This window comes from Carcharhinus amblyrhynchos, chromosome 8 (genome assembly GCF_965287045.1).
Source record: "Carcharhinus amblyrhynchos chromosome 8, sCarAmb.v2.hapA, whole genome shotgun sequence".
In the NCBI taxonomy this organism is placed as follows: Eukaryota; Metazoa; Chordata; class Chondrichthyes; order Carcharhiniformes; family Carcharhinidae; genus Carcharhinus; species Carcharhinus amblyrhynchos.
In genome coordinates, this window is record NC_137331.1 from 49,542,559 (window position 1) to 49,686,737 (window position 144,179).

The following is a 144,179-nucleotide window of genomic DNA, read 5'->3' on the forward strand; positions in this document are numbered from 1 at the left end:
AATCTCCTGATTGAGACGTGCCATACATATTGCCAAATGAGCTCTGAAAAGGACTGGATGCTTGAAGTTGAAGACTATTATGGATCTCCAAAGTCACTAGCATGGGGTGTCTGCCCACGCAGGTGAAGGCGATTTCTGAACCAATTGGGCGGCATGTTGCTGTCACTGTATCCCTGGAGAGGTGGAGCCTCTTTCAGCATTGAACATCAGACATTTGGAGTTAGTTGATTAGATGCCTGTGCATTCTAACCGCTGCGTAGTGATGTCTCTGATGGACTCTCCCGCCTTGGCTTCCCTATTGATCTTACACCAACTCTCCTCTTAAAAGTCTCTCCCTGGGACACTGCACGTGCTCACCTGACCCACTTTCCCTCTTGCCCCTCTATTTCCCTTCTGAGGAGGTTCCACCAGCAGGATATACTATCCTCATTAGATCAAATAGAGAGGAGCTGAAGTCCTGAAATGTTGAAAGGTAGGCAAGCTGCTGAAATTCAAAGAAAATCAGGGACAACTCTACTCACACAGTGGCAAACTCACAATGATAGAAGATGGGCTGTAACTCCGAGGGCGTTTCATCCTGCCCTTGGATGAGGAAATGATAAAAATGTAATTTCTGCCCACGTGTCTTGCCTGTGTGATGAGTTAAAAGTCACATGGACAGTGTTAGATCACTGTCTATTGGCTTGTTAATGGATTTAACTGGTCCTTTAATTTTTGGCAGGTGCACATATGATTCAGGCCCAGGGACCTCGAAATTCCGCGAATGCGTCATGACATCAGGAAGCGTGCCCAAAGTCATTTTGAAGTATATTATGTTCATTAGGGCTGAGTGTATGTCCAATCCCAGAATGTAACATCTTGGCCCATGAATTGTTACGTTTAATTGATTAGTCATATCTGTCAGGTAGGCTTTTAAAAATGCATTTCATCGCTGATATTATAGTAGGAACTGTTATTAATATTTGTTCTTAATTCTCCTGGTATTTGTGGGAATGTGTTAAATATGCTGATGTGAATGATTACGATGCATTGTATAATTGATAAGAGGATGGAATATTTTTTGTACAATAGATTTGCACGTACAAAGATTTGTACACAATGAAATGTGCCTCCTTAGGCCCAGGGAACAAAGGATGTGCATTTCTCTTCAGTCTATAAGACTCTAATTACAGATGTGAGGTGATACCAGATGACCCTCATCCTAAGCCAATAAGAGGGATTTATTTGGATTATTTACAAATAAAGGATGAGAAGTATAGATAAATGTTGGAAAATTGAGGCTCTTATTGGTACAATTTCACCATGGGCCTCTCTTCTGCAACACTGTTCAACATATAATGGTTAGCACTGCTGTCTCACAGCGCCAGTGACCTGGGTTTCATTCCAGCCTTGGGTGACTGTGTGGAGTTTGCATGTTCTCCCTGTGTTTATGTGGGGATTTCCTCAGGGTTTTCCAGTTTCCTCCCACAATCTAAAGATATTTAAGTTAGGTGGATTGGCCATACTAAATTGTCTCTTAGTGTTCCAAGATATGTGGATTGGGGGATTAGCGGGGTAAATGCGTGGGGTTTTACGGGGATAGGGCAGAAGGGTAGCCTGGGTAAGGTGTTCTATCAGAGAGACTTGATGGGCCAAATGGCCTCCTTCTGTACTGAAGGAGTTCTATGATAACATCACTTCAGAGAAAGAAGAATAAAGGTATTGTCTGTACTGCTAATACTCAAGGAACCTTAGGACCTTGAGGGATAAATAACCTTCCATGTTGTCTTCACTGTTTTTTTGCTAAGTAAATGTAAAATCTTGTTTAATAAAGTCTACTTGATTCATCAGTACTAGTTATTTTTAACCTTGTTAGGTCAAGCACAACCAAGGACTCCAGTGTTAGAAATTCACATTTTAGAACTTGCATATTTTGATTAAAAGAATCTATACCTTAAAAACTCCCTCAACTTACAAAGGTGCTATATAAATGCAAATGAATGTTGTTGAAATGATGTACAAAGATTTCATACGGTCCCTTTTTGTTTGGAGGTAGTTTATATTTTCTGCTTCCTATCTTACCACATGCTGCTGCCTCTCAGAAAATCATTGGATGCTCCAGCACAGAGGTTTCAGCCCATCATTTGGCTTATCAACTCTTTTCAAGCCACTATCTAATTATCTTGAAAATAATTGATGGATTCTGCATTTAACCCGAACCTGAAGTTGTGGTCTTTACTGTCTTTCAGGACAGAAGACATGACAGGCTTGGTCTATGTGGTGAATGGATAATTAGTAGTCTTGTTGCACGCTGTACCAGTTACAGTGTGAAGAAATAGAACCTGTTTTGATAGAAAGGAAGCCTTGATACTCAATTCAAACCTGCTTTTTTGTCACAAGCACAAGTTAGCATAATTAAGGGAAAAGAAAAGTGGTGACATTAGAGGATTAAAACTTAACACACTTATTTGATATTTCAATCCACTGTTTTAAGAAGGACCATTACCAATTTGGTGGAGCCTGGTTCAGGAATATGCTAAGACTTCCTCAGTCAGTTGGGGCATATTCTCCTTGCACTCACTCCCTCCATTTGTGCCAGGTAAGACTGGCAAGATATCATCAGAATTCCAGGCAACTTTGCCTCTGTTTCCTCTGAGCTGATTTTTGTTTTTGGTAGTCTTCCAACTTGTAAGGTGATGATTTGTGCTGTGGTGGTTAACTCTGTGTCTCAGCAGCCCCACCCTGGCGTCGCAGTCTCTGCTGCGTTTGTTGCAGAGGAAGCCAGTGGGTTGAGAAGGTACACAACTTGCTGGCCTCTGTTTTCTCTGGGCTCTTTTCTCTGTCAATCGAGTTTTTGTTTCTGCTGGTGTTTTCCAATGCCCAAGCATCTGTCTCCAGGGGTCACAACTGTCAGTGACTGTCTCCCAGTGTCAATGTCAACCATCTTCATATCTCACTTGCAGGTATCCTTACGGTGGAGGCAGGGCCAGCCAGGAGGTTGTGACCAGGGGCTAATTCACCCCTACAGAGGGTCTTTCGGTAAACAACCATTATCCTTGTGATGAATGTGGCCAAGATAGTGCAAAATTATTGGCTTAGCAATGTGTGTATGCTGATGCATACATCAGAATCTCTGAGTTGGTGACCTTGTCATGCTAAGAGAGGTGCCAGTGATGTGCCAGTAAAAGTGAAAACTGTTCAGCTTTTATCTTGTCTAGCATATGTTATCCAGCACTCACTTAGTGTGCTGAGGTCTCACGCTTGGTCGAATCACAGTTTAGCATTCTCAGTCAGGTTGCTGTTTTTCCACACTCCCCTCCTCCTCAGCTTGGATATAACAACTGCCATTTTTGAAATGTGTGTATTGATTTCAGCTTCAAGTGACAGATTGCTGGTGATTGTAGAGCCTAGCTATTGAAGCCATCAACAACCTCCAGTGTCACATTGTCAATGCTGATACTTGGCTTTATGGCCACAGCCTGGAACATGACATTTTTCTTCCTGTTGCTGATGGTCAAACCAAACTCTTTACAGGGCTGAGAGCGTCTGTCCATTTGCTGTTGAAGGTGTTACTCAGTATGGAATGCGAATACAGCATCGTCAGGATAGACAGATTTACTGTTTGATGAGGACTTGGCGTACCTTTGTCTTGCACTCGGGTGAGCCAGAGTGAACAGCTTTCGGTCAGTCCTGCTATGGAAGTACTCAGCCAGTGTAGATGACCTGAGAGCAGCAAAGCCTACACATTACTCAGAATTGTTGTTTCCTCAGAATTCTTCCTCTGTCAGATGAATGAGTGATTCTATTTCAGTGATCAGCTCTTGGTGAGCCTGGGCTCTTGTAAGGAAGCTAAGTCAGTGCTCAGCTTATCAACTTCCATGCCCATCACAACTGTCTTGCGTGCATAATCAACCAGCTTTAAATCAGTTATCAACCCAGTGCATATGGTCCTGACATTCCAGCTTCCAATTGCAGGATGGGATTTTTCAGCTGCACTCGCCCCCAAACCTGGAAAATCCCACCCGAGATCAACGGACCTTTGCATGGTCAGACCTCCCCCTCACTGCCTGCTTCCATTTCTGTGGTGGGTGGGCTGAGAAAATTCCCCCCGAGGAAATTGGCACCTATGTTTGCTTTGGTTGTTTCCTGGATAAAATGGATTATCTTTAATTGAGCACAGCCTCTCAGCTCTGAGCACCCACTGAAGCAGATGGACCCTAAAGGGCCAGTTAACAGCTTACTAGAAAGGCACTGACTTGAGTGAGTGATGGCTGACCAGTGGGACATGATGGTCCCTTCCACCATTGCAGAAACTCTATACTCTCTACACCATCGAGTTCAGTTTACCGTTCATGACTTCTCTCTAATGCTTGCTAATGTATGTCTACTTGAAGTAGTCACTCCACCTTGGAGATTACTTTCTCTGACATGTGGTCTATTTGTGTGGCCACTGCTGTGGGATTCTGATCACTTTATATAAATGTCCCTGACCTCAAGTTTTTGACTGATGTCAGGATTGTTTGGGGTTAATGGATAAAATTTACACTCACCCATCTCTCCATCTGCTTATTGCAGTCTGTTATCTTTTTGATTCCTCCATATGTGTCAAAGGACATCTGGATAGTCTGGAAAGGTTGTAACCAGTCATCATTGACACACCATCTAGCAGTCTGTTGGACTTTATTTCAAGTGGCTCTTAGTACATTCAGAGTCTTCTTGCTCTGATCTCACTTGAATTCAATGAGAGCAAATCACTTGGCTTCAATGACAGGTTTCATCAAAATGATGTTCACCTTGAACCCATGAGAATTTTATTGCTCTTGTTTCCCATACACTAAGAGTGCAATATTGTAGATGGTGTCTCAAAGTATGATCCATTTTACCTCTGCGCGCTGTAATGGATAGAGCTCTGTTAAATTGAGTGAGCAACTATTGCCTTGTACCTGGATAGGCAAAAAGGCTGACATTGACATGAGGACAGCATTTCTGTTTTGAATGAAAAATCTTTGAGGATTGCATCCTCACTATGGTGCACTCTAGGAAGTGATCAATATTACAGTCAGCACTGTGGTGTTAGAATGAAACCAGTAACAACTTGGTACTGGATGCAATGTGACCAATGGTAACAAGATGTAAGGGTCAGCTGACCCAGTAAACCTTGGAACCAATTACAGAATGATGTAATAGTCAGCTGACCAACTGACTCTCTATAAATAAGAACATGGTCCAGGTTGAAGTCCCAAATTTGGAGTGATGATGTTTCTTTATTAAACCTTTTCTTTGACTTAGAAGTTGGAGTTAGTTTGTTCTTTTTTTTTGCTTGCATTTGAAGAGTTACTTCTGATGAAACAGGTGGTAGCTGTGTGTGTTGAGGATGCTGCTCAGAAAGTCACACCTGATGATGATCAGATCCAGTTAATGTCAATGCCCTGATTCTGCACATCTCCAGGACACATTGTGGTATGGTTTGCTTTGAAAAAAGGGGTTACTTACAAAAACTCATGGCAGCAGCAAATCTCAATTAGTTTCTGTCTGTTCTCATTTATCTTTCCCAGGCCATGATGTCTGAGGCAGGAAATCCTTCAGGAGGCAAAGATGTTTTAACTTAAGGATTTTGCTGATAATGGCAAGCTCCTAGCAGAGCTGGTCTTTCAGCTCTGTAGTGGGACATAGGGTTGGAGCATAGATACTCATGAGGTTATCTTGCCTTTTTTGAGATGCAGATGGAGAGAATATGTTTTGAACCATTAGTAGAGTTTCTATTATAGATTGTGAAGGAACAGTGACCAAATTCCACCTGGGATGATGTGTGCTTTTGGTAGTAAAATTGTCAGTGCAGTGTTTGTGTATGATTTCACAATTTTATCCTATTCAATACCTAGAGGAAATCCAATTGCACCATCGCCCAGGACAGTTGAATCAAAAGCCTTGGAGCACAGTCAGTGTGTTAGAGTTACTGGTATCTTTCTATTGCTTAATGTCACGGTGCACTAGTACAGTGGTTAGTACTACTGCCTCACTGCACCAGGAACCTGGGTTCAATTCTGGCCTCGGGTCACTGCCTGTGTCTGCATGTTCTCCCCATCTTTGTGTAGGTTTCCTTTGGGTGCTCTGGTCTCATCTCATAATCCAAAGATGTGTTGGTTACGTTGATTGGCCATGATAAATTGACCCTAGTGTTAGGGGGACTAGCAGGGTAAATATATGGGGTTACAAGGAATAGTGCCTGAGTGGGATTGTGGTCAGTGCAGATTCGATGGGCCAAATGGCCTCCTTCTGCACTGTAGGGAGTCTATAATTCTATGATTATGAAAAAGCTGACATCCTTACATTCAAATAGTTTAGTGTTTTAGTCTTGGAGAAGACAGAATATTTTCTGTTTGTAATCAGCTTTCAGATAAGATGTTAAACCAAGTCCACTCTATCAAACATACATCAAAGATTATACAGCACTCTCTGTGAAGGAGGTGGGAGTTTCTCCCAGTGTCTTGGGGCCTGGACTTTACAGTCAGCCATCAGCCCACCCAACTGAAACCTGGTTGCACTGCAGTAACATTAGGAGCAGCCTTAATTGTTTCAGAGGGACTAGGAGTGGAAGTAGGAATTGCTTCCTGGCCTAGGAGGAATGCCTGCCCTCGGGAGCTTGAGTCAATCTGTTTGGCTGGCAGCTCTGTAGTCCCAGCGGTGGCTATGGCTGAGATTATAGGCAGTCCCCAGGGCAGAAGTTTGATGGAGCCCAGGTATGAAGGTACGTCTGGTTCTATGGGTGGACCTGGCTGGTGGGGAAAATAGTGAGAAAGCCTCTGACTTTATTTTACTAGGTCCCCACCCACCTTTAAATATACCAGTGTGGGCTGAGATGGGTGTGTAAAATCCAACCCCTGGTCAATATTAAACGTAGAAACAAACTAGAAGCAGGAGCAGGCCATTCAACTCTTAGCGCTCATTCTGCCACTTATCTTGATCATGGATGATCATCGAATTCAATATCCTGATTTCCCCCTTTCCTCCCATATCCCTTGATTCCTTTAGCCCCAACAGCTATATCTATTTTCTTGAAATCAGACAATGTTTTGGCCTCAGCTACATTCTATGATAGTGAATTTCACACATTTGCCATCCTTTGGGTGAAGGGACTTCTCTCAGTTCTAAAAGGTTTACCCCTTATCCTCACTCTGACTCCTGACTCCTAGGGTGGTCTTCCCCACCATTGGGAACATTGGGGGTGATTCTCCCATGGTGACCCACAACTTTTCTGGTGGGTTGGGCTGTGAGATATATGTTGTCAGCCTTTTTCTGGGATTTGCGCGTGCCCTGGGAATGCATGTGCGTCTCCCAAAGTCGGAAAACAGTCGGAGTGCAGAGCGTGCTGGAAACTGGCAGCAAGTGATCTTTTAAAATACGTTTTATGTGCGATTATCAGGAACTTGCTGGGCCTGACTGAATCTTCCACCCTGCCAGGAACTTCATTCCGGTGGGGTTTGAAGTAGCTCCCCGTGTTTGGGAAACGAAAAGAAGACCCTGCTGGAATGAAGAAAGGGCAATTGGGGCCCTCCAGGGGATCGGGGGGTGATGTTCCCTGGGCATGGGCACCCTGGCAGTGCCAAGGGGGCAGGACCTATTGTGGGTGAGGCCTAGGGGCGATCAGTGGGGGTAGGGGGTCCTGCTGCCACTCTGCAGACGGGATCGGCCTGTGCTGGAGGTGGGGGATGGCAGGGGGGGATGACAGGTGGTGGTCTGCTGGGGGTGAGCTGCTTACTGGCGGTGGATGGGGGGGGGGGGTGGTTTGACTCGAGGGTTGTCAGCAAGGGAGGGGTTTCTGCCACGGTGAGGGGTAGCTACTGTTCGGGGGCTGGGCTGTACTTTGCTATGCTCCAGGATAGGGGTGGGGTGGGTCAGGGCTGGCCTGGGAATTGCTGTGGGGGGTCATGATCAAACCATTTGGGGGGGGGGGGGGGGGGGGTGGTGCTGGAGGGGCAGCACTGTGGGGTCTCGGGCTGGCCAGCAAGCGGACTCTGACAGATCGGGACCATTGCGCATGTGCAGAGTTCCAGAGATGTCGGCCTCTGACCTGGACAGGTCCTGCCTCACCCGCCCACCAAGGTTTTTAATAAGATTTCCGATTGGGACCTCTGCAGTGCACAGAGTGGGAAGATTCAGGTCTGAATTTGCGCTGAAGAAACAGTTGTGATCTCTAGAACAGTTTTCCCACCAATTCAGCACTTTTGGGACAAGCGCCCCCATTCTTTCTGTACTACCCTGTTAGAATTTTATAAGTTTCTATGGGATCCTGTCTGTCTTTTCTAAACTCCATGAATATAATACACATTGACTTAATCTCTCCTCATATGACAGACTTGCCATCCCAGAAATCAGCCTGGTAAACCATCGCTGTACTTCCTCTACAGATAGGACATCCTTCCTCACCAAAACTGCATGCAATACTCCAGGTATGGCCTCACCAATGCCCTATACAATTGCAACAGAATATCCCTATTTCTAAATCCCTATTACTCCTCAGCTGACATTATTAAAATAGGTTATCTGATTATTACCACATTAACGTTTGTGGGAGCCTTCTGTGCTTAAATTGGCTGCCACGTTTCCTATAGAACAGCAGTATATACTTCAAAAAAGGTACATTGGTGGCTGCAAAGCATTTTGGTGCATCCTGAGGTAGTGAGAGGTGCTATATCAATGCAAGTTTTTCTTTTCTTATGATCATTCTAGCAAAGTTTTTTTACTTTTTGTTCTTAGCACCTAATGCATCTGCCAATAAGCATGAATTGGGTGCTATATATATCAGTCTTTTTATTGTATGGTCATGGGTAATGTGTTCTGTTCAATCACTGGCTCATGTTCTGTGTAATGTTTTGGAAAAAATGAAGTTTTATTTCCCAATAAATTGTCTTCATGTTAATTTTCTCTTTATAGTCTAAAATATTTTGCCAAAATAGCCCATAAAATCTTATCGCAGATGCATGTATGCAGAATAATATAGAAACAATGTGAAGGGAAGGTTTATGGAATGTGGTCTTTTTAATTTTAATGGAAACAGGCAGAGTGTCACTTGTGCAATTTTCCACTGAGTTCATTCTGTAGGATTTTGTTCCTTGCCTGTAAGAAAGCTGGCCACTTAGGCCTGTGCTGAAATGCTCACTGCATATCTTTAAGTAGTTAAACAGTCACTTATCCAGTCAGAGATGCTAATCCTGCTCCAGACTGCAGGAAACTGCTGGAAATTAAGCAGAGCAGAGATGTTGTACAGTCTGATTTAGTGACAGCCACTTCCTGACCTTGAAAGGCTGAGTTATAGGATCTAGAGACATTTTCTGTTGAGTGTGTAATTAACCTCTGTTTGAAAGCAGTCTGGCTTAAGCTACAATTACGATCTTAAACATTGGCTACATCCTCTGCTTATGTAGTTTGTATTAAAAATAATCACTTGGAATTTCCATGAGGGGGTGGGGCGGGGGGGAGTTCTCCAGATCTCCAGCTGTAACCTTTGTGTAAGATTTAAAAGAACCTCAGTGGGGATTCTATCCCTTCAATTGAATTCCTACAGTGCAGAAGGAGGCCATTTGGCTCATCGGACCTGTGCCAATTCTCCAACAGAGCATCTACCCCAAGCCCACTTCCCTTCCCTATCCCTGTAATCCCACCTATTTACCCCGTTAATCCCCCTAACCAACACATCTTGGGACACCAAGGGGCAATTTAGCATGGCCAATTCACCTAACCTACACACCTTTGGGATGTGGGAGAAACACACATACATTGGGAGAACGTGCAGACTCCACAGTCGTCCAAGGCTGGAATTGAACCTGGGTCCCTGGAGCTGTGAGGCAGCATTGCTAACTATTGTGCCATGTCACTCCTTTTTACTTAAATTAATCTAATTTCTTTGCCACTTTTGAAAACTTAATGAAAAACTTAAACAAGCAAATCTTGAACTTTTCCATTCTCCAAAAGAATTAAGCAACACATAGAAAAATGTTGAGTTTGCCACTTGTTTGTCCAATGTCTGTGGGTGAAGCACTATCTAGTAGATTAAATGGTTTGTGATTGTAGTCTTGTAGTCTGCTAGTCATTGGATGGAATCTTGTGCCCTTTGAAAATTTGAGGGGTGGGGGCTAAGGACCATTTTTTTGTCCCAATCCCCTCCAGGTCAGAGGTATTAACAACTGGAATTTCCTGGAAGGTGGCCAGTAAACAGGCCACTCAATATTCACCATCCAATTATCATCAGGGCACCTGAAAACTGAGGCTCTAAAGCATGATGAAAATTACAGATAAAGAATGGCCATGGCTGTCAGGGTCATCAGTCATGATGTGGGTATGCCGGCGTTGGACTGGCGTAAACACAGTAAAAAGTCTGACAACACCAGGTTTTAGTCCAACCTATTTATTTGATAATATTCTCACAAGCTTTCGAGGGGTTACCCTCTTCGTCAGGTGAATGGAGAGTTCTGGCCTCAGACAGAGCATATAATCTCTAAACTGTCTGTGCTTTATATGCTCTGTCTGAGGCCAGAACTCTCCATTCACCTGACGAAGAGGGTAACCCCTCGAAAGCTTGTGAGAATATTATCAAATAAATAGGTTGGACTAAAACCTGGTGTTGTCAGACTTTTTACAGGGTCATCAGTGCACAGAGGGAGCACCCAGCTTAGAAATGCTGGAGGCTGCAGCAGTGGCCTTCTCATCCCAGAAGTTCTGAGATTGGCTGTTTGAGAGGAGGTTTCAATGGCCCCCAGCCTGTCACTGGGAGGCCCTCTCCCAATAGTCACCAGTTCTGGCTTCGGTGGGACATCTGTCCAATGTCGGGGAATGTTGATGAGTCCTGGAAATGACACTTAGGTGAGATGTTAATTCCCCTGACCTGGTGCCATTTTCCACAGAGCATGCTGCCAATTCTCACCTCCAGCGAGTGTGAATGGAGGCAAGGATGTGTTGGGTAGCTGGCTAAATGCGCAATTTAAACATCTTCTTTCTCTCTGACCCATTCAAAGCCACCCCATTTGTCTTGACAATTTTTCATCCTTTAGCTGGAGTTTTTCAGTTCTACCATTACAGGAATCTAGCCAAGGATGAGACAGGCCAGCCAATGAACCTATGTGTTCACATTCACACCTGCTCTGGAGGGGAAGTGAGGAGGGAAAAGAACCTCCTTGAACTGCCTGCTCTTGGGCTTGGCCAAGTTGACCATTAACAGATCCAGGCAACAGGGAGTAGAGGGGGTTGTTCAACCCAACTGTTTGCCCCTCTACAGTGGCTACATCCACAGCCTAGTGGTCTTGGAGAGGGAGCAGGCAATGTCCAGTGCATGCTTGTGGCCTTCTGTGGCCAGTGGATAAGGCAGTGGCTGGGGTGCATCAGCAACTCCTGGGAATGGTACTTTGGTTTGGTTGGTTAAATTTCCTTTGACATTTTGTTTTAGTTGCAGTGCCCCACCAGGGGCTGTCACCCTTGTCACTTTGTTTAATTTATTGATTATTGCTTTTTTGTAAACGGTATACTCATGTTCATTCATTATCTCACTGCTGTTGCTGATGGCAGCTCCAATAGAAGCACAGCACTATAATATATATGATGTCAGCATGGTTCTCTGCTAGTTTGATGTACTCCTGTTACATTCTTGGTTCTTTTCTGCCCTTTTTTACCCTAGACATTTCCAGTCTTAGACCCAACTCCCTAAGCATTTGATTTTCCAATGAGCTATTTAAACCAGGGTGCCATCGGCCCTCTCAGATGGACACAAAAGACTCATTATTTTCAAGTCCTCCTTAGTGTGAGGCAAATCATTCTTTGCATCCCACCCCCCTGTTGTCAACATTGCCAAAGGCAGATTATCTGCTTATTGATCTATTACAGTGTGGAGTTATGGGGATAGGGTGGGTGGTCCTAGTTAAGGAGCTCTATCAAAGCTGGGCACCATGTTTCCTGCTTTACAAAAATGATGACGCTTCTGAAAGTATTTAGTTGGTTCAAGGGGTGCACAGGAATGCAAGAATCACCTACAGCAATAAAGAAAGGACCGTCATTCCTGGAGTCTAGCCAAGGATGAGACAGGCCAATCAATGAACCTATATACTTATGTTCACACATGGTCTGGAGTAGGCACAGTGCCATAGTGGTTAGCACTACTACCTCACAGCGCCAGGGACCTGGGTTCAATTCCCAGCTTGGGTCACTGTGTACAGAGTCTGCACATTCTCCCCATGTCTGTGTGGGTTTCATCTGGGTGCTCCAGGTTCCTCCCACAATCCAAAAGACATGCTGGTCAGATGCATTGGCCATTCTAAAATTCTCCTTCAGTGTACCCGAACAGGTTCCAGAGTGTGGCGACTAAGGGATTTTCACAGTAATTTTGTTACAGTATTAATGTAAGCCTATTTATGACACTATGAATAAACTTAAAATCTAGTTCATTGTATGCTCTTTTGACATGGCACAACACAAATAATGGAGTTGATGGAAACTAATTTCTATTGATTAGATCAATCAGATTTAGACATGAGAGAAACTCCCAGTGACTGAAAACTTTAGGAACCCCCAGGTCTAAAGTCATCGGTTGGGATTCTCTGACCTTGCCCATGGCTGGGATTCTCCAGTCCTGCTGCTGTGAATGGAGGTATGGCAGAGTGCCAAATTTTCCACTCCCACTATAGTGGAGGTGCAGCGGTGTACAAAGTCAGAATTCTGGCCACCATTTCCCCCAAGATATAATGTTTACTCTATATGGTGGTGGGGATGCTGTTTGATCCTACTGGATTGTTCAGTGCATCTCAAAGATTCACTGAATGCAAATTGTATTTCTGTGATCTTGTACAGTAGTTTTAAAAATATTGCATGGGATCGGGCACTGCCTACAAAACTAACCACATCTCCAGATAAATGAATCGTTATTGGGAGATTCTGCTCATTGTGCCCCCTTGCAGATCTTCGAGGTGGTTTTAAAATTCAGCTGGATCTCTTAGACATAAGGACACCAATGAGTTCATTTTTAAAGATTTTGAATGCATTTTTAAGAATGAAATTACAAAATGTTGTATCCCAACATAACTCAAATGGTTTTACATATTTTAAAATGTCATTTTCAGTCATTTAAAACTGGGTTACTGAAAGATTGCGGTGGCAATTAAAGTTTGTATGTTTTTGTGATCAGCTGATGTTCAGCTTTATTGATCAAACTTCCATGTGTTAAAACATTCATAAATCTCATGCCATGAGGGATAAGGTATTGCTGATATAGATAACCACTTGTATTATTGAGATCCACTTGAAAACTCATCTGGTCTTTCTAACTGAAGAATTCCTGGTATGGATACACATTGCCTTGAAGTGGAATCAGGACTGAAAGCAAAAAATGGAGGTGTGATTGTAGCTTTCAAACAATTGTATTTGGAAAACTTTATTTTCTAAATCCCAAATTTTAGTTACATTTTCTCTTTCCTTTATCATATTTCTTCTGCAGCTGCAGCCAAACCCACATTGCTTATTAAAAGGTAGACAAGGGTGGGTTGGTCTTACGTTTTTCTTTGTGGTTGGATGGGTGGTGCAAGGGTTGGAAATGTCAAACTGCCGCAATGAGCAGGGCCTCTTTTCTGTGGTTTGACTGGCATTAATTTTGGAGTAGAGCTTGGCTTAGATGTTATATATCAAACTGATGCTGCATCTTAAATTAACAGCACCAGATGCTGACACTTCCATTCTCGAGCACTGGGAACCCTTAGCTCAATGGATGGAATATTCAAAGGAAATTAGATAAGCCAGCTGCTTTAAGTAATGGGACAGTTTGTACTGGGTGCGGAGGGGGGGAAGCATCCACATGTAGTAGAAATATTTTTCAGAGCTAAAAAGCTCTGAAAATTTTATGTTCAAAAGACAAACATTTAGTGATGAATGTTATGAGGCAATCTGGCTTAGTGACAGTCATAAATGCTTCATCTTGGTCTACAGTGAATTTACTCCAAAAAAAAATCTGTGCCTAGTTAGAATGCTGGCTATAGCATCTTGTTACAGCACAACAAGAACAAAGTCTTGAACACAGTGACCAACACTATTAATAGAATACTATGAAAAAAATTGGGAAATTTATTTTGTCTTGTGTTATTTTTGGATGAGCAACGAAACAGCTGCTATTCTTGTTTTCATTCAGGGCAGAAACAAAGGTTGGGAATGCAGAATTATATTTTCAGAGATACTTATGTTATTTAAAATGAAATCCAGTGTTATGAGAAATTTCTTCATTGAATTGGATGGGCATATCCACACACACATACATGTATTGGAAAAAATGGACATCTGTGGAAATTGCTTGTCAGCAGAATTGTTATCTGGTTTATCTTTATCTTCATGTTAAATATTAATATTAAACCTGGCTACACCTACAATGCAATTAGGTGGTTCACAAGAACATTCATCCAAAGATATACAGATTATGTGGATTGGTCATGCTAAATTGCCCTCAGTGTCCCAAGAAGTGGAAGTTAGAGGATTAGAGTCAGAGGTTTACAGCATGGAAACAGGCCCTTCAGCCCAACTTGTCCATGCCACCTTTATTGTTTTTAAAATCCCCAAGTTAATCCCAGTTGCCCACATTTGGCCCATATCCCTCTATATGCATCGTACCCATGTAACAATCTAAATGCTTCTTAACAGATAAAATTGTACCCACCTCTACTATTACCTCTGGCAGCTTGTTCCAGACACTCACCAACCTTTGTGAAAAAACTACCCCTCTCACCTTAAACCTATACCCTCTAGTTTTAGACTCTCCTAACTTTGGGAAAAGATATTGACTATCTACCTTGTCTATGCCCCTCATTATTTTATAGACCTCTATGATCACCCCTCAGCCTCCTATGCTCCAGAGAAAGTCCCAGTCTATTCAGCCCCTCTTTATAATTCAATCCATCAAGTCCCAGTAGCATCCTAATAAATCTTTTCTGCACTCTTTCTAGTTTAATAATATCCTTTCTGTAATAGGGTGACCAGAATTGCATACAGTATTCCAAGTGTGGCCTTACCAATGTCTTGTACAACTTCAAGACGGCCCAACTCCTGTATTCAATGTTCTGACCAATGAAACCAAGCATGCTGAATGCCGCCTTCACCATTCTGTCCACCTGTGACTCCATTTCAAGGAGCTATGAACATATACCTCTAGATCTTTGTTCTGTAACTCTCCTCAACACCCTACCATTAACTGAGTAACTCCTGCCCTGGTTCAATTTAACAAAATGCATTACCTTGCATTTGTCTACATTAAACTCCATCTGCCATTTGTCAGCCCATTGGCCCAATTGATCAAGATCCCACTGCAATTGGAAATAACCTTCCTCACTGTCCACCATGCCACCAATCTTGGTGTAATTTGCAAACTTACTAACCATGCCCCCTATATTCTCATCCAAATCATTAATATAAATGACAAATAACAGTGGGCCCAGCACTGATCACTGAGGCACACTGGTCACAGGCCTCCAGTTTGAAAGACAATTCTCTACAATTGCCCTCTGGCTTCTGTTAAGAAGCCAATTTTGTATCCATTTAGATACCTTACCTTGGATCCTGTGAGATTTAACTTTATGCAACAACCTACCATGTGGTACCTTGTCAAAGGCCTTGCTAAGGTTTATGTAGACAACATCAACTGCATTGATTAATGGAGTAAATGGGAATAGCGGGTGGGTGATTCTGGTTAAGGAGTTCTGTCGAAGGGCTGGTGCAGACTCGATAGGCCGAATGGCCTCTTATTACACTGTAGGAATTCTATGGATCAGTGATGTTGTTTACAGCAAGTTGGTTGACACACTGGATTTTAATGCCCCACACACTACAGGAATTGGTGTGGGCAAGGGGCAGAAGATGGAAAGGTCAGTTGACTTCAAGCAGAATTTTACGATTTCAGGATGAGTGAGGCTGTAAAATCCCATCCACTTTCACATTTGGAATACAGTGTACAGTTCTGGTCACACTAAACTAGAAAGAGTGCAGAAAAAATTTACTAGGATGTTACCAGGATTTAATAGTTTGGGTTATAGGAGCAGCTGGATGGATTGGGACATTTTTCTCTGAAATGTAGAAGGCTTAGGGGTGATCTTATAGAGGTCTATAAAATAATGAGGCATAGATCAACTGGATAGCCAATACCTTTCCCAAAGGCAGGAGAGTCTAAAACTGGAGGGCATAGGTGTAAGGTGAGAGGGGAGAGTTACAAAAGGTTGAGGGCCAACTTTTTCTGAGAGGGTAGTGAATATCTAGAACAAGCTGCCAGAAGTAGTAGTAGAGACAGGTACAAATTTTTTCTTTAAAAGCGTTTAGATAGTTAATGGGTAAGATGTGTATAGAGGGATATGGGTGAAATGCAGGCAATTGGGACTAGCTTAGGGTTTAAAGAAAGGGGTGGCATAGACAAGTTGGGCCAAAGGGCCTGTTTCCATGCTGTAAACCTCTGACTCTATAACAATTTGGATATTGTGCCATGATATGTGCAATTTTTTTATCGTGGCCATTGATTTCCAGTGAGTGAATAATTGAGTACTAAATTGAATCAACAGAAAATGCTGGAAAATCTCAGGTCTGAAAGCATCTGTGGAGAGAACACAGCTAATGTTTTGAGTCAGACTTGAAACATTGGCTCTATTCTCTCTTCACAGGTGCTTTCAGACCTGAGATTTTCCAGCATTTTCTGTTTTTGTTTCAGATTCCAGCATCCACAGTATTTTGCTTTTAAAACTAAATCAACCCTAATAATATATTTGAGATTGCCACATACTTTAGAACTAGGAGACAAGTTCCATTTTATGTGCAGTTACATAGAAATGACTAACACATAGTATGCCACCTAAGATGTGCTCATGTTGATCCTATTTGCCCTCCCTGCTACTCCAAACCCTTTATTTCCCTTTCTTTTAATTACTACCTCACCTGCTGTTGATGTAGATTTCATTTCAGAGCCTCAAACCCCTCTGTAATACATGGTTTCCCTTGCTTTCTGTCCCAAGTCACATATTTAATCTTATATCCTCTTGATAGTGACACCTTCATCACTGGAAACAGTCTGTTTCTATCTACCCTATTCCATCCTTAATAATTTTAAACACATCAGTCATATCAGCCTGTCATCTCTCCCATTCTAACAAAAACAGCTCCAATTTTTCAAATCAATCTTGTGTATTTCCTCAGACCAGGCAGTATATCTTCCTGTAGTTTGGAGCCCAGAATTGCACATGGTACTCTAATATGGTTTTACTATTTTGTATTGATTTGACATCTCTTGACTTTTATATTCTACACTTCTTGCCAAGAAATCCAACATTCTATTAACTTTTTTATAGCGTTCTCCACTCAAAGTATGGCTTTTAATGTCTTGCGAATCTGAGCACTCAAATCCCTTGGCCTCGCCACTTTTCATTCAAATTAGTACTTTTTGAAACTAATTTGTACCATCTTAAACTTGCTGACTTTGAAGTCAATCTGCCATTTTTAATATCCATTCCTCATCCTCACAAATCAATGTCTTTTGCTCCTCAGAATTATTGATGGGAGGAATTTTAAGAAAATGATTCTAAGGGCTCAATTTTACCCTCACGTTGCACCTGTTTTTGGGCACGAAAACTTGGTAAAGTTGAGTGTGAGGCGAGTAGCGTGATCTGCATCTGCCTCCATGCTGGTTTCCCCTTTATCAATGCCTGAAAATGGCTGCAATTGGGACTATATGCCTAAAATGGGTGCACAGCCATTTAAATGTATTTGCATGCACTTAAATTGTTTAATGAGCTGCATGTCCAACTTTACCAGCACTTGGCCCTTTGCCACCATGATTGCCCATCCAGAATCATTGTGAAACAGGCACAGAATCATAGAACATAGAAACCCTACAGTGCAGAAGGAGGCCATCTGGCTCAGTCTGTTCTGACCACAATCTCACCCTGGCCCTACCTGCATATCCCTACATATTTACCCATTAATCCCTCTAACTTGCACATCTCAGGACACTAAGGGGCAATTTTAACATGGCTAATCAACCGAACTTGCACATCTTTGGACTGTGGAAGAAAACCAGAGCACCTGGAGGAAATCCATGCAGACACGAGGAGAACGTACAAATTCCACACATGCTCCACAAAAGCCTGATTTGGGCACTCCAGTTAGTGAGGAAGTAAGTGCCAAGCATCCAATGACTCTGCCTGAGATTGGGTGGGAGGAGGGGCAGGGTGGTACATTGCCACACTGCCTAAGATCAGTGAGGGGGAGGTGGGGGTCTGCTTCCACTCTGCCTGAGATTTGTGCAGGGGGAGGGAGGAGGGGCCTGCAATTGTTCTGGATGGTGGGGGTGTGGGGGGCAGTGACTGTGGTGTGCCTCAGGGATCAGTGTTGGGACCGCAATTGCTTACAGTTTACGTAGATGATTTGGAGTTGGGGACCAAGTGTAGTGTGTCAGAATTTGCAGATGACATGAAGATGGGTGGAAGAGCAAAGTGTGCAAAGGATGCTGAAAGTCTGCAAAGGGATAGAGATAATCTAGTGAGTGGGCAAGGATCTGGCAGATGGGGTACAATGTTGGTAAATGTGAGATCATCCAGTCTGGCAGGAATAACAGCAAAATGAACTATTATTTAAGTGGTAAAAGATTGCAGCATGCTGCTATGCTGAGTGATGTGGGTGTCCTTGTGCAGGAATCTCAAGGTTTGCAGGTGCAGCAGGTAATTAAGAAGGCAAGTGGAATTCATTGCTGGAGGGATGGAGTTTAATAAGTGAGGTTGTATTGCAGCTGTATAAAGTGCTGGTGAGGCCACACCTGGAGTACTGTGTATAGTTTTGGTCTCCTTGAGAGAGAATATACTGGCACTGGAGAGGGTGCAGAGGAGATTCACTAGGTTGATTCCAGAGTTCAGAGGGTTGGCTTATGAGGAGAGACTGAATGGATTGGGGCTATACTCATTGGAATTCAGAAGAATGAGGGGAAATCTTTTAGAAACATATAAAATTATGAAGGGAATAGACAAGATAGAAGTGGGAAAGTTGTTTCCACTGGTGAGTGAAACTAGAACTAGGGGGCATAGCCTCAAAATAAGGGGAAGCAGATTTAGGATTGAGTTGAGGAGGAACTTCTTCAAAGTGTTGTGAATCTGTGAAATTCCCTGCCCAGTGATGCAGTTGAGGCTACCTCACTGAATGTTCAAAAATTTATCTATTTTTGCCTTAAAAAAAACAATGAAGGAATTAAGGGTTATGGTGAGCAGGTGCATAAGTGGAACTGAGTCCATGTAAAGATCTGCTGCGATCTTACTGAATGGAGGAGCAGGCTCGAGGGGCCAGATGGCCTACTCCTGCTCCTAGTTATAAGGGATCAGTAACATTGGGTGGGGTGTGGAATAATATGTGGGGGAGGCATTATCTGGCTTGGGAGGAATGTACACAGTAAGAAGTCTGACAACACCAGGTTGAAGTCCAACTGATTTTATTTGATAGTAAACTCTCAAGCTTTTGGGGTTTGCCCCTTTATCAGGTGAATGGAGAGTTCTGGCCTCAGAGCATAAAACAGCACACGCAGTTTACAGATTACTGATTAGAATGCAAGTCTTTATGACTAACCTGCTATTCAAGTCTTAAAAATGCAGACATCTTTAAGACATCTTAAATACAGGATGTGGCAGGGGAGTAGTGTTCTATCTTTTTTCTGCACTTGTGCAGTTGGAGTGTCTGATTGGAGCTGCGGGGTTTCAGGTGCATTAAGCCCCACCCACAGGTTTCTGCAGTGTGATTCAGACTTGCTGATATTTTTGCAGTCAGAGTGCATATGGCGTCATCTCAGAACAGGTTTAAAAGGTGGATCTGGAACAATGCCATTTCAAGTCCACCCAGTGGACATGAAAATGGTAAAATAGGGTGCTAAGTGTCCAGCTGCTGTGAAAATGGGAGAGTTCCTGATCTGTTTTTTGGGTGAGTTTTCAGCCCAACCTTATACACGTTGTCACAAAAAATGGTGCAGACTGTTTCTGCTGCAGGCAGTGGGCTGGGCTTAATTTGCTGTCCAGCTTGTAGTGCGTAGTAGTGCTGCACATTGCAATTTCAGCAGCAGGGGTCTGACAAACTGAGAGCCAGTTGTCAGGCCCCTGCTGCTGGAGCCGGTCTCAACAAACTCCCCTCCACACCCTGTAATCGCAGAGGCCTGTGGCCAATCACAAGCCCAACAATGCATGAATATCTAGCACCCACTGCAATACCCACCACCCAGACCGATTGTGCCCCCTGCTCCCATCATTCGATTGCATTGCAGTGGCAGTGAGCCCCCCTCCCTTTGCAGAGGGGCAATGGGCCCCCCCAATCTGATTCAATCCCATAGCAGAATGGCAGCAGGGCCCCCTCCCATATGTCCTACCCTAGCACTGCTGAGTAGGCAAGGTACCTGCTGGGTATTACATAGGTTCCAGGCTAGAACTACCAGGCTGACACTGCCCAAGGGGCACCCTCTTGCTCTTGGTCCCCAGGGGTTTCAATTGCCTCCAGTTCCATCAAGGACAAAACGACTGTTCCCTGTTTGTGGGGTAGATATTTTCCTCACTGGAGAGGTGAGATTGGACAATTGAGTACCAGGCCGCCTAACGCATGCAAATTAACATGTAAATATATTTAAATAAATTATTCAGCCTCTTGGCTCTCGTAAAACCGTGACTGCCAAGAAATTGGGCTCAATCCTGGTTTCTCAGCTTTTGTGATATTTTTTACCAGGTTGTTCCACCCATCGATGGGTGGGACGAACTGGTGAAAATCCACCCCATGTCTTCCATTTTAGAATTCGCACTGGTCCCTATTCAAATACACAATGAACAGAAACAACCCAGAACTGAACCTTGTGGAACATCTGCCTAGGTCAAACCAAACTGAGAAAGTGCCCTTTTCTTATTTTCTGTTTCATCCCTTTCTACCACTTAATCCAATATGTCATCTTTTCTCTAGTTAGATACCCTAATCTTCTCCAACAGCCTACAGGCACTGGAGGCTGTATCTTTAGGTTTCCTGCCTTGGGAGTGGAGGTAAATAGCAGTGTTTCAGTTTCAGGATGGTATTGCTAATGCAGGAAATGTTCACCAGTGTGTGAAGTCACTGCCCAAGGAGTAACCCTGATTTCATAAAAGGGTCAATGGGCCAAAGATGAACTCAACACTTGGAAAAGTGGTGTCATAGAATAATAGAATCCCTACAGTCCAGAAGGAGGTCATTTAGCTCACTGAATTTGCACCAACTCTACACAGCATCTTACTCAAGCCCTATCCTCATAACCCCATGTATTTACCCCACTAATCCCCCTAACCTACACATCTTGGAACATTAAGGGGAAATTTAGCATAGCTAATCAACCTAACCCATACTACTTTGGACTGTGGGAGGTAAGAACAGCCCCATGCTGGGTGCAAGGCCTCTGTCTCCACTGTGATATCTGACTTTTCTCTGGTGCTGTTGAAATCAGCTGATTTTTCCCTTCAAACAGCTAGTTGCCTGAGGAGTAGGGAGTCGAAATCGGTCCCACACTTCATCTGCTTCCACTGGTTTTAAGTGGACAGGAAATCCATCTCCATATCAATTAAGATCTTACCTTCATGAAAACCTGAACATTAGTCAGTTTCTCCCACCCAGGGGCAGCTGCCTGACCAAGAATCTAACCTAGCTCCTGTTGTCATCTAACTTGCACTGACTAATTCAAAATGAGCTTTTAGTGGATGGCAATTTGGAAATTTCACTATTTTCAGGAACAAAGATCTGTTTATTTTTACCAGCATATCTCCTTTTGTATCAACTGTGGCATCACTTTCAACATTGTGTCAGAGGATTGTGGGTTGAAGTTCTACACTAGAAACTGGAATAATAATCTATACTGACACTTTGCTCTTTCTGGTATGACATTGAGCCAAGTTTACCCTCAGGTGGCTAAATGTTTAAAGTCCAGAATGGTAGGAATTCTGGGTGGAATTCTTTTGAAGTCAGTGGGAATTGGGGGTAAACTCTTCACTGGTCTGAGCCACACCAAGCACAGAGGAAGATGGTTCTGGTTGTTTAGGGTCACTTATCGCAGTCCCAGAACATCACTGCACGAGTTCCTCAATGTAGTGCCCTAGGCTCAACCATCTCCAGCCGATTCATCAAAGACCTTCCTAAGATCAGAAGGGGGGAGGGAGGGGAAGGTTTCACTGCGCAATGTCCAGCACCATTCACAACTCAGACTAAAGCAGTCCATGTCCAAATGGAACAAGATCCACAGTGTCCAGGATCAGGCTGACAAATGCGAATAATTTTCATGCCATTCAAGTGCCAGGCAATAATGATCTCCAACAAGAGAGAATTTAGCCATCACCCCTTGACATTCAATGGCATTATCATTTCTGAATCTCCCACCATCAACATCCTGGGTGTTATCATTGATCAGAAACTTAACCCCAGACTAGCTGTATAATTACACCCTGGCTGTGACTGACATTGCATTCTGCACACTCTCCCTTCCTTCAGTGTGCTTTTTCATTGTGGCATAATTTTTCATATTTCATTATGTAGGGGATGGTGCTTTTCACTATGTACTGATACATGTGCCAACAACAAATCAAATCAAACCAGCAGAGTTGATAAAGCTGGACTAAAGAGAGTGGTAAGAGAAAGAGTGGGCCTGCTCAAGGACAATGGAGTGGAGTTATGCGTGGAGCCATAGGAAGTGGGTGAGAACCTTAATGAGTACTTTGTATTGGTATTCACCAAGGAGAAGGACATGACAGATCTTGAAGTCAGGGATAGATGTGTGAATGTTCTAGAGACTGTCAATATCAGTGGAGGAAGTGTTGAGTATCCTAAGTTAGGGTAGACAAGTTCCTGGATTCAGATGGCATCTTTCCCAGGTTATTGCAAGTGGCAAGGAAAGAAATAGTTGGGTCCTTAACAGATTTCTTCACATCCTTTTTGACAACAGATAAGGTTCCAGAGGACTGGAGAATAACCAATGTTGTTCCCTTCCTTTAAGAAAGGAAGCTGGAATAATCCAGAAAATTATAGGTGTGTGAGCCTGATGTCAGTGGTGGGGAAGTTTTTGAGGAAGATACTGAAGGACAGGATATTTGCACATTTGAAAGAAAATGGACTAGTTGGTAATTGGCAGCATGGTTTTGTACAGGAAAGATCATGTCTCTCCAACTTGATTGGGTTTTTTGAAGAGGTGACAAAGATAATTGATGAGGGAATGGCTGTGTTAATATGCACTTTAGTCAGGCATTTGACAAGGTCTCATGGCAGATTGGTACAAAAACTAAAATCACATGAGATTTGGTGTGGACTGGCTAGACACGAGTCAGAAGAGTGTTTTTCAGAATGGAGATCTGTAGCTACTGGTGTTCTGCAGGGATCAGTGCTGGGACCTCTATATTTGTAGTGTATATAAATGATCTGGAGAAAAATGTGGGTGCCTGATTAATAAATTTGCAGATGACACGAAGGTTGGTAGAGTTGCTGATGGTGCCAAGGATTGTCAGAGTATGCAACAGGATAGATTAGAGATTTAGGCACAGAAATGGTATATGGAGTTTAATCTGAATAAATGCAAGGTGAAGCATTTTGAGAATCAAATTTAGGTGTGAATTATACAGTAAATGGCAGAACCCTTAGGAATATTATCAGAGTGATCTGGCTGTGCAGGTCCACAGTTCCTGATAGTGGCAACACAGGTGGCCAAGATGATTAAGAAGGCATATGGCATGTTTGCTTTCATTAGCCAGGGCATTGAGTACAAGAGTTGGAAAATTGCATTACAGCTATATTAAATCTTGGTTAGGCCTTGGAGTGTTGCGTGCTGTTCTGGTCATCACACTATCAGAAGGATGCAGAGAGTGCAAAGAAGGTTCACCAGGATAATGCTTAGTCTTGAAGGTGTTGACTGAGGAGAGGTTGGCTAAACTAGTATTGTTTTCACTGGAATGACAGAGGTTGAGGGGAGGCCTGATAGTGGTCAACAAAATTATGAGAAGCATAGACAAGGATAGTCAGAAGCTTTTTCCAAGGACATAAGTATTTATTATAAGGGGGCACAGGTTCAAGATGAGGGGGGAAAGTTTTGGGGGGGGCAGGGGGAAGAGGTTTTTCACAGACGTGAATCAGGCTGCCAGAGAAAGCAAGCACATTAGCAACATTTAAGAGGCATTGGGATGGGCACAAGTCGGGACGGAGGGAGGGAGGGGGAAACAGACCAAGTAAGAGCAGAAGTTTTTTAGTTTAATTAGGGCATCATGATTGGCATAGGCTTGGATGGCAGAAGGCCTGTTCCTGTGCTGTGCCTTTCTTTGTTCTCATGGGTGTAGTATATATGGATTTTTAGAAGGCATTCTAATCAGTGCTACACACAATGCTATTAATAAGACCAGGATTCATGGAATTGGGATATATTAGCATAAAATGAGGTTTGGGTGACAGCCTAAAAACAGTCTGAACCATATCACCAGAGGATGAATGAGGTTGCTATGTGAGGTTGCTATGTTCTACCAAAGAGTAAATAAAAGTATGGCTTTAGCTTTGTCACTTCCTGAGCAAATTAAAATCAGTGAGGGATTTTCAGAAGTGGATGGCAGTCAGTTGATTAGTTATGAAAGTTTGGACTTGCCAATGGATCAAGCCTACAAAGGTCATCTGTAAAACGTCTATGAAGCCCGGTTAAAATCTGATAGATTTTGGAAAACAACTTGGACTTGCGGTTGATAACATTCAATGTGCAGATTCCTGAACTGGTTTACATACCAGATATGGGCAGCATGGTGGTTGGCACTGCTGTCTGTGACACACATCCAGGTTTTGTTCTGGCCTTGGGTCACTGTCTGTGTGAAGTTTGCATGTTCTCCCTGTATCTGTGCAGGTTTCCTCTGGATTCATCCCAGAGTCCAAAGACATGTGGGTTAGGTGGATTGGCCATGCTAAATTGCCCCTTAGTGTCAGGGGGATTAGCAGAGTAAATGTGAGGTTATGGGGATAGGGCCTGGTTGGTGCAGACTCAATTGGCCAAATGGTCATCTTCTGCACTGTAGGGATTCTATTTTACTGTGCCTACAAAAGCAGACCAGATGCTGGGAATCTTGTAGTAATTTACCCACTAACTCCCCAGAGTCTGTCCACCATCTATAAAAGGCACAAGTCAGGGTCTCCACTTGCCTGGATGAATGTAACTCCAACAACACTCTGGAAGCTCAATACCATCTAGGACAAAGCAGCCACTTCCATCCATCTTCAATATTTACTCCCTACACTTGTGACACTCTGGCAACATCATGTACAATTGATAAGATGCACCATAGCAACTCACCAAGGGTCCTCAAAGTGCACCTCCCAAACCCACAGCCACAACAAATTACAAGTGGGAATAATACTGTCATACCCAGCCTGACTTGAAATTCTGTCACTAAATAAAAGTCCTTGAACTTCCTTCTAACATGCTGTGGGTGTATATACACTACATGGACTGTGGTGATTGAAGGTGGTTCAGCATCACCTTTGAGGGTAATTAGGGATGGCAACAAAATGGTGGTTTTGATCAGTGCTGCTCACATGGAGGAGAAGAATTTTACAAGTTCAGAAACCACAGGTTTTTTGCTATTGGTAGCTCTTTGTCGTCTTCTCTATGCAACCATTCTTCACATTCTTTGAGAAATGGAACAAAAGCAGAGTAATCGAGTTGTGGTACAGATCAGCCACCCTCTGAATGGTGGATTAGCCAGGGACTGAATAGCAAACATCTGCTCCTAATGTCCTGGTACTGCAGTCTGAATCACTGGGGAATGCTTCACTGATGCATTTTGGACAAACCAGATTCCTTTACAACAATCACAAGTTTGTCAGTGTGGTATGAAACAACAGCGTTCAGAAGAGAATAAAGCAATGAACAGACCGTACATTTTACAGTTCACAGAACTCCATTCTTTATTATCACAGCTTGCTCACAATGACATACATGAAAATACCACTAATGAAGATTAGAATAAGCAGGCAGCAACCTTCTTAGGTAATAACTTTAATAGCTGGAACCAATTCCTAGGGTCTTGGGTGCTCTTAGTGACCTTACTTGGCACAATTCCCCCTCCCACCCCCCCGCAAAAAAGACCAGTACAACGCCCTGCTCACAGATCAACGGGATTTGAACAAATAAAAAAACAGACCAAGTTGCTTGAGAGTGAAGGGTCAAGGCCAGCATGTGTTGTGGAATACAGAACATGGCAGTTCTGGGTTGACGTGTACGCAGAAAATCACTAGCACCATTGACTATCTGACCTTGATATTTCCTCAGGTTCTCTCTCTATATACTGATGAGTACAAAGCTTCCAAAGAACAGATCGAGCAAAGTTAAATCAGTGAAAGGAGACAACATAAAGAACTTGTTGCAGGACGTAGTTAAGATATGAAACAGCTTGTATCACGCTAGACTCAGATTGTTAACAAAAGAGTTGTATTTACAAAACAAAGACCCAAGTTGTGTTTCCACATCAAGCACATCATTTTGCAAATTGATTGGTTCACCTTTCTTTGTGTAATTTTTTTAAACTAAAATTTTGATTATATTAATTGACTTATTGACTTTTTTTTCTTAAACCATGTCTTATGACACCCATACTAATGTATCACTATCCAGAATATACGGGCGGAAGGCTTTGTTCAGGATGATGAAATGCATCAAGACATCAACTCTCAGCCGGAGATCTCCTCCCGAAGTTCCTTGTTCCTGCGGACCTCTGTGGCATGCCTCTCCTGTAAGGGTAACGAGATATATTTACCAAGTGTATTGCTCATGTAGTCTCACAGCGCAGCGCACTGTCTCACCAAGTAGTATTAGTGGTAATGGTGCAAGATGATCACCGTTTGTTGAATGGTACACAGCAGTAGACTTTACGTCACCCTCATTACGAGGCAAATTGCATCCCAGGTCTAACTGAAACAATAAGTAGTCTCAACACCAGGTTAAACTCCACATCACAACTGAAACAATGAGAGAAAAAGGAGGCTCAAACAAAAATATAACATCAGATGGAACAAAATAACCCCAAGCAAAGAACGATGAAGGAAGCTATTTCGAAGGAAGATTGAATACAGTCACATTTAAAGGAGCAATTTCACTTCCTTATTGTCAGTAGAATTGCTAATATTGCCTATTTTTACATCTATTAAATATTAAAAATAATAGGTGGATCACAACACTCCATTTCAAAATGCATTGGAGAACTCGGATGTGAACCTGACCCTATCAATATTTGAATGTAAAAGTGGCCCTGATTTAACTGCAATATACACTATGCCTGTAGATGGCAGTGTGACAGGGGTTTTGATGGATTTTTCCTAGTAAATCTAAGGGAGGTAAGAATGCTTATGAACAATAGGGAAAATGGGTGATATCAACAGTACCACCTATTATAGGGACAGGACTTTCTGGCCATTCACGTCCCACCGCTGCTGCAAGTGAGAATGGAGAAGTTGCTGCTCAGCCAAATCTCCATTCACTGCAGCGGGACTGGAAAATCTGGCTGGCCTGAATGGCCAGGAAATTTCTATTTTAATTTCCATTGTCAGGAAAGATTTTATTGGGTGGCGGGCAGATCCAATATTGCCCATTTTACACTGTTGCTCAAAGTCAATATTGCCCCTAAGGAAACTTGTCAGTATAAGTAGGTTCCTCTCATCTTTTTAAAAATGAGAATGGTAATATGAACAAACTTGCAGCATAAGCTACCTGTTTCTTACCTGAAATGAGATTGTGGGGATTTGTTGGTTACCTCCTTGATACTCAAGTCCTGCCTGTTGCATTCTGTCCACCTCAATATTTAAGTATGCAAATCAGGAATCAACATTAGTTGTAGGATTTACAGGTTTCAGTGTGTGAAACCTGTGCAGAACCTACTTTGTCCATCTGTTCCTGTCACTAGGCCATTAAGCAATCTCAGTCTTTAGGTGGATCTTTGGCATTTGCTCAGCAAGCAGCCCAGGAACCATTCACCACATCCCAATAAGCGATCTTCCTCTGGGATAACCACCCCTTCCACCGTATGCCGACCTGGCCCGTCAGCATTCCCAGTGTGGGAGATGGCTGAATTTCTAATTCCCAGAGCCGTACGATGCAGCCAAGAATCTGCCCGATACACCCCTCAGTTTGAGCTTCCAGATGTTGGTGAGACCCGTTGCTGTGGACATAGCCCTAAATTGTCACCCAGTTCAGGTGATCACTGGCTAAAATTTGCCTCTCCCACTGAGATGGTGTTTATTTGGCAGCTGAAGGAGTGTCCAGAATTGGAATGGGATTATCTTTGGAAGAGTTTTGATCCCTTTTCATCTCCACAAGCACCTCGTTTTGTGTGTTCCATTCTAAGTTGTGAAGAGGAAAGTGATGGAACCAGGGACAAATCCAGCTGCCATTTACTGTGCCCTGCCTCTGTGTATTCCTCTTGGACAGCTGGGTCACTGGAACATAGTTTTCAACTCATGCCCGTCAGTCCAGCTAATATTGAGGGAGGTGGACTGGCTTTGTCATAGGCTGGAGCAAAAAAAAACTTTCTAGGAGAATGAGAGCATAATCACAAGCTGTTTTTAGAAAAGCCTTAAAATGACATGACATACCATCCTGCCCCACCACATAGACAGGCAACAGAATCAGTTTTATATTCAGTTCCCCATTCTTTCTCTGGGCAATGGCTTACTATTGTATCATACTCCAACTAGCGGTGCACTGTAAAAGTAACAAATCTCAGACAGGCGGGTTGCATGATAGCAGACATTAAGAATATAAGAACAGAATAGCAGCAGGAGCAGGTTATTCAGTGCATTGGGCCTGCTCTGTCACTCCATATGTGGAGATATTGGCTTTGGACTGGGGTGGGCACAGTAAGAAGTCTCACAACACCAGGTTAAAGTCCAACAGGTTTATTTGGAAGCACAAGCCTTTGGAGTGCTGCTCCTTCAGGTGAGTGGAGTCCATATTATTCATAGCTAATCTGGTCTTGGTCTCAACTCCATTTTCCTGTTTGCTTCTCACAACCCTGATACAGACAGGTAGGCAGATTTTGGTTCTTAGCCTTGAATATATTCAGTAGCTCAGCCTTTACAGCTTACAGAAAATTCCAGATATTCACAACCCTCAAAAAAATTCCTCCTCATCACTTGTTTTAAATGTGGGATCCCCTATTTTGAAACTGTCCTCCAATTCAAAATTCCTCCAGGAGCAGAAACATCCTCCCAGCATCTTCTCAGTGCCATTGGGTCTTATATATTTTAATAACTTTTCATTTTTGTATACAATAGGAATACCAGTCTGACCTCCTTAAACTTTCCACACAAGACAAACCCCTTCATCCCAGATGAAGCTTTCCTAAACTGCTCTCAATACAAGTATACCTCACCTTAAGTAAGGGACAAAGCTGTGTACAGTACTGTAGGTACACAGTCACCAATGTCCTGTGCAGTTGTAGCAAGACTTTCCTATTTTCACATTCCATCCCCTTGCACCAAAGGCTAAGAGGCAATTTGCCTTCCTAATTAATTTTGTACCTGCAAGCTAATCTTTCATGATTCATGCATGAGAACACTCAAATCCCTCCTTATCATAGGATTCTTTAGCTTCCTTTCAGTTAAATAACACCTTGTTTTTCTATTCTTCCCCACAAAGTGAATAACCTCTCATTTTCCAACATTATGCTCCATCTGCCATTTTTTTTTTGCCCACCCACTTATGGATAGGCTTATCTCTTTGCAGATTCTTTGGCCTGGGTTCTCATTCTCAAGAGATTGTGTGAACCGTGAAAGTTTCCAGCTTCACACACCTGCCTGAGGGGGACAATGTCTCTGCAGAGACGCAATCTTTCATTGCTAGAGGGACACCTGCAGGTCAGCTGACCCAGGAAGAGTTCAAAGGCAGTGACAGGAGCTGTCAGCTGCTGATGTGGGCTGTTTAAAAGGCTCACTTCAGTGTTGGGGACTTCACCCAGTTATATAATAAAAAAAGCCCCTCTAGCCTCACCCCTCTCAGCCAAGATTGCATAACAAGGCTTGGCTGCGTGCCTAGACAACCATTAAACTGCTGAAACAGTCTGGGGAAAACATTGCCTGATTGACAGAGGGGGCTCTCTGATATATCCTGTCAATTGCACAATAAGATGAAAAGGTTTCAAGTGCTTTTTGGTTCTGGTATTGATCTCGATGATTGATACTTTATTGGCCTGTAGTGAATGGAGTTTAATTTTTAGGGAAGTAGAAAGTTACAAATGAATTGCTTTTTTTCTAAAACATATTCTTTCAGGCCCACTGGTTCTGTACAGTGTATGTGGGTGATTGGTCATGGAAATACTTGGTATGAGGGGCCACAGTGGGCGTGGGAAGGACCTTCTGAACTTATCTTTCAAAAGCTTCCCTTCATGAGACTATAGTTCATGATTCTGGGGTGAATCAGAACTCTGAAAAGCTGGCCTGACTATGAGAATGGTGTGGAATTAGGACATGTCCATCTCTGCTATGGAGCTGGACAAGTCAGGAGTAGAGTGCAGGCTTGTGGCCTGAAAAACTCTTGAAAAGGACCATGGTGAAACTTAGAAACCCCAAGAATGGGATCAGGAATCCTTCCATGAATTTCCCTGACTGCATAAAAATCTTGGCCTTTGTTTCTTCATCACCAACTCATTTTCCATCATTGTATCATCAGAAAATTTGGCTATAATAAACTTGGTCCAAATCGTTAACATAAATTGCAAATAGTTAAAGGCCCAGCACGGATCTTGGTGGCATCTCACCAGTTTTTGAAAGAGTTGTGTTTCAGAGCAAATTAGAAAGTGTCATGGATTATAGTTAGATAGGGAACATTTTGAAAGGTTAGTTCAAAAAGGTCCTCTTTATGCCCTCCAATGGAAAGCTGTGCCCCACCCACCCATTATAATCCCACATACCCCAATGCCACTTCCATGGCAACCTGAAAATGATTTATCTTGACTCTGTTTCTAGTTAACCAATCCTCTATCCATGCTAATATATTACCTCCAACATCATAAGCTCTTACCCTGTGCAGTAACCTTGTTGTGGTACGTTAGACTCAGATCGCAGGGACCCAGTTTTTCAAAAAAGAAATAATCAAGGATCATTGATGCTATGGGTAGGATTTTAAGGACGACAAATAAACAATCCTCGTCAGCCTGAGAGTCAACAAATGCACAACTGCTGACTCTCAATGTCCCACTGCCATTTAATGCTCACTTGAGCATTGATTGGTAATAGGGAGACTTTTATCCATTCTTGGGTGGAAGTCTATTCTGTGAGTGCTGTCGGTCAATCAGATTGGCCCAACCAACTCAGCCAGGCACAGGGCTGCAGTGGCCAGAAGCAGTACAGCAGCCTGGGACTAAGTCCTGAAGACAAGAGGGTGGGAGATGTCCCTTGAGGGCTCAGGACAGGGGGCAATTCCAAAGTCGGGAGATAGGCCTGGAGGAGCAGCCCTGGAGCTTTACTGTTCCAGGGGTGGTGGGAATGTGTGCGCTCACTCCAACTCTGTGTAGGCCATCCAGAGTGAGGAACTCTCCCCTTCCTGCCAGAGATGGGGAAAGCTTTTTTGCGCCCCCCCCCCCCCCCCCCCAAACCAGCCTAAAAATTGAGGCTGGGCAGGATAAGGCCCTGGCCACTTAAAGGCCTTAACAGATGAATGTATGGGATTCCCACCTGAGCCCCAGCTTTTCCCAAGTGTGAAATTACATCCAGATGGGTTTCCTGGGGAAGTACATACATTCAATTTTTTGCACTCCTGCGCCTCAGTATCCAGTTTGAGGAAGCACAGAATTCTGCTGTATGTTTAAGTACTTGCTATTACAGTAAATACAATGGGCTGGCAAGCCTCTGCAGAAAATTAGAAAAGGTGGGCAAGACCTGAATGTAGAAACCCCTCCTACATTTCCAACAGATACAATTTTTGCTGACAGAGGGGGAGGGGCACAGTACACATTGGAGGGAAACAAACTCAGAATGGCTATTTGAACTGACTGTTAAGTTCCACACATGTAACAGACCCATATAACAGTTTTAACACTTGGTTGGAACTGCGTGTGCTGTGTTTTCTAGCCAAACATTAGCACAGATGAATCTATGGCCACTAGCAGTGAGCTGCAAAGAGTGGTCACAAATGTTTGTCTCTCTCTGGATGCTAACACTACACCTTCCCTTTAATCCCCCATATGAGTGAACTTCAGGCCAGGTTCTTGTTACTCTTGCAAATACAAGGAAGACAACTGCAAGTGTGTCCTTCAGCTAAAGAATCCCAGTGACTCAGTCACTGAGAAGTAACCAAGTGGAAATAAGAGATTAGTAGCATGAATTAGTAAGAAAGCAGATGCAAGGGATAGAAGCACAGGGTTTACTGTGTTGGTGCTGACCATTCTTGATCTGAAATGTTCAAATTTTAACCTCAGTTACCAACAGAGATAAAACAAAAGCCCTTTACATGATTTCACAACTATGACTTAATTCAAATTGGTAAAAAAATCTGTTTTTGAAATCAGTTATCATAACATTTCTGTTCTAAAAACACTCAGAAGTATAAACTCATCCTTGAATAGTTAAACATTCAGACCTGTTGAAACACCTAAAATGAGATTTGTACATGTCCTCGTGGTGGATGTATAATCTTTGTTGTGCCTGTTCTTGGCTGTGGATATGTCACCAGCTGCTGTGAGTTTTCAAATCAAACAATCCATAACTGTGCTCATGTTCCTAGCCCCAGTATAATTATTATACAGAAACAACATGTTGACTCCCTGCAACTCACACAGGATTGTATGGATGGATTCCAATATTAGTTGCATATTAATAGAAAAACACCTCTTTCTATAGATGGCATTTAAGGAACGTTCTAATCTGTGCTGTGCCTGGGGAATTCTGATATTCTCTGTTAGCTCACTGTTCATTTTGTTGCTTTTCATAGAGAAGGATAGATATTGCAATGGTTGCCTGAATAAAATACCTATTATCTTATTAATAAAATGCTATACTGTGAATTGATTTATGCATGCAGGAAATAGCATGACCTGAAGGGGCAAGATTAAACTACCGGCCCAACGGGGGGGGGGGGTGGGGGGGGGGGGGGGGTGGAGTTGGTGACTGAGCATTGCATCCCGTCCAATTTACACCCAGACCTGATTTAACTCTTACTGACTTCAGTGGAATGCAATAATGGCAGGCAATTTGGGTTAAGATTGCCCCCAAGATTCAGTGCTGTGGTCACTTTAACAAGTGATAAAACCTTGCTCCTTGTAGAAATGAGCGTCTTGTCTACGGTCAGACTTCTAATGAATTATTTCATGGAAGCACTTATCAACTGAATGGAAGGAATACAACTGGATTGAAAACAAAAAATATTCATTAAACACAGATCATTGGGAATTCTAAAATGACAATGCATTGTAATTGACAAGCAGCCTTTTCAATGCAGCCCCTGAGAGCCACGGCCAAAAGTCACGATCTGACTAAATCTCCAGAAGTACGTGATAAAGATTTCCAATAATGGCCTCCTCAAAGTGGCAACCACCAGTGGAACTGTCCTTGCTATCACTGATGTGATGGCAGTATTTTCTGATCTGAGCTTTGGCTGCTAAAATGGGAGAAATTGTCAGGACAGCTTGGACACATCTGCCAATTTCCTTATAACCCATGGCAAGTGGTGATTTTTCTGGGTGGCCATAACATATGATGGGACTGAATTGCACTGATATAACACAAAGGCCTGGACATTAGCATTGCAATGATGCAAGACTACTAGCATTTGCCTTCATTATTCCATTGAAAGGGACAGCAAAAACTGGAGAAGGCACAGGATAACAAGAAAATCCAGGAGGTTCTGTCAGTGATTCTACACTTCTCCCAGTGTGCTGTGAAGCCATCCCCAGACTGCAATCAATGGAATTAATGAAAAGTTTCACTGTTAAGACGAAGATTTGCCAAAAACAGTTTAAAAAGTTACACCTTGTTAAATGAACAATAACTCATGTTTTAACAATGTACTAACTTCATAATAGCTGAGAAACACCTTCACTGAAGCATCTTCACTGGCCCTGAAAGGTTAAGATTGCTTGTACAAGGTCAAATTCCTCATTATGATTAAAAACAATGTCAGTTTTAAAAATTTTTTTTAAACTTCTGTCTTAATCCAATCATCATTTATTTTGACGTCTGAAAATTAAGTGAAGGATTTTAAGTGCTTTTAACTGCCAGGTTAGTTGCATGCATTAGTTGTTGATAGAATTGGGTTGGGTTGTGTTAATTCTTGCTATGACTGGGTTGCGTTGCATTGTTAGTTGTTGATAATGATCAGGTTGGGTTGTGTTAATTGTTGATACGATTGGGTTGGGTTGTGTCATTAGTTGTTAATATGATTGTGTTGCATTGCATTTTTAGTTGATATGATTGTGTTGCCTATCTACTTAAAGACATCACTGCTGCTCCATCCCCTTAACTCAGAGCCAAATATAAATTACCATCAGAAAAAGGAAATAAATCACGCCACACAGGCCACCAAATCATTGTGGTTGGCTTTCTTTGTCAGTGGCAGGCGTCCATGTTTCACCACTGACTGCTAAAGCCCTTTGTCTTCTCTCTTTAGCACCTCACAACCACCCATTAAAACAGGCAGTTTCGAGAAAGAAAATCCATACCTGGGTCACTTTCTTCAGCCCTAACAGCTTGCTTACTTCTGTAACACGTCACCAGTCTTTTTTCTGCTCTGCCACTAATGAAAAAGCCTTCAGCTCCTATAGCCCTGTTCCCTGATTAAAAATCAATCTTGTCACTTTCTACCCCCACCTTTAAATTCTTGTCAAAATTTTCCTCTTCTGTCATGACCCAGCTTTGTGAAGTGTCTCTGATTTGAAAGGTGCTATGCAATGTAAATTGCTGGACTAAATGTGCATGTTGAGCAACACTGCATGAGCACGCGATCTTGGAATGAATGACCTGTTGAAATTTATGAATACATGCTACCACTGCTAATAATAAAAAGTTGTTACTGAAAAATTGCAATGCTTTCTAAAAGCCTTGTGAAGTATTTGAATTTAGATATGAGCAAAATTAATATCTGGTAGAGATTGTGATACAGTCAGGTAAGTTTTTAACTTCCCCAGCTGGGTTGTAATGTGGACAAGATGAATTGCCTATTGTTTATACAGCTAATCACAATGGGATGAAAATCCAATGAGATTGACAATACCTGGTTGATGTACTCTGCTACACCCCCACCTAGGAGGTGAAGCTGAATATGACCCCCCCAATGAGTGGAAGTATTGATGCAGATGGCATTAAACAAATCTCTGTTCAATATTTACCCTCTCGCGGAGACGTTCCATGAGAGCGGCTAAATGAGCCTCGCGGTTTTCCTTGTTCAGTTCCATCTTTATGATCAGCTTTTCCTCTGCAGTCCTGCTGAAATTATTATTCTCTTCCATGGCCTTTTGCAAGACCTCTCGTTCATGCTCTCTCTTTTCCGCAAGTTGCTTAAGCACCTGGGCCTCCTGGGACTGCAGATGACAGAAAATATAAAAAAAATAGCAGCTCTGTTTGACCTTGTGTGTACATGATTGAAACAATACCTACAAGGGGTAGGATTCAATTCTACTGTCCTTTTCAAATGGTAGCACCATCTTCTGTGATTCACTGAGCAATTTATTAAATATTCTAATTGTATAGCTTGCTTTTGCAGAAACATCAATGCACAGATTAGAAAACCTTAATTTCATTACAAAACAAAGTGTTATTAGCACAGGACACTATCTCAGAAGTGAAGTCATATTTATTAGTATAGGTGTAGCAAGCAAAACAACTTTTGTTGTGAAACTTGTGAAAACACAACTTCTAAGTTCAAGAGAAAATAGAAATCAATGAGCGAGCAAATCCACCTCCAAGTGAATGGATTCAACTTTACCCGTAATTAAATGCTCATTAAAGAAAAGGTGTGTGGCAAAAGTCTTTTTCGCCAGTTTATGAAGGCAGCATAATGAGAGTTTTTAAAACACAAAATATACCATTTCATCCCTTGGGAAGCAGTGATTACAACATAATTAGGTTCCTTGTGAAAACAGGAAAAGAAAATGTTAAAGACTTGGTTTGCAAAAAGCAAATTATACAGCAAATTTAAAAAATCTTCCTCGGATTAAAGGGTAGGACATTTTTAAACAAGGCAGCAATGTGAGAAATCTATAACAGCAATTGGAAAAAGTGAAAATTCAAGAAACGTTCAAAAAAAATGAAAAGGAAGGCAGTGAAGGAACTGGTGCATAAGAGGGTGATTGGGTAATAAAATGGAAGGAAGGATAAATAGAAAATATATAGGAAGCTGTAAAAAGGAAATCTATAAAGAGAAAAACCTAAAGGACAATAAACTGTCTTTTATAGGAACATTAATAATCAAAGAATAGTCAACATAAAAGGTAGGATTGATAAAGTGGGAAGTTTGTAATAGAGAGTGAGGGAAGTAGCAGAAATACTAAAAAATTACTGGAGGTAAATTTCCTCAGGGATGAGGGGAAAATCCAGGAAAACAGCATAAATGCCATTTTACATAACACCCCATTCAAAGAAGTCAGTGATAAATTGGGAAATTATAGACCAGTTTTTACTTCATTACTCCTGATAGGAAAACCATGGACTGGAGGTACATTATTTTTATTCTGTATTGTACTCATGCTAGCTATGAATTGGGAGTGCTTGGCAGAGCAGAGTTGAAGAAAGGGAACTTAATTTTCCATCGACTCTGTTACATGGAGTTTGGGGCATTTGATGCAAGTAATAATGCTGTTGAATTAATGATGTGTCAGTCAGAATACTCAAACATTTGCTTCTCTAACATACTGGTTGATTTCCTGTGGTATTCCTCATGGTAAGTCATTGTTCTTGTAGGAATTAGAAGTCTGTGAAGTAGAATTACCAGGTCAATTGGGGGGCGGGGGGGGGGGGGGGTGGTGTTGGGGGAGCTATTTTTTTAATTCATTTACAGAATGTGGGCATCACTGGGTGGCGAGTATTTATTGCCCATCCCCAATTGCCTTTGAGATGGCATTTAAGAGTCAACCACATTGCTGTGGGTCTAGTCACATGTACGCCAGACTGGGTAAGGATGGAAAATTTCCTTTCCTAACGGACAGTATTGAAACAATATGACAATATTGTTATTTAATGACAATTGACAATGGTATCACAGTCATTCCAGATTTCTGTCACTGTATTCAAATTCAATTAGGATCCAAAACCAGGTCCCCAGAGCATTAGTCTGGGTCTCTGGACTACTAGTCCAGAGGACTATTCATCCTACTTGACATTCGGTGCATAGCTTCTTTTTTTCACCATTTGTTTTCAAAATCTTTGTGAAACTTGATAAAATTCTGACTGACCGACCATTAAATTGAATTGTACGTGACATGGGATTCAGGCGAGTGGAACAGAGCCAAAATCATATTAGAGTAAGGAACGTTTTGCAAATAAAGTGTTATAACATAGAACAGTACAGGCCCTTCAGCCCCCAATGTTGTGCCAATCTGTGAAACCAATCTAAAGCCCATCTAACCTACACTATTCCAATATCATCCATATGTTTATCCAACGACCATTTAAATGCCCTTAATGTTGGTGAGTCCACTACTGTTGCAGGCAGGGCATTCCACGCCCTTACTACTGAGTAAAGAACCTATCTCTGACATCTGTCCTATATCTATCACCCCTCAATTTTAAAGCTATATCCCCTCATGCTAGCCATCACCATCTGAGGAAAAAGGCTCTCACTGTCCACCCTTTCTAATCCTCTGATCATTTTTGTATGCCTCTATTAAGTCACTTCTTAACCTTCTCTTTAAAGAAAACAGCCTCAAGTCCCTCAGCCTTTCCTCATAAGACCTTCTCATCGTACCAGGCAACATCCTGGTAAATCTCCTCTGCATCCTTTCCAATGCTTCCATATTTTTCCTATAATGCAATGACCAGAACTGTACACAATACTCCAAGTATGGCCGCACCAGAGATTTGTACAGGTACAACATGACCTCATGGCTCCAAAACTCAATCCTTCTATCAATAAAAGCTAACACACCGTGCGCCTTTTTAACAACCCCATCAAACCTGGGTACCAACTTTCAGGGATCTATGCACATGGACTCCAAGATCTCTCTGCTCATCCACACTACCAAGTATCTTGCCATTAGCCCAGTACTCTGTATTCCTGTTTCTCCTTCCAAAGTGAATCACCTCACACTTTTTCGCATTAAACTCCATTTGCCACCTCTCAGCCCAGCTCTGCAGCATATCTATGTCCCTCTGTAACCTATAACATCTTTCCACACTGTCCACAACTCCGCTGACTTTAGTGTCATTTGCAAATTTACTAACCCATTTACAAAAATGACAAACAGCAGTAGCCCTAAAACAGTTCCTTGCAGTACACACTAGTAACTGAACTCCAGGATGAACATTTCCCATCAACCATCACCCTCTGTCTTCTTACAGCTAGCCAATTTCTGATCCAAACTGTTAATTCACCCTCAATCCCATGCCTCCGTATTTTCTGCAATAGCCTACCATGGGGAACCTTATCAACTGCTTTACTGAAATCCATATACACCATGTCAACTGCTTTACCCTCATCCACTTCTTTGGTCACCTTCTCAAAGAACTCTAAGGCTTGTGAGGCACGACCTTCCCTTCACAAAACCATGTTGACTATCCCTAATCAAATGATTTCCATCTCTTTTAATCCTTTCCAAAACTTTGCCCACAACAGAAGTAAGGCTCACTGGTCTATAATTACCAGGGATGTCTCTACTCCGCTTCTTGAAGAAGGGGACAAGATTTGCTATCCTCCAGTCTTCTGGCACTACTCCTGCAGACAATGATGACAAAGATCAAAGCCAAAGCTCTGCAATCTCCTCCCTACCCTCCCAGAGAATCCTGGGATAAATCCCATCCAGCCTAGGGGACTTATCTATTTTCACACTTTCCAGAATTGCTAACGCCTCCTCCTTATGAGTCTCAGTTCCATCTAGTCTAATACCCTGTATCTCAGTATTCTCCTCGACAACATTGTCAATATTCACATAGGAAAAAAAATTCATTTAGTGCCTCTCCAATCTCTTCAGACCACACACACACACACACACACACACACACACACACACACACACACACACACACACACACACACACACCTTCCCACTACTGCCCTTGACTGGCCCTAATCTTACCCTGGTCATTCTTTTATTCTGACATACCTATAGAAAGCTTTAGGGTTTTCCTTGATCCTACCTGCCAAAGACTTCTCATGTCCCCTCCTGGTTCTTCTTAGCTCTCTCTAGGTCCTTCCTGGCTAACATTTAACTCCCGTGCACTAACTGAGCTTTCACGTCTCATCTTTACATAAGTCTCCGATTTTATTTCCAAGTTATATTTTGTATTAAAGAGAGACCTATGACAAACATGTAGGTTGAGGAAGATGTTGGGATATCAATTGGTCCCGTCTTCTGTGTGTTAGGGAGGATGGTCCTCACCACTGGAACAAAATCCTCAAGGATGAGGGTAGAACAAGAATGGAACTGTTGGCAATGCCCCCATTATTGAGTCGACTCTAAAAATTCATTATTTAGGCATATAGATGAATAAAAAGGACCTTCTATATTTTTTCTTACTAGTAAGTCTACAAACTGAAACTAATTTGGATAACACCAGAAACACAACTACACAGTAGAAATCATATCTGATTTGGCATTCATTGGCACAAACTGAGTAGCTTCACTCAGACATCTAAAGGGTAGTTGAAATCTCACCAACCCAGTGGGATCAGGAGCAGTTAAAGTCAGATATCCTGTGTTTTTTCTAACCTTGTCTGATTGCATGTGCCATGGAATTTGGAATAATGAGGTCCATTCTGCAGTATTGCTATAATAAGTAAGTGGAATATTGGCTTCAATAGCATTCTGCTGTCCTTGAGGGATTGCATCAAAGTTGTTGCCATTTTTACTTTATAAAAAAGGTTTATGATTTTAATTAACAATGAACTGGCATTAAATGCTAAAAGTATTGACTATCTGGCCACCTCGGGAATACAATAACAGTGCTTTGTTTTTAAAACAAATAAGGCAACTAGAATCATAATTGTGTGGCACTCCCTGAATTATGCTGGTTACTGCATTGGACCTTCAGCACCAAACTTTAATTGAGGAGTTTTTCTTCATTATGTGTGATGCATGGTCTAATAACATGTAGCCCTCAGTCAAAACATTAATCTGGAACAATGAAATTCAATGTTATTCCCAAAACTGGTGCTACATGTTGATACATAATGGAAATTGGCAATTTAGTTCCTAAATTCACTATGATCACAGACTTTATTCAATGATGAATGGACCTGAATTATTCATAAATGGATTATGGATAAAACTAAAGGCAACAGAACTGGCTAAGAACCCATTTTACTGAGACTCAGGCTTTGTTGGAGTTGAAGTTGCATTTGACTTTGCAGCCTCCAGCTGCAAAAGGAATTGAATATAAACATGTTAATGAAGATTTAAATGACAACATGAAAGTACTATAATCAGGTGGCAGTAATTGCAAGATGTGCAATTGGTACAGACTTGCTTTATACGCAATATGTATCAACTTAATCTTTCAGTACCTGAATCACGAGCTTTAAATACATTCTATAGATTTTATAGAAAACAAGTGAGTCTCATAGATCCTGATATTGTGGCAATTACTATGTTATACAAATAAATATCATAAAATTTAAATATCATAAAATATTACTTCATAAAGTCTTCTCCCCCATTTCTCCTGAAGGCACTATTTCAGTTATGAGACTGTTTCAGATATCAAATGGTTGTCTTGCAACTTGCTCAAGTAACCATATAGGAATAACGAGCACTGGTGAACCATATAGGAATAGTGAGCACTGGCAGACGTTCGGTTGTAGTAATCATGATAGGCCATTCACATCCTAACACTGATGGCATGATGGCATAGTGGTTAGCACCACTACCTCTCAGTGCCAGGAACCTGAGTTTGATTCCCAACTTGGGTCACTGTTTGTGTGGCATTTGCATGCTTTACCTGTCTCTGGATGGGCTTCCTCCGAGTGCTCTGGTTTTCTCCCACAGTCTGAAAGACGTGCTAGTTAGGGGCACTGGCCATGCTAAATTCTCCCTCCATGTTCCCAAACAGGTGATGGTGTGGGGCAACTGGGGGATTTTCAGAGTAACCTCAGTGCAGTGTTAATGTAAGCCCACTTGCGACACTAATAAATAAATTTGAACCCATATATGCATACAGGCAATTGTAACATCCCCATTGCTGAATTGTATTCCTATTTGCATGGCCACGTGCAGTCACAAAAGGAAACTCCTTAAATTTGTTTTTGCAAGTCGACTCATAATTTCTCTGATCCAAAGCATATTTCTTCTTACCTTCCTCCTGTCTTCAGCAGCCTCAAGCTTCTTCTGAATCTCATCCAGAGAGAGATCCTTCTTCTTTGGAGGTGACAGGGGGCGATCCAGTGCTGGTGCTGCTTCTGGAGAAGGTGGCTTTAAGATCACCTCAAAGGACTGACCCGAGGCACGCTTGTTGATTTGTTTAACTTGCATATCTGAAGAATATTTATTGTCACATAAACATGGTATTCATTGCAAATATCCAAAAATAGACCTTGAAGACTCTGAGCATTGTCAGAATAGTGGCCATCAAAATTCACCATCCGAATGGTGTGAACTTCAGTTTATTTCTTATTTTATCCTAATGAGCCCATTTTGTTTTTACACATTTTGGTTGAATTCAATGTTAATCTTTACTTCACACAGTGACATTTTCCAGGCTTTATCACATTACTATACTGAAAAGAGAAAGTGCTTTTTTTTTTGGAGCAGTTATCTTTACTGAATGATTACTTCTTGAGAGCAAGTCAATTAGCAAAGAAACAATAACTAAGGAAGACAAAATGGCTCCATCAAAACTACCATTAGGAACATAAAATGCATTAGTTACTGTAATTGGCTCTGTCATCTCTTTATAGTTCTTAGGATTAACTGCTTCCTGTTACATTGATTGAACAGAGATTTCAAATCATGAAGAAAGACTCACCATCATAGTTATAGAATGTTGCAGCATGTGGTTCAGAATAGAAGCAGGAACATATCAGAGAGAGCATAGAGAGCTCCTTCATTTTCTCCTTGTATGCTGCAAGGAAACAGAAGCAGACATGATTAAGTTGCAGTTTCCTTCCACAATATTACACAGATGGCTGGCAGAAATTACAAAGATTAAACACAATGGAACTCAGTGAGAAAGGACAGACTGAAACAAAAATTGTATACCAGAGTTATATACATGTGGCTTTTTTTTATTAATTCATGGAAGGAGTCGTCGCTAGCTGGGCCAGCATTTTTTCCTATTCCTGATTGCGCTTACTTTGGAGTTAGAGTCACATGAAGATCACAGGCAAGGATGGCAGATTTGCCTTTGCAAAAGGGCATTAATGAATCAACAGTGGTTTAATGGTAATCATTAGGTTTTAAATATCAATTTAATTCAAATTTCACCATCTCCCTACAGCATTACCCTGGCTCTCTGGATTACGACTGTGTCACTGCCTTCCTTCTGTTATGACAACAGTTAGACTTGATTCAGTCAGAACTTGTTTGTAGTATACTTAAAATGTGATTTTACTGTATTTAGGGAAAAATCTCATGCTTATATCTACTAAAAGAAATTCAGGCAGAATATTTCAACTGAAATTGCCACTTCATAATCAATATCCGAAAGCACCGTAAAGGCCCAGACCCTCCTGGTTGTGGTGAGAATAGTTGAAATGGCCGGTTATTCTAATTCTCCCATCCTCGGGCATGGAACTTCCTATTTTCATGGAGGGGAGATTGGGTCAAGCTTGGAATCGCGCGTGCGTGGTTTACAAGGTAGTTGGCCATTTAAAATCTCCAGCTTTCTCCATTGAAAGTGAATTTTGATAGGCTAGGAGTGTGAAACCTGAAGTGTGCACATTACACAAAGCCAGAGTTGGTCTGAACATGATGGATCCATTTGGGTAGCTCAGACACTATCTCACCCTCTTCAGCATTCAGTTTAAATGCTGATGGAGAGGAGCTTTGATATTGAAGGTTGCAGGATCAATTTTTCAATCCTTAAAAACCTGTACCCAGTAGATCAGAAAGCTTTACAAAATGAAGAAAAAAGTTTCAAGGTCCCTAATGCCAAATTTCTGAGGCTAGGGGCCCTCAGTTGGCCATTATCTTCGGTTACTAACCTAATGGTTATGTGGAGCTGTGTTCTATTGATATTTTGCTCTACAATTAGAGAGGTTCCATTCTATATTTAATAATCTAGCTTTGTTATGCAGGACTGCACTGAAACATTCACCACTTTTAATATAATTAATTTCCTTTCCTGACCATCAGTTGGGGAGATAATAAGATGCTGTCTAAGATGATGTGTAAGGCTCTCTACTAGCTACAAGTCCAATCTGAATAACAAGCACAGAGTGACATACTATGAGGACTTGCATGCAAATCTAACCAGAATGCACAGGTAACAAAGTCCCCCCTTATTTAAGGGTGTGCAGAGCTTTGGAAAGATGTAAACCTCACACCCTAATGCAGAAAGTGAATGTCATTGTTCAATTTCTCTTTCAGATAAAGACAGGGTGATATTCAGGACAGCCTGTTATCCGGCTATTCTGTTGCAGAGCTGAGACAATAGAGGCTGCTGTTCTACTCATGACAGCCAGGGGGGGTGAATAAAGCTGGAGCCTAACCTTTATGCACTTGTAAACTTTTATCTGCAGAGCCATATGCACATGCACCACCAAACCCAACCCCCACAGTTTCAGTCTGATCCTAAAAAAAGGAACACAAGTGACTTGCTGGTTAATCCCCAAAGGCTGAATACAATCAAACACTGAAATCATATACAATTCAGATTTCCACTTCACTCGCTAATTACATTTGGAGTTTATATGTACAATCAAAAAACTTGTATAACCTCCATTATATTCTGTAATACCCTTCCTGTAGCAGTCTTGACAATTTCTTCATGCAGGTATTTCTTTTAATTATAAAGTCTGACAGTTGGTGATTGAACCCACCCATTTAATTTGGGATTTCCTTTCTCTCCAGCATTTGTTTGCAGTTAGCAAGGTCAAAAGTGTAACCTTTTCTCGCTCATAATTTGCCGAGTGTGCATTATCATACAATGAACGGTTATCTACATAACTTCCAATGGATCTTTAGTACACCTGTTGCGCAGAATACTACTTAAAATATTTGGCACACAGAATCTGATATTCGTGGCCTCCACAAGAGCCCGTGCTTCAGTAGCCAGAGTACATTCAATAACCCTTCTTATTTTCTGAGCCTCACAAGCTAAAGGTCAATCTCTCTTACTCATCCATTAGCAATGCTATGGGTAGAATTCTCCATGCTGGGGCTAGATCCCAAGGCAAGGCGGAAGGTGGAGTGTTTCCCTCAGCAGAGGTCAAATCTTCCAGCCCTAAACTTGATTCATTATGCAGCCAGGTCCTTTGCACCATATTCTACGTTGGGGGAAGCCTGGATGGTGAGTAATCCACAATCTAATCCAGGAGCCATATTGAAAAAGGTGTCACATCACTGAACATATTGAAGAAAAAGAGTGTTCAACGTTTTGAAAATGAAGCTAGGTCTCCAGGAATATTCTGAGGCTGGAAGATGGACCCACCAGGACATGGAATCTGGAAGGTCCAGCTGTGGATTATTCTGGGGCTAAAAGGTGCATCACTCGAGAAAGAAGATAGGTCTCCCAGAATATTCTGAAGCTGGAAAATGGACCCTGCCTAAGGACCAGGATCCGGAAAATCCACATGTCGATGCTCCCTGACCCATTCTTGTGGTGTTCCAGGATCGCTGTTGGCCTCCATCCTGAACTTGGGAGGTAGCCCTGGACTTTGCTCAGGTATCCCTACAGCTACATGCCACATTGTTCTAAAAGGTGTTTCACACCAGTAAAAAGTTTAAACACAAAAGTGCACTAGAAAATAAGGACAAAGGATGGAAAAATGATAAAAAGCCAGAATTAAGAACTCTTTATCTGAATGCACACAGCATTTTAAACAAGATAGATGAATTGATAGCATATAGAAAAAAAATATAAGTTTTTGATCAGAATTCCCTAACCTCACCTGCAGTTGGGATTCTCTGGTCCTGCTGCAGTGAATGGAAATTTGGCAGTGCACCAAATTGTCCACTCTCACTGGTAACGGTAACAGGGCACATGGCAGAGAGTTCTAACCTTTGTTTATTTGTTCATGATGTGTGGGCATTGCTGGGTAGAGCAGAATTTATTGCCCATCCCTAATTGCCCTTGAAAGGTGGTGTGCTGCTTTCTTGAACTGCTGCATTGTAGGAATATTCACAGTGCTGTTTAGGAAGGGAGTTCCAAGATTTTGACTCAGCAACAGTGAAGGAATGGTAACATATTTCCAAATCAGGATGGGCGAGTGACTTGGAGGCAAATTTGCAGGTGGTGGTGTTCCCATGCATCTGCTGCCCTTGTCCTTCTAGGTGGAGAGGTTATAGGTTTGGGAGGTGCCATTGAAGGAGTCTTGGAGAGCTGCTGCAGTGCATCTTGCTGCTGCCACTGCATGCCAGTGGTGGAGGGAATGAATGTTGAAGGTGGTGAATGTGATGCCAATCAAGCAGGCCACTTTGTCTTGGATGTTGGGCTACTTGAGTGTTGTTCAGGCTGTACTCATCCAGGCAAGTGGAGAGTATCCCATCAGATTCCTGACCTGTGTTGTGGATGGTGGACAGGCTTTTGGGGAAAATCAGTAAGTGAATTACTCTCCACAGGATTCCCAGTCTCTGAACTGCCCTTATAGTCACAGTATTTATATGGCCAGCCCAGTTCAGTTTCTGTTCAATAGTAACCCTCAGGATGTTCCTAGGGGAGATTCAGTGATGTTAATTCCATTGAATATCAAAAGTAAGGTTGTTTGATTCTCTCATTTTAGAAATTGTTATTGCCTGGCACTGACATGGTGTGAATATTACTTTTGAGTAGCCAGAATACTGTCCAAGTCTTGTTCATTATGGACAGACTGCTTCAATTTCTAAAGAGTTGGGAATGATGCTGAACATTGTGCAAAATACAATCCACCAAGATTCCCACTTCTGTCCTAATGGTGGAGGCAAGGTCATTGATGAAACAGCTTAAGATATTTGGGCCTCAGACACTACCCTGAGGAACTTCATTTGCAGTGATGTCTCCGGGTAGAGATGAATGACCTTCAACAGCCACAACCTTCTTCATTTAAGGTATACGTGATGTAATAGCCATTACAGAGGCATTGTGATAAAGTGGTCATGGCTGGTACCTGAGTATTCAAGGGTACTTGACATTTCAGAAAGGAGGAGGTGGTGGTGGGTTAGGTGAGATCATGTCCGTACCAAAAGTCCAAGAATTTAGAATGAAAACATTTCTTTGTCCTGTAGATCCATGGGAACCATCTTGAAGTTACACACAAATGGAAGGCTTACAATAGGTCATGGCACTGTCTTCCGAAAATATTCTGACTGGTTAAACAGCAAATTTTCCAAAAGAATTGCCTTATGTTCCACATCAAGTTTCATTTTTGTCTTTCTCATAGGTTTACTCAGCAGCATAGGTATCTCGCTAGAATCTACAGCAGCAGTCACAGATTGTTTACTCCACCTATTTTACGTGGGATTTTAACTTGCTTTGCTGTTGTCAAGGTGTTGTCCTCATTGAACTTAAAGCAAGTAGTACATTTTTTTTCTTAACCATGTGTCAATTCTCAAATGATAACATTTTCACCAATCTTCCCACACACTTGAATTTATTACGAGGTATAATTTAATTCTGTTTCATTATTATCTGATCCTCTTTCTCAGAATTCTCTTCGTGTTATTTTGGGGACCTTGCCCCTTTGCTTTGGGCAGTTCACTGTATAAAATGATAGTGAGTCACATGTGAAGCAGCTATTAATATTTCTTTCAGCATTCCTGTAAGGAATTCACTATTATTGTTGCTCAAATTTTGTCTTCTGTGTAAGATTTTGTTCTAAGGGATCACAGATTACCTAGGAGGAGGTTGGGGGAAGGAATTGAGCTTAAGTGATTTTAAAGAGTGACAGTTTAAATGTGAAGCTAAGTGGACATGACACAAGTGAAAATGGTCTATTGATTCCAGAACAGCCAAATGTATGGCACAAGCAGAGGATACTAGTCGCCATGGCTGGTGGCAGCAGTCTCCTCAGACTGGTTTATCGGACATGGATCAGACAAATGGATAGCTGAAGCTGATTTCTATAGATGGTGGTGGCAACCCCTCTGCTCTTAGTTTTCCTGAGCTAGCCAAAGTGATATGTAGCTCTCACTCAGTCTTTTGTCCCAAATAGACTGAAGACTTCCCTCCCAAACACTTATTTATAGAACCTACTTCTACAGATAGGTGGTTATCCCACATCAGTTGTCAACACCATTTATCCAATCACTGAAGAGTAGGCATTCAAAGTAAACCCCTCCTTTGCCCATGAGTCATCTTGAGACTTGATGCTTAAAGCCTTGGCTCAGACAGTTGGTTTAAGTATGGGTCATGAGATCCAACCTTATTTCAGAGTCTGTGCTAGATTCATGTCCTGGAAAGATAACAGATCTATGGTGTCCTGTGCTTGTAGCCCAGCAGGCTGGTCTGTCTCACTCCTCTCACCTTGTTCTGTATCCCCGCCCCCAGTACACACAAAATTTTAAACAAAGTTTCACCACTTTTCTCCTTCATCCTCTGCATCAAATGACTTGTGATTTCAACCTCTATCTTAACTCATCATGTTCTCACTCTTCTGTGTTCACTATCCTAATTGTAGCCAGAGAATCACACTCTTCTCCTCTTGCTCCTGCACTGTTACCTCTAGGAAGTATCTCCCAAGGATTGATCTTTGGTCCTCTCCTATCTCTTATCCGCATGCTGCTCTCAGCAACATTATCTGAATCTACAGCATTAGTTTTCACATGTATGCTAGTTGTATTGCAATATCATCTGTGTTTGCTCCTCCACTGTTGATAATTTATCAGACTCTTTATCCAACACCTGATATTGGATCAGCAGAAATTTCCTCCAATTAAACATCAAGACTAAAACCATTGTTTTCAATTCCTACTCCAAACTCTGTCCTCTAGCTATTGGCTCCATCTCTTTTCCTAGCGACACTCAGATCTGGCTGGTCTGTTATCAATTGTGGTGTTAGATTTGATACCATGATAAGCTTCCAACTTCACAGTCATATCTTGCCAAGATCACCTCTATTCAACCTTAATATTGCTCGACTTCACCCCTGTCATAGCTCATCTACTGCTGAAACCCTCACTTATGCCATTGCTACCTCTCAACTCAGCTATCCAACGCATTCTTTCTGGTCTCCATTTTATACTCTGCAAACTTGAAATCATCCAAACTCTGCTGCCATGTTTTAACTACAGTAAGCCCATTCCCCCATCACACTTGCTAACCTATTTGAACCCCGGTCAAGCAACATCTTGATTTTAAAATTCTCATTTTTTGTTTTCAAATATGTCCATGGCTTTACTCGTTCACTCTTCAGTCCCACTACCTCAAAGGAAGGTTTTGCTCCTTTTAATTCTGCCCTCTCGTGCATTCCCATAGCTCTATCATTGGTGGTTATGCTTCAGTTGCCCAATGCCATGCTCTGGAATATTTTCCCTTACCTCTCCATCTCTCTACCTTGCTTTCTTTTTTTTTTAAGACCTATGTGGCAGATTTCCAGTGCCTCCCCCACTTTTTCTGGGGGGTGGGAGCTGCAGAATGACAGTGGGTGCTGAGAATAGAATGAAAGGCCCGAAACAGTTTTTACACTGGTGGGATTTCCCCACTCAATTGCTCCACCACCAACTTTAAAAAGTCAGGATTCCAATTTACATCTAATTGACTATGCATATTCCTCCCACATTAGACTGGCCTCCTCACATCAGGGTGAATTGCAACAGATCTCCCATGATATATGTCTGGCAAACAGAACCCTCCGGAGGTGTGTGGAGTGGGCTATGGAGGTGCCCGGGCAATACACTCTGACAATGGGTACAGGGTCTTTGTGTCCATGAGGGGTGTCCTGAGTCTGTGGTGAATGGGAGGGGGAGGGGTTCCATGTCCATGGGGCTGTGTTCTGTAGGGCGTTAAGTTTTTTTTTAAAATCACTTGCTTTTTCAAAAGCTTAAATTGCCAGTAGAGCATACCCTGCCAGCATGACGTTGTGGGACCTGCCTCTTCCATTTTCTTCTTGAAGCACTTAACAAAACAAGGAGAAAAGCTGGCAAGGCATTTGGTAAGCTACTTGCTGCTTTTCCAGCCTGAGATAACACTCTGGAAACACAGTATCAGAAAATTCTGCTCTGACAGTTCCTGGATCTTTGACTAAGCTTTCGGTCATCTGATCTAACATTTGCCTTGTGACTTGGTGTCATACTTTGTTTGATCACACGCTTGAAGCGCCTTGGGATGTTTCATTGTCATAATTGTGGTTTATTCTCATAAATCTACGGACAAGTTTTAGTGCAGCCCAGTACTTGAACACTTCTAACTGATTGAGGTGCAAGGCTGCATGAGATGCTTGGGGAGGGTGGAACATTTCCTTAGCACCTTGCTATACCACAATCAGATGGGTCAGCATTGCAGCAGGTCTGCAAGAAGGTTCATCCAGGTTTCAGGCTGTTAACCACTATTGAGGGACATCTTAGTGGCAGCTAACTTTGCAGGCAAAAGGCAAAACTTGGCATCTTTCCAAAGGATGACAGCTCTTCAGAAGGTGGTTACTACAGTCACCGTCTGATGGTAGTGAGGGGAATTCTAGGCAAAAAAACCTATATGCCAATTGGAGAGGATTTAGGGGGGAGTGAGAGGGAAGGGTCACTGGGTGGGAAAATAGAAAAATAAACACAAGATAAACCTTTTAAAATGCCTAATGCAGCTACCATAATAGTTGAAGGGCTTTGGAAAGATCTATCTTACACCTTGTTGTCACTGGGGTTCGTGGATACCGTGTCTCCAGAAGAACGTGCACTAAAAATAGTGTAACACCTATTTTTGTATGGTTTTACATCTTATAATGAAGCTCCCATTTGGGTGGGAACTTCAGCAAAATAAAGCGAGACCTTAAATAGTAAGAATCTGATTGAGAATGATTTCTGCAAAATATTTTAGTTCTCTGCTGTTTCATCAACTCCTCAGATGGAACACTAGGAAGAGAAAAATTGCTCCCTATTGTCCATCAGCACAAACAATTTTTTGATAGGCTTCAGTTTTTGCTCTTAATATCCTACCTGAAGGGCTAGTACAATGGTTAGCACTGCTACCTCACAGTGCCATGGACATGAGTTCAACTCTGGCTTTGGGTGACCATCTGTGTGAAGTTTGCACATTCTATGTCCTTGTGGGTTTCCTCTGGGCGTTCCGGTTTCCTCCCACATTCCAAAGATGTGCAGGTTAGGTTGATTGGTCATGTAAATTGCCCCTTGTGTAAAAGGGGATTGGCAGGGTAAATATGTGTGGTTATGGGGACAGGGCCTGCCTGGGTGGGAGTGGGCCAAATGGCCCCCTTCTGCAGTGTAGGGATTCTATGATGGAACTTTCCAAATGTTAAATCAGCCTTTGAATGAACAGCCAGTTTCTGAACTCAGTCCTGATCTTATTTATTTATCAACATGCACCCATATCCCCATGGCTTTCAGTTACGATTTAACTGCTGCACCACAAAAATAACTCAATCTCCCCAAATAGACCACACCTTTTTTGTACTACAACAGCCTTTCAACTTTAAATGCTTCTTCCTACTCAGTTTCCCTCTATTCTATTCTTCTTCATGTGTGGATTCAACCACTCTTAAAATGCAGTAATGCAAATTGCTTCTAACATTCAAAGTTCCAGCAAGCCCCAGAATCCCACCGCTCTGTGTAAATCCATTCTAAATTCTTCATCTGATATGTTAAACGGCCTTCTTTTATGTCAGCTTTTTAGTTCTGGACTCACCTACAATTAAAACCTTTGGAAGTAATGCAACATGGCCAATAGTGAGTTTGCAGTCCATTTTACATCTCTCCTGATTTTAACTCCCACTGAAGTAAATTAGCCTCAGACTTACGCTACACCCATTTAATAATATAACTCTGTATTCTGTTTGCTTATTGGTTGCTGCTCTATGGTATTACAAAGCGAGTGAGTGCTGGTTGACTATCATTGTAGCAACTCTTCCAGTCAACTTGAGTTTGATACCATTGTGTCCTTAATGTTCGACACGTGACCTTGCCTTTAACTGGTATTAAATTAATCCAGTTTCTTCTGCAGCTTCTTGGCTACTCCATCAAATTCAACTGCTTGCAAATTTCATGGTATGTGTGAACTTGACCAATTTAGCTGGATCCAGACTGTTCACACAGATTAGGGGATTTAGCACTAACTCTTGAGGAACTTCATTTTGCTTATCCCCTTCCTGATCTCTTGCTTCATCTCTTTCAGCCACATCATTGTCCATGTCAGAGCTCTCCTTAACGAGGCAACATCTTCAGTTGAGATATCTCTTGGCAGACTGAAAACACTTTCAGAAAGGTGAGGATTCCCAAAGGTGAGTTCAGAAATACTGGAAGTTTAGAAATAACTGATCACTGAGCTGTTTCACAGACTCCTCTTCTGTTTCACAGTGAGGTCTGTTTCATATATACATCGAGGCTATTATTTGTTTCTAATCATTGGTGTCCAGATGTGCAGGTTAGCAGTTTTCCTGGTGAATCTGATCTTATGTCTAGCCAAATTCAACACCAGCAGGTCATATGTGAAGAATTACATGTTTCCTCCAATGGTCCTGTCCTTTGGGTTCAATACTTGGTTATAGTTAGCATATGAATTAGAGATACAGCATTCTAACTGAAATGAGACGCATGAATAACAGGCACCATTTTGTGGAGGCTAGGAGATTCAGGAGAAATCAGCAATATAAATGAGGTAACACTAATTCAACAAATCTCTTAAAATGTGGCATTTTATTTCTGTTGTCTTTTATATGTCAGGCTGGCACATTGCCACATGCAAGCACTTATTCTTGTGCTTTGCACACCCACTGAGGAAGCTAATAAAGACACTATAAAAACCACTTTTATCAGCAGTTAAAAGAATTGATGTAAGATCAACATTTTCTTTGGGTTCAGATTTCTGGGAAGATGCCAGCAGGGTGAAACAGATAAATGTGAGACTCTATAAAGGAAATGTTTATGTATTCAAATGCTGCAGTTTTAGATCAATTGCTGCTCTGTCTGTCCATGAAAAGGTCTATATACATGCCCAACTTGTTTGACTTTAGCCACTTTTCATACTGAGGATTGGATTTTCCCAAAGGTGATCTGCATTGGATTGCTATAATTGCTGTCCAACTATTGTCTGAGATTCAGCACAAATTGAACTGCCTTCAATGGAACATTCTATGAAGCATCATCATTCCTGATTTTCTTCAGAGGCTAACTCAAGATTTATATATTGACCCAAGCAGTGATGTATCCTCCTCCAGTCAGATTCTACAGTGCAATGGACTGGATCTGCATCACATCTATGCAAATATTGGTATTACCATTGATTAAACCTCCAATTTCTAATCTGGATATGAAGTGTCTCTCTCTCTCCTCTACCAGGAGATGAAGAAGAGATACATTGGAGAGGCATCAGTCGAGTTGGTCACTAGTGGACAACTGGTTTCTTGTGCAAAGACAAAATCTGTGTTGGCATGAAACTATTCCAAGTTGACTGACAAATGTGGAGAAGTGGACCACTTGATCGACTTCTGTACCAGCCAATGTATGCAGCAAGCCAGGCACATTGAGGAAGATTGGTTTAACAGCTTCAGCAGTGAAAGGTCTGCGCTAAGTTTGGAGATAAATAATGATGAATATCTATACAAAAGTACCAAACTATTAGACCTGCATCTTTTGCATTACTGTGAAACACGGGTGTTACAGTAAGTACGTCATATGAGCAGTTAGTAGTGAATTCCAGGAATCGGATGATTTACCCTTGTCTTCAGTACAGATACCAATGCAAGAATAGGAGTTGTAAAGATTGAAATTGTTATTAAATCAATGCAGCTGAGTTCTTTGCCCCGTCTCACAGATAAAGGGATAAAAATTTGTTATTGTCCACTTTCTGGGTGAGGGGAGGGTTACGATTCATGATTTTCCCCATGCCAGGTCCAGTTAAAGCATGCAACATCCAAACTTGGTGTTGCTGCAATGTACACATTAATAATGTTGGCCCAAATAGGGCCTGTGCACTCAGCAGGGGGTGGAATAGTGTGCGCTAATATCACATGTTGCAGCCAACCTGTCCCTCTTAAAAGACGAATGCCAGCTGGTGCTGCTTGTCCACACTGATAGAACAAAAAGGTTCAAATAGAACAAAAATGAACCCTGAGGTTCATAAATGCAATGCTGGATGTCTTTGTGGTGCAGGCTGACAGCAGGAGAAAAATAATGGATTCTACCAGAAACCCTCAGGACAAACCCTAAGAAAGAAATGGAAGCAGGTGGTCCAGTTAAGCTGGGAGCGGTGCCACAAGAAGTTTAATAGTCTCACTGGGGTCAAAGTCAGTGAAAATATCTTCATATGACATGTCTTATCCACCAAGTGCATCACTCCTTCATCACTCACATTAACAGTCAGGAGTCAGGCCTATCATGCAAGTAACTCCACCTCACTCACATTCCAGTACATTCTCAAATAACCTGAGCTACACCTGATCATTATTAATCCAGCAGAATTCTCTGATGGTTAGAATAAAATGTCATCATGGATGATTAAAGCTCTGTTGTCCTAGTGTAACTGATTGATTGTTATCCAACTGCTTGAGACATTGAAAGGCATTATGATACATTTTTGCCTTCACTGCACTGAGGGCTAAATTGCTCTTCTGACTTTCATTATATTGAAATCAATGGAGTGAAAAGCGACAGATTTTGTCATGAGTGGGTGATCGGCTACTTCTCATTACTGACCGTGCAATGATGATGAAAATTGACTGCAACTGAATTGAAGATCAGGTGTCATGTATAACCAGCATCTGATCCAATACCAACCAATTTATGCCACTGCCCTAAACCAATTTCTACCCAAAAGTGTCTCCTGTTATCACTATCATATTGTACTATTTTGCTTTAAATATCATTTCAGATAACCCAACCCTTCTCTTTATGGGGTGGCACAGTGGTTAGCACTGCTGCCTTGCAGCGCCAGGGACCTGGGATCGATTCCTAGCTGGGTCATGATCTGTGTGGAGTCTGCGCAGGTTTCCTCCAGGTATTCTGGTTTCCTCCCGCAGTCCAAACAATGTTCTGGTTAGGTGCATTGGCCATGCTAAATTTTCCTTTGGTGTACCTGAACAGGCACCACAGTGAAGTGCTAAAGGGTTTTCACAGTGACTTCATTGTAATGTTAATGCAAGCCTACTTGTGACACTAATAAATAAACTTTGAGGGAGCATTTACTAGTGCCCTTTTGGTGCCAAGCTTGCTAGGTTTCAGGCTAGTATCTGTGGAAAATGCAGTTCACTGTTCAAGGTTTTACAGCAAACTGTTGCGCAAGACTTTATTGAAGGTTATCCACATATCTAGGTCAGTTACGTAATGCATTATATTATCTAATTGGAAGTTTGCTGCTCAAATGCTGAAGGAATTGGTTAGGGAGAATCAGCCCCTTTTGAAACTATATTGATTGTCACTTACTAGGTCACAAAAACAGAATCAATTCTAATTGAATACAGACTTCATAGTGTACCAAAGAAGATTGTGTTCATTGCCTGCCATGTGTAACACACCTCTACTTATAGGTTTGAGAATTATACTTCTGTTAGGATGCTGTTATACTCAGTGTACCTAAGGAACAATGTTGGCAGCTAGTACTATTTTCAAGCACATAACTATTCTCAAAAATACTTGCAATGCCAATCTTAGAAATGGAACAGTATCACTTTTGGAATGATGAAATTGAATATATTTATTGAGAATGGTTGCTTAGTAGGAATGCTCCAGGCTGAGTAATCCAGAGGCTTGGAATAATGCTTAAAGACACAAGTTCAAATCCCACCATGGAAGCTGGTGGAATTTAAGTTCAATTGCTTACTAAATCTGAAGCATCAGTAATGCTGAACATGAAACTACTGAGTTGTCAGAAAACACATCCTGGTCATGGATTTCTTCCATGAAAGTAAATCTGGAATTCTTATCCTGTTGGGCCTCCAAGTGGCAAAATGGTTGACTCTGAAGTGGCTGAGCAAGTCACTCAGTTTTATTAAATCACTAAAGAAAAATCAAACAACAATAAGACAGAATGGACCACACAAGGCTGACCTAGGCACTAAAAACAACAAAGGTGCTCCCAGCCCAGCTGACCTGCAAAGTCCTCCTTCCTAATATCTGGGGGTCTGTGGCAAAATGGGGAGTTGTCTCTCAGATTAATCAAGCCTGATGTTGTGCTCACTGAATCAGCCGTTACTACAATGTTCCAGACACTACTCCCACCACATCTGGATCTGCCCCATCTCCCCAGCAAGACAGACCCATCAGAGGTGGCAGCACAGTGGTTTATGGTTGGAAGGAGTGGTCCTGAGAATCCTCAATGTTGACTTCTGATTCAATGATTTCAGGTCAAACGTGGATAAGGAAACTTCAGCTAATTAATACCTACAACCACCCCTCAGCTGATAAACAAACTGTTTTATATTAAGCACCATTCAGAAAAAGCACTAAGAGTAGCAAGGGCACAGAATATATTCTGGGTGAGAAATTTAAACATCCACCACAAGAGTGGCTCAGTAGCATCACTAACAGTGTGAAAAATTGCCCAAATACATCCTGTCCAGTAAAATCAGCACAAAATCAAATCTAGGCAGTTACAGCTCCATGTTGACTCTCAATAATTGGCAAAGTATTGGAAGGTGCGATTGGCAGTGCTAAGCAACACTTACTCCACAATAACCTGCTCAATGATGTTCAGTTTGGATTCCACCAGGGCCATGCACCTTATGTGCCCACTGCCTTAGTCCAAACATGGACAAAAGAGTTGAAATCAAGGCACCATCTGACCAAATGTAACATCAAGGAGCATTAGCAGAATCAAAGTCAATGGGAACTGGGGGAAACTCTCCACTAGTTGGAGTCATATCGAGCGCAAGAGAAGATGGTAGTTGGAAATCAATCATCTTGTTGCAGGGGTTCCTCAGGGAAGTGTCCTAGATCCAACCATCTTCAGCTGCTTCATCAATGACCTTTCATTCATCATAAGGTCAGAAGTGGAGATGTTTGCTAACAACGGCACAATGTTCCACACCATTTGCAACCACTTAGATACTGAAGCAGTCGGTGTCCATATGCAGTAAGATATCAGCCCAAGCCTGAATGTTGACAATAAGTAGCAAATAAGTGTCAAATGTCAAGTAATAATGATTCTGACAGGGAGCATCTAACTCTCTCTGCTCAATGCTCAACAACATTACCATTGCTGAATCCTCACCATTAACAACCTAGGGGTGAGGTCACCAGTTATCAGAAACTTAACTCGTCACCTGCTCAAGGACAGCTAGGGAAGGTACAAACATTGGCCTTTCCAGCGATGCTCACACCCCATGAATGAATAGAGAGTACAGACTACATTAGCTTCATTGTTCCTTAAGTCCTTGCTACCTAAATAAAGGTATAGCAATGTGTTATGTGAAACCTTTATAGAACACTGGTTAGACACCCATCTAGAACCATGTTTAAAAAAATCCTCATTCCCATATATATATTCTTGAACACATACTGGACTGTAGAAAATAATTTGTATAATTTTTGTTGTGCAGTTTAACCTTCTAATTGGATTAAAACAATTTCAAAAAAGACAGTGTGTTCTTGATGCAGGAGCTGTAAATAGCTTTGAATTTCAGTTCAAGAAGTTAGTATTGCAGACTCAAGCCTTTTTCTTATGAGAAATTCTGGAGATAGATGTTTATATATTATATATCAACTGATAAGCCTAAATGATATGCCTGTTCCTGCTGCATTGTGGGAGGAATAAATTCATCACTCAAAATGCTGGCTTTCCCAGAAATATAATTGAAAGTATGATTTCAGTCCAAAGTCTAATGAGGGTTAAAATGTATCTCATTCTAGACAAATGTGTGTTTTAGTGATTTGGCATTACAATATTATTTAGTTATTATCTAAATGCTGCATTGATGTGGAATGGTTTTGTAGATCAGAAATCCTCTTAACAATTCAATTCTTGACAATTATTTTAATCACCTGCCGAAGAGACCTCAGAGATTTGAAAACTCTGAATATAATAAAGATCTTACATTTAGAGCTTTATATATGATTAATGGTGTCACAATTTAATTTTACATTGCATTACCTTCTGCTATATAATTGTTTATGAAGTACATATAAAAAAAAAATCATTCAGTGCCTTGGCTGAAGCTCTGCTTTTACTGAAGAGTTACCAGCACAATGGTGCAAAGCCACAAAGAACTAGTTTGACAAAGTACATTTACAGAAACAAATTTACAAATGGAATAGCTTCAACTGATTAAAAAGTTTGTTATCCTTCAAATGGACCAAAATTTACTTGGAAAGTAATAGTAATTGTAATGTGTTTGGTATTAGGGTGTAAGTTGTCCAGCAATTTGTAGTGAAGAAATAGCTTGGGAGTTGCAAATGGCAAAAAATTGCTGGGTGATTTGTGTCACTCTGCTGTTAATTTCACAGAACTTTTTGGCTATATATTTTTTCCTCTCTCAAGTCTTTCTCTCCCTCTGCTCATCTCCCCTTCGGTACTTAACTTGCCTCTAATTCATCCCATTTCCTTCTGTTTCTTTGTGTTTCAAACTTTCATAGCTCATGGAGATAGACTGTTGATTGTTGTTGACGAATGTCCCTGGTTCCCTGCTGCAATTCACACACCTTTGGCAACTTGTACTTTCAGCAATTTAAGCACAAAGAATCTTTAAGCTAAGAATAGGGAATAATGTCGAAATACCAGGCAAACCAAGATGCCTTATTCCAGCAAATTCTGGGTCAATCTGTATCAATGAAAGCCCATTTGCTTTGAACATAAGAACATAAGAAATAGGAGCAGGAGTAGGCCATCTAGCCCCTTGAGCCTGCCCCGCCATTCAATAAGATCATGGCTGATCTGTCGTGTCTCAGTTCCACATTCCTGCCCTCTCCCCATAACCCTTAATCCCCTTGCCTATCAAAAACCTATCAACCCGCGTCTTAAAAATATTTAGCGAGGCAGCCTCCACCACTTCAATGGGCAGAGAACTCCAAAGATTCACCACCCTTTGAGTGAAGAAGTTCCTCCTCAACTCCGTTCTAAACCGCCCCCCCCCCCCTTTATCTTGAGGCTGTGCCCTCTAGTCCCACTGTCCTTTCTGAGCGGGAAGAGCTTCTCCACCTCTATCCTATCCATCCCATTCATCATCTTGTATGTCTCAATGAGATCTCCCCTCATTCTTCTAAACTTTAACGAGTACAAGCCTAGTTTATTCAGCCTCTCCTCATAGCTCAATCCCCTCAACTCCGGAATCAACCTAGTAAACCTCCTCTGCACTCCCTCCAAGGCCAAAATATCCTTGCGTAAGTGCGGCGACCAAAACTGCACACAGTACTCCAGCTGTGGCCTCACCAATGCCCTATACAGCTGCAGAAAGACCTCCCTACTTTTATATTCAATCCCCCTTGCTATGAAGGCTTTGCTGAACTTTGCTGAAAGCTTGAACTAAACCGATGATTTAAAATGAAGGTGTTCACATTATTGCACATTGTTATTATTTTCACTCTGTATTTTAAAGTTTTCTTTCAAAAAAAAAATTTTGAAATCAAAATAAATTCAGTGGTTGAATTTTATATACGGGCAGTGACAGCCCCCTGCCACTCCTTCCAACCCCGTCTCTGCCCACCCCCAATGCAAATGTCAGGGGTGAGCTAATCTCTGGTGGCCAAGAACCGATTTTAAAAATGCCTGGCCTTATGGCTTCAGGCAGTACTTGTGCCAGAAATAGCTGGCAGCTCTCTCGCCCCAGAAGCAGTGGCCACTGCTGGGACTTTTAAGAGGAGCTAATGGAACCTGGGTGAAGCTAAATCCTGTCTGGCAGGTGCCCCAGCGAGGAGTTAAGAAGGCTGGGTCAGCAGGGCTGGTGGCAGGGTGGATGTGAAACTCAAAGGAACTGAACATAAGAAATAAGAGCTGCATAGGCCATTTGGTCCTGGGAGTTTGCTTTGCCATTAAAGGAAACGATGATTGATCTGAGAGCAATCTTAACTTCACTTTCCTGCCTGGCGCCCATCACCTTTGACATCCTAGTAGATCAAACATCTGTCTAACTCAATAATGAATATATTCAATGACCCAATCTCCACTGCTCTCTGGGGTTGTGAGTTCCAAAGAATAATGATAGTCGGAGAAGAAATTCATTTTCATCTCTATCTTAAATGGGAGATCCCTTACTTTGAAATTGGGGGCATGGTGGGGGGGAATACCTTGCTCTGGGGTGGGGGGGGGGGGCACTTTACTGGGCAGAGTCACACAAAGTGTCTAGCTCAGAATCCTGAACTGTTGGCCATGGCCTCTCCCACCTTGGGTAAATTCCTAGTTGCAGTAGGATGGGGCCCTTAAACGGGCCAGATAAGCAACAGGCATGCATTGTCATCATGGCTCCCAATTTAGTACTCCTCCCTTGCCAAACCAATGCCCTGCCCCAGAAAACTCTGGCCATTATGCCCATTTCTTCTTTATTTTTGTGACTCACAAATCTCCACTTTCTTTAACAACTTTGGCTAATACATTTAAAGATCTCCACATCCAAATAGAAACCAACAATGACTGATGAAAACTCTATTGCTGGAGAGTTAAGTGTAACCATTCCAGTAAACTAAGATTTTAATGCATTTTGTTGAGGTCAGATTATCCAGATGTTGTCCACTGGAGCAAGCTTAAGCATTGTTAATAATTCTTTCAAAAGAGAAAAGAGCAAAGTTTGAGCAACAGCAAAATGGAATTTACACTGACATAAGAACATAAGAAATAGGAGCAGGAGTAGGCCATCTAGCCCTTCGAGCCTGCCCCGCCATTCAATAAAATCATGGCTGATCTGAAGTGGATCAGTTCCACCTTCCTGCTTTCTCCCCATAACCCTTAATTCCCCTGAATATCAGAAACCTATCTACCCGTGACTTAAATATATTCAGTGAGGTAGCCTCCACCACTTCAACGGGCAGAGAATTCCAGAGATTCTCCACCCTTTGAGTGAAGAGGTCCCTCCTCAACTCTGATCTAAACTGCCCCCCCCCCCCCCTTATCTTGAGGCTGGGTCCTCTAGTCCTGCTATCCTTTCTAAGCAGGAAAAATATCTCTACCGCTACCCTATCTAGCCCCTTCATTATCTTATACGTCTCTATAAGATCCCCCCCTAATCCTTCTAAATTCCAATGAGTACAGACCCAGTCTATTTAGTCTCTCTTCATAGGCCAACCCCCTTATCTCCTGTATCAGCCTAGTGAACCTCCTCTGCACTCCCTCCAAGGCCAATATATCCTTGCGCAAGTGCAGCGACCAAAACGGCACACAGTAATTGTGTTAATAAATGCACGCTGCATTGTGTTAAAAGTAAACATATGGCCCATATTGTCTGGACAGCCCTCAATTCTGCTACTATTCTCCAAAAAAAAGTTATATTTTAGCAACAATAGGTGGCCAATAGGAACATTTTAAATTTTATTTCATTTTAGGAATGCAAAGCTGTGGAAGTGGCCAATATACTTCACCATAGCAAAGGTCAATTCAAAAGGCAAATAAGTAGATCCAAAGAACTTAAGTCTAACAGTGTGGCGGTACGAAATCAGTGAGCTCTCAAATAGAGTGTTAGATATAGCTGTTCCACCATACTGATGACAAGATACAAAGACAATGGACAAGATACAAAAGTACAGTTATGTTTTGTGAAGGTAATCAGCACTGATTGTTGAAAGAGTGAGTGATGTGCTTAAAGTCCTATACCAATACTCCTTTAAGACTGTAGCTAGAGGCCTGCATAACATCTGGAGAGCTTCCTCTGACTTTATTTTTATCTTCAAAGAGGGGAAGGTGCTGCACTATGAAAATATGATAGATTTTTATAAAATTAAAAAAGGGTATAGATAAGGTAAGTTTCCCCTGGGAAGCAGTGACCATTACATGGTAGAATTCAGCATTCGGTTTGAGTACGAGAAACTTGGGGCAGAAACAAGGTAATTATGAAGGTTGGCTGGAGTGGCCTGGGAAAGGAATTTAGCAGAAAAGATAGTTGATCAACAATGGTAGACCTTTATGGAAATAGTTCATGACTAACAAAAAAAGATATCTCTCAATAAGGAGGAAGGATGCCAGGAAGGGGATAGATCAACCATGGTTAACCAAGGAGGTATTAAACTGAAAGGAGAAACATATGGCAAAGATTAGTGGCAAGCCAAAAGATTGGAAAAGTTTTAAAAAAAAATCAACAAAAAGTAATAAAAGGAGAAGATAAATCACAAGGTCAAACTAGCAAGTAATATAAAACAGATAGTAAGTGCTTCCTTAAATTTATAAAAAAGGAAAAGAGAGAGGCCAAAGTGAACATAGGTCACAGAGAATAAGACTGGGGAAATTGTAATGGGGAACCAGGAAATGGTAGAGGAGTTGAATATCTTCTTTGTGTCAGTCTTCTCAATAGAGTAGCATTTAAAACATTCTGAAATCAATCAAGTGCGGGGGGAATTAATAGTAATTACTTTTTTTCTTAAGAGTTCTCAGGAAACTAATGGGGCTAAAGGCTGATAAATTCTCTGGTCCTTATGGGTTACATTCTAGGATATTAAGAGGAAGTAACTACAGAGAGAGTGCACACACGGGTAGTAATTTTCCAAGAATCCTTAACTTCTGCAAAAATCCCAGTGGATTGGAAAACTGCCAATCCACTGCCAAAACCCTTATTCAAAAATGGAGGGATGAAAACAACAGAACAGGTAACTACAAGCTAGTTAGCTTAACATACGTCATCAAGACTATGTTAGAGTCTATTATAAAGGATGTAATAGCAGACTACTTAGAAATACATCTTATAATCAAGCAGAGTCAGTATGGCTTCATGGAAGGGAAATCATACCTGTCAAACTTATTAGAATTCTTTGAAGTGGTAACAAGCAGAATAGATAAAGGGGAATCAGTAGATATAATTGGATTTTCAAAAAGCATTTGGCAAGATACCACACAAAAGGCTACTTAAGTTAAGAGCCCATGATGTTAGAGGTAGAATATAAGCATGGATAGAGGATTGGCTAACCGATAGATGACAAGAGTGCCACATAGGAGACTGTTAAATAAGTTAAGTGCCCATGTTGTTAAGGATAGGATCCTGGCATGGATAGAGATTGGCCAACTGGCAGAAGGCAGAGAAGAGAGAAAAAGGGGTCTTTTTCAGGATGGCAGCCAGTGGCTAGTGGTGTGCCTCAGGGGTCAGTGTTAGGACCACAACTTTTCACAATATACATTAATGATTTGGAGGAAGGAACTGTTGCTAAGTTTGCAGAGGATACAAAGATATGTAGAGGGACAGGGAGCATTGAGGAAGCAGGGGGTTGCAGAAGGACTTGGACTTGGAAGGAGGAATGGAGGCACAGACTATTTTCTAAATGCGAAAAGGCTTAGGAAATCAGAAACATAAAAGGGACTTAGGAGTCATTGTTCAAGATTCTCTTAATGTTAATACACAGGTTCAGTCAGCAGTTAGGAAGGCAGAGGACTAGGTACAAGAGCAGGGATGAACTTCTGAGGCTGTATAAGACTCTGGTCACACCCCATTTGGAGTATTGTGAGCAGTTTTGGGCCCTGTATCCAAGAAACGATGTGGTGCCCTTGGAAAGGGTCCAGAGGAGGTTCACAAGAATAATGTTTGGAATGAAGAGCTTATTATATGAGTAACTGTTGAGGACTCTGGGTCTGTCCTCTTTGGAGTTTGGAAGGATGAGGGGGGAATCTTACTGAAATTTACAGGATACTGTGAGGCCTGGATAGAGTGAGCATGGAGAGGATGTTTCCACTAGTAGGAAAAACTAGAACCAGAGGGCAAAACCTCAGGCTAAAAGGGACAGAGATGAGGAAGAATTTCTTCAGCCAGAGAGTGGTGAATCTGGAACTCTTTGCTGCAGAAGGCTGTGAAAGACAGGTCATTGAGGGTCTTTAAGACAGAGATAGATAAGTTCTTGATTAACAACAGGATCAGGGGTTATGGGGAAAAAGCAGGAGAATGGGGATGAGAAAAATATTAGTCATGATTGAGCCCGCTCTGCCATTCAATGGGCCGAGTGGCCTAATTCTGTTCCTATGTCTTATGGTCCTACAGAGTTGGGATAAGGGGGTTATTACCAGGATGGCAACCTACACCTAGCAGAATGCTGGGGCCACAATTATTAACAATATATATTAATGACTTGGACGAGGGAAGCAAGTGAACTATTGCCGAGATTGTGGATGACATGATACAAAAACAGGTGGGAAGACAAATGGGGTAAGGATGAGGCAGAGTCTACAGAGGGATATAGACAGGTTAAGTGAGTGGGCAAAAATTTGACAGATGGAATATAATGTAGGAAAATGTGAAGTTATGCACTTGGTAGGAAGAATAAAAGGAACTGAATATCATTTAAATGGAGAAAAACTGCAGGAAGCTTCAGCACAGAGGGATTTGGGTGTCCTTGTGCATAAAAAAAAATCACAAAAAAACTACCATACAATTTCAGCAGGTAATTGGGAAAGCAAATGGAATGTTGGCCTTTATTTCAATAGGAATGGAATACAAAATAGGGAAGTCTTACTAAAACTATACAAGGCACTAGTTATACTACATCTGGAAATACTGTGAACAGTTTTGGTTCCCTTATGTAAGGAAAGATAAACTGGCATTGGTGACAGTTCAGAGAAGGCTGGACTGATCCAGTTGACCCCGGGTTTGGAGGGATTTTCTTATGAAGTGAGACATTTGAGACATAAAAGGATTCATACAAGATTCTCAGGGGGCTCAACAGGGTAGATACTGAGAGGTTGTTTCTCCTGGTGGGAGCATCCAGGATAAGAGTGCATAATTTCAAGATTAATACAGATGGGAAGGAATTTCTTCTGTCAGAGGGTAGTAAATCTGTGGAAACATTTACCACACAGATGGGTCATTAATTATGTTCAAGGCTGAGATAAACAAATTTTTAATCAGTAAAGAAAGAAATAGGGATAAGGCAGTAAAATGTGGTTGAGGATTATCACATCAGATTAGTCAGGGGTTAAATCTTATCAAAATAAAAAAGGGGTAGAGATGTTGTTCTCAACAGGAAATTTGATATGACTCTCTCCAGAGAAACTGGTTGGTTCTCTCTCCACATCTTCCACCACTGCCATAAAAATATAACAGGGATGTGTTTCACGCCATCGTACACGGGCCTAAACGTGCTGGAAAACACAAATGCCGAGAGGTCAGGGCACCCTTTAACAATCATAACCTCTATAAAATCGCTCCCACCCCCAGCCCACGAGCACACGGTGGTCTCAGGGACTCTCCTCCCTACATCAGAGTCAGCCCATCCCCCGATCATCAGCCATTCCCTCTACCATGGCACCAACCTGAGTGCCAACCTGTGCCAAGGAAGTAGCATCTCAGTCAATTAAGTGAATACTGAAGGGGATTGGGAACTGGAAAGGAATAACGTGGTCAAGAGACAGTGGAATCCCAGGAGGATGAATGACAGTTGAGGTGCTTTGGGGAAGTGGCATTTATTCCATTTCAGAATTTTTTTAGTTGTGATGTAATAAACCATTTCATGATTTTGAAAGTAAGTTGTCCCTCATAATGTAACAAAAGTGAATTGGGGAGCAGTAGTATTTGAAAGCATGAATTTTTAAAATGTCCAATGACCCACAAGAACCATTGCATTATTATTAATAATAGGAAATTTGGGCTAGGAATCCAGAACTTTGCTATCTCCCTAGATATGCTATTGTCTTTTCAATGTGTCACGTGTCTTTGGAATGAATCTTTTATTATTTCAAAAAAAAAAGCCAACTTCAGTAGAATGTTTGGATTAGTGGAAATGGCATGTAAATCCTTTGGTTTACCAACTCTTTCAACTTGCTTCTCACTTGCTGCCTGTTTCCCTCTTGCCATCTCCCTTCTTGGGCCCTCCCCTCACTGGCTTTCTCCTGAGAGAGTGCTGAAGACCTCAGGGGTATGCCCGCTTGCTGTTTAATCTGAGGGAGATTGGTTGGTATGTAGTAGTTAGGGAATGACAACTTCAGGTTCCAAGATCTGACAGGAGTGAATTTTGCCAGTTAATCCATCTGATTAAATCAGTCGTGTCAGGTTTGGTTCATATCCATTAATTTTCCTGTCTTGGGAGAGTTTACCAGACCTTTGCTCATGAGCTGGGGTGGCAGTAAATCTCATTCAACCATCAGGTTGCGTGTGGCTGCAATAATTAAGTGCGCGGCCTTTAATGGACAATTGCATGGCTGCTCAGGCATGTAGCCCAGAGGGAACATTGACATGACACGGGATCAGGACCAATGAAGCAACACAATTTTAACTGTAGTGTGCCTAATTGACCCACGGGCTGCCCATTAGTCGAGGAGAAGGCACGGGGGGTTTGCAAAGTGCCAGCATTGGCATAGGCAGGTGTTCACAGCTGGCTGCAAGGTGTGTTAATGTTTCTGAACCAAGGCAGTTGCTGAGATGCGAGAGGTATTGTGCTGAGCGTCAGTAGATGAAACCTGACAGAGACGTGATGGACCTTTTTACATAGATCAGCCATAGAGATAATGACCAGGAGGACGTGGATCCAGGTGTTGTAAAAGGTTCACTGAACGGATATGTGGCAAGTGATAAATGACATCCAGGTGACAGCTCTCTGGCTCCATATAGAGCCATACGCTCAAGCCGAACAGACACTGATGGAGCAAGTGGCCAGCTACCCTCACGTACGGTGTATAATTGGAGAAGGAAGGGAGTATCACTGAAGAGTGCAACAGCACATGACAATGGCATGCTGTGATGAATGAAGGAGGCCGGGCTACTCCCAACATCATCCTTTTATCATCCTGCAGGATAAGAGGGCTCACACTAGTCATGAGATATCTTGAAGGGTGGTGTAGCAGACCTGATCAAGCTGACATTGATGGTGGGGTCAGCTTTGGAAACTGAAGCATGCTGTTGACAATGGCAGGATTGGAGGTTATAGAAGGCAGGGTGAAAGGCACGGAGAAAGCTTCGGCCTAATGCACACTGTGGCACTTTGACTGCTGTCATTGATTGGGTGGGTTGTGCTGAAGCCAAATAGCCCTAGCTCTCATCATCATCTTTGTGTTTCGCATAGGCCGTGCAAACAAGATGGAGCTGAATGTCCCACCACAGTCTTCACTGGGCTGCATGGTAGTGGGAGACTCCACAGAGCCAGCACTGTCACATCCAAATCATTCCATGGCCACCCAAAGACATTCATCCTCTTCTTTTCCTTGGAGGATGTTAGGAGAGGAATAAGTGTGGCCTCTGTGAGCTGTGCCAACGTGCACACACACTCCTCAGTTATGCCCAAATCTACCTTACAATGAGGAGTGCTGGGCAAACAGCACATCATAAAATGATGAGAGAGAGAGACAGACAGACAGAGAGCTGTGGGTGGTCCCCTTCTGAGGACAGACACAGCCATGTTTCACTGGTAAATAGCTGGGCTTTGATTCTCTCACACATGGTGGTATTTTCTGGAGTAAAAGACAGACGGTTCCCGAATGTCGCTGCTCCTGGAGATATTGCAGAACTATGGGTAGACAATCATGGTGTCCATGCAGTACTTGTATACCTTAGGGATTTTTCGAGCATTTGTTCCTTCATTGAGAGTGTGGCTAATCTTTTGGGGAACTACTACTCTGGATGCAGGAGCAGCATGCTGAGCTGCCGTGCAGGAGTAAGAATCTCTAACTTTGGCTGCTAAGTATCGCTGATAAAGTGAAGATGCTTGGAATGGATGCCATCAGCCATCAGCCTCATCTGGGACATGTGAGGACTGAGACCTCAAAGGAGACTGAGGCAACCACCCCTCCTGGTGGCATCATTGTGGGTTTGATGTGGTTCTGTCATGAGGCAATTGTGGCAGTGGAAACTTCAATCTCAATGTCTTTGGGTGGCCATGTATGTGCTTGCTGGAGCTTCTCTTCCTGATGGGAGGCGAGTTCCAGAATCATCTGTCATAAGTGCTGAGAGCCAATCTGAAATTTGACAGAATCATTGTGGCCCTTGTGGTGATGCCAGCCTTTAGGACAATCTTAGTCAGTTTCCTCCAGTGCCTAGGCACCAGACTGCTCAGCAGCAATAACTTCATCCTCTTCTCTTCTTTGCAGAATGTTAGAGAGGAAATAAGTGTGGTGCTCTGGGTCCTTCTCTTCATCAACTCCAGGCCTCTTTGCACTTAGAGATCTCAATATGTGACACCCTGGAGATCATCAACTGCCAAAACAATGCAAGTGTATCTTCAAGATGCCAAGGGTCTGTTCAGTGCAGGCCCTGTTAGTAGATGGCTTTGATCATCCCTGCATCAGTATTGGAAGGACATCAACAGCCAGGAATGACTTTCATCCCTCAGCAGCCAGAGTCTAGATGCTGGCCGGAAGTGTTGTGGCACCTGGAGGTCTTGCAGGATTGCAGCCTCATGACAACCACTTGTCAACTGAGCACAGACCAGTAACATGGTCTTCCTGTATCACAGACCAGCTACCTATTCATTGAAGGTAGTGTTTTTGTTTACCAATATTTCTGGCTAGTCTGCTGGTGCTTGTGGTTATGTGGGTGCAACTGATGTCCCCCTGGACCCAAGGGAATCCATAGATGATGGCAAAACCCACTGTGCCTGTGCTGACCCATCAGCTTCAGATGCAGTCCCCACTTTCCAGACCTGCTTGAGGATGTGATGAGCTGCTAACTGCAAGTTGTCATTCAAGAATGATCCAGGAGCTTAAAGTTTCAGTACCATGTCCACATTGATGGCTGCAGGTAGGTAACTGCCACGGGGGTGGCCAGGTTATTGTACACCAGAGCATAAGTGTCAACTGCCTGGATGAGCACAGCCTCCAGTGGCACTGGCACTCAGTGATCTGCTGATAGCTAATGGGTGCATGGTGTACCCAGTTTCTAGATTAGTGTCTTTTTACTCTTGCAGCCCCTCACTATACCCCTCTGATCTCCTCCCACCTCCCTGACTATAAGGATGTCTCCAATGAAATGCTTCCTGTCTTCTGTCATAGTAACCTACTCCCATTTGCACACTCAGCTGTTGGCCATTCATTCACCAGGGCTTCCCATACCAACCTCTGCTGCCCAAGTGGTGCCAGCAACCAAGCATCTCTTTCAGGAGTCCCACTACTTACTGTTAGAAATCCAAGCACAAGCAATGGGGACTCCGTGCTACTGATTAAGCAGCTCAACATTTTAATCCCTCTTTCTTCAATATGTTGACCAATAAACACGTTAGTCCTCACGGTTCCCTTTTGCATTCCTGATGTGTACTGGACCCTCCATTTTCTCTGCACCTCCTAACTAAAAATGAAAAGGCCTTGGGACAGCCACTTTAAAAGAGCTTAGTAACCAGTTAGAGATGTGCATATTGCCAACATCAGGTCATTGGCCTGAAATATTAACTGTGGTCAGAATTTTCCAGCTCTCCACAACAAATTCCCATGGTAAACATTCATGTCCATTGACTTCAGTGGGACTGGAAGATCCAACTGGGGTGCGGGGCTGGGAAATTCAGTCTATGTTTCTCCCTCTGCAGAGTTGATGGGAGAAACGGCCTCCTTCTGCACTGTATAGATTCTGTGATTGAGATGCTGCCAGAACTGCTGGGTATTTCCAGCATTCTGTTTTGATTTCAGATTCCCGGCCATTTGCTCTTTTGGGAGGGGGCATTGACCTAAAGTGTGGTCAAGGAGTTTTAAGGGGTTCAAACAGAACAAAAGTTAAGGCAGGTGGTGGAGCATAGATAAACTTGGAAAGGATGTAAAGGTGGGTACAGAGTGTACACAACATAGTACAGGGACTCTCACCTTCAGCCTAAGGCATGTGCGGTCTTCAGCATGTGTAATTGGAGGGGTGAGGTTTGCACAGAAAGTTTATGATATTTATTCCCTAGGGGCACAGGATTTAATTCATTTCACCCAAAACCCATAATTTTAATTACTATTGGAAGTTCGTAGCACTCCCACATCCAAATTCTACTAAAAATAAGGACTCAAACAGATATTTTTGTTGCATTGTATTTTCTTTGCTGCACAGTGGTTGGATAGAATTTTTAATGCACTGTAATTGCAGAGAAAATATTTATGTATAATTTGTGAATAATGGAAGTCAGAAATCATTGATTACAAAGGGGAAAATCATGGCGTTAACCGATGAAGTAGAACATTGGCTGCCATTTGATGTAGACAACACTCAGTTGCCCAACAGATCTGATATGTATGACACACAATATAGATGATGGTTCTTGAAATTTTACGAAGATTTTAGGATAAGACTGAGAAATTGAAACTCACTCATTTGATTAATGCAAAGTTAGGGAAATATATCAGTTGAATTAGTTATTAAATTATTTGATAGCATTTCACAGTTTGATTGTTTTTCCAATAAGCAATAGCTAACGGAAAAAGACTACATATGGCAGCTATTTTAGTCTTTGATCCCAAAATGATGAGATCAATATTTTTAAATGGGAGACAAGGTGGGGAACATGACTTGGTAGACACCTGTGGCTTCACAATGCATCAGCATTGGCTATATTTCAGTCAACATGGAAAAAAGTTCTGATCTTTTTAATGCAGGCGTAGAGATCCAGTCTTTAAAATGTTTAACTGCCACTAATACGATAAAGCTCGCCATAATTCAACTGAGTTCCTTATCTAAGCAGTTTGCAATTTTTGTAAAAGCATTTATAGATATTTTAGAGTAGATAAATTGCCACAGTGAGCAATAAAACTTTCTAGTGTGAGCTTTTGGAGCTGGAATTTATTTATTTAAGTACAGAGATTGCGAAAAAAAATCCTTGGCTTAAACCAGATAAGTCAGTTCAAAATCCTGCCTTTTTATGAGCTTAACCAGTTGGGTAATAATAAATGTCTTTAAGAGAGAGCCTATTGAATTCAATTAGCAGAATGAATGAGGAAGGGGGAGACTAGCTGTTAGCTAAAAAGACAAGACTTCACAATATTTATTCTTTGAGTCTTGGTACAAATTAGATCCTGGAAACGTTATACAATTAAATGATTTATGCATCCTTTTGAGAATCTAATATTGTTTAATTCTTTGCCAATCAAAAGTTGAAAGATATCCATTTATCTCCTTAATAGAACCTTGTATTATACTGGTTAGATTCCTTTATTCAAATGCCGGAAGGCTTTTTTTTTATTTGCTGGTATAACAAGTTTTATGTTGAAGATTTATATCCTATACAGCAGCATGCTCATTTCAAGGAGGTCATAAACTGCATTATACTGAAAACAAACAATAATTTTCAAATATTAAGATATCAATACAGTAAATGGTCAGGTAGAACAAAGAATATTTCTTTGCAAAATTCCAAGGAAAGAAAATGAAAAACAATGACTGGTTTCTGACAGGAGTGTTGAGGCGCCCTAGTTACTACTAAATTATGTATTTTTTCTTTTATTCATAACACAATCATGTTTTTATATCTGAAAATCCAGTTTACTATTTAGGAAATGGAGACAGATCTTTTCTGATTTATCCAGTTAGAATCTAGTGAAAATTAGTACGAACTTCAACAAACCTTTTCATATTTTCAGCTAACCAGCTACAGATATTTAACTGTTAAAAGGTGATATACTGTGTTTGACATTTCTGAAGATTTGCACAGAGATATACACCACTGTTTCACCAAAATGCATACAAGATCAGAGCAAATCAAGTTTTTTTTTTAAATCAAAATGTTACTTTAGTATAAAAGTGAAATACTGCAGATGCTGGGATCTGAAACGAAAACAGAAAAAGCTGGAAAATCTCAGCATGTTTGACAGCATCTGTGGAGAGAGAATAGAGCGAATGTTGAGTCTGGCTGACCCATCATCAGAACTAAGAGCAAAGAAAATCAAATGAGATTTATACTTTGAGGATGGAGGAGGGTGTGGTGCTGTAATTAGACAAAGGGAATGTAAATGAGGATGAAGAAGGCTGAGAAAGATGCTAGAAGTGGCTAACAGCACCTCATCTTTTGACTGGGCACTTTATAGCCTTCAGCTCTGAACACAGTTCAACAACTTCAGAGTGTCAACTCTGCTCACCACCTTCACCCCATTTCCATTTGTTTCTTCTTTTCATTTCATTCATCCATTTTTAATCATCCTTCTTTCTCATTTTCATTTTTCCACTTTGCCATTCCCACTCTCCATCTCCCTCTTTTCCCCCCACACACTTTCAGGCAACTGCCTTAACTATCTGTACTTCTGTTCTGCTATTCACACATTCTGATCATTTAATGGACATCTTTAGCACCTCTCTCAGCATTCTTTATCCCCATTTATATTCCCTTTATCCCATTACAGCACCCCCACCCCACAACCCTCATGGTATAAATCTTTTCTTTGCTCTTAGCTCTGATGAAGGGTCATCCAAGCTTGAAACACAGGCTCTATTCTCACTCCACTGATGCTGTCAGAAATGCTATTTTAAATGTATTTTTCTTGTACATTTAGAGAGACTGTTTACATATTGTGAGATCGAGTGTGCAAAATAGCTGTCAGATTTGCAGAGGTAGCAACAGTAACTTCAAGATAGATCACAATATGTGATGCACTTCGATGTTTTTAATAGACAAGGCACTGCATAAAAATAAGTGTTTTTCTCTTTAGAAATATAATTCAAGTGACATAGTTGATGGGTTGTAAGAAGTCTTACAATCATCAGATGCTCAACTGAAGTGGCATGTGCTTTCCGAAGATTTTTTTTTTACGAGCAATATTTGTAGTTAAGGAAACAGAGGGAGACTGGAGGAGGTCTCAAGAAGAGCAATGACAACTTTAGGAAGGATAGTAATGACTAGTTCCCGGAATGATTGTGACAGGAGCCTGAGAATCAACAGTCTTGGGACAGATTTTGATGGCAATCTGCAGAAAAAATAGCTAAAGTTGCCTCCAACAAAAGAACTGATTGGAAATGTGATCAGAAGTGCCAGAAATAGTCACAAGATTTAGATTCAGAATCAATGTGTATTTGTTACTTTTGACTCATTGTTCAGGCATGCTGTACAAATCTATGCAAATGGAAATGATTCGTAAGTGGGAAACATAGAAACAGCAGCCATGGAAGTGATCACACACCACAAATAAAGACTCCATTTATTTTTAACCCGGGTGATTCCAAGTGTCATGTCGCCAACAAAAACTGGCGACGAGTACTATGGATGTGCGCTTGCTAAGCCACTCGAAGAGATTTTAATGAGGAAAAGATTTTAGTAGGGAAAAGAAAACTTCAGACATGCTACAGAGAATGAATGGACTTGTATAAATGCAAGTAAAAGATACTCAGCAGACAAATCTAAGAGCTGGCTATAACGAAAGACAGGCTGAAGTTCAAAATAGCACTGTGTACGTAAAGAAAACTGAGCTAGCTGCTGGAAGCATGGTTACAAAGAGCGCATACAGGAAACTGGCATTAGTAAAAAATGGTGATAGTTTTCAGCATCGTTGGACTGTTTGATGAAAATGTGGTGCAATGGAGGCATAACCAAGTTTTTTGACCATTTTAGACAAACAGTGGATGAAGATATTATAGTGCCCACCTTTCTGGGGGTGGGGGGCAAAATTTTTAATCTCCTCTGTAGTCAAGTGCAACCTCATAAACCAGGCATGAAAATGAATAAACAAATTGTGGATATTTTGCAAACACATTTTTTTACTTAAACCCTTGGTGCTCGCAGAGTGTTTTAGATTCCATAAGAGAAACCAAGAGGAAGGGTTACCAATTGTACAATTTGTAGCAGTGCTTAAGAGACTTACAGAATATTGACAGTTTGGAGATGTCCTTAATGATATCATTTGTGACAGGTTTGTTTGTGGTCTATGCAGTGAAGTAATGCAAAAACATCTGTTAACTGAGAACAATCTCACTCTGCAGAAACTCATTGAAATTGCTGTTTCTTTGGAGCTGGCTGCAAAGGAAATGCAGCAACTGAGTTTGTGTACTCAAGATGTCTGCTGAACGGACTGATCAACCCAAATCACCAGGGATCATATATGTTGCTAGTATGCTGAATGCTGGTGTAAAGACATTGGCCAGAATTCTCCTGATAAAATTTTAAATCCCCAATTTACATGATTACTGCAGTAACTCCTGCTAAATCTTGAGATTTTCAGGCCAGCCTCAATGTCACCCCCCCCTCCCAAAAATATAATTTTAGAACAGCAGTGGACCCCCCAACTTACCAATCACTTCCCCTATAGGCCCCACCCCTAACAAGCCCCACCCTCTTGGCATTCCCCAGTGCCTGGTGGGCAGTGCCAAGCTGCCTCTTGGGCAATGCCAGGGGCTAGACTGGCACTGCCCATGGGGCATCCCATCTTACCCCTGACCTTCTGGGGGAGGGGGTGGGGTGACCTTCAAATTTTCTTTTTTTTAAAAAAGAAATGCACTTTAATTGATTTCTCTCCCTTCCTGAAAGCATCAGATAATGAGGATAAGAATGCTGTTAGCTATGGGTCAAAGATCACTGCACAGGTTTCCCCACTGTCTTTTTCCTGTGGAATCTGCCAAAGGATCAGCAAACTATTATTGCGTAATAAACTCCAGCGATTGACCAACATACATAAAAAAGTACTTTTGCAATAATTATTTGATGTTTAAAATCACTGAATTTCCATACTGACAACAAAACTTGAATTGACAAACTCTTCAAACCTTTGTTAATTGACCCTCCATTTTGAACACTTTCTTTCCTGATAAAAGGTTGCCTGCACAATGCAATCATTTCAAATCAAAATGGTGGGTAATGGAAAACAAAGTGCTGTTTTTAGGGCTTGGCAGCACCACTTGTAATCTGTTGATTCGGGGAGACGCAGGTGAGTTGACTTTACTTTTCCATTTCTTTCCTTGACGTGAAATATTGTAGAACTGTGATTTGTGAACTTACCTCATGGGGAATCTCAGGTGCAAGGATAAACCCTGGCACCCTCAGGCACAGCCTCTCGAGCAGCAACTTGCTTGTTCCACAAGCCTGCTCCTTTTATATTAGTCTCCAAGTAAAAGTAAAAACAGAACTGCAATTAAAACAAAAATTACAGAAGCGGACACATTTAAAAAAAAAACTTATTCCCGCCTGCCCCACTTCCAGCCATTTTAATCGCTTTATCTTTCCTGCTGTTCTGAAGGTAATGATTCATGATTATGTTCTGAACGTTGGTTAGGCCTAGGAGCTTGCCCTTCTATGATTAAGGGTCTCAGAATGCTATGTAACCAATGGCGAAGTCTCATATCCAAAACACACATGTCCACTTGCTCACACATATGGATTTTCCTACAGGTGATCACAATGGTCAACTCTGATTAGAAACATTCCAAGAGGTTTCATCACCTCCTGCAACCAATTGCCTCATCATCTACCTATGCCAACTGGAAAACAAACAGATATTTGCAGTGAAAATAAAAGAACTGTTTGACAATTGCGAGTCCCACTCCGAACATGACACTTCCCATTTTTTGTGGGGGCGGGGAATAAGGTTGGGGGGTAGGGGAGTTGGGGGGGGATTTGCTGCACTTTGTGCAAATGCAATTTATGGGAGGTAGGGTAGACATTTAAAATCACCAGCTGCTTCTACTGCAGTGGATTGTTAGCTTTGGAGTGTGAAACCTGAAATCTGCAGATTAGACCAGGTAAGAGCTGGTATGAACTGTGTGGATTAGTTTGGAAAGACAGGGTACTTATTTGGAGAAGTATGGTCTCCCTTTATATCCACACCCAGGATACCTTTGAGGATTTTCAAGTGTGGCGGGGAGGGGTGGGGGCGGTGGGGTGGGAAAGAGATGGGCTGGATTAGAAGTTAGGGCAAGCAATCCATGAAGAATGGAGCAGGATGCCAGGTGTGGAGATAGGCTGGGTGGAAGGCCTGCCTCAGGGTTCCAGCATTGTCTAAAATATAACTTAAAAAACAGCCCTTCTTCTGCATACTTCCCAAGACTTTTCCATATCACCTCATCACCCCATGCCAAAGCAAGCTTCCCGTCCAACCCCCCACCCCTCATGCCAAGTGTCTAGGAGATTAGTTTTGAATTTCTTCAGGAAAATCCAGGAGATTGCCCAATCTATGATCACAGACAGGAACCCTGAGTATTTATTATGGCTCTAACCAGTGGCTTTGAGGCCAACAGCAGTAATCCTACCATCATACTTGCTGAGCTATGTGATCAGAGCACAGTAAGAAGTCTCAAAACACCAGCTCAAAGTCCAACAGTTTTGTTTGGTAGCACAAGATGCCCTTTGGAATTGTCAACTGTCAGCATAAATGTGGATAAAATGTGCATAAACCTATTGTGGTCCAGCTTATTGGAACCGTCAACAAACCTATCAAAATCATATGTCAAAATCTGTTGAAATCATCAAGAGGACCTGTGAGAATCTCCTGTCAAAGGCAGCTCTAAGAGCATTTCAACATCCTGTCCTTTAAATCTTTGAATTGTGAAAAGAAAATGCTTTCTATTTCACTATGTTGACATAATCTGAGGGCTTTCATTCCCGGATTAATACTACATGGCTGATATTGCAACCATCCATTATTACAGTCAGGTGTCTGCCATTTCATAGTTTGATTGACAGCTCTAAGTGGTTATAGACTCCTTGATGTGGGACTATGAATTCCAATGCTTGTTGCTATAAGTGATGGTGCATGTGAATGAAATGTTTGTTATTTTAAGGCTCTATTTAGTTGAAGGCATGTAAGTGGAGTAAATTGCATTTTTCTAAATAGTGAAGTTGGCAATAGACATTTAGGAATTTGTTATCTAAGCTTTGTATGGGCCGAGGTCTGCACATCATGGACAGTAGGTACAAGAGTGGAGGGTGGGTTGAATGACATACAGGCTATAAAAGCTTGGGAGTGGATGTGGAGGGCACAGCTTGGCATAAAGTATATGAGGGGCCATGGGGCTGCATAGCTTGGCATGGAGTGTGTGAGGGCCATAAAGGTTGTTTTGAGGGGCATGGGGAAAAGGGTGGATGGGGCACATGACTTGGCATGTGGCATGAGGGGTTGTGGGGCTGTGCATGGAGTCATGAGGTGATATGGATAGATCTTGGGAAGTATGCTGAAGAAGGGCTTTTACTACATTATATTTTAGACAATGCTGGAACCCTGAGGCAGGCCTTCCACCCAGCCCATCTCCACACCTGGCATTCTCCTCAGTTCTTCATGGATTGCTTGCCCTAACTTCTAATCCAGTCCATCCACCCCCCACACCCCTTGAAAATCCAATGTCTTGGTAGCCATTTTTAAAGGTCAGGTTCAAGGAGCCAGAAATTCTCCCTTCTCTATGCACCTAATCCGTGAGCGAAAAAGTGGGCCTTTGTTACCCTCACATGATTTATGACTGTCAGTCTTCTTGCACTCCAAACCCCCTCACCATTTATAAACAATAAAAATGTTATAATTTAAAAAATACGGCATTTCTTAATGTCCCTTTCATTTTTCCTGAGATTTTGCAGCAGTTTCCAGGAGATTAGTTTTGAATTTCTTCAGGAAAATCCAGGAGATTTCCCAATCTGTGATCCCAGACAGGAACCCTGAGTATTTATTATGACTCTAACCAGTAGCTTTGAGGCCAACAACAGTAATCCTACCATCATACTTGCTGAGCTGTGTGATCAGAGCACAGTAAGAAGTCTCAAAACACCAGGTTAAAGTCCAACAGGTTTATTTGGTAGCACAAGTGGCACAAATAAACCTGTTGGACTTTAAGCTGGTGTTGATAGACTCCTTACTGTGTTTACCCCAGTCCAACGCCAGCATCTCCATATCATCAGAGCAAATGCCAGGGATTGGTATTTGGATCCTCCTGGGTAGTGTGATATTGTGCCACACTGAAATGCACTTACCTAACAAGCTATTTATACATGGCTATATTTTACCATAATCATTTTAATAACAAAGGAGTTAAAAGTGGCAAATATATTTGAAAATATTTTAAATATGAAAGAAACAACTCCTTGTATTATAATGCAAATATAATTCATGTTTGTATCAAATATCAGTGAATTTCCTGACAGTTGAGATAACTCATCCTGTACTGGTGAGATTTGGTCTTTTGCTCTGATCAATTTTAATGAGGGGGAAAATAACAGGTCATTCACCCAAAATTTCTCCATATATGTTCTTTGTGAGAACCTCGCCCCCTCAAAAGAATGGCAGGTCACTGAATTGAGCCTGGCGTTGAATCATTTATTTACAATTTACATTTTTTAAGATCAATACAGCCTTTACTGTATTTGGTTTCCAGGTTTAAAGACAAGGTTATATCATTTGGATTGCCAGGTAATTGTAATTTCTATAAATTTAGTTATTAAACTCTCTCAGTCACTCCTGTATATAAGCAGATGCTTTGTATAGAATGTGATCTCATGAAGTTCTACTCCAGAGTGAATGATATTCATGGTCCATTGTCCCACCATGTCATGAATGAAAAGGGATTTATATAAGAACTCGATACAAAAAGGATAATTTTCCAAATGCACGCTTCTAGCAGGGAGCATAGCAACATTAGGAAGCCACAGATATATTCCCTATGTGGTTGGAACATTGTGGTATAAAGTACATTGTTATAAGTTAGATCTAGAAAACCTTAGCAGCATGAAGAGACAGTCAAAAAAAAGTCCTAAAATGTTTGTCTCCAGGCTAGTTCTAGTTAGAAGTTCTAAGACAGAAGAAAACATTGAAGAGATTGAAATTCCACTGTGTGTGTGTTTGCTGGTTCACATTCAATTTCATGGTGCAATTTAGAATTAGCTACACTTCTGTAATTTGTTGAATTGAAAGCAATTCTGTTCACTTTCCATCACATACATTGTACTCCCGAATTCCCTAATCACAGACCTCTTTTCTGAAAGGTAGCTCAAATCCACTTTGATGATCTTCAGTATCTTGTTCAACTCTTAGCTGCACTTCCTTTCCTTGTCTCTGTTGCTATTGAAACCCTCAGTTGAGTCTGTTACCTTTAGTCTTGACTTTTCTGATCCCTTTCTCATCAACCTCCCTGCATAAACATCAATTAATGTAGCAGTTTGCCATTCACCTCCCCATTGCTGGTGCTACTCACTCATTACCCTTTTTGACCTCCATTGGTTTCCCATTTCTCAGCATTATTGATTTCAGAATCTTCATTCTCATCTACAAACACCCATGTAGCTTGAATCCACCTCAATTCCGTTCCAGCTCTCTCTACTTGCTTTACTTGATTGTTGCTGCCTCCTTCTCCCCACATTTCAGAACTCTCTTCCGAAGCTACCTGCCTCTACTATAAAAAGTCATCTTAGCACAACCAACTGCTGCAGCCATATTGTCTACCACTTATCCCCCCAACCCCCTCCCCCACATTTCCTAGCTTTTCCTGCTGGGGGTGGACTGATGACTGAAGCATCTTGGAATATTTTGTCATGCCAAAGCTATCAGAACTGATGAAAAGTCATGGACCCAATACATCATCTCTCCATGATGCTGCATGATCTGCTAAGTATTTCCAGCAGTTCTTGTTTGTTTTCAGATTTCCAGTATCCAGAGTTTGATTTGGTCAGGAAACTTTGTTCTTCTTTCAGTCATAGCATTATTTTTTAATCTGTCAAATGTTTTACTTCCTATCCCATAATTTCCTTTGATGAAATTAGTGACAGAATTATCTTCAGAGAACATAAATTAAAAAAAACTTACATTCATTAAGGCAGAAATATTCTGTTAAATTTTTAATTTCTCTTTATGTTGCACATCACTATGTTCCATCTAAATGACTCTTGCATTATTCATGAGAACTAAACTCATTTCTTTCCATATATATTTAGTTACAAAATGCCTCAGATGAGGATTGTGTCTATGTTAATTGCTATATAATCCTAAATCTCATAAATGATTTTATCTCTATATTTTAATTCATTGTGCCACCGAGAAAGGAATCCTAAATAAGATATCAGTATCATTGCTATTACGGAGCTGTAGTTTTACAGTAAAAAGCACAAACACAAGAAAGACAGAAACAAGGTCCTTCAGAATATTTGAGATTATGTGATAATTTCAATGAATCCAGTTCTCTGTTAAGGTTGGATGAATAAATTAAGGACTTGAAATTTTGTTTTTAGTTCATTCTCATGGTTTGGGCATTGTGAGCAAGATGAACAGTTTTGCCCATCCCTCACTGTTTTGATAATGTAATGGAATCACTGACAGTAGTTTGATGCAGGGCAGTAAAGAGTCAACTATTTTGGAAGGGAAGTATATTGGCATTGAAATACAGTGTGGGAGTATATTGTTATGTACACATACATGATTCCATTATAATCCCAAACAACAAAAACAATAAGAGTATTGATCAATCCATGGCCCTCATGTTTTACATCAGCTGTTGCATTTACTGATCAATGGTATTTCTGTAACCTTCTATAATATTTCACTATTAAAAGTTCCAGCAGAGATAAGGATTGCCTGGGCAATATTTCTGAATTACAGGCTAATAAATCTGTTTTTTTTTCTGAATTACCATGAATAATCTAAATTTGTACCCAAAATGAATGCAATACAGATGGAATCCAATCCCTCCCCTACAATTTTAGTATTCATGATATGCGAATAACTAAAATAATTACCCCAACACTGACTGTTTTGAGTAAACATAAATGAATGTGTTGACAATATCTTGATAATTAAGAAAATGAGAATTTGGGAGGTGAGGACTAAACTGTGAAAGAATGTCAGATTTGAATTATGTGCTTAAAGACAATGACCTCTTTTCAAGGTCATACCAATTAAAAAGAAAATGTCAAATGTGCAATAATTGGTGAAGAAATTTTCTTCTGAAAAATTGATAAAAGTTAGATTCCAATTTATACTAGTCCAAGGTTTGATTTACAAGTAAAATTTAAGAGTTTCATTCATGGGGCTGTCTACCATTTGAAACCGTCTTCCTCAACTAGGTGAATTGTGCCTACCAGGCACCATGTGGAAGTATGCTGTTGAATGAGGCGAGGGTTAATTCAAGTCTGTACTGCTTATCATGCTTGAATTGCACTGCCTGGTGGATGGTCATGGAATGACATGGGCAGTGATATTTTAAAAGTCAATAGCCCAGACCACCTTACCCTCCTAGCTAAATGAGGGTTTATGGTTTGCAAGGAGAGGTAAATAAACTACTGATGGTGTATATGAAATTGTGCAAACTGCATTTGACGTGCAATTTTGTTAATAGGACAAATTCTTCTGTTCCACATCAGAAAACAATATAAAGACTTGCATTTTTTTAATTTGGTAAGATTACAATATTACATATTTTGGATTTATGAATCTTATTTTCTGAAGTTAAACTGGTGCATACAAAATATGTTAACAACACAGTAAGGAAGAAAAAAATCAAATCAACTGCTTTCTAGAAAAGAAAATCTTCAGAATGCCTGCAGCATTGTTATACTAATGACTTGACAAAATTATAGTTGAACACAAAGATTAAAGTCCAACTGAGCCAAAGGTATTAATTAGGGGACGTGGGAGGAAGGTTTAATTCCTGTCAAACTGTACCTGTAATAGTAATGTAAACAATATACAAAGATCATGATAGGGTTATATAACCTTGTAACTTCTTTCCTCCTAGACACTACCTGAGGCTTGTTTTGGCTATCCAACTACAAAACATGTCTGATGTTTCTGTTGCTTTGAACTTTGATGCGCGTTGCTGGCCTTCTTTAGTTACTGGTCCCAGCAGCCTTGCCTTTAGCCAAAACCTATGTTTGTCACGTATGAATTGCTCATTAATCAATCACAGAAGAGCTCTCCATGGCAACAGTATTCTTAATAGGTCTTTCTGCAGTGATCAGTCTTTCACCAACCAAAAATTATCAATACTGATTACAGATTGGTGCAGTGGTGGTAGGGGGGGGGGGGGGGGGAAATTGGCGCTGCAAGCACTGCAGGGCTGGCTGGTCTCCCAGAGTTTAGACTCCATGTATTTGCATACAGCTTCGACTCAGATTAAGCACCCCACCCTTTCCACCTTGTTCTTTGCTATTCACCGTATACTTCATTTACATACAGATTTCCTCCTTTCCTCATCCATTGAACAAGCTTAGATGGAGACATCTGTCTCTAAAGAGAGCACTAATTCCAGAGATGAGTTCATATTATTGAAATCCCAGATGGTAGTATTTAATAATATAGAACCTTCTAATTAGCATCTGGTAATTTTCTAACAGTCTCTCTGCATCTTTCTCTCTTTGAGTTCCAGGCCATTGCTAATTGTGAATAACAAGAGATTGCAGCATTTGATCTTTGTCTATCATATAGTTTCTCCTCACTTATTAAATGGTGGTCCATTGTAATTTTGCAGACACTTGTTCACCTTCATTAATCTGATATTTCATGTTTTTCAGCTCTCAAACTTATTTTTGTAAAATCTGCAATCTCTATAATATTTGTCCTCATCCCTCCCACACGAGTTTCAGACAGGTAACATAAAAGCTGATGGATTTTAAATGGTATCTCAATGCTGAAAGAATAGCCACATGGGTGGGGTCTGCCTGCATTGTGCTGTGTTCTGTCAAAAAAAACGTAGCAAGCACACCACTGCAAATGCCCAAATGTACTTTTATTCTCTGAAGACGTTGAAGATTTTACAACCATTAAGGAATAAGACATAAACCAATTTTATAAAAGAATAAAACGAACATTACATAGGGTTACTATTTTTGTTAGACTAATCTCTTACATCTAATTGAGTCTTTCAAATTTGAGGTTTCTTTATAGATAGACTTTTTTTCAGATTTACAACTACAACAATAACTACATATTATAAATAATAAAACGAATTTCAATGATTTCCAAGGTGCTGCTCTCATGCCTTGTCTGAGTATTTTTTAATGCACTTTATACTACGAGAACAGATATTTGCTGAAAATATACTCATTTAACCAGTGGTAGATTTAATAAGTTACATAAATCTTTGTTTAAAAATACACCATAAAAGTAGAGATTTGATTATTTTAAAAAATGGATATATTTGAATACGCTACAGTTTCTGATGAGAAAAATAAATTGCCGTGTATTACGAAAGTAAGGAATTCTTACCGATTGCTGTTTTAGACATGGTGGAGGATGCAAATTGCTCAGAGGCTGGAAGGGAAAGGGGTCCAGCTACAGCAGCGTAGAGAGAGATGACTGAATAAGGCACTGAGTCAGCAGTGTGGAGCTCTGGAAAGGAAAGAATACAGGCGACTTCTATGAATAATAATCACCTGCCACGCAAAGCAGATTGGCTGAAGAGGTCCCTTGACATGACTGGTGCATTCTCTGGATCTCCAGGCGTTAAATATTGATCCACCAATGATGCTAAAGCAGCAGTTTGAAATGCAAATCAATATTAAACCCACCCCCTTCTCTTTATCTAGTGGCACATTCCATGCAAAATGCTAAATGTCTGACTTTCAATAATTAATGTTTTGAAAGCAGCCGATTTTATAATACCTGAAAATTCTTCCAAAGTGCTTCTCTTGCGCGAACACCTATCAGTCTGCGCTATCCGTGGTGCTGAAGCGCAATTGTGGAAAATCGGACATTTTCACTAGATTTGCTGCAATGTTCCAGCATTCAGAAGGCGAGGGGAGGGCGGGGGGCGAGGGGAGACACACAGCCGCGCCCTTAGTTACATGCATTAAATTCTGCCTTAAATCAAACTCCAAAGAAACACTGAATCCATTGTGAGTACAGCTATTCATTATGATTACATTCATTGTAATAGCGTCTTGCTTTTTTGCGGGTTAACCTGAAACACTGGCAGATGCTCGAATCGAGACTTTCATTCTGCTAATTTATTTTTAATATTTAAAAAAAAGTGGTGTCAGCAGACTGAAAGCACAGGGAAAATGAACTAGAAAGCCTCATGGGTGCTGGCAGGTGGCAAATGGAAAGCCCTGGCAAATTTTGAGCAGCAATGTTGTGCTGCAATGATTGGTAACTGTATGTGGAGACACTTCCTCTTAGTTTCAGCTCATTTGCTTCACTGTTTCTAGCTTTCAACTACTAATGGAGCCAGGAGGCTAAAGCCTGGATCTAGCTTTCTTGCAGCTGCTTATCCACTGTTTAATACAAAGCTTTCATCTACCACTTGATTAAGACCTTATTTATTATAAGCAGTCCATATGATTTATTTAGCCCTTGGTTTGAAAGTGTGTTCATGCATCTCACAGGGTGACTGAACTCACCATCGCTGTCAGTTGTTTGCTCTCCTCTTACCACAAACTGTTTTCATTTCCACAGTGAATACTTTGAATATGATTATTCCAAGATCACTTGACTCTCTTGCAGTTGACACAGCATAAAAGCCAACCAAAACCAATTTGACCTGGATTCCTAGAAATCTCATGCATATATTACAAAATATGATAGCAACCTCAATAGGTTCATATACTGGTCTGTATTTATTTCTTTACATACCCCATCCTAATGCAAAAAGTAAATTGGTACTTTCACCATTCTAGGATATGACTACTCAAATCTAACTGAACTGCAGTTCGACAAACATGTCTTGCCATCATGCTAAAGCCTTGTTTTTATAAAATGTTCCAATTGGCTGACAAATATTAAACATTAAATGAGTATTGTTTATTCCTAATATTAACATTATTATTAGTATTTAAGATAAATATTACTGCAAAAAAAGCTAATTCTGGTGCATAGGTAGAAGTAATATGAAGTGCTAAGATTTTTAAACTGGGTTTTAGCTGCAGTGCTGCTGTTTGTGGGTGGAGTAGTGGGATTGCAGTCTTGACTTGAAGAAACTGGAGGAGTTGATGTTGCTTTTTGTATTTCTGAGGTGCTGTGAATTTTAGGGGCTTTATGATCCATAGTTCTGGTACAGGGAATGTTTACCTGCTTGTCACAGCATGAAGCTAGCCCGAGGAATTAATCGTAACTGTGGCAACTTTGAGTTGAATTAAACACAGAAGCAAAATTATTCTGCAATGCTGGAAGTACAACAGCAAAAATATATCCACATGGTAACAATGCATTTGTGCACCACACTTCCATTACATCAATGGATATTGATTTTTGTTTGACTCCTTATCCCACTGCAAGCTTGTCTAACATAATATAATCATTATCATATTGAGGCTACTAACGTCTACACCATGTATACTTATTTAACATTTTTCTCAGAACTGACTTTCTCAAACCATTTCTAAATGAACTGGAGTCTGAATTGGTGCTTAAATTCATTGTCAATTTGAAACATATTTTACCAGGAGCTGTTTGTAATATATTATGACTAAACAATAAAATATTTATTGTTTGTTCAAATTAAGAATTGAACGTGTGAATTGTTTTCACTGAAACATTATATTCCAGCTTAATTTATAGCAAAAACCAAATCCATTGGCTTGGCAAAAAAAGTCACTGATTTTCGATATAATCAGGAAAACAATGCAAATGTTCGGAACCTGAAATACCTGGAATGTTTGGGTGTGACCCTTACAGGAAAATGTTGGATATAATTTGAATTGAATTTGTGTTAAATGAATTGTTAATTGGACTACTGTACATTTCACTGTATTTTGAAATTGTAAATTTTAATACATTAAAAAATACAGTAAAAACATTAAATTCACAATATGTGCTGATTAAAGTAGTGATTCCATTGTATTGTATCACAATGTAAAATTGGAGTGCATCAAGAATGAAGGAAGAAATGGATCATTTGCACTCAATCTTGTTTGGGTTCTATGATTGCAATTAATGCATCACAATTTCAACTGAAGGGTGCACATATATATTTTTGTGGCAAATCACACTGGATGGTGCATTGGTGATCATGCTAATGTGTGGAATGTGAAAAATCCCTGGAAATATGCAAAGCAGGCAGATCACGATACCAGGCAGTGCACAACACTGATTTGACATAGGCAGTGCCTCTTTGGAGCTCAAAGCTTCAGCTAACACCCTCCCTTAACCTTGCACAGCTGAACATGCGTTCAGAAGCAGGAAGAAACCACACCGTCCCAGCAATTTTCAAAAGAATCACCAACTGCTTGTTAGTTGCTGGTTGATTTCTTCTGGTTGGTGCTTTGATTATACAAATACTTGTTGCTTTGTTTGAAGTCACAAAATTCCACAGGGTGTAGTGTGTCAGATGCTCCATGAGTTTTTACTGACATCAAGGGTTCCATACATGTTAGTTATTCCCAGACGTGTGTGCGTTAGTAGGATTAACCTTGGATACAGCATAGCTTGGGAATGAATAGAGGGCATGCAGAGCAGAAGTGTTTGCTGAAAGAGGGAGGAAGAGGGGAGAAGGCTTCTCCATACAAGGCTGTATCCACCTAAAGTATCAAGGAAAAATTCTCTCATCGGAGTTCTGCAGCTTGGGATAGAAAGCTGCTGATTTTCAGTGGGGGAAGCTACCAGATAACTTTGAAGGACAGAATCGAACAGCCTGGACCTTGAAGGCCCAGATGTGGACTGCACAATCTCAGCATGAGCAGCAGCAGTCTGTTCTGCTGGTGATGTGCAACAGTAAGGGCACTGGTGGAGTGGCAAGAATGGGAGAATTAACTCTTTTTCTTTCTGAGAGAAAACAGCAGATTCGTGCACCTTGGAGCCTCTGCCACTTCCCCAGGGAAAATGGGATCAAAGGTTATGGGGAGAAAGCAGGATTAGGCTATTGAGTTGGATGATCAGCCATGACAGAAATGAATGACAGAGCATGCTTGAAGGGCCAAATGACCTCCTATCTTCTATGTTTCTTCTATGTTTCTATGTCTCAGTGTCCAAGTGATCTGTTGGAACATATATTGCTGGATTGCAGTCACATTGTGCAAGGCTGTGTGCACACTCTAATACACAGTTAGGATGGTGACAGCCTGATCTTGCCAGACTGCAAATGGACCTTGCAGGATAGCAGTCTGAGTTTCTATTGCAACACTCACATGCTGCATCACAGTTGAATCCATAAGTGTGTGAATATTGTCCCTTTGCTGCATGGAGAGACTGCCCAGTAAAACCTGGCAGCCTCCCTGTGGATTGGACGGAGGGGGAATGGGGTTTTTTCTGAATGGGAAGTCTGTGGTCCATGGAGGGGGTCATCGGTGGCAAAGGTTGCCCCTTTTGGAATGCCTCCCACTTTCATCAGCTATTGCCACTCACCACTCCCTCCCCTTGCCTAGGCTGCTCAATTGTCCTTGATGACCCTGACCACACTTATCTTCCAAGGGCAGTGTCCATCACTGTGCTGCCCACCCCACCCAGTATTTTGCTGAGGTGGCTTAAGCAAGAACACCGATGGGTGGGCACAATGAAACATTAAGTGCACTGGGGAGCCTGCAAGACAGCCTGCTGTCAATGTCAAGGTGTATGCAGCAATCCAGCTTTTGATTGGCACAAAATTTTGTGTAAAGCTTACAGTCCAGCCTTGTGAGCATGGGAGTGATGGCCAACATCAGAGTGCTGCAATGTAAACTCTCGGTGCTGCTGCTGGGACTGCAGATCTGCTGACCTTCCAGCCAGCTGTCAGCCTTTGAAGGCAGGATCCTGTCCTTTCAGGAACAAGAGCACTGAAACCAGCTAGTTAGCCACCTGATTGCCACAGAATCCAGTTAGGTCTCCCTGAAACAGCCAGTGTGGTGTTGCCTGAGCTTTCCAGCCAGTTATTGAAGCCTAGACACTATGTCAAACTCCCACCTCTAAGTTATTCTGTAAGTAATACACAATGTCAGCATCTGACTTGACAGCTGCAAGTGTAAAATCAAGTGATGATTCTGTCCATTCATCATCTCTGCCTTCTTGACCATCCTTGAGGTCAGGAGGCACCACTTGGTTCTCTGAAAGTAGAAAGATTCAAGGATAATCTATTGGAATGGGGAGTGTGGAAGAAATGCGGTGCATGCTTATGTAATCTGCAGTTTGTAAATCATCAGATACTGTGTGATAAGTGGGATGTGAGCAACAGAATTAGGTAAGAGGACACTGTCATCTGTTTGGGTGATGTACCTATTGAATAGCTGGCAGTGTGTTCAATCTATGAGATGTGGGTATAAGGCCTACAGCTGTACTCAGTGTAGTGGAGCATATAAATATCAGAATGACAGTTTTGTAGAAGGGTCATAAAGACTCAGAATGTTAACTCTGTTTCTCTTTCCACAGTTGCTGCCAGACCTGCTGAATTTTCTGCTTTTATTTCAGATTTCCAGTTCCTGAAGTATTTTGCTTTAATCAGGTGTGGGACCTGACTGATAGAGATAGTTGGTATGTGAGTGATGGAAATGTGGTGAATTGTGCAAAGTCTGAGGCTAATTGTGCGGTTAAGGGATTTGGCTTTTGAATGTGCATTCACTGATCTTGATCACTAAAAAATCTTTGAATTTTGTTATACTCTTAGGGAATCAGGGCTGGACTCACAACATTGACCACAAAGGTGTCTTCTCCTATTGCCTTCTGAACATGTGACTGGAGGGCCTTCCAACCATACAGGACTCCATCTTTCCACTTCCACCACCAAGGCCTCCAATACAGCAATTGGAAACATTGGAGCCCATGCTCTGTTCTTCATTCTTTTCCAAGTCAGAGTCACATCCTGCAAGACTGCCAAGAACTGCTAAAGTCAGTAAAATGAGCAGACAGTGCCATGTTAACATGCATTGTAATCAAAGGGGTGAATTAGTCATCCCTGACCCGTTTTCAGGGGGCTATCAAATTCAGCCCCCACAGTTCTTTTCAAGTATACTTGGGCAATTATTAATAATTCAACCTTGTTCTAAGTACACAACAGTAGATATAATATAAATATGATTAGCTTGCTTTTTGCAACAAAAAGGTATATATTAGCATGTAATATTTGCCTAAAATTTATCTCCGCTTTCAATGTGTTGTTGATTTATATCAATAGAATTTGTATTTATAGAGCTGAATAGAATTATGATTTACAAAAATTGTGGATGCACAATTTATTTGTATCATGTTTTTTATATAGGAACGTCACAAGACAGTAACAAAATATGCAGTAATGTAACTAGATAAATGTTAACTGGGCCAATGAAGAAGATATTAGGAGGATGCTTGGTCAAAGTCGTGTGTTGGAGAGTTGAGAGGAGTGGGGAATGCACAGTTCTTGTAAGCCGGTAGAACTGGAGGAGTTTACAGAGATAGGGAGAGGTGAAGCCATGCAGGGATTTGAACAGGTTGATGCCAGTTTTATATTTAAGGCATTAGTATACAAGGAGTCAATCTAGCTTAGTGAAGAGTTAGGATCCTACAGGATTCAGTACAATTTAGGACATACAACAGCAGAATTTTGGATCAGCTCAGGTTTATTGTTTTAATTTAAACCAAACTTGCTAATAAGTGGATTTCTGTGTACCACCTTTCATCTGTATCGACAACTAAAATCTTTGACAAATAGCCATCTGAAAAGTTTCCTTTGTTTTGAATAGAGTAACTTGATTGAAACATATTATAATCCCGAGGGAATCCTTGACAGGGTGGATGTGGAGAGGATTATTTCCGCTCATGGGAGAATCTAGAATAGGGGCCACTGTTTAAAATTATGTTCTTATGTTCGCCCATTTAGGGCAGAGAAGAGGATTTTTTGAGTTCCAAAGTCTCACAACTCTGAGGATTGTGAGACTTTGGAACTCTCTTCTCCACAAGGTGGTTGAGGCAGAGGCTTTGAATATCTTTAAGGCAGAAGTAGCTAGATTCTTGATAAACAAGAGAATGAAAGGTTATTGGGAGAAGGCTGAAATGTGAAGTTGGGGTTGAAATTAGATCAGTCATGATCTGATTCAATGGTGGAGCAGCCTTGAGGGGGTCCAGTGGCCTACTCCTGTTCCTAATTTGTATGTCTGTAGTAACAGCAAAATGATCTAACACAAAACAAGCCATTTGTGGTTTAAGTATGTCAAAGACAATTGGACCATTCAATGAAATTAGTTTTATTCAGTGATAAACCGATAAAAGTGATAAATTCCTTACATAAGTCAATATTTGGCATCCAAATGTTCAAGCACTTTGGTTTGCAATAATTATGATGCAGTGAACCATGCTCCCAAATCTGGGCATTAAAACACTCATTCCTTCACTGATATCTGTACAGACTACTTCACTTTGCTTGTAATCAGAAGCACATTCAGCATTGTTGTTTGAAACAAGTGCTTTGCAATTTTATTCAATGACTGAAAATAACTAAATGATAAACCATACAGCGTGGCATATGTGCCACCAAAATAATCAGAGGAAAAACAATTAAACAAACCATGTTTGGACTGAATCAGTTGCCATTGCTTCTATCAGCATTTCACTTAATTGTATCAAATCATAAAATCTTATGCAGTGTTGTAGCTTTTTCCATAATGAATCTTTTTCAAATAATATAAGGTATTCCTTTTTAACATAGAGATAGCCATGAAGCTACAAAATAATTTGCTGGATTTCAATACCAAATGCATGGCCTGAGAAGTAATTATTTATTTGTGAACTGCACCTAGCCATTATAACTGATTTTATCAGCGTGTGCAAAAGCCTTCTATTTCTAAGAAACTCTCATTACTACGTTGATCACCTAAGTCTTCTCACATCGCACATTAGCTTCTTGCCTATAATCTCTTTGTTCTGTTTTACATCCTATCTGCCACTCTATGCTGGGTCATGCTCTGCCTCCTGTGTTAGTATTCCCTGTGGTACATGAAGATTCTCAGAAGACAGGAAATTTGGCATGTCAGCTACGACTTTTACAGATGCACCATTGAAAGCATTCTTTCTGGTTGTATCACAGCTTGGTATGGCTCCTGCTCTGCCCAAGATTGTAAGGAACTACAAAAGATTGTGAATGTAGGCCAGTCCTTCACACAAACTAGCCTCCCATCCATTGACTCTGTCTACACTTCCTGCTGCCTCGGGCAAAATCTGTGGAATCCAATCAAAGCAAAATGTGCATCAATATTTAATTCTGGTTTATTTTTTGATTATGTTTTGAGTACAATCCTTTCCCTTCCTAGATTTCCCCCACCCCTCATTACTAGCCCTCCTCAAATTTATAAATTCTGGTATGGGAAGGAGAGAAGCACTTAATGTGCCGTTAGCTCACAGTCTGTGAACAGCTCCCAAAGGAACTGTTAAATTCCCAGTAAGGAACGTTTATCTCTGCATCGACCGCAAGTTTTATTTTTCAATGTTTCATAATTTCATAAACTTCTGTCACGAATTCCCAGTTAAGCCAGATATTCCAAAATACTTCAGTTCTTTTTGTTGCGTCTTGTTACAGTTATCTACTATGTGCTGATTAATTTTTGCTTCTGGTTGATGGGAGGAAATCGCTATTTTGTTTCTTTCTCACACACTGAGTGACTACATTGTTCTCTGTGACAAGTGAAATTGTCATTCAGCAATACTAAAGCATGTCAAAAATAAGTTGGAGTTTATTTGGCGGCATGAACTGATGCCTTGACTGAATAAAACATCATTTCCACAGCACAGATGGGCTAACATACAACAAAAAGCCGATTCAGCCCTTAAAATGATTGAGTCGGCAGTTATCTAGACAATTGCACGTGGGGCTTAGTTAATGTATTGAAAAGTGCATGAATAGATTCCTGATTTAATAGGGCATTGGGAATATGGGGCTTGTGCCAAGGCAACAAGGATATGCAAATGGATCAAATAGATTGTCTACACAGACGAGACTGATTAAACGGTTGGATTAGCTACTATCCTCTTTCAATTTCCATTTCACTCAAGCACCTATTTCCATCCAACTTGATCTTGTTTTACCAATATTCTACCCGACTTCTCATCCTCTGTCTTGCTTGAGCACTAACCTCACCCTCGCTAGTTTAACATTCATCTTGACCAGTGGCACAATGGTTAGCGCTGCTGCCTCATAGCACCAGGAATCTGAGTGCGATCCCTGTCTTGGGTCACTGTCTGTGTGGAGTCTGCATGTTCTCCCCATATCTGCGTGTGTTTCGTCCAGGTGCTCTGGTTTCTTCCCACAGTTCAAAGAACAGGCTGGTTAGATGCTTTGGCCATGTTAAATTCTCTCCTCTCTCTGGTCTCTCAGCGCTAACTTGCAATGTCTATCATCAATTCTCTTCCCTTTCTGTTCTCCTTATCTGCATTCTGAGTTACAGTTCCTTGGGATTAGTTCCCTTTCATTTTATGTCCCTGTTCCTCCCATCTTTTCTCCATAACAATGAAAACAGAGGTCAGGGTCTGATGCCAGCTATCCTGCAGAACTACACAGTCATTTTAAGACTGCACAAACCCTTTAAATTTCCATCAATTGGCCCAATGTACAAGATAAAATATATGATTTTAATGTCAGCAAGGTAATTTCGTAGGGCTGAATTTTCATTCCCCAAGTCGAGAACGCAGAGTTTGGAAATTCCCAACTCTTTCTAGCTTGGAAGAATGTGCCACAAGGGCTGTCGGCTACTCAGACGGGCTGTTTAAAAATCCTACCTTGTGCACTGGGGCTTTGTTCTAGCAACAAAGCAAAATCCAGCCCTCAAGCCCTCACCTCTCACACCCACTCAACCCCTACACATTCCCCATGCCAACTATTGACACCTCATGATGCCAACCACCCCATGGTCCCCTCATATCTTCCATGCCAACCTACACTGTCCACTCATTTCTGTGGTCCTTAATAGCCCCATGCCAACTTGTTGCCAACTCATGCCAACCTATTCTCTCCACTGTTACTCTTTGCTCTTACACCTGCTGTACCAACTCATCCAGCATTCCCCACAGGCAGACTCCAAGGTCCATGGTGCAGTGAAATAAAATAAAGTTTGAAGTGTCTTTTGTAGACTTCACTATAATTTAAAAGAAACTTTTATGTTAGGAATATAAGAATTAGGAGCAGGAATAGGCAATTGAGCCCTTTTGAGTCTATGCCATCATTTAACATTATCGTGACTTATCCTGGTCTCAACTCCACTTTCCTGCCTGCTCGCTATAGTTCTTTATTTAGCTTTTCATCAGAAACGTATCTATCTCTTTCTTGAATCTATTGATTGATTCTCCTTCCACTGCATAAATCGATAATATTTAAATACCTTCAAGGATTCAATCCTTTATAAAATCAAACACTCCCTGCAAGTATTTAATCCTTTATGAAAACACACATTTGTATTAATAGTCACACATCAAAGACAGCTAATATCAAATGTGAATTTCCAAGTCTGCCCACTGTGATAATGGTACATTTAAATGAATGGAAATCCGGATTTGAACCTAATTACATTGCTGGTAGGAGCTGGGGACGATCTTAAACCAAGATCTCAGCCATGCAAATCCTGTTATGGACCTTTTGTGAGATTTAGTGGCCAGATTTCGCCCCATGGCCACTAAATTTCATCCATTGTCTGTATTTAACATCTCAGCCACACTCCTGCCTCCATAATGCCCCTGCATAAATCACTGAGCAACCTCACTTCTCTTTTTACCACCATTTTACTTTTGGATTTCTTTTTATGTTAGCTCTCTGTCTATACACTCTTTGTATCTCTTAATTTAAAGTTAGTGATACAATGATCCCTGCCCCCTATTGTTCCCTTACTGACACTTGATTTCCTTAGCCCAGTTCATCCCCAAGAACCAGGTCTGGTAATGCCTCCTTTGTCATTCGACTGGAAACCTATTGCTGTAGAAAATTCTCCTTAGCAATTCAGGAGCTCTTGTCTCTCTCTGCCTTTTACGCTATGTTCCAGCCGAAGTTCAGGTAATTAGAGTCTCTCAGTATACCTGCTGCATTAATCTTGCACTTCTCTGTAATTTCCTTGCAAATTTATTCCTCTATATCCTTCTCATTGGGCTCTACTGACTGCTGAGCAATATAATTGCACCTTTTTTATTCCTTAGCTCATCCAAATATATTCTGTCCTTGACCATTTTGGGCCATCTCTCTCCAGTATTGCAATGTTCTCTTTAAGCAATACTGCTATCTGCTCTCCTTTCCTTCCTCCCCAATTGTTACAAATGTCATTTTGAGTACAAAGTATTCTTATAAGCTTTTTCTCCTTTGTAATTGTTTTGCTGGAATCTGTTGAGGGATCTGAGCATGTAAGGGTTTTGGAAGGCTTTTTATTCTGCAAGAGAGTATTCTGCAAGCAAGACCTCATAGAATCATAAAATCCCTACAGTGCAGAAGGAGGCCATTCAGCTTATTGAGTCTGCACCAACAACAATCTCACCCAGGCCCTATCCCCATAATCTCATGCATTTACCCTGCTAATTTCCCTGACACTAAGAGGCAATTTAGTATGGTCAATTCACCTAATCTGCACATCTTTGGACTGTGGAAGGAAACCAGAACACCCAGAGAAAACCCACACAGACGTGGGGAGTATGTGCAAACTCCATACAGTCACCGGAGGCCAGAATTGAACCCGAGTTCCTGGTGCTGCGAGTCAGCGGTGCTAACCACTGTGCTACCATGCTGACAGTAATAATTATTACTGATATTACTCTAGTGCTATCTTTGATTTGATTTGACTTATTATTGTCACATGTATTAACATACAATGAAAAGTATTGTTTCTTGCACGCTATACAGACAATTGATCTATCTTTCTCTGCAATCTGAGCACCTTGCTATTTCACTCTGTTATAATGCAGCAACTGAAGAGGAAAGAGTCGAATTGGATTAGGGTCTTGGCAACTTTCAAAGGCAAGGCCACCAATGGTGGAGCGATTAAAAACATGAACGTTCAAGAGGACGGGATTGGGGGAGTGCAGATATCTTGGAGAGAAGCAGGGCTGGAGGAAATTAAAGAAAGGGAGGAGTGAGGCCTTGAAGGAATTTGAAAAGAAGAGAGTTGTGGAAAAAGTAACCACAATGAGTGTAAATTACATCATCTACTAACCCTTTGGATCACCACATTTTGTGGCCCAGTCTTCTTTTCAGGTTCATTGTTCCATAAATCAGAGCTTCTCTGTCATTTATCCCCTGTTTTATGATGTATCCCTCCTCATTCAATTAAATTGGAGCTTTTATCATGCTTTGTTTGAAATAAAAAAGAATTTTTGTAAGGTTGAGATACCACAAAAGCTTTTAGATTTGATCGTTCTAATAGTCGAGGGAGCAATAAAAAGAAGTCTCTTTAATTCTGCACTTGAGATGGGGCAATTTTAATGTGAGGTTTCAGTTCGGCCTTTGTGGTTTGCTGCAAAGTTTGGCAAAACTGGGAAGAATGAAACTGGCTGTGAAAGAAAGTAACATCTATTGAAGGCTGCCACAAATGTCATACGATCAGGAATCTACAATGCCACACAAAACCATGGCAAAGAGATAGAACTAAAAACCAGAGAAATTATGTTAAATTTGTTTTGTGCCTTGATTAGATGACACTTAGAGCACTGTGAATAGTTTTGTTCTCCACATAATAGGAAGGATATGGAGAAGGTGCAAAACTTGATAGAGATCTTCAAAGTGGTCAAAGGTCTTTCTGAGATAAATGGAGAGTAGATATTTCCACTTGTGGGTGAGACCAGAATTGAAGGCCATAAATTTAAGGTATTCACTAATAAATCAGTTATGTACTTGTATTAATTATTATTGGCTTACTGAGCTCTGCTGTATTCATGTATTCATCAGAAGTGACATCGTAGGTTCCTAGCATGGGAAAGAGGCAGCCATGTAAGAGGATACAGACCTATAGATAAAGCTCCATTGGTTTTTATCCCTCAATGCTCCCTAGCATCATTCTCCAATATACAACATGAAAACTGGCAACAAAGACAATGAATGGCGCTTGCTAGCCACCTGGCAAGACGAATTTACCAAGCAGAAGCTGGGAAAAGAAAAGTTAGAAAAGAAGATTTGTGCATGTGTTCCAGATTTGACGGGGTAGGTGAATGTGAGTGATGATACTCTGCAGCAAAGTTAGAGCTGGATATGTTAAATAAGAGGCTGAAGCTTAGCTTGCTGTCCTGTGTGGAGGAAAAGTCAAGCTATCTGCTGGAAACGTTATGTGAAGTGCGCATATGGGAAAACCTCCATTAGTAAGAAAAACGCTGAGAATTTTCATGTCATTGAACTCTTTGATAAAAATGTGAAGTGACAGAGCTCCTACACTGAATGTTTTGATAATTTTACGCAGGCAAACAAATAGTTGAAGATATTAAAGTGCCTGCTGTCCTGAATCTCATGGTGGGAAAAATGTTTAATCTCCTCCATAATTTAGTGCAATTTGAGAAGCCAGGGATTAAAACATATGAACAGATTCAACCATACAAAGTCCTGACCTGAACTTTCCTACAACCCTGACACCAACAGGTACTGTTGAGGAAAGCAACACCTCATCTACTGTTCAGACACAGAGACAACTTCTAGTTCCTACGTCAATGCTGGTCAAACCGATGATAATGGAAAGAAGAAGATGCCAGAATTTCATTTGTCAACTGTTTCGGGAGCGACAACTTCCAGACCATCTGGCTTATTAATAGTCACTCACTTATTGATTATTGATTTGATTTATTATTATCACATGTATTAGTATACAGTGAAAAGTATTATTTCTTGCGCACTATAACAGTTCATAGGGAAGGACAAGAGAGGGAGCAGAATGTAGTGTTACAGTCATAGCTAGAGTGTAGAGGAAGATCAACTTATCGTGAGGTAGGTCTATTCAAAAATCTGATAGCAGCAGGGAAGAAGATGTTCTTGAGTCAGTTGGTACGTGATCTCAGACTTTTGCATCTTTTTCCCGACGGAAGAAGGTGAAAGAGAATATGTCAGGGGTGCATGGAGTCCTTGATTATGCTGGCTGCTTCTCCAAGGCTGTAGGATGTGTAGACAGTGTCAACGGATGGCTGATTTGAGTGATGGACTGGGCTTCATTCACAACCCTTTGTAGTTTCTTGTGGTCTTGGTCAGGGCAGGAGCCACACCAAGCTGTGATACAACCAGAAAAATTGCTTTCTATGGTGCATCTGCGAAGTACTTGTTTGGGATGTTCAATTTAAGAGGGGAGGAAATGTCATGTGTTTGCATTAATGCTTATTGGCTGACTAAACTCTGCTGTATTCATGTATTCACTGGAAGCAACGTCTCAAGTCCCTAGTGTGGGAAACAGGCAGGGAAGAAGCAGCCATGTAAGAGGACACACACGCTATAAATAAAACTCTGCTGTATTTAACCCTCCATTCTCTCTAGTATTATTCTGCAATATACAACAACATCTAATTAAAAATTCAGAACCTTATTTACTCAGACTGTGCTTAAAACGCAGCTAGGGATGAGCATTAAATGCTGGCCAGCCAGTGATGCCCAGGTCCCACGAATAAATAAAAAAACTCCGCTATCTCAAGGAGTGATTAAAGCAAATAGCATAGAAGCATTTAAGATGATGTTAGATAAGTATATAAGGGGGAAGTGGGCAGGAGGATTCTCACATGGAGCATCAGGGCCATGGATCTGTTGGGCTGAATGGCCCATTTCCATGCTGTAAATACATAATTGATAATAAAATGCAGCCTTGTCATTATATCTGGCAAGGTGTATGTATCCTTGGCCTTAACACGTTCCCTGGCCATTTTTGCGTCCTCGCTGCCCTGTAATTCTTGGGACCCACACTTTTTTTTTCTGCCTCAAGAGCCCTTTTGACTTCAGTTAGAGGGCCTCCTATCCTTTTATTCTCTCTTTTACCAACTAAGGTATCTGTAGTGGGCACCCTATTCAAAAGGCCATTAAAATACCATCATGATTCTAACGACATCCAAAGTACATAATTTGAATGTAGACATGAGACTGCTATTTGATTCTGGCAGGAACCTCAGTACAAACATCATGGGGCCAATTTAGATAGTGGCTGTCAGGCTTGTAGGCTTCACAATAAGTGAAGAGAAGTCTTCACAAAGCAATTTATCCATTGAAAATCATATTTTTATCTCTGGTCAAGTGTTGTCCATATTCTATCTTATTTTCTTCTTTATGTATATCTTGCCTTGTGTCGTATCTATTTGGATTTGCTCAGTAGCAAGTAGATTTGTGTAACCTGCCACCATTTTGATAACCATAAGGAATTGGCACCTGCACTTAAGTTCATTGGTATCTGAGTTTCACAGCTGTCAGTGCTATGGAAATGCAAGATTCACTTGTACAACTTAGCTATTCATTGATCATCTCAGTGGGCCCTATTTTACCATTTTGATTTTAAGAGGTGGGCAGACTTGAAACTGGCAGTGTTTCAGATCCGACTTTTAGACCCGTTCTCAGGCGTCCCCATATGCACTCCGCCTGCAAAAGTATCAGTAATTCTGAACCGCGCTGCACAAGCCTATGGGTGGGGCTTAACGCACTCAAAACCCTGCCGCTCCGATCGGCATCTCCAACTACGCGTGCACAGAGAAAAAAGATAGAACGCTGCTTCCCTGCCACATCCCTCCCAGGCCAGATAATGCCTCCTCCTGGCCCCCACAGATATTGCCCCACCCCCCAACATTACTGACCACCTTCTCCCCCCACTCCCTTCCACTTAGACCGATGTGGCCTCCTCCCCCTTCCCCCTCACTGATCATAGACAAAATGGCAGTGGACCTCCCTTCCCCCCCCCCACTGATCTCAAGCAGAGTGGCTAAAGACCCCCTCACGCCCGACTTTACCAAGTTTTTGCACCCGAAAACAGGTACACTGCAATGTTAAAATCAGGTCCTTTACGTCCAGAACTCAATGGTAAAGGAGAAATAAGTGCAGCTGGTTTCAAAGTGGCACTGTCTTTCCTCCTCCTCCTTCCTTTGACAATCAATGTACTGTTCTGTACATAGAAGGGCAAATTACATATTCCTGACATGCACAGAAACCCATCATCAATCTTGAGCGTCACCAAACTATTCAAACTACTGAGCAATTCACTTATGAAAGTGCTCCATTTGCCTGATATAGAGTACAAACTGAGTGCAAGGACACATTCTATTGACTGCGCTGCAATAGTCTTAGCTGCAGATTATCAAGCAACAAATGCTGAAATCCTCTGTCCTCATTTGCGGCTGGGATTCTTTGGTGCTGCTGGAAGTGAATGGAGTTTTGGCTGGAATGCCAAATTCTTCAGTGTCCTTTGCAATGGAGCGGGCGTGGATGAGAATCCTGTACAAAGTTTAGCAATTTCTAAGATTGCCGAGGGATATTGCTGGAGTTTTCTTGCTAGAACTGGGCTGTGGCAAGCTAATTGCTACATGCTCACTAGAATTACCCGATTGATTATGATATTGGCTTCCAGGGCTATCTTGAGCCAAAAGAGAAGAATCCCAGTCCCCTAATTACTACTTTATCCCCTCAGCTCCAACCAATACGGCAAACTACTTGATAAATCATCTAAAGCACCTTTGTATCCCACGAACTTGTTTGTCTAAGGCATCGTCAAGGCTATCACACAAGATTGACCGAGCTACAGATGCCCATTCATAAACAGAAATTGCTGAAACATTTCAGCAGGTCTGACAGCATCTGCGCAGAGAGCACAGAGCTAATTTCAAGTCTGGTTGATTCAGAAGACTGTTGGTCCAAGTCGCACTCAAGGGTTTTAGCACAAGAAACACATGGCTGACACTCCAGTGCAGTACTGAGGGAGCGCTGCATTCTTGGAAACACTTTCTTTCAGATGAAATGTTAAACTAAGGCTCCAATTGCTTTGCTTAAGTGAGTGTAAAAAAGTCCCATGGCTTTATTTTGAAGATTAGGAAGGAAGGAGTCCTGATGTCTTAGCCAATATCTATCCTTCAATAAATATCACAAAAAACAGAGTCTGCAATCTTCTCATCCCGCTGCACTAGAAAATTAGTGCAACGGGCCGAGAGTTTGTTGTGTCGGCTGATTAGCAGGGTTCTCGTGCGTGTTTGCACCCCGCTAGCGTCTCCCGGTGCTGGATTTCCAGCGGCACCGGCTCTGCGCTGGAAATCAGTGGGGAGGCTCAAAGACCATTAATGTGGTAATTTTAATCTCGCTTAAATGAAATTAGTAGGCCTGGGACTGAATTCTCCAGGCCTTATTAGCATTTCCCCATTCAGAGTGGTTCACTCTAGCAGGGATTACTATAGCTCTCCATTTTCAGGAAGCTAGTGGGCTGATCCCACTGGGATGAAGGAGGGTAATCAGGGCCAGCCAGGGCGTTGCACCCTGGGCATTGGCACCCTGGCAGTGCCAGCCTATTCCCCTGGCACTGCATGGGGCAAAATGCCAATGCCTAGAGGGCACATTGGCACTGCCCATAGGCATGGGGCAGTGCCAAGGAGGTGGCGCATATGGGGGTGGGAACTAGGGGGCGAACGTGGGGATGGAGGTCCCATTCTGCATAGAGATTGGTGGGTGACGGAGGGAGGCCAGGGATCGGGGTGGGCTGGTGTTGGTAAGCCATTGGGGAGGGGCAGTTAATCTGTTGGGAGGGGGTCAGTACTGCAGGAGGGTTCAGCACTGCGGGGGGGGGGGTGGTCAGCATTGCAGGGAGGATAATTGTCGGGAGGGGGAATTGTTTGGGGGGTTGCTGGAGATCGCGGTGGACTGTACGGGGGGCGGGGGGAGTGGTTGGGTCAGGGCTGGGCAGCGGAATGGTCAGGGGGCCAGTGTTTGGGTCATGGAGGGGTGGAAAGCCAGCGTTTTGGGGGTTCCTGGGCTGGCCAATCGGGAAATTATCAGTACGCTTCATTGCCGTACTGAAGGAGTGCTATATTGTTGAGAGTACTGTCCTTTCAATGATAAGTTAAACCAACAAAGCTAGGACTCCTGACACAACTCATGGAAGAGCAAGTGAGTTGTCCTGATGCCTGGCCTGTAAATCCCCCAACCAACACCAAATGATCTAATAATTTATTTCATTGGTGAGTATAACAAATCAAGCAGAAATCTGATCATGTTGTTTAAAATGTTAAAAAAACGAGTTTGGAGGGCAGATCTGAGAAACCATTTCCTCAGCAATGAGGGGGGCATACAATCTCAGAATTAGAGCTAGGTCATTCAGGAGCAATTTCTCACACAATGGGCACTGGAAGCTTGAAGCTATCTCCTTAAAAAAGTGGTTGATCCCAGGATAATTGGAGCTTTTAAGTCTGAGACTGATAAGATTTTTGTTTGGTGAGGGTTTCAAGGAATAGGGAGCAAAGGTGGAGAAATAGAATTGAGGTATCCATGATCTAATTGAATAGTGGAGCAGGCTTGGTAGGCTCAGTGGTTCACTCCTACATTCCTACGCTGTTGTGTGAGTTATCACTGAGTGCACATTGTTTTCTGCTTTTCCTTCATTGACTACACTTCAAAAGTACTTAAGTGGCTAAAATGCATTTTGGGACGTCCTGAGGTCATGATAAATGCTGTGTAAATACCATTCTTTATTTCCTATTTTCTTAAATGAAATAAAATGTATCCTAGGTGACAAACAATACAGCAAATGCTCTGTGAAACACTCAACTTTGTGGAGGTTGCAGGAGTTGCTCTGTACAAAAGCTACAATTATGCTAAGCTTTAAATCACTTTTGGATGGCTTAAATTCTCTTTCTGCACCATTACAAGCAGACAAGCCTGGCCTGTTTATGCCAAGCAGCGAAAGCAAACTTGCAACTGAAACAATAATCAGTGGAGACAAAACAATATTTTCCAAACTGAGTTACTGTACAGCAAAGCAATTGGCTGTCGTAACATACTGACTGTATCCGTCTCTCACCCCGCAATGCTAAACACAATTAGCTGTGATGTGTGTCTACCCAGAAGGTACTGTATACAGTGTGACAGAGTTCCTGACACAAAGATCTTTTGCATACAGGAATTGTTAACATCATTTCTGTATCCTGTCAGCTTTTGGATTATGTTGGCAGGAATCCGAATTGATATTGCCTTGGTTTCATACACTCTATGTGGAAGATGGGTAGGGAAAGATCATTTTGCATAACCATTAGGATATCCACAATGTGGGGGTGGGGTGGTGGGAGAGCAGGATGGCATGGCTTGCCCTTTCAATAAGTAATCAGTTTTAGGAGCTAAAGCCTTTTATTGCACAGGAGATAAATGCATTTTATGGCTTTCAAAAAGATTCTGTCAGAGGATTGGGTGTGCGATTTTTCAGAAGCTTGCTGGCTCACCTCTGGGGCTTGGGTTCAGATGCGACGAGGATCTTGTTTCTCTGATCAGTCTCAAGGCTTCTCGGATGAATCTGATCAATTTCAATACAATTCCCTGTGGATATAAATCTATGGCACAAAGCTATCTTCATCACTCATACTAATTGGTAAGAAGTGCAGCTACACAGACAAATAGGCTTATCTAAACTAGCTGGGCGTGATCAGTTCAGAGACAATGCTAAGCTTTGGCTCATTTAGTTCAAAATCATATACACTTAATTTTTAGTTTAGAACATAGCAGAAGATTTGATTTTTCATTATAAAAATATTTTCTCATTAAAGCTGGTGAAAGGCACTGAAGAATACACAAGATTTAGGCTTTATTTACATTAGTGATATATGCAGCCTTATATGGTTTAATTCTTTTATTTGGTTAAACCTTCATATAAACACATTTGATGCTGCCTGCAGACTGAATATTGAGAAGAATGACCTCTGAAAGAACTCTAATAATTGAATTCTATTCAGCTTTGTATTTGAAGAACAGGCCTTTTTTCATAATAAATATGCTGATCGTACTCATTTCAGTAAATTGCAGGCCTTTGTCCTGAGCTACTTTCTCTTTCCTAGTTAAAACAAGTGGGCTGGGCACTGGGGAATGCACCATGAAGTAGTTAGATTGCCAGTGCTGTAAATCAAGTTCTTGGTCTCCACCGTGCCAGCAGGGAACACACAGAGGGTTATTGAGACTGTCGCGTCAAGAAAATGAGAACGTTTTGAAGTAAATCACCTGCATCGGGTGCAGGTCCTTGTGCTTAGTTCCATTGGTATTAATACAGGCTTGGGAACATCATTCGTTCCATTATTTGACGTGGTCTTGAAGTAAAACTAATACATCTGCAATTTCCTGTTTCAGATTTGTCACCTTTTATGAAGCAGAGCACCAACTCAGCCACTTTCCAATCAAATGATCAGTGACTACATTATAACACTCAATGCCTTACAAACCTCATCGTTCTGTACCAGGATAAATGCTGCCTATTCTTCGACTGTTTAATCCTTTTAGCCTGTAAAGATTTTCACCTTCAGATGATCAATCTGAGGAAAGTACACCTCACACTCCATAAGCATGGCTGTCAGCTTCCATAAAACAGTTTTTTTAAAGATAATTAAGGGACTAGAATCTGTGTGTGTGGATGGTCGATTTGAATTAGGTATGTTGAGGGAAATCAGAGGAGTTGTGTATAAATTACATATGCACAGAACTAGGTTAGATTCAGGAAGGGTTTTATTGTTGGAGAAGGTCATTGATCTTCGGAGCAAGTTGCGATGAGTGTGGATTTATTGTAAGTATCCAGAAGGAAGTTGGATGGGTTCCTGGCTATAGCTAACATCACACAGAACAAAATGTTGGTGGAGTATTGGGTGATGATGTTTGGGTTTTGAAACGCACCCAGTCCTATTGGCACCTCAAGCTTTCCATAGTCATGTGACCATACCATGCGTCTGCCTCTGGAGGCAGACATTTTAGTATCAGTTCAATAAAAGCTTCTCACAGAAACACATTAATGAAAACTACTGTCTTTGTAATTACAACAGATAACATGCCACACGATCACTGTAATTTCCTCGAATGTGTTTCAATTACTTTTGGGGATCAACTTCTTCCAGATATATTGCTTCTCCTGGAAGATAATGTGATTGCTATAGGTGGGAACTGTTGTAAGTCATAATTCTTAGTCACAATGGACTGCAATGGATAGGCTTAATGGACCATCTGTCCTTTTCTTGCTTGTCATCTTTGTTTGTAAGTACTTTAATAATACAGAACTCTATCTTTCTGCTGCCAGTCTCAACTCCAGAACTTCTTTAACTGTGGACTGTCTGCCTGGTGTCATTTTGTGGTTGAATGGAATTTTCTTTCCATTAAAAACTGCCAAGACCAAAGTCTTCTTATTCAGGTAGTTAAAAACACTATTCTCCCTGAATCTATTCCCCTCTGCTGCTGCCCACTCACACCTGATACGGTAACATGTATTCTTCATTCTTGAGAGAGCATGGCTCTATTCAGTCCTGAGCTAAGCTCAAATCTCCCACTTGGTCTTCCAGTTATTCTTATTTTCACCTCCACATTAGTCCTACTTATTCCACACAGCTGAAACTATCATCATACCTTTGGGACCTTTAAGGTTGATTTTTCAAATCTCCTCTCTGGGCTTCTATTCATACAGCATTCAACTCATCCCAGAATCTCTGTTGCCTAGGTTGCTCCCATTAATAAGTTACACACACATATTACTTTGCTCCTTCCTTAACTCTATTTGCTCCCCATGCCTTGGGTTGTCTCAATTAATTGGAGAATAACAAAGGATATACCTGTTTCAAGAGATGAGTGATTAACACAAACTAGAAATGAGGCAGTAGAAACTGCAGAGCAACACAGAGGTATGAGTTAACATAAGAACATAAGAACATAAGAAATAGGAGCAGGAGTAGGCCATCTAGCCCTTCGAGCCTGCCCCGCCATTCAATAAGATCATGGCTGATCTGTCGCTGCTCAGTTCCACTTTCCCGCCCTCTCCCCATAACCCTTAATCCCCTCTCTTATCAAAAACCCATCAACCCGCGTCTTAAAAATATTTAGCGAGGCAGCCTCCACCACTTCAACGGGCAGAGAATTCCAGAGATTCACCACCCTTTGAGTGAAGAAGTTCCTCCTCAACTCCGTTCTAAACCGCCCCCCTTTTATCTTGAGGCTGTGCCCCCTAGTCCTACTGTCTTTTTTGAGCGGGAAGAGTCTCTCCACCTCTATCCTATCCATCCCATTCATCACCTTATACGTCTCAACGAGATCTAGAGAATTAGGCCATTTGACCCATTGAGTCTGCTCTGCCGTTCGACATGGCTGATATGCTCTTTGTCCCTGTTTTGCTGCCGTCTTCTCATAATCCTTCAATCCATTACCAGTTAAAAACCTGTCTGACTCTTTAAATGTACTGACTATCCCAGCATCCACTGTACTTTGGGGTAGCGGATTCCACAGACTCACAAACCTTTGGGGAAAATAGTTTCTCCTCAACTCTGGTTTAAATTTGCTACCCTTTCTACTGCCCCATTTACAGAAATCATTAAAATGTAGCAGATAGGTACAGAAAATATTTAAAATAACATAATGGCAACTTCCGTCCCAAAGAAGTTGGAATAAAAATTGGTGGAAGTTATTTTAGTTGTACAAAGCTCTGGTTAGGTCCATCTGGATCCTGTTTTCAGTTATGGTCATAGTACCTCAGGAAAGATACAATAGTTTTGGAAGGTTTGCAGTTTAGATTTTCCAGAACGCTGTCAGGGCCAATGAGCTCCATTTTTAAAAATTAATTCACAGGATGTGGATTGGGCCAGCATTAATTGCCCATCCCTAGTTGTCCTTCAGAAGGTGGTGGTGAGCTGCCTTCTTGAACTGCTGCAGTCCATGTGGTGTAGGTACACCCAAAGTGCTGTTAGGGAGGGAGTTCCAGGATTTTTGATCCAATGACAGTGAAGGAACAGTGATATACTTCCAAGTCAGGATGGTGAATAATGTGGAGAGGAATCTCCAGTTGGTGGTGTTCCCAGGTATCTGCAGCTCTTATCCTCCAAGTGGTTTTGGATTTGAAAAATGTTATCTGAGGAATTAGTGAATTTCTTCAGTGGATCTTGTAGATAGTACACACGGCTGCCAATGTTCACCAGTGGTGGAGGGATTGAATGTTTTGGAATCAAGTGGGTTTGTTTGTCCTGAATGGTGTCAAGCTTCTTGAGTGTTGTTGGAGCTGAACTCATCTAGACAAGTGGGGAGTATTCCATCATACTGCTGACTTATGCCTTGTAGATGGTGGACAGGCTTTGGGGAAATTGGAGGTGTTACAGCAGGATTCCTCGCCTTTAACCTACTCTGGTAGCCACAGTATTTACATGGCTAATTTGGTTCAGGGTCAATGGTAACCCCCAGGATGTTGACAGTGAGTGTTTCAGTGATGGTAATGCTATTAAATGTCAAGCGGCAGTCGTTAGATCCTCTCTTGTTCGAGATGGTCATTCTTGTCACACAAATGCCAGGTAATATTACTTGCCACTTGTCAGCCCAAGCTTGGATATTTTCCAGGTCTTGCTGCATTTGAACATGGACTATTTCAGTAACTGAGGAGTCACAAATGATACTGAAATCGTGCTGTCATCAGCAAAATCCTCACTTCTGAAAACGATTGGGCCTAGGATACTCCCCTGAGAAACTCCTGCAGTAATGTCCTGGAACTGAGATGATTGATGTCCAACCACCCACAACCATTTTCCTTTGTGCCAGGTACGACTCCAACCAATGGAAGGTTTACCCTCTGATTCCCATTGACTCCAGTTTTGCCTGGGCTCCTTGGTGTTATACTCGGTCAAAAGCGGCCTTGATGTCAAGGGCTCTCGCATCACCTCTGAAATCAGCTCTTTTGTCCATTTTTGGCTGTAATGAGGTCAAGAGCTGAGTGACCCTTGTGGAAGCCAAACTCAGCCTCCATTATGCGGACAGATGGCATAGACTAGACATGTATTCCCTTGAGCATAGAAGATAACGGGGTGATCTAATTGGGGTTTTTATGGTGATTAAAAGATTTCTATCCATCTGTCCTATTTATTCACAAACAGTATAGATGTGTCGATTTAAATTACTTTGACACACATATAGTGGTGGAAATTTGGAAATCTTCCAAAAAAAGCTCCTGTGACTTGGACAATTATAAATGTTAAAACTGAACATTGATTTTGTTTTTGTTAGGTAAGGATATTAAGGAGTATGGAGCAGATAGCTGGAGTTATGATCTAAATCAGCTACGATCTAATTAAATGGTGAAATAAGGGGCTAGATGATCTACTCCTGTTCCTGCAATGTTCTTCGCTGAATTTGTTTTTCATCTTGCGTTTTGACAAGAATTTACCCAGCTGTCACAAAAATGCATTCGCTTAAGAGAAAGGCAGAGAATACTTAGCTGTAGGTAGACAGATGATAGTATGCAAGGACAGATGTTGAATGATTGTACGTCGGGACATTTTAGAATCATGATGCCTGAAAAGCTCTGGCCAGATTTCCGTAGATTAATTGAAAGAAGGTAAAGAACCAGCTGTTAATACCCTCCATTTTATTGTAGCCCAAGTCAAATTAATAGATGTAGTCAGCATTATTGTTGCAGCCAACACTGAAATAGGAGGCAGCTTGTAAAAGTATTACTCATATACATATTCATTGATCCTTGTACATTAATCCATATACAGAGCAGGTGCTAATTTGGAATTATCGGTAAAGTATTACCCACCTTAAAGGAATATTTTTGCTGCTATCAGGTAACTAAAATCTTGGAAATGGTCAGTGTATTTTTCCCCACTGATGTCAAATGCAAATGAAACAATATAATTTATTGTGTTAAAATGTTTTTATGGCATGAGCAAGTCTCCTTTTGACACAAATGATGTCACCATGTCAGGGAGAAAAGTATTTATGAATAATTTTATGAGACAAATTGTCCTGTAAGAGTTCTTTACAGAAGGGAAACCGTTGTTGTCTAAATGGCTGCGTAAATGCAGGGAATTAATTCTCCTGTTGGCACTGGCTACATTGAATTTGCTGCCAACTTAGTGATCTTTCCTCTTGAACTCCCATTAGCCATATAGAATGGTTAAGAGAGCTCATATCGCTTCTTACTGGGTTACCATCACTGGCAGGGAAAAGTGAGGGAAACTAAGTACAGCTGGAGTCCATAAAAAACTACAACTATGACTTGCAGCTGCAGGAAATACAGCCACCAGGGCGGGATTTTCCAGCCACAGTCACCTCCAAGGCTGGAAAATCCCGCCCGAGGTCAATGGACCTTTCTCTTGTCCATGTCCTGCCTGCTACAATTCCCATAGTGGGTGGGATGGGGTGATTCCATCCTAAGACTAAGAGATAAAGTGTAAACCATGGGGATGGATGGCGTAAATCAGAATGTGCACAGCTACACCTCATCCAACATCTCACTCATCCAGCATCTTACTTGTCTCAGCATCAGCCTAGATAGGGATATACATTGCATAAGAAGGGGTTTCACTAGATGAAGCATTGAGTGTGAGGATGTGAAAGTGGAGAAGAGGGAGAGTGCCATTCAAAAGCAAAGTCATTTTTAGAGTGTGGTGATTACTGGAAAGGCTGGCATTGATTGTCCATTGCTAGTTGCCTGAAAAGACAGTGGTGGATCTAAGTGGCCTTTTTAGACCTTTCCAAAGAGCAGTTAAAAGTCAACCCCATTGGTAAGAAATTGGATTTATGAAAAGACCTGACTGGGCAAAGGTGGCATTAGTGAACTTGTTGGGTTTCTACAACAACCTCACAGCACCTTTTATTGATTTCAGAGTTTTATTTCCATTGGAGAAATGGCTGGCCTTGGCTGAGAGTCCAGAGACCCTGGTTTCAAGGATGTTTTTTTCAACAGAACCCTGATTTGGAAGCATCTCTCTCAGGTGCAGGCAGTGGCGATAACTCCCATTAATATTAAGATGATGAAGAACTGGGAGAGGTTTGTTATATGGATCTGAAACATACAACAAATGGTTTCTTGATATGCAACTCAGAGAGAGTGACGTAATGGAAAATTCATTAAGGCTCCAGAAGGAGGTACTAAAGATATTGGTGGCATCCAAACTGGCACCTTTTGCTGCTTGAGTAGATGCCTTGAAGGCAAGTCTTAACATTAGGCTTGCAAAGGGCTTCTGAGACTTGATTGGGACTATCAGCCTGTAATGGCACAGAGCAATAGCATGCCTGAGCCTGTGGCCCACACTCGGGCTGCAGGAATTAGTCGCAGATGTTGTCATCTCTGTGACAATGGCAATGTGTTTACTATCTTAAAGCTTCCTCAATGCCTGCTCATGACAGAGCTTGTTGGAAATCAACTCATCACCCCTTAATACTATAAGTCAAAGAATTTTGGCTGTGCTACAGGAGAGCTGGGCCCTGTAGCACAGTTGCTACGTTAAGTTGAGAGTCATCTCAGACCACTATAGTTATGTAAAATGTCATGGCACAAATCAATTCCAGCCTCCCGGACTACCTGGATCCACTACAGTTTGCTTACCACTGCAACAGGTCCACAGCAGACACCATTTCCCTGGCCCTGAAGTCAACTCTGGAACACTTAGGTAATAAGGATACTTATGTCAGATTCCTATTTATTGACTACAGCCCAGCCTTCAACACTATTATTCCCACGAAGCTCATCTCCAAACTCCGTGGCCTGGGCCTCGGCACCTCCCTCTGTGACTGGATTCTGAACTTCCTAACTCACAGACCACAATCAGTAAGGATATGCAACAACACCTCCTCCATGATTGTCCTCAACACCGCTGCCCCACAAGGCTGTGTTCTCAGCCCCCTACTATACTCCTTATACACCTATGACTATGTGGCCAAATTCCTCTCCAATTCGATTTTCAAGTTTGCTGACGACACCAAACAATGACAAGATAGAGTACAGGAATGAGTTAGAGAATCTGGTGAACTGATGCAGCAACAATAATCTCTCCCTCAATGTCAACAAAACAAAGGAGATTGTCATCAACTTCAGGAAGCGTGAAGGTGAACATGCCCCTGTCTACATCAATGGAGATGAAGTAGAAAGAGTTGACAGGTTCAAATTTTTAGGTGTCCAGACCACCAACAACCTGTCCTGGCTCCCCCCATACTGACACTATAGTTAAGAAAGCCATGAATGTCTCTACTTTCTCAGAAGACGAAGGAAGTTTGGCATCTTCGCTACAGCTCTCACCAACTTTTACAGATGCACCATAGAAAGCATTCTTTCTGGTTGTATCACAGCTTGGTATAGCTCCTGCTCTGCCCAAGACTACAAGAAACTACAAAGGGTCGTGAATGTAGCCCAATCCATCATGCAAACCAGCCTCCCTTCTATTGACCCACTGCCTTGGCAAAGCAGCCAGCATAATTAAGGACCCCAGGCACCCCGGGCATTCTCTCTTCCACTTTCTTCCTTCGGGAAAAAAATACAAAAGTCTGAAGTCACGTACCAAACGACTCAAGGACAGCTTCTTCCCTGCTGCTGTCAGAATTTTGAATGGACTTACCCTGCATTAAGTTGATCTTTCTCTACACCCTGGCTATGACTATAACATGACATTCTGCATTCTCTCATTTCCTTCTCTATGAACGGTATGCTGTGTCTCTATAGCACGCAAGAAACAATACTGTTCACTGTATTTTAATACATGTGACAATAATAAATCAAATCAAATCAAAATGTAGCAAGCTACAATGATTTGAGAGATTTGCTGGGGCTATACTGCAGGACTCCATTCCAGCAGATTAATGCAGGCACTTAAACAAAGGCTTAGGAATGCTTTTGGTGCTCTAATATATTTTTCGTAGTGACATGGGCCTTATTATATCTGTTGTTCCTCTCTATTACTGAATGTTGCTGGAGTCATAATCTATGGCCACAGGGATAGCTCTGATTACCAAAAGAAACACCAAATACTTGATACAAGTCATGAGGTTTGTCAATGCATTATGAAAGCTTCCTGGGTAGTAAGCATTCATTTTCAGTTTAATGTGATTGGCATCAGATGCTAGTGGTACATAAGAGAAAAAAATGTGATTTTTGTTCATGAAATTGAAGGGATCTTCACATGGGCTTTGAGTACGACATGTATTCTGTCAATAGCTTCTTGTACATGTAGGAATGCTGACTGTCAATAGAACTATTTGCTTCTCTGCTTCTATGGGAAGGGAATGAAGTGTATAGTGTGCCTGAAGAGAATATTAATCATCTTCTTTATGTAATGATGTACTATGACCTGAGTATTGTGGTGAAGATTGCCAAATGCTGCCCAGAACTGTCAAAGAAATTTAAGGCAGTATTCACCTTGACTGATGCAGCCTGTGTTCCTGTTGAATGGAAGTAGTTTGCAGTTGTTCTCTTTTTGGAGGGGGGTTGGTGTGGGAAGTGTAAACCCTGCTAAATAGTTGGTTGCATGTATCTGCATCCTCTGTGAGGCTTCATTGTAAGTACAGTCATTCTAGCAGCTTCTATCACCTAATCTTCCTATTCTTATAACATGGTTATAGGGAGATTCTTCTGGGAATATTCATGCCCGCAGTGCAAAGCTGTACTTTCTGCAGAGCTCACTAATCAGGCAATAAAAGTGCTCGCAAAGCTTCCAGAGATCCAAACAGCTAATATTCATGTGCGGTTAATGTAAAACAAACCTTCAGCCATAAACAGTGTCCTCAATGTGTGAATCAAGATAGGGATACGATTTTGCTACTTATATTGTTATGTGACAGCGCTCCTATTTCTTATGTATGTAGGGAGCAGCTATTCCCCATGGTTGAGGGGTCAATCACAAGGAGGCATAGTTTTAGGGTAAGGGGTAGGAAATTCAGAGGGGATTTAAGAAAAAGCTTTTTTACTTGGAGGGTGGTGGGAATCTGGAATGCACTGCCTGGGAAGCTGGTCGAGGCCGGAAACCTTACAAGCTTTAAAAAATATTTGGCTGAGCATTTGAAATATCACAATAATCAAGGATATGGGACAAGTGCTGGAAAATAGGATTAACACGCCTTTAGTGGTAGATATTGTTGGAGCAGGCTTGATGGACCAAAGACCTTTTCTGCACTGTATGTCTCTGTGACTCTATTATTCATATTGTGGCAGCAATAATTTGGGTTGGATTTGGAGAAGAAGTTGGAAGAAAAAATGTATTTCAGCTGATTCAAATAGGATGGAATGGGCATGGGATGGTCACTAAAGAAAAATGGTACATCATATAAGGAGATTTCTGGCACAGTTATATTACTGAAAATAAACTAAGAACAAGGTATGTTCTGTGAAATAAACTTACACCAGAAACTACTTGCCATATAGCAACAAAAAAGCAAGGAAAAAGCATTTAAAATGACAACTGAAATTACTCAATTAACACTGTTATTCACAATTCAGGATTGGTACCGGGGAGTTTCTGCACACAGTATACTCTTACCCCTTTTACTTTCAAACCTAGATTGTTAAAACATTTAGTTTGAGATAATACCTTTTGAACCCATAAGCTGGTGGAAGACAACCTTTGTAGTATAAATGTAAATCAGTTCCCAGAGAGGTTAACATTGTGGCATCAGATGAGATGCCAGAGGAGGTTTACTAGGCTGATGCTGGAGTTGAAGGGGTTGAGCTATGAGGAGAGGCTGAATAAACTAGGCTTGTACTCGTTAGAGTTTAGAAGAATGAGGGGAGATCTCATTGAGACGTATAAGATGATGAATGGGATGGATAGGATAGAGGTGGAGAGACTCTTCCCACTCAGAAAGGACAGTAGGACTAGGGGGCACAACCTTAAGATAAAGGGGGGGCGGTTTAGAACGGAGTTGAGGAGGAACTTCTTCACTCAAAGGGTGGTGAATCTCTGGAATTCTCTGCCCGTTGAAGTGGTGGACGCTGCCTCGCTAAATATTTTTAAGACGCGGGTTGATGGGTTTTTGATAAGCGAGGGGATTAAGGGTTATGGGGAGAGGGCGGGAATGTGGAACTGAGACACGACAGATCAGCCATGATCTTATTGAATGGCGGGGCAGGCTCGAAGGGCTAGATGGCCTACTCCTGCTCCTATTTCTTATTATTAGATTGACATAAAAATCACAGGATGAAAATGATTACCTGCTGTTGGTTTTAAAGTGTTTTGAGGTTTATTAACGTCACAAGAAGACTTGCATTAACACTGCAATGAAATGACTGTGAAAATCCCCTCGTCGCCACACTCTGGCACCTGTTGGGTATACTGAGGGAAAATTTAGCATGGCCAATGTATCTAACCAACATGTTTTTTGGATTGTGGGAGGAAACCCACGCAGACATGGAGAGAAAATGCAGACTCCACACAGATAGTGACCTAAGCCAGGAATCAAACTCAGGTCCCTGACACTGTGAGGCAGCAGTGCTAACCACTTTGCCACCATGCTGGTTGAATAAGCTCGCATATTCTCCTTTGTGCTGTAGATATATTCACTGATCTCTTGCTAAAAGTAGATATGGCCTGGAGTCTGTTGGCCTTTGCAAAAGTTTGGAGGTCGTTTGACCTGAGTGTTCCTATGTCATTCTGCTGAAGTATGTTGCTTGCTGTGCTTGGAAATGATAAGTTTGAAATGATTTCTGTGAGCAAAATACAGTAGATCTTTCTGTGTCCCCACTCCAGCTGGCCAGCATTCCTATGGGCAAACTGCTTCAGTAATTTACTAACAGAACATACTGGCCCAACTGAGCTTGGGGTTCAAAATAGAGGGGGTTTCTCGTTGCCATGGATACAAATAACTGGTAATTGTTTGTGACTGCCAGTTAGTTACCTAAAAGCCAAAGTGGGCCATATTTATTTTTGCTATTTCTGTCCTGTTATGATGGCCATGTAGGACACGGGGGATCATCGATAGATCTCCCTGTGGGCTTCGTGGAGTATGAGCTTCCTTATTGAGCGAGCAGAGGTTTGTCCATGAGAAGTGGTCAATGGGGGTTTATAAACCTGCTGCTTAACTCTAGGTCTCGAGGTGCAGACTGTCCAGCTGTAAGCCACGGGCTGCTAAATTTGTTGGGCCCATTATCAGGGGTTGGGGCTAATGCCTGTTGAAGGGCCAATTCTAGAAATTTCTTCCCAATGAATGGGACGAATACTGGGTCTGATCAGCTTAGGAATCATTAGCAATTTCGTGGCCATCAATTGCAGGTAAGCTGAAACTTTGCTTTTTCTTAAAATGCTTTCTTGTGAATACAGGAAGTGTTCCTCTGACTCCATAAGAGTCCTGCTGGACCATTTTCCACTGTTGTCCGTTCTTCTCTCCTTCATGGGACTTTGACTGCAGGCTGCTCCTGGGGACATTGATCACATTGCTTGGGTGAGTTGCCAGTGGAGGCATGGCCATTGCTCATGCTGAATTTACCAATGAGGCTTGAAGGTCATCTTTGGGCATCTCGGTTTGGGCAGAGCCAAGACTGGCCAGGAAACATTGCATCTTTAACGCATCCTTATCTAATTCAACGCCAGCTACAGGATGCATGTGTTTTTTTTTGTGTGTGTGAAATTATGAAATACTGTACATTTGTTAATATTAAATTTCCTAATAATTTAGCCTTTTGACAGTATGAATATGTAATACAGTTCTTCGCTGGCCATCTCCTGGTTTGCTTTCTTGTACATGAATGGATGGGTGTGAGTCTATGTGGGCACTCGTACTGCTAGGATCAGCTACTACTGTTTGGTCCACATGTTTAACACAATCCAATTCTACCGTTGAATTGAAGTTGGCCTTTCAAGGCCATGTGTCCATTTGGTTGTACAACTCCCATATATTGTAGCTATATTCTGAAAAGTTACAACCTTATAGAGACAAATCAGCCTATCCCATGCTTTCTAAAATGCTGAACTCAGATAATCAATGCTCTGTGTGTGATTACACAGAATTACAAAGAAGGTGCATCACAGAAACAGGCCATTGGGCCCAGTTGGGCTATACTGGTGTTTATGCTCCATTTGAGATTCCTCCTAATTCTCTTCATCTAACCCCATTGGCCAAACTTTCTGATTCATTCAAATTCATTTACTGCACTTGATATTCAGTGAACAATACAGAATTTCTGAAAGGAAACTTCAGCATTTCCAAGCTGTCTGTATATTCTTCCTGTTCACCAACAAAGCAGTACGGTCAAGGTCCAAATTGTTGACATGAGATTTCACCTATAATATGTTCATATGTCATTCAGTTGTCGAAATATCAGCAACTAGATTTGTTTTGGTAATAGTTCAGAAGCCGTAAGAAAAGAAATTACACCCAAAATATCACTCTAGCTGAAACAGAGATAAGGTAATGTTATTTATGATTTTCTTGTGGATCTACGAAGAAGGATTTTGCAGCTTTATAGTCATTAGTCTTCTACGTTTATCAGTTGAAATTTATTCCTGACTTTTATTTATTTTTATTTAACTGTATGTAATTTACTCTCCTGTCTGAGTGGACCTTCTGTAGAAGCAGATAAGGGAAAATAAACATTGGATAATATTCACTGATCGGCAGACTAGAGGCGGGGTTGTCTATTGCACAGAAGGTACTTGTCTCAAAGACATTTTGAGTGAAATTTAATGCCCTACTCTAGCTGTGATGAGTTTGGTGATGGAAGGATCTTTTAAATAGGCAGCAGGGTGGTGAGTGTGGACTCTGCTGCTTTCCCACCTCCATTGCCTATTGCAGGAAGACCTGTGGACAGCCTTCTTGCCCCACTGCCAGTTGAGGCCCTTAAGTGGATAATTAATGACCACTTAAGGGTTTCATCCCTCTGCTACTGATATAAACCCAGCAACTGGAGGGGTGCTCGCTATGATGATCTAACAAGTGTAGGGTTGCCTATGAGGTTCCGGAGACCTTTTTGTTTGATGCCACAAAGTGGGCATTATTTACTGCAGATGATAGGCCTCTCGCCTGTCTGCTGGAGAGCGTTGCCTCTGTTAGGCATACTAAATGCCACCCAGGCAGTTCATTGGGCAGCAGTGGGTCTTCACTGGTATTAAGGACCCAAGGGTGGGCTCTGGTAGGCCGGTAGCTCTCAGCAGGTAGACTTCTGACCCCGTGATCCTTAATTCTGGGGAAGATCTGCCACTGTCCAGTTAAGTGGTTGAATGTCACTTAATTAAGCAGACGTTGCCTAAATAGATGGCATGGGCTCTTGCAGCCTCTCCAGTCAGTGAGTGAGATCCCCATTTCCTCCACTTAATATTACTGATTGTACCTGATATTCTGCATCAGGCTGCTGAATGGATAAACTGAAATTAAATTGTAACTGTCCAGAAATTTGATCACACTGTGACCATTTTGCAAATGTATGAGAGGATCCAATATGGTGTGTCATGAACTACTTTCCTCAGAGTAAAATGTTCCATAGATAGTCCCCACATTGCACTGTCTGCTCTCCATCACTATCCTGTCACCTTTTTGAAAAGAAAGGCATTTCATTCCCTCAATATCTATCAATTTTGTCCTGCGGTTCTGTACGCTGACATGCCTGCAATAAGAGCCATGTCACCATCAGAAACACGACTGAACAAACAGGGGGTTTGCTTCAAACAGGAGGGTTGGCGGTACTCGTCCACAGGCTGCCTTTGTTGCAGGGCTTAGTGTCATGGCTGGATCCTGAGTTGGAGGGGTTGAGGAGGTGAGGGATGATGTCGGTGCCCTGAAGGATGGTTCCTTCATCAGCCTCTCTGACAGACTCAGTCTTTTCATTGTGCTGTTGGTAGCTGGATGAGTTGTATCCTTTCCTGGTATCTCTGCCACCAGGGACACTGCTGCTGTTGCACCCATTCACAGTGAAGTTGTAATGACTCAAAGCCCTGAGTCACCATGGAGAACATGCACTGTGTGGATCACTCTATTGAGCGGAATCATCCCAAAATTTAACAGTGAGGTTATTTAGCTCTTGTCTCCACTGTGAGCATAAATGGCAATGCAGGCACAAAATTCCACAAGAGTCAGGAAATGAGATTCTTGCTAGTGAGATTTAATTTTTTGAGTTTCCTCTCCCCTCGCTGGTGAGGTAATGAGGTTCCTACCCACCGAGGATGGGAAGCTCATGTAAATAAATATTGATATTATTAAAAGGCCTCCCTGTGCATGATTTCCCCCCCACTAAATATTCAACCCTCACTGACGTGAGGTTCACAAGTATTTAAAGATGGGCTTCAGTCAATGGGATCCTGCAAAGCTAAATATAACCCCCAGGAGGATAAGGATGTGCCTGGACAGTGTCCTCAGCACTGCTTCCTGGCGCAGGTTGGTATTGCAGTGTTGACCTGTGCTATGGGTGGGTCCTCTGGGGGATCCACACCAGGAAATGTTCCTCTTATATGTGTTGGGGCTAATGCCAGTGCTTGTGAGGGCTAGAGTGTCCACAATACTGCTGGGGTGGTGGGATTGGTGTGGGTGGAAGAGAGCCCCCAATACTTGTGCACTTGGAGGAGTCCCACAGTCTTCAGATGCATGAGATGATGCTGGCATTGTGTGTCACCCAGGCCAACATTGCAAGACTGGCAGCTGTAGCGGAAAGCCTGGAGTAGGAATTTGTAGCCATGTTTGGAAGGGTCCAAGGCATGGCCAAGTCTCTGAGGATCTCGGGAGCATGCTCCAAACACAGGGGGAATTTGCAGAGGGGTTCCAATGCTTGGACCAGACTCAGAAAACTGTTGCTGAAGGCTCGCACACCATAATATTGTGGTTCCATGACTGGCAGTGCCAGGTGATGCAGAGGCTTTTGGAGCTCATTCCAGCTGCTCCGGGGGTGTTGTCTGTCAGTTGCCACATCAGTAACAAGGATTACTGCCAGCTCCGCTGGCTCAATCCCACGATTCATGGTTTCTCTGGCAGGGGAAAAGAGAGCGAGAGACAGTCCATAATGTTATCCATCTCAGTCACTTCAATTCCTCCCAGCACCCTGTAGTCTGGACCTTGGCAACACAACACCATTCCCAGTGCCATGTGCCATCTCGATTGGCTGCTGACCATTACCACATCATTACCTCAGTAGCCATGTGTACTGCCCATGATCCCGCATGGTCACCAATGGCTTCAGTGCTGTGGTGCTCACACAGTGCATAAGGATGGCTGTGGGAATGTCCTCAATGTGGAGCACTTGTGGTCTAAACCCGTATGCACCCACCTGGATGTTTGGTGCAAACTATGTTCCACACATGACGTGCTGTTCAGACAGATGGTAGGGAAGCATCCTTTTGACTTCCACATAATGAGTGTCCATTATCGGGAGCATTGCAGAGTGTATGCTGTGTGAGGAGCCATGTTAACACCTGCCAATCTCCTGTAATTGGGGTGACAGCTACCAGATCTGGTGCTTGTAACTGTTAGTGAACCCTGGGGTGGAATGTCCACAGAGCCTAATGCAGCAGACTGGTTACAGGTAACCATTACCACATGAGTGGGATTTGAACTCAATCTCATATGAAACCCTTCAAAGGCCCTTCAACAGGCAGACGGAATACTTAACACACGAGCCCTACCGCAGCAATGAGCCCTGACCTGAGGATCGCGGGTCCAGCTTGAGCACCCCCCCACCCCGACCCTGGACTCTTAAAGACTCCCCACCCTGCCACGGACCCTGGCAGCAGCTGTCTCACCCTTTTGTGCCCCAGGCTTTGGTGCTACGTGGTACTCACCTCTTCCTTCACCCTCAATATTCACGCTTCAAGAGATTAGTAGTGACTTGTGCCCATGTGACATCCTGCTGGAGAGCTGGGGCCATTCTGGGAGTGAAGATGATCATGTGCTGAATTTGTGAATGAGATTGAAATCAAGTCAATCTCATGCTAATCAGCTTCATGCCCTTTCTGAGTGCAATTGAGTTTGTGCTAGGAGAAAGGGATCAGGAAGATTGCAAACCATTTGGCGCTGGGTGCAAAACCCATCTTCAGGCCTGCATGCAATTTTCCAAGATTACACAAGGCACAAGGCATGGCCAGAGTCCGGAATGTTTGAGTTGGCTGTTTAAGATGGATGTCTATTGTGCCAAATCCGACTGATTGTTCCTGCTAATCTGTATGGAAGAGTTCTTGAGCAACTACATGAAGGACATCCAGATAGAATTAGCATGTAATTATTTTTGGTGGCTGGGTCTGAATGCTCTGAAGAAAAAATGGGACAGTGTCAATCCTGTGCACAAATAAGAAATACACCACCGTTATCTCCTTTACATCCTTGGGAATGGCCTAAAATGTCATGGGTAGTGATTTACATGTAGATTTTGCTGCTCTGTTTGAGGATTACATATTCTTAGCCATAATTGATGTACACTCAAAGTGGCCAGAAGCTAATATCATGAAAACTATTACATCTGAACAAATCATTGCAAAACTTGACAAAATCTTTACAAGAGTTGGTAAATCAGAAAAGATTGTTAGTGATAATGGTTCATGGTTTACTTTAAGAGTCTGAGGATTATCTCAAATTGTATTCAGCATATAAAATCCACACCTTATCCGTAAATCCAACCATTAGCTGAAAGATTTGCACAATCCTTGAAACATTTTTTCAAAGCTTCAAAACAGCAAGGTTCATTATCACATTGTGTGAATAGTTTCTAAGTAACTTATAGAAACACTAATTATGCAACTACAGAAATTTCATCTGCATTATTACTCTTAAAGAAAGTTGAGCACTATGGACGAGATTTTCTGGGCTCATCATCTGCAGGAATCAGAACAGAAAATTTGGTTGACCATTTAAAGGTCCATTGACCCCAGATAGGAATTTCCAATCTTGGGGCGTGCGCAGCTGGAAAATCCCACCCCTTACCTGATTTGCTATTAGCTCCATAAATATCAGAGATAGTAGAGCATCAACAACAATCTCAAATTGCTAAATGAGAAGTGAGGGCAAAAGAGTCCTCAGTTCAACAAGAAGAATGAGTGTAGCACATAATGCCATGAGTGAGAAATGGGTACCAGCCATAGTTTTAGCAAAAACAGCTCCAATTTCTTATAAGGTTCAAACTGAAGATGAACTAGTTTGGTGACCTAATGGTGACCAATTGTTGTCATCTCAGAATGAGTTCTCAGCATCAACTCTGGAAGTACCAACTTTAGTCTCTAGAATTGTGAATACTATTATGGAAAATTTAATTGAATCTGAGTTGCTTGATGATTATGTCTTCGCTACTATACAACGTGAAAATGATACAGAATGAGTTCCAAATTTCCAAATCATATTTCTAGGCTTAAGAACAGAAAAATTTCAGAGCATCTTGTACAACCAAAGGGGAATAGATGTCCTCCTCATCCACTTTCTTATTGACAGTATGTAATATTAATGATGCATATTACTGTATCCAGAGTATTACTGATCCTATGTATAATATTGTAGTAATTTGTTGTCATGACCACAGAAGTAGAGGGAGAGAGATGTTCTTTATTTAAAAGGGTTGCAATGTTGCTTTAAGGGCTGATCACATGGTTTGATGGTGATGTCATTAGGATGTTTGCTCAGGCTGTTGTTTTACTTTTAGTTTGTATTCTAATGCACAGCATCAGAATACAAACTGAACACTCTTCAATAAAACCTGTTGTGCGTATTTTGAATCTTAATGTCCAAATCAAATACTTTCTTCTGTTAAACCCACATCCTCTGACATGGTTAGGTCATTACACAAGTGAAATAAGACATTGCGATAATTTAAATGAGCACACTGAAGTCTATTTCCACCTCTAGCTTTGGTTTTTGTTCTGGCCTAGGCAAAATTTGCATTCTTAGAATGAGGCATTGAAAAATTTCATTATCTCCTGGCTGAGACCAGAGTGAACCATAATTAAATTAAAGATAGCATTTGTTCGCTGAAAAGAGAGACGCAGTCTGATCCACAAATCTATCCAGTAGCTTAGAGACATTTTGATAGTCAGTCTTTTTAAAATCATTTCAAGGCTTCTAAATGTAACTTTAAAATAAAATTTTTATAACGTTGAAATCCTCATAGCTGCATGGGCTTGATAATGTCTTTCCAAGGTTTCGGCGCTCAATACTGAATTTAAAACATTTTAGTGAGGCCTAACCAAGGCTCTGCACAATGAAGTGACGTTTCTTCATTTTTTGCTTTCCAAAAGGACACAAGTCAGCTTCTTTGATATCTTTCAGCTTTGATGCGCTTTGATTTTTGGGAAATGTGAACATGGATACCTAAAACCCCTTTGCTTCCCCACAGCTACTATAGTCTCTCATCGTTAAGGGTATGTTCTGATTTTTCTTTCTCAGATCCTGAGTAAATGAGTTCAGACCTCCCCGTTGTATTCCATCTGTTATAGTTTTGTCTTTTCTCGTCCATCTCCATACATAACCTCCTGCTCCCATACACATCGTTTACTGGGTATCCTAACTTCTGTTGATGACCTGGCTTTGTTAGATGATCAGCTTTGTTAGCTGATCTGGCTCATTAAGGAACACTTACGGCCACTTAAAGGAGGTCAAGAATTCCCATTTAGCCTTCTGGTTCCTGAAGGCTGCAGGGCTCCCTTCAGCTGCCTGGAGGCAACCTCCTGCTGGCAGAGGTGGGGCCAATCTTCCAGGTGGGTTCAGTGGCACTCCCTACCTATTTGTGTTCAGCAACAGGCAGCTCTGTAGAGGGGCTCTGTATACACCCCATCATCTCCCTTCCCCCCTCTGCCCCCCCATCACCAACAATGACAGCCTGGCAGCAAACACCATTTTTTATTTGAATTTAAAAGGCTGGAGAGATGACACCTCAATTTTCAAGTACCTTCTCCTTTATTCACCTACCATAGCAGCCTGCTGTTCCTTTCAAGTTGGAAGGTCTCTGATTGACCCTTCAAATTTGTGAGCCCTATCATCATCCTTAATTAGATACTGAACCATCCTTGAGTCATGTCTGCTCCAGGTAAAAGCACAACGTGTACTGTTTCTCACAGCATGTGGACATCAGGTGCATCTTTGAACCTGACAGTAGGATTCAGAAACCTTTGGGAAAATCCAGCCCTACTTATCACATCCTGTTAATTAGACAATTCTCTATCAGCACTGCCTATCGAACCTCCAAACCAATGACCGGCGCACGTTGTAAGATTGAGCAACCTCTCACCCAGTCTCATTTTCGCTAATAATCTCTTGGGTGGAACCTTATCAAATGTTCTCTGGAAGTCCGTATGTTAGAATCCTCAAAATGTTCACCAGGTTAGACATCACTTAACATTCACAAGTGTAAGCCTACTCACTCAGATCAGCTCTTTCTCATCCAAGTACTCAGTCATTGGGTGAGATTCTCTGGCCGTTCTGACGAGGTTCTCTGGTCCTGCCGGCAATGTATCCCCTGCCCACGGGCTTCCTGGTGGCATGTTGTGACTTCAATTGGAAATGCCGTTGACAGCAACTGGACCAGAGAATCCTGCCACCAGCAAGTGGCATGCCATCTCCTGCCACTGAGAAACACACTGCTGGGAGGCTGGAAAATCACACCCACTGGGTGGGATTTTTCAGCTACACTTATCCTGAAAATGGAAAATCCTACCCGAGGTCAATAGACTGTTCCAAGGTCCACTCCTCGCCCTCTATGATTCCCATGGCAGGCAGACCGGGGAAATTCACCCCATTATCTTTGACGGTAGGTTAAAAAAACCTTTCCAGAATTGATGTCAAATTGCCAGCTCTGTAGTTACTCAGTTTCCCTGTTTTCATCTGCCATATGTAACTCGCACTGTTCCACAAACAAAAAAGATGTCTGCCCTGCCCCGCCCTGTCTTTGTAAGTATGATACAGGGGATCGCTGAGTAGTGGTCAGGAGCAGGAGCCCTGGTTGATTTGACCCTCCTTCTTTAGCTCCAGGCTACGGAGCCAAGTTGTAGAAGAGGTCCTCGCTGCTCAGTGCATGCCGGCGTTGCAGGAATTTAGCTTTATGCAGTTTTAAGTAAATCTGAATTCCTTAATATTTTCAAAGCACTTATTTGTGTAATTACTGCTACCATCGACTAATTGTAATCCATTTTATGTGACTGAGTAAATGACTCCTGCATCATAAGAACGCTGGATGGTAATCAAGTTATTTTCATTAATTATTGAAAAGGTAGAAAATGCCTTTTACCATCTATAATGTCAGAAAGCAGATGCTACAGGGAATAGACTGCATTGAAAGGAGCTGTGGACTACAATAGCTTTGAAAGTAATTGATTTTTTTGCTTTATTCGTTCAATAACAAGTCTCTTGTGGCATTGCCACCCCCCCCATATTAACTACAAGGGACAGTGTCCAAGACTGTTACAGGGTCACTGTACTGGGGAGGGGGGGGCGAAGAAATAACATCCACAAATGGCGTTGCTGAATTGTAAATGCGAAAACATTAGCCATCGTGTTTGTCATCGTGATCTTTTGCTATGCATGTCTGAAAGCAGATTCCTATAGACAGCATGCTTCATTATAACTAAATCCTTGTCACATGAGCCTGAGCAAGTGCTGAGTATGACTGAAATGACCCTTGTTTAAGATTAAATACGGTGGATGAAGGTAATTGCTCTAATATGCAAGACTGTTTGATTTGCTCCCTTGCAGAGTGCTGTATCATAATTCTATTTCGTTAGGTTACATCGGGAAAACAAACCTGTATTATGATGCAGTCGTTCACGTTTATTGGGTTGTGTGGAGTTACTGGGGTTGGAAAGGGCAGAGGCAGGGAAGGAATTATTTTTCAATATCGGTTATTGTTGTGTAATGTGCGTTTGTCCTTGCGATATTATGAAAGACTATCAATAAACCTGCTTTACTGTGCTCATTGATTTATGTACCCTGAATTGAAAAAATGATTTCCTTCTTTTCCTTTGTGCTTATGATGGATCTCTCTAAATTAAGCTAGTCCAACCTATTCACGTCCACGTTCCATGGACTTCGATTATTATTCAAATTTTCATATTTTAAATTAACCTTCACTTTTATAAACTCCTCCATACAAATTTTTTATGGATTAATTTATTATTAGGTTGTACCGGATTGACATAAAGCTAATCCATCCCACAACTATTGGATTGGAAGAAAGACCTTCAGTCCTGCCACGTCCAGCTATACATGGTGATGTGCAACTAACCAATTAACCAATGGAGGCGGCTTCGCAAATATCCCCATCCTCAGTGATGGGAGGAGATCCCAGCATGTGCAAAAGATAAAGCTGAAACGTTTGTAACCACCTTCGGCCAGAAATGCCAAGTAGATAATCCATCTTGGCTTCTTCCTGAATTTTTCAGCATCGTAGATACCAATTAAATTCACAGCTTTATGATAGCAAGAAGTGCTGAATGCACTGGACACAGCAAAAGCTTTAGGCCCTGACAACATCCAGGCTGTAGTACTGAAAACATGTGCTCTAGAATTTGTTACTCCATTGCTGTTTCACTGCAGCTAGAACACTGCCATTCACCCAACACTGTGAAAAATTGTCCAGATATGGCCAGATCTCAAAAAGCAAGAAAAGCTAACCTGGCCAATTATCACCCCATCAATGGACCCTCGATCACCAGCAAAGTGTTGGAAGATGTCAAAAAACAGTGCTAGTAAGAGGCATGCACTCAATAATCACTCGCTGCTGCTCAGTTTTGTTCCCCAGGGACCCTCGAGTCCAGATCTCTTTACTGTCATTGTCTAAAGAGCTGATTTCCAGGGAATAGTGATTGCCTTTGTAATAACTTGTGTCCACAAGTTAAGGACAAACTAGAGCTGTTTATTAGTGAACAACAGCTATTTACAGAGTGACGAAGATTCAAGGCTTCCAGACATGACTCTAAGATCTAACTGCTGGGACAAGCCCAGACAATTGGAGTGAAGCCCAACTCGGTTCCTGTTTGGTCAGCTTGGGTTATATGACTCTTTCAGGAAAGGTCCAGACACCACAACCTTTGGCATTGAGACAGCAGTAGGCTGAATATAGCAATTAAAAGCTATCGCAAAATTGAAGACTAAGAGAATCAAGGGAAAACTCATCACAGTTTAGAGACAGACCTAGCACATCATCTTAGCCCAGGGCATTGCTGTAGGAGTTCCACAGGGTCCTATTCTAGACCCAACCATTAGCTTCATCAATTATCTTCCTTCCATCATAAGCTCAGAAGTGGGAATGTTTGCTGATGATTACGCCCTGTTCAGCGCTATTTGAGATCCTTCAGATACTAAAGCAGTCCATATCTGTATACCCAGACAATATTCAGGCTTGGACTGATAAGGGGCAAGGAACATTTGTATTACACAAGTGCCATATAATGATCATCCCAGCAAGAGTAGAATCTGACGATGAGTCAGACGGATTAGAAATGTTGGGGGCAATTCTTCTAAAAGTGCTGAATTGGTGGGAAAACTGTTCTAGATCACACTGTTTTCTCAGTTCAACTTCACACTTGAATCACCCCAGTCTGTGCACTGCAGAGATCCCAGTCGTGAATATCATTAAAAACCCAGGGAATGGGTCCTATTTGAGCCAGATCTCTGTGTATGCACAGTGGCCCTGATCTGTCAGATTCGCCTTTTGTTGGCCAGCCTGGGACCCCTGTAATGCTGCTCTTCCAGCCCCCCCACCAAGGCCCAATCGTGGCCCCCACAGCAAATCCCAGGCCCAATCCCTGACTACCCCCTTCCCCGCCATCCTGGAACACCCTGATGTCCAGCCCATCCCCACCCCCCCCACCAAGCAGTGGCAATTCCCTCCCGCCCCAGTCGCTGCTCTCGCTCCATCCCAGACTGATCGCCATGCAGAGTGATAGTGGGTCCTCCCACCTCCGCTGATCACTCCTAGGCACCACCCGCAATAGGCCCCGTCCCCTTGGCACTGCCCAATGCCTGGTGAGCAGTGCCAAGGTGCCCCCTCAGCATGGACACTTTGCCCCTTGGATAGTGCCAGGGTGCCCATACCCAGGGGGCACCCCTCCCCACAGCCCGACCCCTTGGGGGCCCCAACTGACCCCTTCTCCCCACCTTTCTCCTGCTAATTCCCCGAATGTGGGGAGCTACTCTAAACCCCACCAGACTGAAGTACTTCTGGCAGGGTGGGAAATTCAATTGGGACTGGCAAATTCCCCATCATGAAATGTAAAATACATTTAAAATACATTAAAAAAAGATTCAAATGACTTACCTGCCTTCCTGCCAGTTTCCAGCATGGTCTGGTCTCTGACTGTTCTCCAGCTCTGGGAGATGTGCATGCGTTCCTGGCACATGCGCAAATCCCAGAACAAGGCCGGCGATGTGCATCTCTCTCCCCGACCCACCAAAAAAGTTGCGGATCGGAATGGGAGAATCACTCCCGTTAACTCTGTTTTTCTCTCCACAGAAACTGCCAGACCTGCTGACCTTTTCCATAGTGTTCTGTTTTTATTATGAGAGAATCTAATCCTCCCTCCTTGATGATCAATGGCATCACCATTACTGAGCCTTCACCAATGTTCAGGGGTGGTCACCAATGATCGGAAACAGAAGTGAACTGGACCAGCCAGTACCTAAAAGAGCTGGTTAGAAGCTGGGAATTCTATGGTGAGTAGTTCACCCTCTGACTCCCCAAAACCAAGGCCCAACCATCTTTGGTTACTTCATCTCTGACCTACCCTCCATCACAGGAAAGGGTGAATTTCACTTAGAGCACAATTTTCAGCGTCATTCACAATTCCTCAGATTTTGAATACCTCCATGTCCTCATGTAGCAAGACCTGGAAAACATTCAGCTTTTGGGCTGATACTAGGAGAGTAACGTTCATGCCACATTAGTGCCAGGCAATGATCGTAGATCATAGAACCCTACGGTGCAGAAAGAAGCCCTTCGGCCCATCAAGTCTGCACCGAACACGGTCCCACCCAGGCCCTACCCCCATATCCCTACATACTCTACCCACTAATCCCTCTAACCTCCGCTACCCTGGACACTAAGAGGCAATTGCTTAGCATGGCCAATCAACCTAACCCACACATCTTTGGATTGTGGGAGGAAACCGGGGTACCTGGAGGAAACCCACACAGGCACGAGGAGAATGTGCAAACTCCACACAGACAGTGACCCGAGCCAGGAATTGAACCCAGGACCCTGGAGCTGTGAAGCAGCAGTGCTAACCATTGTGATACCATGCCACCCAGATCACCTCTGGCAAGGAATTTAACCTAACCCCTTGACCTTCAATGGCATTACCCTTGCTGAATACCCCACTATCTATATTCTGGTGGTTACCATTGACCAGCAGATTAAAGGGTTCAGTCACATAATCCTATCACTACAAGACCAGGCCAGAGCCTGATGCTGCAACTTTCTGGCCACGTCATGTCCACCCATTAAGGGTGGGAACCAGATCAGCTTTCGAGGCCGAACCTTCTCCATTCCTGAGATTTTCCAACACTCAGGCACAGCGGGAGCCCGGTGAGAACCATTGCTGGTCTCCACAAACCAAAACCAGATATGAGGCCATGCCAGCAGGTGGTGCTCGGAGGTCATTGAAGTCTCCAGTGGTCAGGGTCATGGCTGCACATTGCCAGGCGGGCACTGCCAGTGTGTCTGCCAGGGGCATTGCTGAGGGGGATGGAGCCAGATGAGTGGAGCCTAAGGGGGCTATGGGTTGAGGGGGCTGGAGCATGAAGGGGAGATCATGACCCATTGGGAGAACCCCAATGTTTCATTGCCAGCAATCTCTGTTGGGGAGGGGATTGGTAAACATTCCTTCAATGAGGGAAGGAGGGGTGGTGTCTGATGTCCATAGCAGGAAGGAAGGATGGCTCTCAATTTCAATCTGAGATTGGGGCACCATTTAAAAATGGTGCCTGATCCCTGTGCAGATAGGCTTCTTTCAAAACTGGAGCAAAACTCACCACTCTCCCAAACAATGTCTAACTGTAGTGAGATAGCGACGTCGGCATGAATCACACCAGTTTTCTTGCCTGAAATGGCACTTTTTTCAGAAAATTCCACCTTGGGAATTCTACTGCAAGTAACTCAACTCCTGACTCCCCAAAGCCTGTCCACCATCCTTAAGGAATAAGTCAGGAATGTGATACCTGGATCAGTGTTGTTTCAATAACACCATCCAGGGCAAAGCTGTATGATCTGATCAGCACCTTGTCCATGATCTTAAACATTTGGACCTTCCACCAGTGACACATTGTGTACCATCTAAAAGATGCACCGCAGTAACTTGCCTCATTTCTTCGACAGCACCAACAACTGCAAGTTCTCCTCCACGCTACTCACCATCTTGACTTGGCTCAATATTGCTGTTCCTTCACTGTCTGGCTGTGCCAGCTCAAAAAGGCAGCTCGCTAAAGACAAATTAGGGATTGGTAATAAATGCTGGCCTTGCCACTGAATCTTATACTCCCACAAGTGAATCAAAAGACAGTCACAGTGCAGGAAGAGCTGTTGATTCAAGGACAAATATCACTGCACTTTTAAGCTTGTCTGCTTTTCACAACATAAACACTGCCTTGGAGGAAGAAGTCAGCCATAGCAAAGGTTACCGAGACAATTCCTACCATTTCAAACATGTCTTACCAACATCAGTCCCAACCCAGAGCTACATACGCATGATGGAATAATTAGATAACAAGCATGTCATGGGGAAATGAAGCAGATAAGAACGCAATGACCTGCAAGAGAGGATGCAGAAATAAAGAAGGAGGCCTTTCAGTCCATCTTGTCGGTGTTAGCTGAAGGAGAGTAGTCCAGCCTAATCCCATTTTCCAGTTCTTGATGCCTAGTCCCCTCCAAGACTGTTTTAACTGTGATAAGGGCTACTGCCTCTACCACCCTTTCAAGCAGCGAGTTCCAGAGCCTCACCACTCTCTTGATGAAAAACATTTCCTCTCAACTCCCCTCTAATCTTCAGCCGATTACCTGCAAGAGTGCCCCTTCTTTGCTGAAGGAAATAAGTTCTTCCTATTGACTCTCTTCCAGACCTCTCATAATTTGATACACCTCAGTTGAATTTTCTTTCAGCCTTTCCTATTCCAAAGAAAATAACTACCTTTGGCAGAGGAACTCAGACACCCCCGATGTCAGTGACTCAGTCTATCAAAATGATAATGATAAGCAAGCGCTGAACACATGTACTGAGGGTTTCATGCAGTTAGTTAAGATGATAAGAAGAGAGAGGACTCTACAAATCTATAACACTCTGCAGGTCATTACTCAGTAGGTTAAGTTTAAACTTATTTATTAGTGTCACAAGTAGGCTTCCATTAACACTGCAATGAAGATAGCATAACTGTTATGAAGATATTATAACTGTTATGTTATGTGAATAGGGGTAAAATGACTCCCCTATTCTCCTGCTCCAGGTTTGGCTGTAACAGGGTATTTTTTGTGAATTTATAGAGGATTTTCTTTGCCAATTTTGTAGGCATCTTATAAATAATTAGTCACAGGTTTTCTTAGGTTAACCAATATGCAAGACAAGTTTATTGAAAGAGAGATGAGGAAAATCACAAACACACACACACACACACACACACACACACACACACACACACACACACACACACACACACACACACACACACACACACACACACACACAACAGTGTGTGAAGTAACTCAAAGGAATATACTGTTAGTTATTTTTTGATGTGGTATTTCCACATTGCAACCGTTCTGTTCAGTCATCCTCCAGGGTGTTGTTATGTGGAACAGATTTCCACATTTATTCTTATAATATCTCAGTTTTAAGTAGATTTCTCTTCTTGGGACGGTTACTTTGCAAATCCGGGTTCAATTATTTTAAGGGAGAGAGAGAGAGACAGAGAAGACAAACAGCTTCAGCATCCTGTTCCAATCCAGTATTTTTGATCTCTTTCTTGCTTGGTAAACAGTCCCTTTGAATACCCTGCTGGCTATATATTCCAGAGAAATTCTATTAGCCCATGTCTGCTGCAGTCATTGGGTGGAATTTCTGCCCCCACAGTGTGTTTTGCGGAGGCGGCCTGCCTTTGGCCAATGGCAGGATGAGTGTTCCTGCCGCTGTCAATGGGGTTTCCCGTTGTTCACACTGGAGGATTCTGCCAGTGGAAACCCCGTCCATTGTTTTAAAACAGATAACTGCATTTTGATGTCTCATCTCAGAAACATTTGAGAAGTTTCAGAATAGTATAAAACCAACAGAAGACTGGGTCTTTACATATGAACATACAAATTAGTAGCAGGAATTGGCCATTTGCCCCGTAGAGCCTGCTGCCATTCAATAAGATTATGGCTGATCTGATTGTGCCCTCAACCCAACATTCCTATCCTCAATGACCTTTCAGTCCCTTGTCAACCAAGATAAAGTTGAGTCTTCTCTTAAAAATTGCACGGTGGAATGCAAGCTGTATATTGTAGCTGAGGGGGCAGTCTCCATTTTCTTTAGAGGTTTCTGTTTTTTTTAAACCCCAGCCAGGACAAGAACACTTGTATCTTTAAAAAGAAAGCACATGCTGGTAGCAATAGCACTCTGGGGAGTGATGGAGAAGCCTGGTGATACAGCCACAAAGCAGCAGGAAGCTGTCCAAAGGAATGCAGCAAACCCAGAGCATCAACTACCATTTCTTCAATAGTTACCATGAGAGTCGGCCTGAAAACCATATTTTCACGGGTTTCTAAAGATCAGTAATCCCTCTAAGCCTGTTTATTGATGCTGTGTGTGCTGCCAGGAGCAGTCACAGATGCCAGCGTCTCTCCAGAATGTGACAACAAGCTCCTTTCCCTAAGGCCCTTTCCAGCATCTACAGTGAGGGAACTTCAGACATGAACCCTTCAACCTTTGTCACAGCATGTACACAGGAGTTGTCCTGTCAAAATGCCAACAAGGGACCGCAGAAGCATGATTCTAAAATTGTTTAATTCCCATCAATCTGTTCACAGACATACACGTGAAAATGGTACTTCACGTACTCTCTACTCTGGTTATTGTGGGTTAGCTGAAACGTACCAGTATAGCCATTTTTAAGAAATGGTTTTAATACAGTTGGGCACTACTTTTAATGTCAAAAAGTGCTGGTAGTCCACTCCAGTTTGCAAGTAAAAAGGAAACTATAGTTGCCTTACAGTGGTGCCTTCAATAGCAGCTTTGGCAATAGCACAAGAGAGTAATTGAGACATCACTTTGTCTCCAGCAGTGCAAAGGCCCACCTGAAGAAGTTGTTTTCTTTTGGCACTTTGAAAGGCAATGGCGTTGGAGCAGCATTGAAAACAGCCATCAACTTTTAACTGCTGACTCACCGCATTGCACAAGATATTGATTTGATTTCCTGATAGCTGGATCATTATAAACCATCCCCAGGCACCAATGAAAAGAAACAACTGCCCCCACCTCAGGTTATTACAGAATCATATCTATTTATAATAGATGGTCATATGAAAATAACTTTACAGGTGTGCTGTAATATAGAACATAGAACAGTACAGCACAGTACAGGCCCTCACTGTTGTACTGAGCTATGTCCAAACCCAAGATCAAGCTGTCCCACTCCCTATAATTCTGGTGTGCTCCATGTGCCTATCCAATAACTGCCTGAAAGTTCCGTTATTATTTTCTGTGGGATACAGGGAAATTTTTATAGAATCCCTTCTGTGCAGAAAAAGGTCATTCGACTCATCAAGCCTGCATGGACAACTATCCCACCCTATCCTTATAACTTCATGTATTTACCTTGCTAATCCCGCTGACGCTAAGGGGAAATTTAGCATGGCCAATCAATCAAATCCACACATTTTTTGGGGAATGGGAGGAAACCAGAGTACCTGGAGGAAACCCATGCAGACACAGGGAGAATATGCAAACTCCACATAGACAATCACCCCAGGACGGAATTGAACTCAGGTCCCTGGCGCTGTGAGGCAGCAATGAATCATATCTATTTGTAACGGATGGCAATGTGAAAATAATTTTACAGGGGTACTATAACATATCCCTGAATTATTTTCTGTGGGATGCAGGGAAGTTTTCTAATATCCATTTTCCAAATTTGTGTTTCATATTCAGACTGTGGTTCATTTGTTCCCAAACTGTACATTCTTCTGATACCAGACACTTTTTTCAATAACAAATTTAAAAATAATCACTGTAATCTGATCAGCTTGTCTGTGAATATAATTGAAGAATAAAATATTATCAGACAGCATCTGTAACTTGGAAATAATTAACATGGCATCAAAGTGGGAGGCTGCATTCTGCTCAGTCCAGTGTGAGAGCTCCTATCCATAGAACCCTACAGTGCAGAAAGAGGCCTTTCAGCCCATTGAGTCTGCACCGAACACAATTCCACCCAGGCCCTACCCCCATATCCTCACGTATTATACCCACTAATCCCTCTAACCTATGCATCCCTGGATACTAAGGGGCAATTTCTTAGCAAGGCCAATCAACCTAACCTGCACATCCTTGGACTGTGGGAGGAAACCAGAGTACCTGGAGGAAACCCATGCAGACACGAGGAGAATGTGCAAACTCCACACAGACAGTGACCTGAGCCAGGAATCGAACCCAGGACCCTGGAGCTGTGAAGCAGCAGTACTAACTACTGTGCTACCGTGCCGAGAGCTGGAGCATCAGGGAATGGATATTGGAAAGCAAAATACTGTTGGATATTGGAACTCTGAAATAACAATAGGAAATGCTCAGGAGGTCAGGTAGCATCTCTGAAGAACAATGAGTTACATGTAGGAAGATAATTTGACATAATCCGTGAGGGACCATATGCATACTGGAGAGAGAGACAATTGATTATATAGCTTAAGGGGCCCCACTCCATATCAAGTATGGGAAAAGCCTTTAGTCAACCTTAGCCTGAAGGGGTATTGAACCCTTGCTGCTAGTGTTATTCTGAACCACACATTTGTCATCCACTCAACTGAGCTAACTGGCTCAAAATATCGTGCACCCCTTTTAATTCAGTGTACTGCATTCACTGATCACAATGCTTGACACTGGGGACATCAATTTCCAATTGGGTCGCTGTTATGCGGAACGCTTCTGTTCAGTCCACAGCATGAGCCCAATGATGATCACTCATCATTTTAATCCTCCGTCTTGTTCTCACGCTGACCTGTTTGTCCTTGACCTCCAGCAATGGTCCAATGAAGTTCAACTTCATCTTGAGGAACAGCATTTCATCTTTCAATTAGACACTTTATAGCTTTCTGCACTCAACACCAAGTTTGTTCAACAATTTCAGACCAAAATCTGTAGCCTCCTGTCACCCTATTTTGTTTCCATTTTCTTTGCAGGCTTTGGTTTTAGTGTTGTTCCTCCTTTTTGTTTATCTTTGGACAGCAGTTGTTCACCATTCTACCATTCACATCTCCTCTAGACAAATCATTTGTTTCTCTACTTGTCCCAATACCACTTTGATCCAGCACCCCAATTTCTTTAGTCAATTAAACTCTCCTGTCTTCCACTTTATCACAGTCCCTCACTTATTTTCTTTTCCACTGTCACCTGCCATCCCTTTCATTTGCTTAAAACCTGTTGCATTTTCTAAACTTTTCCCAGTGCCAATAAAAAGTTATTTACTTGCAATGTTAGTTCTGGTTCTTTTTCTACAGATGCTGCCTGACCTACTCTGCACTTCCAACATTTTCTGTTTTTAATGTCAAACAAGCTAATGCCTACAGACCAACAAAACATCAGAAATATCACTAAAACATCAGAAATATCACTAAAACATTGGAAATATTACCAAAGCACCATGTATATCACCAAAACATCAGAAATATCACTGAAACATCTGAAATACCACCAAAACATGAGAAATATCACCAAACATCAAGAGTATCACCAAAACATCAAAAATATCACCAAAACATTAGAACTATTACCAAAACATCTGAAATACCATCAAATGATGCAAAGTTCAATTAAACTAAAGATACCCATAAAACAGCATTTGATTCCGTCAGGGAAAATGAATCTATTATGTTGTCCACGGTGATTGAACATTCATTGGATTGATGTTGGATGGATTAACTTGAGTGATTGATTGAATTGATTAGAATGATTACATGGATCCCAAACAAATAAAAAAAGAACAAAAGTAAAATTTAAGCAATCACTAATCCAATAATCATTAATTTCCAGCTTCAAATATTTAAATTTTGTTTGAAAAACACTGGTATCATACAAGCAAATGTAGATTGAAAAAAGCTGATCTGGAAACGCAACCTCAATGATTATTCTGGGCTGTTTTATTTTCAAGTGATTTTGTTCAGATGCAGTTATCAACCTATAAAACAGAGAATAGCCTGGTTGGTTTTATATGGCAGGAGAGTTTACTAGGTTCCCACAATCCATACAATAAAGGGGGCTGGGAGTAGTGCATCCACATTGCACACAAGTATCCTATAATTAGGAACCAGACTCTGGATTCTGCTCTCCAGGGCTACCTGGAGCAGGCTTCCTATTCTGCATCATCTGACTCAGAGACAGAAATGCCAGCACAAAACCAAAGGCCTGTCTGCTTTAGGCAAGGCAGTCCAATAAAATGTTAGACAATGTTTGTATTAGACCTGTGACTGAACCAGGGGATGGTTAAGGGAGCAGAATTATTGCAGTACCAGGATTCCCTTCAAACTCTTCATAATTAGAGATGAGGAAATTTGTCTTTCAACAGAAACACCACAGGCAGCACAGCGGCACAGTGGTTAGCATTGCTCCCTCATAGCACCAGAGACCTGGGTTCGATTCCCAGCTTGGGTTACTGTGCAGAGTCTGCATGTCCTCCCCATGTCTGTGTGGGTTTCCTCTGGGTGCTCTGGTTTCTTCCCATAGTCCAAAAGACATGCTGGTTAGGTGCATTGGCCATGCTAAATTCTCCCTCAATATACTTGAACAGGTGCTGGGGTATAGTGACTAGTTGATTTTCATAGTAATTTCATTGCAGTGTTATTGTAAGCCTACTTGTGACATGAATAAATAAACATAAACATAGGTTTAAAAAAAACCATGAAAGTAGAATTCCAAAGAAAGGCCTGCCACCAAGTATTGACCCTGTGATTGTCCTGCTGCATGTTTAGAGCACTTTTGGCTATAGGTTTCTAGCGATCTTTAGTTTTGACATGAAGTGAGAAATGACTGGTTTCTGAAGACTGCTCCAGGAAGGTGGCACTCAGATGGCAGGCCCATTCCACCACAATTCAGATTCAGTTCCATTGCAGCTGAATCCCAAGCTGAGATATCAATGGAATGTTCATTGACTCAGGTATATTGAACCTGCGAATAGCTTGCTGCATAATCCAGTCTGACTATCCAAGTCATCTTTATGGCGCTGATATTGTATTGTATTGTAAAGCGAGTCCCATTATACCAATTTAATCAAATGATTTGCAAAAAGATGAGATTAACAATTAGTTTTGGTGCTTATTTTCCATTATGATGGCTAAATATTGTGAGTTTATAGCTAAGACTAGAGACATGCTTAACTGATGGTAAACAAGAGTCTGTTGAAAGCGTGATCATGGGATTGATTGTTAGGCTTCTGACAGAGCACTTTAGAGCAATGTCCCCAGAGAAACTATGCAAACTTTATTGTCTGATGAATATCTTATATGTAATGCATTAGAAATGTGCTGATATAGCGTGAGGAATACAAAGATATTTGCTTATAGGAAAATCACCAGCTGAGTTTATAGAACCAAATATTGAAAACATTTTTGCCTCCTATTTCACTGACACTTATCCAGATAAATTAATTAATCATTGCATTTTCACTGTGGAAATATTCTATATTGTTCATCAGTTGTTACACTGCATAATAATCTTCATTGGAATGCTGTGGAGAATTATAGTCATAAATAAACTAAACATAATAAAACTAAAATGTAAACAAGTACATATTTGCAGAGTTATTAATATCTCTATAAAATCATATCAAAGCAATAACAGTGCATTAATGAACACTGCAAAGCCAACACCACCCTATTCGTATAACATGCTGTACTGCTGCATCCTGCATGTCCACTATTCCAATTACTGGCAACTTTTTTGGAATTGGACATGGACAACATAAATGAAACATAACAATGGAAAATGCAGCTAAATACAGCTTACAAGCTACGCTTGTTTTTAGCCACATTGTTCCCTGCCTCTTGCTGAAGTATCCATAATAACGTGATCTTAAGACAAATCGTGTTCCACCTCCATTCTCTGTGGTACTCTGCATGAAATCCTAGCTATCATTTTGCTGATGGGCATCTGATGCTTCGCAATGCATGTTGCACTTTGAACAACATGACTGCCTGTCACTATGTCTGCCTCCCTACAATGCTACCAATCTCTCTGGTACTCTCTTGAACAACTCAGACACAGCCACAGCCATGATTTGCACAGATTTCCTGCCAAGATCAGGCAAGCTGCAACCAGGTGGCTGCTTGGTGACTACAATAGCAACTAGCATTTTTGTGGGGGTCAAACCTTGGAAAATGCTTTTTTCTGAATGCTGTCAGTGGCTGTGTGCACCCTTCTCAGATTGACAAATGGCACCTCACTTTGCTGCAGAGTAAGAAGGAAGAAACCTTGTTCACTGCCAGTATATGCCAATCCCCCATAAGTATCACCCATAACTGGATAGTGGAAAATTTAAGCCTGGCTACAGGCTACCAAAAAGTGGGATAACAGGTAACTAATATTCTTTAAGGAAGGGAATCTGCCACTCTTACTTGGTTTAGCCTACATGTTGTCTGCGGAACAATATGGTCAACTCTTAATTGCTCTCTGAAATGGCTGAGCAAGCTTTTCAATTCACTGGCAATTATGGATGGGCAACGAATGCTAGTCATACTGGTGACACTCACATCCCATGAAAGAATAAAGAAAAAAATATAGCTTGTTGGAACTGAATGATGTGTCTTTAAAGTGGGTATCAAAGCATTGATGCCAAAAATGGAAGCAGAATTGTTGTACCAGTTAAGGCAATAGGAAAAAATACCAGCTGGTGTACATCTCAGATGATTAGATAATTTCACTGGAATAAATACACTGTGCTTTGAGAGTTTCTGTCTCTGTCATTGTTACAACGTGGTCAGGTTCTCTAAATATTGACTAAACAAGTAATTAATGGGAATTTGGATAAAGTTAAGTATATGTTACTGCAACATCATGGGTAAGATTCTCCAACTTCCCAGCTACGTGTTTCTTGATGGTGGAAGATGGCATGCTGTTCGCTAACGGCAGAATTCATTGATCCCATCACCATCAATGGGATTTCCCATTGACGCACCCCCCTCCCCCACCCCACCCACCGTCATGAGTCCCGTGTAGGGGGATGCACTGCTGGCAGGACCGGAGAATCCCGCTGGTGTAAATGGCCTTTGTTATGATAAAAATAGCGTGGTAATGTGGCTCCTTTAAGAGTGCGATGCTTTTGCGGGCCGTGTGATCGTACGGAGACCGTACGGAGAGACTGCATAGGAAGCCGAGCCAATTGGGAGCAAGGGTGCGGATCCTGGGACGGGAAGTCAGAACCAGGGAGGAGAAGAGAGTAGACCTGTTTCTTAGTTCTGTCAGATCCTTATCTTGAATATAATATGTTAGTTATTAAACTGTTTCTTATTGGCGCCACCACAACATGTCACCTTCCAACTTACTACAAATAGAATTTCAGAAAACAATTCTCAACCTATAGATTATTAATCAGTGTTAAGGAATCAATCAGGAAAATGGAGCAGATTGTTTGTCTTAATGTCAATGCCATGGTGGCCGTCCCATTTAGAACTCTGGGATCACAATGCACAAACAGTGTGAAGGCCTCCCTCTATGTATAAACCTCATCAGGGTAGGTTATCTCAATCTTGTGCAGTGCTGAGTGATAGTGAATCAGCAGCCTATTTCTACATCACTCCTGATCTTTATTTACATTGGCATAAAAATTACCCAATGAATTTGAGCAGCACGATGACACAGTGGTTGGCACCACTGCCTCACAGCGCCAGCGACCTGGGTTCAATTCCAGCCTTGGGTCACTGTCTGTATGGAGTTTGCACATTTCCTCTGGTTTCCTCCCACCATCCAAAGATGTGCAGGTTAGGTAGATTGGTCGCACTAAATTGTTCCTTATGTCTAAAGGTGGATAGGTTAGGGGGATTAGTTGGGTAAAAACTGGAGGCTATGGGCATAGGGCCTGGGTGGGATGCTCTGTTGGAGGGTCAGTGTAGACTCGATGAGGCACATGGCCTTCTGCACATTTGGGATTCTATGACTCTGTTATGTTGTTTGTAAGTCACAGTTGAGATTTTTAGATTCTTGCTATGATATTAGGCAATGGTCCATACAGGCAAACATCTGAGAAAAGAATCAGCGAGCAGTCCTGTTGTGTTTATATTTATTGTCATTAATGCTATCTCCTGTGGTGCAGGGAAAGCCACCTTTTGACACCTACTGACTGGTACGAGAAGCTCTGGTGCCACTCACAGATGTGGGTATGCCGGCGTTGGACTGGCGTAAACACAGTAAAAAGTCTGACAACACCAGGTTTTAGTCCAACCTATAATAGGTTGGACTAAAACCTGGTGTTGTCAGACTTTTTACTGTGGCCACTCACAGACACATGGTGCCTACTGAACTGATACTATCACTGAAGTAAATGCACTAATAGGCCCACCTTTGTATAAAAATAATTGCACTGACATAATCTATACTTTTTGCTGTTTGATCATATTACAAAAATCACATATTTCTATAAAGAAGGTCATTTCACAATTTACAGTTAATGAATTAAAAAACTGCAAAGCATGTGAGCCAGTGGTTTAAATCTCAGTAGGTCGCCAAACAAACCCAAGATGTGGAGCAAGTCCACCCACAAATCAAACTCAGGACAGAATTTTCGTCTTGATTTGGGACCGAGAATGGGTGCACAATTTTGGACTGTTGACCAGTATGCCGATTTGCTGGCATCAAGGCCCCCCAGAGAGGGGGTGCCTGCAAGCAGCGGGGATCCAATCAAGGTAAATGAAAAGCCAGTCATAGCCAGTTACCAGGGCTGGGCAGAATGTTCCAGTCATCCTTCAGGCCCCTGCAGTGTCTGGCACAGGCCTGGAGACGGGGCAAGGGGCTTACACTCATCGCGAGTTTTTAAGGCAGTCCTTGGCTATGGCTGCAAGTCTCCCAGTGGAAAGGTTCCCTCTCTCTAATTTTTTAATTGTAAGGTTTTAAAAGTGTTGAGAGGGCACGTCAAGAAGGAGGCACATTCTCTCAGCCTGACTTGCCACTTGCAGATTTCAGCTCCTTTTATGCTCAGGGACATCCTATTGGCTTCCAAAACCTTGAAGGGTCAGGACCCACGCTTGACCCTGACCATGGGGTCCTGCCCCAAAACTCTGCTCTCAGCTTTAAAGGCTGATTTCATAATTCTGCTGCATAAAATGTAGATGTGCAGCCCCCTCCATGAATATCATTTTCAACCCCTTACTGCAGTAACGTGTGACAGAGGAGTCACAGGCCAGCTATAAAGAACTGCGTAGTGTCATCTCTCAGCACAGCAGCACTCTCCTGGGAATTTCCTAACAGCCAAAGCAAATGTATGAATTGCCAGCTTCTGCCTACAATACATTTCCCCTTTGCCTTCCTCCCCACAAACTGTAGCATCATCAGATCAAACAGCTGTAAGTTTCTCCTGAAATTTGAGCAAAGCCCATCAGATGAATGTAAACCTAAAACCAACCAGCTGCAAGAAGGAAATATTTTGAAAATGGTCATAAGGTCATAGAATCCCTACAATGCAAAGGAGGCCATTCGGCCCATCAAGTTTACACTGACAGCAATCCCACCCAGGCTCTATCCCCATAACCTCATGCATCTATCCCACTAATCCCTCTGACACGAAGGGACAATTTAGCATGGCCAGTCAACCTAATCCATATATCTTTGGAGTGTGGGAGGAAACTGGAGCACCCGAAGGAAATGCACACAGACACGGGGAGAACCTGCAAACTCTACGTGAACAGTTATCGGATTCCTGATGCTCTGAGGCAGCAGTGCTAAGCACTGTGCCACTATGCTGCCAATAAGACCAAAACTTAAACGATGCTGACCCTACTTCTGCTTTAGGATGATCATCCAGTATCTGTTGGCAGATTCTCTCATTGTATGACATTCCTTTGCCTTCTATCTGGTGTAACTTTCCACTTAAACTTCCAGGATATTTAAGTTTTTTTTGAAATATTAACATATATATACAGAAAGATAGATAAATAACTCCATTTTATCACTGAAAATCATTATTCTCAACGAGGTCATTGATGGTGCTGACAACAACAGAATTCATTTTAAAACTTACCTTCTAATTGGAACACTCGTGATTTTTTTTTAGAAAATGTATGCGTTGGAGCAAAGCAATTACATTGCATAATTTGAAAAAGCTTCAGAAACATAATTTGCATGTTAATACCAGATATTTTAATATTCTATTTCTGCTCATTTGGAAATCACTTTGATCTGTGCTTGCAAAAAGTACATACCAAAAATGGCACTTCTAGAGGAGATAATCAGAGCCCTAAAGGTCTGAGAGCAGCTGAAGGAGGTGTAGAGTGGGGATTCCATTTGTGTGATTCATTGTATTTATGGAAAATCATACAAGTCCACCATAAAGTAGTGTAACTGGTAGGTAGGTCTATTATAATGTTGCTCGTGGCTAGTCCAAAGGATGGAGGAATGAATTTTGATATGTTGATATGGCCTCAGTGCAAACATCAGTCCTTGGGCGGGATTGTTTGACCTTGCTGCCCTTGCTCTCACTGTCAGCGAGAATTAGGCACTCAGCCAAAGCTCCATTTACCACAATGGCACTGGAGAATCCCAGCCATAAGTGAGGTCAGAGGTTTTCCAGCACTTGTCAATTTTACAAAACAGAATACCTTACTGCAAACAGTACAATGTGCTCAGGGACTTGAATTAATGGCTAAAATTTCATATTATATTGAAACAGAAGATATCGGCCATTCACGCCGGCAGGATTTTCCCATCCCGCTGCAGTGAATGGAAATTTCGCTGGCCGCCAAATTCTCCGATTTCGCTGCAGTAGGAATGTGGCATGAATGGCTGGTAAAATCAATCCCATAATTTTCAGGCCTCATTCCTCTCACCAAACAATTATTAACTGTAAATTTTCTGCTTGATTTGTGGGCAGTAGATCCTGGTTATTGTACACAACAGCAAAAATAACTGGTAATTCAGTGTCAGAGCAGTGGGAGTTATTCAAGGTGGAGTGAAAGAGGGTTCAGAATATATATCTTTTACTTTGTAGAAAAAGGATGAGAATCATAAATGCAGACTTCACCCCACCCAGATGTCAGAGTATCTCTGAGAAACATAAAGAAAGCTGGAATTGGATTTGGCAATCAGGGCTTGGGAAACCAATGCCCAGATCGTACCTACCCATATCGTAGAAACATAGGAACAGGAGCAAGAGTAAGTCATTCAGCTCTATGAGCCTGCACCACCATTCAGCATGATTGTGGCTGATCCTGCATCTCAAAGCCATATTCCTGCACTATCCCCACACCCCTTGACACCTTTAGAATCTAGAAATCTACTTATTTCCTTTTTAATGTTTAGTGCTTTGTCTTCCACAGCCTTCTGTGATAGAGAATTCCCATCTTCTGACTGAAAGAGTTTCTCTTCATCCCAGCTCGAAATGGCCCACCCCATATCTGAGACTGTGATTCCCCCCTCAACCTTGACCCAGAGGAATCAACATCCTTACATCCAGTCTGTCCAGCCTTGTCTGAATTTTGGACCTTTCAGCTAGACGCCCTCTCATTCTCCTGAAATTCCAGTGAATGTATATCCAGTCAACCCAATTTCTCCTCAAATGACAACCCTATCATGCCAGCATCAGTAATGTGATTCATTTTTAAATGTAAAGACATCCTTTGCCCCAGTGGGGAGTTTGGTGCCCAATCAGCTAGGTTGGCAGGAGCCTATAGGCAGGATCTGGCAATGGAAGGTCATTTTAAAATGTAAATGCCAACCAGGACTGTTATTTACTGAAGCTATGGAGCAGCAGGGAAATCAGATGGCCAATGCTGGATTGGCAGGTGTCCCTGGGCATATCCATGCTTTTCAGATGAGTCTCCGTTGAGACTGTAATGGATGCAGTCTCTGGAGGGGTGAGTGGCTCGTGACATCCGGGTGACTGGTCTCTGAGTCTATATAAAAAAACCAGTGTACACATGAGCTAAGGAAACTGAATGCCTGTCCTTGTCCTTAACCTGCCAAATCAAATGGCTAGTTGCATCACTGAGGAGTCAGTGACCCTAAGTTATGTCACTCAACTGAGCAGAGGATATCACTGAGGAAAGCAATAATCCATGTGAGTGCCATTCTGGGCAACGCTAATGCACCCCAGAGGAGACCCACCATTCAGTGCAGGAAAAGACTGAATGATTTCACCTGCACCGCCAGGGTAAGTCCACCTTCTCCTCACTCACAACTCAGAAGCGTATCAGGCAATCGCAGGGTTACATTTCACAAGAAATACTTACAAGCACAAGGGACATCGCTACTGACTCTCACATACGCTGTAAAATCTTCATTTCTTGTTGCATCTTGTACAGCTTAGTCCTTACAGAGGCCCACTCAGCACACACAGAAGGCAGGCATGCTTCTCACCTGCTGTGGCATCTGTCCTACTCGCAGTCTGTCCATATGTTCTTATGCAGAAGAAGATCGCCCATGGCAACGGGGACAGATCTCAGACAGAAGGTGGGATTCCTGAGCTCAGGCCACTGGCAACATTTAAAAAGCAGGTGACAGAGCTGGCTGGTGAGGACTGGGGCCATGGCAACATCAAGGGTCTCGTCTCCCAAATTGCACCATGCCTCCAAAGCCAGTGAGGACCCATTAACAGCTCCTCTGAGACTGAGTGCTTTGTAATGTTGGTTACTCTGCAGTCAATGACTCATTATCACTGCCCTCTTTAACAGGCAGCAACTGGAAGAGGAATAGGGCTGGAGGCAGCCAGTCCATTAACCCCAACTCCTCATCCTCATCCTGAGGGCCCACTAGATGTAGAGCTGACACGGCGTTAACCCACCCTCCACTAGCGCAGAGACACACACCTTGGTGGGACTAAGTTTTAGAGCAGGCTCGGGGTCTCAGTTTGATAAGCACGGCAGGAACGGCCAAGGTCACCGACACTCGGGGAACTGAAGAAGGCCAGGCTCCTGTTGACTCTGAATCAGATGACAGGCCTGTGGACTCAGTGCTTACAGAGATAACGGGGCTGCAAAGACAGACACAGGAACGTCCGATAAGGTTGTCAAAGGCCATTAATAGATTAGCATGGAGGATTGAGGAGTCCATCTGCATTCAGTCTGAGACCGTAGCGCCAACACGGCAGTGCACTGAGGTGAAAAGTAGGATAAGAACATAAGAACATAAGAAATAGGAGCAGGAGTAGGCCATCTAGCCCTTCGAGCCTGCCCCGCCATTCAATAAGATCATGGCTGATCTGTCGTGGCTCAGTTCCACTTTCCCGCCCTCTCCCCATAACCCTTAATCCCTTCTCTTATCAAAAACCCATCAACCCGCTTCTTAAAAATATTTAGCGAGGCAGCCTCCACCACTTCAACGGGCAGAGAATTCCAGAGATTCACCACCCTTTGAGTGAAGAAGTTCCTCCTCAACTCCGTTCTAAACCGCCTCCCCTTTATCTTGAGGCTGTGCCCCCTAGTCCTACTGTCTTTTTTGAGCGGGAAGAGTCTCTCCACCTCTATCCTATCCATCCCATTCATCATCTTATACGTCTCAATGAGATCTCCCCTCATTCTTCTAAACTCTAACGAGTACAAGCCTAGTTTATTCAGCCTCTCCTCATAGCTCAATCCCCTCAACTCCGGTATCAGCCTAGTAAACCTCCTCTGCACTCCCTCCAGGGCCAAAATATCCTTGCGCAGGTGCGGCGCCCAAAACTGCACACAGTACTCCAGCTGCGGCCTCACCAATGCCCTATACAGCTGCAGCAAGACCTCCCTACTTTTATATTCAATCCCCCTCGCTATGAAGGCCAGCATCCCATTCGCCTTCCTGACCACCTGCTGCACCTGCAAGCTGGGTTTTTGCGACTCATGCACAAGGACCCCGAGGTCCCTCTGCACCGTCGCCTGCTGCAGTTTTTCGCCACGTAAGTAATAGTCCTTCCTACCATTCTTCCTACCAAAGTGGACCACCTCACACTTGCCAACATTAAATTCCATTTGCCATTTCCTGGCCCATTCGCCCAGCCTATCTAGATCCTTCTGCAGACTCTCCACACCCTCCGCACAATTTGCCGTTCCCCCAATCTTGGTGTCATCAGCAAATTTCGACACCCTGCACTCGGTTCCCTCCTCCAGATCATCTATATAAATGGTAAATAGCTGAGGCCCCAGCACCGACCCCTGGGGCACCCCACTAGTCACCAACCGCCAATCCGAATAGCACCCATTGACCCCCACTCTCTGCCTCCTATTTGACAACCAATCCTCTATCCACGCTAACACCCTACCCCCAACTCCATGTCCCCTGACCTTTTGCAATAACCTCTTGTGAGGTACCTTGTCAAACGCCTTCTGAAAATCCAGAAAGACCACATCCACCGGCTCTCCTCTATCCACTGCCCTAGACACATCCTCATAGAACTCCAGTAAATTTGTCAGACACGACTTCCCTTTAATGAAACCGTGTTGCGTCCGCCCTATCAAGCAATTCCCTTCAAGATGCCTCGCAATTTCCTGCTTAATGATGGATTCTAACATTTTACCTACCACAGACGTTAAACTAACCGGCCTATAATTCCCCGCCTTTTGCCTGGCACCCTTCTTAAACAACGGCGTAACATTAGCCGTTTTCCAATCTTCCGGCACTTCCCCAGAATCCAGCGACGTCTGGATTCATGGTGTCATGGTGTCTGCCATGGTGATCTTGGTCCAGGACTTTGCAGCTGATCTGTGCCAGGACCTGCACTCCATCACTTTAGCCATAAGTGGGATCCATCAGTGGCTGGGTAAACAGTGGCTAATCTCCATGACACTAAGGTCAATCACTTTGACCTCACTGCATTTACCCCTTCTCTTCAAAAAGCCAGACATGGACCCTCAGGAACACTAAGGAACTCTTGGTCATCCAAACGAGTAACTCTGAGAGTGTTCAACGGATCCCAGTCATGTCTGCCTGTGACCCCA

At 42.0% G+C, this 144,179-nt stretch overlaps 1 protein-coding gene across 1 annotated transcript; it reads right to left on the reverse strand.

Annotated features, from left to right (window-relative positions):
• Positions 1–25,911: 25,911 nt before the first annotated feature.
• On the reverse strand, positions 25,912–82,650 carry LOC145346988 (stathmin-2-like). Its single transcript, XM_080194874.1, has 5 exons — positions 82,477–82,650; positions 42,118–42,213; positions 41,448–41,626; positions 35,334–35,525; positions 25,912–26,751 (listed from the first exon to the last, which is right to left on the reverse strand). Exons 1-5 carry the CDS (start codon positions 82,493–82,495, stop codon positions 26,692–26,694), a joined length of 546 nt encoding a protein of 181 aa, XP_080051000.1. The 5' UTR covers positions 82,496–82,650; the 3' UTR covers positions 25,912–26,691.
• Between the last annotated feature and the right edge of the window lie 61,529 nt (positions 82,651–144,179).

What these genes read in the sequence shown, in the direction of transcription:
- LOC145346988 (XM_080194874.1), bottom strand. An exon ending in AACATTCTATAACTATGATG is followed by an intron (nt 41,627 to 42,117) that starts GTGAGTCTTTCT and finishes AATATTCTTCAG; the next exon opens with ATATGCAAGTTAAACAAATC. An exon ending in CTGCTGAAGACAGGAGGAAG is followed by an intron (nt 35,526 to 41,447) that starts GTAAGAAGAAAT and finishes TGTCATCTGCAG; the next exon opens with TCCCAGGAGGCCCAGGTGCT.